This window comes from Ochotona curzoniae, unplaced genomic scaffold, assembly GCF_017591425.1.
Source record: "Ochotona curzoniae isolate NIBS_2020 unplaced genomic scaffold, NIBS_Ocur_1.0 contig_1071, whole genome shotgun sequence".
NCBI lineage: Eukaryota > Metazoa > Chordata > Mammalia > Lagomorpha > Ochotonidae > Ochotona > Ochotona curzoniae.
The window spans coordinates 9,521,366-9,665,544 of NW_024464939.1; positions in this window are offsets into that span (position 1 = coordinate 9,521,366).

Here is a 144,179-nt window from a genome sequence, read left to right on the forward strand (position 1 = left end):
CTAATTCCTAATTATAAAGTAAAGATAATATTTTCAAACAACCCCACCCAAAAATTTTACATATATGCTAAAAAGAATTTTACTTATCATTAATATCACATGCAATATAGTAAAGCAAGTTCAATGGATACCTTTTAAATACACAATAGAAAAGTTTTACGATAATTCAGATTAAAAAAAAAGAGCTGGGGCCCAGCTCGATGGCGCAGTGGTTAAGGACCTCACCTTGCACGCCCGGGATCCCATATGGGCGCCGGTTCTAATCCCGACGGCCCTGCTTCCCTTCCAGCTCCCTGCTTGTGGCCCAGGAAAGCAGTGGAGGACAGCCCAAAGCTTTGGGACCCTGCGCCCGCGTGGGAGACCCGGAAGAGGCTCCTGGCTTCGGATTGGCATAGCATTGGCCGTTGCGCTCACTTGGGGAGTGAATCATCGGACGGAAGATCTTCCTCTCTGTCTCTCCTCTCTGTATATCCGCCTTTCCAATAAAAATAAAGTAAATCTTAAAAAAAAAAAAAAGAGCTGGCCTATTGTATCCCAGAAATTAGTTAGAGGCAGTTTGTTGGAAGCTCAGAGTCTTCATTCCCCATCTGGCCCCAACTGTAGGTGGAAGAAGGGAGCAACCCTGATCAGCTGTGTTCAGGGCTTTTTAAGCTATGATCAATCAATCAACTTAGAATTGGCACATGATATGAATCATTTATTTAACTAAGCTTACATCAGTTTAAAATACAAATTGTTGCATCCAATCAACTGTAGTGGTGTGAAACACAGACATGCCATCAGTTTAATCATCTCATACTTTAGATCTATCCAATCAGTAAGAGTTGTATCCTGTCCAGTAGTGAACAAGATGAACAGGTCCTTCCAATTCCATGTACAGAAACCAATTTGGGGCAATCAGCTTACCATATGAGCTGGAAAAGAAAATCAAGATCTCATCCTTCAATGGGAAATCCTCTTGTGAGAAGTACTCTCACTCGTCTTACAGGACTTTCTAAGAACCCAAGGTTATGGACACATCTGGGAACTGTTTCAGGAGATTTAGCCTTACTGTTGGCGTTTTCTATTGTCTGGGCTTTGTTGTCTGAGCTATCACAATGACAGAGTTATTTTTTATATGACATCCAAGAGTAATGAATATTTTAAAATAAATGTTTCTAAAATAAACACTAAATAAACAATTAGAAAAGAAAATATGCTCTTTGGGTGAAAGTCTGATGTAATAATTAATTAGGATTCATATCATTTATTATGAACATGGATTACAACCCAGCTCTGTTTCCGCTAACACACCATTGGGAGACATTAGTTGGTGACTTAAGCAGCTAACCTCCTGCTAACTGTGGGGAAATCTACATTCAGATCTTGGCTCCAGAGCATTTTGACAAAGATCCAGAGAATGGAAGTACTCTCTCTCCTTTTCTCTCTCTCTCTCTCTCTCTCTCTCATTTTATCTGAGTTTTGTGCCTCTCAAGCAAATAAGACAAAAACCAAAGGAAAAATCTCTTAAGAGGAAAAAGATAGAAAAAAAATTGGGGCAATACTTCATAACGTGCAATTTTTACAGTGACACATTCAAAAGGTATAGAGAACTCTCAAAAGCCAATCAGAAAGTAAGCAAATTCTGTTTGATGCTAGGTTTTTAAAGTACACTTTACCAAGTTCAATTATGACCCCAATAAAGAATTCACACGGGCCCGGCGCGGTGGCGCAAGTGGTTAAAGGTCCTCGCCTTGAACGCCCGGGATCCGATATGGGCGCCGGTTCTAATCCCGGCAGCCCTGCTTCCCTTCCAGCTCCCTGCCTGTGGCCTGGGAAAGCAGTCGAGGACGGCCCAAAGCTTTGGGACCCTGCACCCATGTGGGAGACCCAGAAGAGTCTCCTGGCTTCGGACCGGCATAGCATCGGCCATTGCGCTCACTTGGGGAGTGAGTCGGACAGAAGATCTTCCTCTCTGTCTCTCCTCTCTGTATATCCGCCTTTCCAATAAAAAATAGTAAAAATAAATCTTTTAAAAAAAAAAGAATTCACACGCTGTAATGGAGAATTAAAATTATCTTCATGTGCTTCCACAATACCTGTTTTGCAGCACATGACTCATTGCATTTCATTAACACATTTGCATCCTCAGTTATAAACATAACATGAACCCTAGATTATTTTTAATTTTTATTTCCTTAAGTTGTTATACAGCTAATATAGTGAAGAACAAGTATCATCCAACTCATAGACATTGCTGTTTAAAATCTGTTATATAAAGGTCTGAAACGAAACCAGGAAAGAATGTATTTATACCAATCAAACATAAATGAAAATAAATTTATTTTTGACATCTATTTTTATTCCTATACATTATTTAATTTTGTGTATTGATCATTATATTGTATATTTTATTGCAGGAAATACAGTACAATCTGGAAACTAAGTGCATATTATGTACTGAGACTAACAGCAAACAAGAAACTGCCCAAATACCACAACAGACTAGTTAGTTCAAGGCTTAATCCTTTTTTTAAAAATTCACTTTCATTTTAAAATTCAAGCATAATGTTTTATTTGCATTAAGTGTTATATTAATACAAAGCAGATAGATTTAGTATAGTTCATGAACACATTTCTATAAATATAATATTCACCTCCTCTCTCCCTGTCTCTGTTCCGTTTCTCATTTTCCTTCCTCCAACCCAGCACCTAGCCACTATCTCTCTGTTTATACATTTTTCTTGCCTTTGAGATAACAAAAATTGAATTATCATTAGCATTGAAGGCTTAATGCTCTATTAGATAAAGTTATCAATTAAAAAGTAAGACTGGTTTAGTAATGTTATAGGCAAGAACTATAAAACAAGTCTTTTGCACAAAATGAACAATACAATTTTTATTTGAAAAATTCTAGCTTGAATGGTGCATTACCGTAACCATACCGTGACCGAGTCCACCTAGTGGATTATAGAGCATATTCAAGCTCTGAACAGCTTCCATTTGGAACCCAAGACTCTTTTGCAGCTTACATCTGTACATAGTCATTTTGTGATCATTGGAAACTCTCTGTTCAAATGAACAATGTAGGCGTATCAAACCGAGTGGAAATGTCACCCTTGACATAGCTTAGTTCTTGAATTTGAAAAGCTGTCTTGGTTATTAGAGAACTCAAAGTAACACGTTTCTTATTTCTATGGCAAGAAAATTATTTCTGAAAAATATCTCTAAAACGTCTTTTTTTAGTTAAGGTTCGGTGTGTTAAAACTGAATTGGGATTATAAATAAAGGTGATGGGGATAAAGTAAATGGGGTATTCTTAAAGTATTTTATTAACTAGTTCTTAAGTTAAATAATGGTTTCAGGATTCATGGGAGAGAGAGAAAAAGGAAAATGCTTCCATTTTAAATGATTGAGACAGCAATACCGATCTTGAATGGAGTAAACATGTTTATATCTACTAGATGCGATCATATATGTGATACTTCATATACCATTAAATGTCGATTTTAAGCATTTGAATGTAAAAAAGTTGCAGTAATGTCAATCACAAGTGTTGTCCTTTATCTCTAAAACTTCCACCAAACAAAACAGAAGCCTTTGAAACATCAAATCAAGCAGCTCCAGTTTCCTTCTACTCCACTGCTAACCGGCCTCTTAAATCAACTTCCAGTCTCTTAATTTTCTTATTCCAGGTATTTCACAGAAAAGAAGAAAATGAAGGAAAAATCATATATATCTATGGAAACAAAACATTAAATATCCAGGAGAACTCTGCTTTCCAATGATTTTCTAGAAAACTGGAAAGGGTAAAGAAAAAAAAAATGAAAGAAACAAACAAAAAACAGGTCAGACATGCACTCAACACAAATAGAATAACCTGATATAGGACTGACAGAACTAAAAAATACCTGAAAAAAGAATTCAACACGTCCCCTAAGGAAACACTGCGCCCCACAACCCGACTTGAAGGGACTGTGGCGTCAGGTGGGGAGAAGCAGAGAAGGGTGGGTGAGCCAGCTGCAGCGCCACAGCAAAGGGACCCCCAGCCCTTCCCTGCTGCCAAGCAGGCCTGGACCCTGCGGAGGAGGCCGGAGGGGCAGAACAAGGACCTAGCACCCCGATGCTAGACGTCCAGTGACCCGCAAACGCCGGGGGCTCCTGTCAGTCCCCAGGAGTGGGAGGTATCAGAAACCCATGATCTGAAACAATAAATATTATTCCTTTCCTTTGGGACGAGTGTCAGAGGTCAACCTCCTACTGTGTTCCATCCTCTCGGGACCCTTGGGAAGTGGGGCTGCCCCCTTGGCTGCTCCATCGGGTACCCTTGGGGACAGGAGCTGGGAGCCTGCGGACTGGGCACCTGCTGCCTGGCTGCCCCCTGAGGGAAGCTGGGAAGCCCTGGCCTGCAGCATCCAACCCCATGGTGCTCGAGGTGCCAGGCCCCTGCCTGGGCGCTAATCCAGGGTAAGGGCAGTCAGGGCAGGGGTGGTAGCAATTTCTTTAATTAAACAACATGAAATAAAAATACGATGGATATAAAATGGATAAAAAACTCACATGGACCTTTGTGTTTAGAAGATGTACAAGTAAGTACCCAATGGTTTAGAAAGTCATTGGAACGGTAACACTAGAACAAGATGTTACTTCACACTCACTGGTGTACTTAGCATTTAAACAAATGGAAACTAGTAAGCAGAGGTGAAGGTAAGGAGAAATTAGAACCGTTGTGCATTCCTGCTGAAAACACACAATGCGACAGCCGCTGTGGAAGACCTGGCAGTTTCTCAATGACTAAAACAGAATTGCAGTATAACTCAGCTGTTTCACTCCCAAGCATATGAAAGAATATAGTTCACTCCACAATCTGATAGTTCACTCCACGGATATCTTTAGTCTTATAGTCCAAGGACCAGCTTTGAGCCAGTCTGAAGCCAGGAGCCAAGAGCTTATCTGGGTTTCCCAAGCAGTTGCAGGGGCCCAAACACTTGGGGCCATCTTCTGCTGCTTTCCCATCATATTAGCAGGGATGTGGATCAGAAGCGCAGCAGCCAGCACTCAGCTGGATTTATAAGGGGTGATGACACTGCAGGCGGCATCTAACACCCTATGCCACAGTGCTGGCCCTTACACTTTCATTTTTAAGTTTGTATCTTTGATTTGTTTTGATCAGTTATTTTCCATGTGGTATACTGTCAAGCACAACCTTATTGCTAGCATGTAGATATACAGCTTTTCTGACACCATTTGTAATGTTGCCATTGATCCTGTTAACGTTTAAATTGGCCATATTTATGTGGTCAGTAATTCTAGTTTACATGTTTTTTTTTTTTCCTGACAGTAGTACCAAATTATCTTAAGTATTTCACGTTATAAGAATTTGAAATTGAAAATTAGTTAAAAAAATACTCAGAGTCCTGAAGCAGTATCCTAGCAGCTGAAGTCCTCCTCTTGAACACACTGGGATCCCATTTGGGCACAGGTTCTAATCCCAGCAGTTACGCTTCCCATCCAGCTCCCTGCTTGTGGCCTGGGAAAGCTGTTGAGGACGGCCCAAAGCCTTGGGAGCCTGCACCCATGTGAAAGACCTAAAGGAGGCTCTAGGCTTCTGGCTTTGAATCGACACAGCTCTGGCTGTTGTGGTCACTTGGGGAGTGAATCATCAGACAGAAGATCTTCCTGTCTCTTCTCATCTCTGCATATCTAACTTTCCAGTCAAAATAAGGTAAATCGTAACAAACAAACAAACATTGTTTCTTTTTCAAAATTGTTTTTGCTCTTCAAGGCCTCAGAATATTTTATATAAAACTTAGCAGGTGTTTTCTGTTTGTTTCTTTGTGTCTTTTTTTTTGCTGTTGCTATTGTTTTTTAATTTCTGATTTAAAAAAACCCTTTCTGTTTTTAGAAATCATTTTTATTTGTATAAGGGGAAAATGTTTCACTTATTTCATTTACACAAGTTTAAGAACATAATCCTGAGGGCAGGTGCAATGACATAGTGGGCTAATCCTCCACCAGCCTGTGGGTTTATCATATAGTTCATATTCCAGCTGCTCCCCTTTTGATCTGTCTCTCGGCTTATGACCTGGCATAGCAGGGAAAACAGCTGAAATGCTTGAGTCCTTATCACCAGTTACAGGGTAGACCATGAAACAATTCCTAGCTCACAGCTTCTGACCAGCACCGCTCTGGGTGTTACAGCCATTTGTGGAGTGAATCAGCAGATGGGAGACCTCACTCACTCCCTTCTTTTTCTCTGTAAAATGTGCCTTTCAAGTAAAAATAAATAAATCTTTAATAATGTAATAATTCACCTCCTATTTGTCTTTCCTTCATTCCTGTCCTTTTCCTCCTACCTTTCTTAATTTTATTGGTTCAGTGATATACATTATTTTGTAATCAATTCATAACCCTCCACTATATACACATGAGGGATGTGGGTTTTCTGCATACTGCTAGTAGAATTCTTCAGTTACTGGTGACTATTTGAGATTTTGAAAGATACTTCATTGAGTCTGTGTTTAAATAGCAATGCTACATTACCACTAGCACGTGGACACAAGGACCTTAAAATAAGCTGACTTTTCAAAAGTGATTTTTGGGCCCAGCGCTATAGCGTAATAGTTAAGGGCCTCACCTTGAACACGCCAGTATCCCATATGGGCGCCAGTTCTAATCCCAGCAGCTCCACTTCCCATCCAGTTCCCTCTTTGTGACCTGGGAAAGCAGTTGAGCACGGCCCAAAGCCTTGGGACCCTGCACCAGTGTAGGAGAGCCAGAAAGAAATTCCTGGCTCCTGGCTTCGGATGGGCTCAGCTGTTGGCCATTGAAGTCACTTGGGAAGTGAATGATCGGACGGAAGATCGTCCTCTTTGTCTCCTTTTCTCTATACATCTGCCTTTCCGATAAAATAAATCAATCTTTATAAAAAAAAGGAAAAGTGACTTTGTATTTCCTGTTTTTTTGTGTGTTTTATGATACTTAGGAAAAGCAGAGTGACAATTGTTTTTTCTTGTCATCTTGTAGTCCTCTGGTTTTTGAGATGCCTGGCAAAAGTATTTCTCATTATTTCTTCTCAGTCCCCCACTTCCCCAACCCCGAGCCTCCCAGTTCCTAATTAGATTACTTTTATGCAATCTGCTTTTTTGCTCTGGATTTTATAATCAATATACTCCCATGAAAAGAACACTTTCTCGTCATAGGGAGCCTCTTCTCTGAGAACTTCCCTTTATAACCTCAGTCCCAGGATATTTTCTATTTCATGGGTGTCTGCAGAAATCACTTCTCAAAACATGATGCTTATTCCCTACCCATTCGATAGCACACTCCCTCTCTACTTAATGGCATACTGCATATTTCTTCATTATCTACGTTTGAGAAATGTTATAAATAATTGTGTTTTCCAAGACATGTTTTCTTTGAGAGAACATTTGTTTATACTTTCATTTGTACTTTAAAACACTCAAATATTTAATCTCAAATATTTAATCTCATTATTTTAATAGTTGATCTCATTTATTGTTTGTTTCCAATTATCTATTTATTCAACAAATATTTATTTACCAGCTACTATGAGACTGAATGTGTGCTAGAAGCCAGAAATGATACAATCAACGAATACGAAAGAAAAACCTTCCCTCATGGGGCTTATATTATCAAAATTAATACATTAAATAAACATATGCATGTATTACAGAGCAGAAAAGCCAATATAGTAAGACAAAAGGAAAATAGGGATTGAGTTAACAAATAGGAAAGAAAAACAGAGTTAATCCTTGGAAATCTTTTTTTTAAGATTCATTTATATTTTTTAATTGGAAAGGCAGATATACAGAGTGGAGGAGAGACAGAGAGGAAGATCTTCCGTCCGACGGTTCATTGTCCAAGTAGCACCAACGGATGGAGCTGAGCCAACCCGAAGCCAGGAGCCAGGAACTTCTTCTGGGTCTCCCATGCAGGTACGGGGTCCCAAGATTTTGGGCCGTCCTCAATTGCTTTTCCAGGCCACAAGTAGGGAGCTGGATGGGAAGCGGGGCCTCCGGGATTAGAATTGGTGCCCATGTGGGATCCCTGCATGTGCAAGGCGAGGAACTTAACCACTACATCATCGTGCCAGGCCCAATCCTTGGAAATCTTAAAATAATTCTTCACAAAGCCAGCTCCTCCTCCTGGAATTTTTCTTCCTTGGTATCACTGATTAATACCTTTAATAAGATCCTAAAACTAGTCTCATGAAATAAATTACCTTATAATCTAGGTGAGGACTGAAACAAAGCAAGATCCATCGTAGAAAATGAGTTTTAGAAATGTAACATGTCATTAACATATGCTTATTTGCAAATCAATAAGGCAGATTTTTCATCTGTACATTGAAACGCTGGCATCTGGCCACATTCTAATCATTTTTAAATTATTTTATTTATTTCCATTCAATTTGAAAAAATAGAAAGATAAGCAATCATATGGTTACTGCAATCATATGGTTCATTCCCCCAAGTTCTTGTAACAGCAAAGGCTGGGCCAGGCCGAAGCCAGGAACCCAGAACTCTATGTTGGTAGGAGAGACTCAAATCACGTTTCTTACCATGTAACCTCCCAGGGTATACCTTGAGCAGGAAGCTGGAGGTGAAGGCACAGCTGATCGCAAACGTGGCACTTTAATGTTGACGATGGTGTCATAAAGCATTGCACCGAACATTTGGTCTCCAAACCTAGAATTAATTTAGTATTCCTATGTATGGGAATATGGATGGTTAATAATGAAATGGAAGCACCAATGTCTTTGACAAAAACATGAACTTGACCATGGGGATAGTACAGTCGCCTACCTTCCTTTGATTATCCTCAGTACTGTGCAGGGGTTGGGAGAAAGCACTCATTCTTGATAATTCCCTCAGGTGTGGACCATAATGTTTTAACATATAGGAGAGGGGTTGTTTTCATGTCCCAGCTGCTCCTTGATAACCGACTGGGAAGAAGAAAGGAAATGACCCAAATATTTGAATCCCTGACACCCACATAGGGAACTCCCATGTAGTCCCAGACACCTGGCTTCAGCTAGGCCCATCTGGGTGTTTGTGGGCATCTGAAGGGTGAACCTGAAGATAAAAGGCCTCTCTTGCTTTCTCTCTTTTTCTGTGTAACTCTTTCAAATTTTCAAAAATACATCTTTAAAATATAACTTAAGATATTTGCCAATTTAATTTATTTTCTTTTAACTTGCTGCTTTCTTTTTTTGGCTGGCCACAGAGCATTTGTTTTTTAACTTACTACTTTCTGATGAAGACTTTCTATTCTTTCCCATATTTCCATTATCATTTTTCTGCAATGGAGCTGTCTAACATCACTGATTGACTCCCCAAATGGTTGCAATCACTCAGGCTGAACAGATGTGAAACCAAGAGCCAGAAGCTTCCTCTGGGTCTCCACATGGGTACAGGGATTCAAGAGCTTGAGCCTCTCTCTGTTGTTTTTCCAGATTATAAGCAGGAAGCTGGATCTGAAGTCGATAGGACTAGAATCATTGCTTATATGGGATTGCCAGTGCCTCAGGCAGAGGATTAGCTTGTTAAGAAACCACACTGGTTTAATTGTTCTTTGATTTAGGAATATATGTATCTTCTAGTTCTGAAAGTCGGTTATACTCAATTTTAGTCAATGTTTCCATACAATGTTTTTGATAATTTATCCCTTTATTTAACTATTTTCTTAAAACTTATGTATGTTGAGTACTAAATTTACAAACAGGTTTTTTTTGAATATATATCTCTTTATCCTTGTATTAATTCCAATGCTCTTTCAAGATTATTGTTATTTATTGGTGAATGCATTAAAAGGCAGCTCTGAGTAGCTTGGGTATGTTGATTGGATCTCGACTGGTCATGTAAAAATGCATTTACACAGGGCCTGGTCAGCTCTTTTGTTTATATTTCCATTGGATCATTTGCATTTATTATTGTTTATGTAAAGATAAATTTGCATATTTTGGATAAGTGCCATTTTCACTTTATGTTTTAAATATATATTTTGTCTTTTCATTCTTTAAAGGTTTCATCTGATATTCAGAATATTTTTACTACAAAGTTGTTTAAGGAAAAAACATTAAGCCTAGCCGTTATAACATCGTTAAGATATCTGCATCACATTGCAGAGTATTGGCTGTTTGACATCTGGCTGCAGCTTCTAACTCTAGCTTCCTGCTAATGCAGACCAAGCATGACAGCAGGGATAAAACATTGTTTGAGCTTCTGCCATTCTTGTGTAAGATGTGAAATGTATGTCTTCTTCCTGGTTTCTGTCCTCTGGAATGTTGTGTGTATTTCAGGGGTGAACCAGTACGTGGCAGCTCCACCTCCATCGCCATATCTCTTATGCTGTCTTCAGGTCTGCAATTGAAAATTCATGAAGAACGAAGGTGTTCAATTTTTTAAAAATTATTATTGATAAGCATATTATTGTTCTGTTTAACAAATACCTATACCTGAGCATACTTTGAACACTTCATACAGGGCTTTCTGTGATAGTATAGTGGTTAAAGTCCTCGTGTTGCACGCCCGGGATCCCATATGGGTGCCGGTGCTAATCCCAGCAACACCACTTCCCATCCAGCTCCCTGCTTGTGGCCCAGGAAAGCATTTGAGGACGGCCCAAAGCCTTGGGACCCTGCACCCATATGGGAGACCCAGAAGAGTGCCTGGCTCCTGGCTTGGGATCGGTGCAGCACCAGTCATTGAGGTCATGTGAGGAGTGAATCATCAGACAGAAGATCTTCCTCTCTGTATTGCCTCCTCTCTGTATATGTGACTTTGTAATAAGAATAAATAAATCTTAAAAAACAAAAAGGCATTTAATGTTAACAGTCGTATACATTGAAAATACATTACAATAAAATTCTTTTAATGTGACCTCAGTAAGAAAATCCCATATAATAGAGAAAATAAGCGTGGGAGACCCGGAAGAAACTCCCGGCTCCTGGCTTCAGATTGGCTCAGCTCCAGCCATTGCGGCCTCTTGGGGAGTGAACCATCGGACGGAAGGAAGAATTTTCTCTGTTTCTCTCCTCCTCTCTGTATATCTGCCTTTATAATTTAAAAAAAAAAAAAACTAGATAAAAAAAACTTCATAGAAAGAACTAAAATATGAATTTGAATAAATTGTGTTACATATATTTAAGGTATGCGACATGACATGGGATACAGATATTCTAATGAAGCAAATTAATATATTCATGACTTCTAGGAGCTCTCTATTTTTGCTTTACCTGTACATGTGCATGTTTAACATCACTAATACTTCTAATACATAGTACAATTTATTTTTTAAAAAAGAAAATATGCTTATCCAATAGAATACTATTAAGCTTTTTTAAAAATAATGAGACTCATCATTTACTTCTAAATGGTGCAAATAGCACACATCAGTTGAGTGAAGTAAGCCAGGCACAATAAAATAGCAAATTCCCTCCCTTTTATATGGGAGCTGAGTAATAAATAAGAAAAGAAAGAAAAAGAAATATCTGTGCCAGCTTCCAGTGTTTTTCAGCAAATATAGCATTTTTGTTTTTATTTTGTTTTAAACTTTGTTGTAATCCCTGCCAAAAAAAAAAAAATTTGGCTAAAAAGTAGGGTTGGCCTTAAGGCATAATGGGATAAGTCACTGTATGTCAATTCCAGCATCAGCTAAGAGTACTGAATCCTGGCCTGGCTGCTTTGCTTCCTGGGAATGTGTCGTGAAAGCAGCAGAATATGGTCCCAGGTCAAAGGCCACTGCCACCCTCATGGAGACTTGCATGAGGCAGCTGGCGTTGGCCTGACAAGGAGCCATCTGGAGAGTGAACAAGCCGATGAAAACGCATATCTTCCCTTCTTTCCCTCTCCGTGTAGCTCTGCTTGTCACATAAATAAAATAAATCCCTAAAAAATTGTTAAGAAACTTATAGCACTACAGTTTTAATGGCAAGTAACTATTTTAAGATTAATTTTTCATTCATGGAGCTGAATATTGGTTTCTTTGCTGTTGGTTATTAACCCCGCTGATTGGTAAAATTTTGTACTTTTTATTTGGTGCACACTCGATTTGGCAGAATATTAAGTCTGACTATAATATAAAATAGAAATATGCACCTCCAAAACTTTTTAAAGCGAAAAATTTAAAATAACAAATATGAAAATTAAAGGTATTGACTTATTTTTATTGATAGAAAAGCTTGTAAGTGCATAATTAATTTATCATAGCATGTGCTTTTATGAACTCTGGAAGCTTCTCATATTATGATCTATCATCTATATTAAGTTTAAAGATATTTTCATTTTATTTTACTGCTTTGCATTCACTTTGAAATGAAATGTTCACCAAAAGTCTAGAAAATACATCTCATTGTTTTTAGCTGGATATCCATTATCTCAGTATTATTTATTAAAAAATGTGTGTGTGTGTGTGTGTGTGTGTGTCCACTTTTGTTTAACATCATGTGCAAGGGTGGAATTTGACATAGCAGTGGAAAAATTTGGAATCTTCATATTCCACAGTGGACTACTTGAGTTTGAGTCTTGACTCTCCTCCAAATTCCAACCACCTGCAAACGCTATCAAGTGAGTACCAATATAGTGTATCCTGTCACCCAGATGAAAGACCCAGATGGTGTTTTGTATCTTTGGAATCATGCTGAACCAGTCCTTACCCTTGCAGGAATGAGGAAGAGTTAGCCAGAGAGCTTTCTTTTTGTGTTTATCGCTGTGCTTCTTCCTCTCCCTTTGCCTTTCCAATAAATGAAGTAAATACATAAACATTTAAAACTCAAATCTCGGGCCCGGCGCGGTGGCGCAAGTGGTTAAGTCCTCGCCTTGCACGCCCGGGATCCCATATGGGCGCCGGTTCTAATCCCGGCAGCCCCGCTTCCCTTCCAGCTCCCTGCCTGTGGCCTGGGAAAGCAGTTGAGGACGGCCCAAAGCTTTGGGACCCTGCACCCGCGTGGGAAACCCGGAAGAGGCTCCTGGCTTCGGATCGGCATAGTATCGGCCCGTTGCGGCTCACTTGGGGAGTGAATCATCGGATGGAAGATCTTCCTCTCTGTCTCTCCTCTCTGTATATCCGCCTTTCCAATAAAAAATAATAAAAATAAATCTTTAAAAAAAAAAACTCAAATCTCAATTTATATATGTATATATATGTGTGTGTACAAACATATACATATATAGATATTTAAATCATGTTAAATCTAATAAAGGTTTCAAATCTAGAAAAGCAGAAATTATAGGGAAAGAAAAGTGAGGGTGATAGTTTAGTCAGTCAAAATTCATCTTCACAGAAGCCTACCACAGCTTAGGCCAGTTAGGCAGAATGAGAAAAGAATTCACCTGCCAGCATGCATTACTACTGACCAAATCATTGTACCCTTTGAAAGGAACCTTTCCCTTTGGTGTATTTCATTGCTTTAGTACTGATCAGGACTCAGTGTTTCTCACCCCTCAAGAGACAAATTAATCTCTGAGAATAAATGTCAAAAGTGACATGTGTCATGAGGTGACACGCTGTAGGATTTTACATGCATAGGTCAACCCCCAAGACAGAGCCTGGGGAAAGAAAGTGCTGAGTTATTCACTGAAGTGGTAGAAGGGAATAAAATGACCAAATGTCTAATATAGGAAGGAAAACGTTAAGGAAGAGATGCATAAGACACCCATGTAACTTTTGTGCTTAAAATATAACATCATTGGTCTCTTGGATTTTCATGTAAAATTAAGAAAGAGTAGATTAAGCTAGCAAAGTTATACAGGGGAATAAGAAAGAGTGTGAGTGAGCATTTATTTAGCTATGAATATGTTTCACAAAATTACAAACAACTGTACATAAAGTTAATATCAAAATAATTGTTTTCTACTGTCTAGAAATGCTGCATAGCTCTAATATTTTAGCACTAATTTTTGAAACTATCTCCTTTTTTTTCAACATACCTCACGTTTTTCTGAGTGGAAACCTTGCCAATATTTTAACAATCATACATATTTTACATATTCTTCTGCAATTTCATGTAAGTGTCATAGTAATTTAAATGCTGCCAATTCATTTTCATGTATTTTGCAGCTAGTATAAGGGATTGGGAAAGCACCATGGAAATTATTATGAAAATATTATGCTTGAACTGCCGTGATTTTGAACAAATTATATTTCGATTACATTATTTAACAAATCTTGGAATACTCCTCATTTGTATAAAGAATATTGATTTTAAAGCATCCTTGGATCTAACAATGTTACTAAATCCTTTTTAAATTTTAATCATAATTCTAGCAATTTATTTGAATTTGCTGTGCACACAATCAATTAAGCTATGGTTCAAGGTAATTGTTTTCTCCCTCTATAAGTCAGAGACATTTTTGACTTTCATTTTTTTCTTTATCAGGTATCCATTGCTGCATAGAATGCTTCCCAAAATTTAACAGATTAAAAGAGCATTGTAGTTTTTTTCCCAGAAGTTTTTTGGTTTGTGCAGAGCTCAGCCGCTCTGGCTTTTCTTTGATCCTGTATATCAAGCTCTTGTGAAAGACCAGAATGAAAAATGGACTCTTAAGCCATTTAATTTGCATGAGTGGCAGCTTGCTACTGGCATCTAGCTGAAGGTTGACGGCTGGACTGCAATGCTGTGGTCTTCTCCACACACTCCTTGAATTACTCCCAGTATTGTAGTTATGATGTAAGTGTACTATACCTAAACAAATAAAACACAAAACAAACAACAACAACAAAAAAAGACAAATACCTAGAGTCCTGGCATTTTTATAACCTAGCTTTGGATGTCCAAGAATCATAATCTAACAAATGAAGAACGTGAACGAAAGAACATTTGTTGAGGCAACGAGAGCATATGGAATGAGCAGCATCATTTCCCAGATGCGGTTTCAGCTTTTTTTTTTTCACAGCTAGTATCTATCACAATATAATGTAGCCACCAAGGACTGTGAATTAGAAATATTACAAGTGAATACAGGCTCTTTATCCTGCTATTATAAAAAAGAAACATTCTACTATTTTCTCGTTGAGTGTCTTATTTTGCTCTGGGAATGTTTGGTGCTACTGGCTAGAAAATTTAGATATAGTTTGATAACTTTTTTCTTCTACATTTTATTACTATTGTTCTCCAAATACTTACTGAAATTCCACATTGTATGATTAATAAATATATTGTAATAGCAAAAGATTCATTTTATCCTGTGTTCATCAAAATCCCATGTGCTGCAACTGGTGTGTACATGCAGATATAAGGTGTCATAAGCTGATATGTTGAAATGCAGAACTATGAATACTGACCATTTGGAAATGTTTGTTTGTTATGCATTGTTTTGCTGCAACACATACGAACATATCTCCATTACAGGATTGGGGGGGTGTCCCATAAAATGCATTAAAAAATAGTAATAATAGAAGTTATGGGCATTACACAGAATTCTACACTTTGTTCTAAGTATAGGCCTATGAAGTAAAAAGAGACTTGACAATTTCCCGGTTTCCTACCAAGAAGCAAAGTCTGCCAATTCTCCATCTGCATTACTTACAAAAAATGTATCTCAGCAGTTTGATAAAGAAGATATAACAAGAAAAGAGACATAATCACGAATCAAAAGTACCAAATGTCAAACTGACAAAGCTTTTATCTTCTAAACAGGTCAGAGAAGAAATACATCTTGCCTCAATAAATTTTCTTCTTTCACAACATGACTTTCTTTGGATCATGAACTGCCAATCTAGATCAACGAAAGAGTCCAAATCAAACTGCCGAGGAGGTTGAAACTGCTCAGTGCAGATGCATTTGACTCAAAAGCTGTGACCAATGTAATCTGAAATGATCTGCTGTAATTATTTATTCTCCCTCATCCACGTGAGTTTTCTGTGAGTCAGCTTAGAGATGATGGCTCTCACTTTTGATCTAGTAGTCTTTGACTCACGCTACAAATATTATGATTAGAAACAAATTCATTTGATTTCAGAAAATTGAATGCAGAGTGATAAACAGTACAGTTGAAGCAAAAGCTAATAAACATCTCTAAATGTGAAAGGATGGGTATTTTATTTCTAAGAAGCTGAAAAATAGTTTCCTGTAAATAAACAGGATTTTCATTTTCTGTAAGAAAAATGTAACATTGTACTCAAAAGTAATATTTTCCATGAAAGTTTCATGAAAAAACATTTTGTGCTCCAGAACCACCTGTAAAACGCCTCATTAGTATTTGTCAAGACTCTCATAAGCTGTGCAACTTGCATTCATTCCCATTTTAAAATGATTTTTTGAAAAGTACAAAGTGTGCTTTGAGCCCTGTATGCTTTTTCTTTTTTTTTTTTTACTTTTAAATTATTTTATTTCTATAGCAATAGATATAGTGGTGAAATAAAACATTTTTAACAATAAGCAAAATTAAGAACCATATCCTGAGTGATTTTTTAAGAACAAATATTTTACACACAGTTTTAATTAATATGGGAAGTCATGTTGCTTTTTTTAAAAACTGCTGGTTTAAACTAAATACAATGAACCAAATTTTCCCTGCACTGTAAGCTTCATGAGGGAAGAACAATTTTAATTTTCAGATCAAGAGATTCAAGACCAGTTTTTGATATTTATTTAGCAGCTAAAAAGTAACAAAACACTTTATAGAGGTTACTAGATATGCATTATATCAATTATAAGTTAAGCAAAAAGTATGGCAGGTATTGTCATTGCTACCATTGTTTTTTGTTTGCTTTGATAAAACAGTACAACCTAGAGATTTTATGACAGTGCATTGTGCAGAAGATGATAGGAATAATGGCTGTGTGCTATTTCAAATCATAAATGTTAGCTCACTAACTGAATGCGTCAGTCTTCTTAAAACTCTTTTTATTTATTTTATTTTTCCTGATGTTTACATGATTGATTAGGTTGGAAAGAGGCCAGGATTAGGAGAAAGTGGTTCTATAGTTTATAAAATTTCTTTTTCTTCTTCCTGTATCTAGGGGAAGAGAGGAAATAAGGGAAAAAGCCACACCCAGTCTCCCAGCCACGTCAGTACCCGGGCATAGGGAAAGGCCACCCAACGTCAACCCAGAGTCCCCGATGTGGAGCGTGCTCGGATGGTTCTGCTTAAGTGGCTTTTTTAGGGTTCTGAAATGCCGTAGATCTTGCCAATTCAAGGATGAGGGAATCCTTCTAAGATCTATTGGCTTACATAGTGCACCTCAGTGTGTCCATTTGCCCAGATACAGTTTGCATCCTTTTTTGCTCATCAACAAGAATACCTAGCTACATATTCGAGCACACTCTCAATCAGCATCTCAAACTATTTCACGGAAATCTTGCGTGTCAGGATACAGGCCCTGGATCCTTCATCACGTGGACGTGCAGGCACATAGGCGCTCTGCTGTCTCCTGAAACCCACAATTCCTCTGAGCGGATGATAGTGACTAGTTGATGAGCTAGAGAGTCTGAAGTTATAAATCTCACCATTTAATTTTTCAATAATCATACATATGTAGGGAAAATAGGAAAAACGCATCCCAGAGCAGTTCATTTCATAATCTTAAAATGCTATGAATAATGTTGCCATATAAGGCAGGTGAGCTTAAGCTCTGAAGTTTCAGAAACTGACATTATCACAGATTATCCAGATGAGACTGCTCTAATCACGCAAATCCTTACAAGTGGAGACTGCTCCCAGTACGATGACCACAGAAGAGCAGAGAGATTTGCTATCTTCTTTCTGAAAGTAGATGAAGGGGCTCATGAGCCAAGGGATCTGAGCATTCTATAGAGGCAATCTGTAGAAAGAGTCAAGGGCTTGCTCTCCAAAGCAGTGGGATAGCACACACTCACACAGACACTTTGAGTGTGAGACCACATTTATAATTCTAATAGCTATATGATAATACATTTGTGGTATTTTAAGCCCCTGAAGCAGTAGTATTTTGTTATGACACTACAAAAAAAAATGTACAAACATGCACATATAATTTTCTAAGTATATGTTTCAAAGGAACAAGGTGTATGTGTGTGTGTGACAGAGAGAGATAAGATATTTGAAATGATACTTCTTATTAAGGATTATTTCTGAGAGATAAGGCCAAAGAGGTAGGTATTAAGATAAAGGGATATTTAGCTGTGTTGATAATTCAACTTTGGAATCTAAGTTTTCAGGTGCATATTTAAACAAATATATACTTATTAGCAATCAATGTAATAAATGATATTTTGCAAATCTTGCAAGCCAAAAGCCTTAAATCAATACAATTGAGATAAATTATTTGTGAATCTCCACACAACATGTTTAAACTCTATTTCTGCAAATTTGTTCTGCAGAGATTGGTGCCAGGTGAAATAGACTCAAATTTACTAGTAAATTAGTTGTATGGCTGAGATCTGCATGCACATTAAAGTAGTATCTGCATTATAAGTTATAATGAGTTCATTGGAGTAATGTCATATATAACCAAGCCTGCTCATTGTAGGAGTGTTCATTGCGTTGAGTATTAATACTCATCATTAATAATCTTAAGGATTAATATTGCTGTTGTTAATCATTATTATACTTATATGGTGGTCCTCATTTCTATCTGCTATGCCAATTATCTATATTAAAATTTCAGCTCTTTTGTAACTTTCATTTTATGAACATTTGCTTGGCATTAAATTATCTATAGCTCACCATTACTTTTACTGCTATTTCTGAACTGCACATTTTCCACTAATTAGAGTATCAGCCTTGAGTTATGCAAAGCTGGAGTCTATTGCTGCCAATTTTGTTTTTCTGTCCCAGAGACATTAAGATGTGACAGTTGAATCCACTCCTGGAATTTAATCTCCATCCTTTTAAAAAGAAGAAAGATGTTCTCTGGAGTCTTGCCTTTTAGTCCTTGAATAATTGGTATTGTAGGATTCTGCCTAAACAAGTCCTACTTACTCAATAAAAGCAAAAGCCACTTTTCTTCCTTCATTTTCCCTGTTCAAATGCATAAGTACTCAGACAAAGCTGACATGGAAATGCTGCTTTGCACCTTTTGTTTGACTCCAATATCTTAACACCACCTTTTTTATACTTACTTTTGTTTTGTTTTGTTTTGTTTTAAATTTTTGAACGTAGCAGAACTTTTCTTTCTTCAAGTCAATCAGAGAAATATTTTCATGGGCTTTGGTTAATGCACTTGCTTTTAAAAATTCTGTGCTTTTGTCACTAGAAACCAGGCTATTGTATTAGGCATGCAAATTTAAGTAATTGTATGCACAGCTAGCACAGTGTTTCTTTATACTTACATGTTGACCTGAAAATTCAATGGATCTATAATAGAATCATCAAAGTTGCAACTGTATTTAATTTGAAAACTTTTACAATTATAATACCTTCAGGGCAGGCATTATGGGGTGCACAGTAAACCACCATGCAAAACACCATCATCCCTCGCAGAAGGGCCGGTTCAAGCACTGGCCGCTTTGCTTCTGACACAAGTTCCTGGTAACATAGAAGGCAGCAGATGATAGCCAAAGTGAGTCTCTGATACCCATGTTGGAGGTCAGGGAGAGAGTTGCTGCCTCCGGGCATGGGTGTGGTTCAGATTTAGTTGCTGCAGACAGCTCTCTCATCTCTCCTCTCTCAGCTTTTCAAATAAATACATTTTTAGAAGAAACAGAACATGCTAAGCAGAGGCTATTACTTTCTGTGGTCTAGAAAAAGATAAAACAGAATAAAAAACAATACAGGGATAGAGAGAGCAATAGAATGTGGGAGTTATTTGGTAAGACTATGTCTTAGAAGCACAAGTATCAGCCTTATGACTATAGTGTTTCGTTTTACTAGGGCATACTGTATTTGAGATTAACGGTTAAGAGTGGTTGAAATATAGTTAATAAAAATTGTATGTATGCACAAGGTTAAAGGGTCTATAATGGGGAACTGATGTTGTGTGGTCTGCCTACAATGGCAGCATTTCATACGACTCCAGTCCAAATACCCAATTCCAATCAGCTTCCTAGTAACGTGCCTGGCTTGTCAGTGAAGGACGGCTAAGTGTTTGGGCTCCTACATCCATGTGTGAGGTACAGAAGAGGCTCCAGGCTTATTGCTTCAGCCTGCTGCAGCTCCAGCCATTATATCCCCTTAAGAAGTGAGTTGGAAGATGGCAGATTTCTTCCTTTATACTCCATTTTTCATTTCAAATAAGTCATTCCTTAAAAATATTATTTAAAAGGCTATAAAGAAAAATATAGGCCAGCAAACAAGCAAGTAATGGTCCCACAAATTGTTTTTTTTTATATCTGATTTACTTTTCCAAGTGGGAAAAATAAACATGGGGAAGTTATCAGCAAGAAAAAGACATCGATCATCACAGAAAAATCAGATAACACTCACTTGAGTCCCATATCAGTTGTAAAAATGACTTTTTCAAAAAGATTTAGTTTTGTACTGGAAAGGTAAAATTACAGAGAAAAGGAGAGAGGAGAGAAAGATCTTCTTTCTATACACTGCTTCAACCCACAACCGGCCACAATAGCCAGAGCTGAACTGATCCAAAGTCAGGAACCTGGAGCTTCTTCAGGGTCTCCCACATGGGGGCAGGGTCCCAAAGCTTTAAGCTGTTCTTTATTGCTTCCCTAGGCCACAAGTAGGAAGCTGGATGGGAAGCGGAGCCCCACAGACACAAACCATCTTCCATGTCAGATCCTGGCACATGCAGGTGAGGATAGCCACTGAACCATCACACCGGGCCCTGAAATAACTTTTTATTAAAACAAGAATACATACTTAGAAAAACATCGTGTTAATATTTCAGAGGAGACATATTAGGCAACAATGACAAGCTGCGATTCTCTGTTTCATTCCATTTGAAATAAATCTCCATAATGTTCCCAGAATACAATACTCTTCCATGCTTCCTCCTTTTGTTTTTAAGGCCCATTGATCTAGTAATATTCTCCTGACTTCAATGGTCAAAATATAGCAAAAGAGAAGTAGGTTTTCTGTACATACATTGATATGTGTGTATCTGAAAAGTTCCAGGTAGCTTTATAGACAGTGTGTTTATATTTTTCTAATCATGATATGTTAGTTAAAACTCATAGGCAAGATGCAGGCTTCAATCCCTAATTCTTCTTGGAGGGAGAGAGGTAAGAATATACTCTATTAAGTAATTCTCAAATTTTCTTTCAAATGGGCTGAAAAGCTTATATGCACATGTCATCAAATACACACACACACACACACACACACACACACACACACACACACACACACAGACATATATATTTCCAATGACTCCTGATTTCTAATAGAGAAAAATTTAAAGTCCTTAGAATAGGCTGCAATTGCTAGGTGAACTGCCACTTTTATATCCTAATATTGTCCTTTATCTCTTCCTCTCCTTACCACTTTAAATCAAATGTAATCTGGTAGCTTTCTTGCTTTGTTCTTGTCTAAATGCACTTCCTCATTGGAGCCATTCCACTGCTCTTTTCTTCTGGCTAGGTCATTCTGCAAATTTAAAGATGACCTATTCACTCACCAGTTTCAAGTACATAGGTTTGATGGTGCTGCCTTCAATGTGATGCCTGTCTTGTCTACTCTTTAAAAAGTTCAAACCATCCCGAAAAACAGATAAGCTCTAGCAATTCTGTTCAATTTGTTTTTAATTTGGTAATTCATTTGTGTATTGTTTCATATAATATATTTCCTTTTGATTATTTTACTGTAGATTTTCTTCATTTCCCAGAAACTCTATGAGTAGTGAAGTTTTTTTTTTTTTTTTTCCTCTGTCCTGTGAGGAAGACCAGGTGTCCAGAAATATGCACAGCTTAGTGAGTGCACTGATAGAGGAAAGAAAAAATATGACCAGGGTTGAAAAAGAAAGCAGATTGAGAAATAAAGACTACACAAAGGAAGTAAGTTGAGAGCTAGAAACATTTTCAATGCCGTCCTCTATTCTTTTCTAGCAACATAATCTGTTGTCTTCAGTTTGACTCAATGTTAAAGACAAGTGAAGATCAAAGTCCTCCTCTTGCCCCTTCATCCAAGGGACTCTAATCTATGATGTCAAAATGTGACGTAATTATCAAATTTAGATCCCTGTGTCAGTGCAGGTACATGTGAATCCTGTCAATGTCTTTATACATAGCATTAAAAAAAGTCACACTTGGGCCCGGCACAATGGCGCAGTGGTTAAGGTCCTCACCTTGCACGCCTGGGATCCCATATGGGCACCGGTTCTAATCCCGGCAGCCCCGCTTCCCTTCCAGCTCCCTGCCTGTGGCCCGGGAAAGCAGTCGAGGATGGCCCAAGGCTTTGGGACCCTGCACCCGCATGGGAGACCCGGAAGAGGCTCCTGGCTTCGGATCAGCATAGTATCCGCTGTTGCGCTCACTTGGGGAGTGAATCTTCCTCTCTGTCTCTCCTCTCTGTATATCCGCCTTTCCAATAAAAATAAAATAAACCTTAAAAAATAAAGTCACACTTGCATGTTTATTTTTTGGAACTCCTTTGAATTTTAGGACAATCTCCTCCTTTCATTAATCTTACTTAACATAGAAGAAAAAGAAGAAAGGGGTTTCAACCTTCAATTTCTTAGAAGGTTCTCCTGTAATACTTTTATTCTCAGACAATCACTGTCACCTCCGTGTTGTTGTAAAGGTGCACTTGAAGGGGTATGCATTCGGAATAGAGATTAGAAGCCACTTGAGTGTCTGAATCCTTAATTGACATGCCTAAGATTGAATGTTAGCTTGAATTATGCTTCCAGTTTCCTTGCTCAGAGACACTACAGGAGGCAGCAGGCAATGATTCAAGTTGGTGGGTTCTTGCCTTCGGGGACAAAGCTAAGATTCCTGTCTCCTGGCTTTGCCCACAGTTCTGGCTGCTAAGGGTTATCTGGGGAGTAAAACAGTGGCAATGCATCCTCCATCTCAGTCTTCCCTCCCCCCCCCCACTGCTACGATGTGTGTATATTTCAAATAAATGAAAATGAATATATTATGTTTAAATGGACACATACATAATGTGTGAATGGTAACAGGGCTTAGATTATGTCTGTATACTCCATATTGGGAGATTTCAGTAAGACAGGAATTTATCAGTATAACACAGTTGCACTTACACTGAAATATTTAACAATTATATTTTGGATATAAAATATGCACATTTGGATTTGTGAAAAACATTTGGAAACAAATCTTAAGTCTCTACTATAAACTCATCTTATTTTTTATCTAAGTGAATATTTGCTCAAATAACTTAGATATAATAAAGCTTTTTATACATATTATCTTATGACTAGTATTAAAAATATCACTTGATTGGGACCAGAGCAATAGGTTGCTGGTTAAATCTTCACCTTGCATTCGTCAGGATCCCATTTGGTTGCCTGTTGGTGTCCTGCCTGCTCCACTTTCCTCACAAAGTATTAACAAATTGATAAAACTGACGTTCTTTTTGAAAAAAAAAAAGTGAAAAAGGCAAGTCCTTTACTTTTTGGGGTAAAGATTTATTTTATTATTATTGGAAAGTCAGATTTCCAGAGAGGAGAGACAGAAAATCTTTCATGCTGGCTCACTCCCCAAGTAGCCACAATGGCCATAGCTGAGCCAATCTGAAGCTTCTTCTGGGTCTCCTACACAGGTACAGGGTCCCAAGGCTCTGGGATGCCCTCTACTAGTTTCCCAGGCCACAAGCAGAGAGCTAAAAGGAAAGTGGGGCAGCCGGGATTAGAATCGGTGCCCATATGGGATCTTTGTAAGTGCAAAGCAAGGACTTTAGCCACTAAACTATCATGCTAGGCCATAAGTCTTTTACTTCTAATGTAGACATGAAGACAAGAGATTTAAAATTATACTTTGCAATAATTTATAATATAACCTCAATTTTTAACCTCCAGAAAGACAGAATTTATTCCATAAATTAATTATTTTTCAAAGGACAGGCACTTGGCCTACTGGTTAAGACAACAGTTAAGATACTCATGCCCCAGGCCTGGCATGATAGCATAGCAGTTAAAGTTCTCGCCTTGCACGCACCAGGATCCCATGTGGGTGCAGGTTCTAATTCCGCTCTTTCCCATCCAGCCCCCTGCTTGTGGTCTGGGAAAGCAGTTAAAGACGGCCAAAAGCTTTGGGACCCTGCACCTGTGTGGGAGACCCAGAAGAGCCCCTGGCTGCTGGCTTCAGATTGGCTCAGCTCCAGCCATTGTGGCCGCTTGGAGAGTGAATCATCTGATGGAAGATCTTCCTCTCTGTCTTTCCTCCTCTCTGTATATTGCCTTTCCAAAAAAAAAAAAAAAAAAAAAAAATCTTAAAAAAGAAAGGATACTCATGCCCCACATCAGAGTGTCTAAATTTCATTTGTGCTCCAGTTTCCAATTCCATCTTTCTAGACTCTGAAAGCAGTGACACGGCTCAGGTCTGTGCGTACATGTGGACTGCATTCCTGGCTCTGGTCTCTGTGCTGGCCCACTCTATGTCATTGTTGGCATGTAGGGAATGAGCCAATGGATAGGAGTTTGTTTCTCTCTCTCTCTCTCTCTCTCTCTCTCTCTCTCTCTGTTTACAAATACATTTACATAGAAGAAATATCTATTGTGTATGGATGCTGATCACTTATATCTGTTTAAATATTTCTGTATTTTAGGTGTATAAATGTGTGAATGCATATGTGTGTTCTCATATCAGATAAATAATGTAAGAATGGTGCATGATTTTTTTTTTTGGAAGGTAGAGTTCTTATTTCATGCATCTGCTTATGGAGATTTTCCTAGCACCATTTGTTGAAGAGATTGTCTTTTCTCCTGCTTTTCATTTTAGCTGTTTGGTCAAGAATTAGTTACTTGTGGGTGTATGGACTGATTTCTGAGGTTTTTATTAAGTTCCAAATATCTACTTCTCTATTTCTGTACCTGGACCAGATTGTTTTAGATTATAACTTCTTTCTGGTATGTCTTGAAATCTTGTGGTGTTACATTGCAGCCTTTGCTTTTGTTACTTAATAGTTTTGCTTTAGCCTTTCTGGTTCAAATTTTTGGATATCTAAGAAAAACTTAAAACACGTATAACAAAGATATTTGTAAATATGCTAATTTATTACATTGTGAGTTTTGAAGAATTGTTTGAGGCACATTAATTTTGTTGTGATAATGTTTTGGGGTGGAGATAAAGTTGAATGTTTGTGGGATGTATTTGAGGGGGATAATGAGAGGGTTGCACACTGCTATTGTTGCAGGTGAAACAGAAAACTATTTTGCAAAGTGACATTATTTTCGTTCTTTCAACTTAGTACTAAGAAATCTGGAGGGCATTGGTACAGTGACTAATTTCTGCTGTGATCTTATTATGTCATGTTTTAATGCGTAGATGTAATTAGAGCTAGGGTCACCGAAATTTTGTGTAGGTTTATGGTTGGGACTAAAGGAGTAGGATGGGTTTCGAAGATAGTGAATGGAATTGTTTGTGATATACTAGAAGCTCATTCTGGCATGATGACAGGTAATAGTCCTTATTTAACCAAAAAATATCCTCAGGATAGTGGTCCTGGATCATTCCTCCAAAAGAAGAATATTATTTTTCAAAAAAATTAGTCAGTATATACCCCTAGAGTTTGGTGATAATTGTATTATTTTTATAATTAATAGCTTTGAAACATACAGTAATTTAATTATGTTTGCACTGTTTCTCTTTGTTTCTCTAATCCAGTAATGGAACAGAATGACTGTTTTCCAACGGCTTGCTATTCTGCTATGTTGATGATTTACTACATATAAAGGCAGGATGAGCAAACAACAAATTAACTTCTATCCTCAAGTGAGAGGCCTAAAAATTAATTAGACAAGTTTCAAAAAGCAACAAGGTGAGTTCAGTCTGCTGCATACAGATTCTGATGATGTAAAAAATGAATCCCTTCTAGTGTCTTTTGCAAAGAAATATGGATTCGGATTTATTTATTTTATTCAATCAGTTTGCTGAATGTTTGTGATACGTTGGCCAATTATACAGTACAATCTCTAGAGGAAAATTAGGCAAAACTTGTGTTTTGGATGATATTAAAGCTCATGATATTTACTGGAATACACGTAACAGTTTCAGTGCAACCCATAGGTCATATTCAATGTGCTGTTAATGATTTTGAAGGTTGATGGAAAACAATAATTAAAGTGTTATAAGACTATTTTTTTTAAGATTTATTTTTATTTTTTATTGGAAAGGCAGATATACAGAGAAGAGGAGAGACAGAGAGGAAGATCTTCTGTCCAATGATTCCCTCCCCAAGTGAGCTCAACAGCTGAAGCCAGGGAGCCTCTTCCCGGTCTCCCACGAGGGTGCAGGGTCCCAAAGCTTTGGGCCATCCTCAAATGCATTCCCAGGCCACAGGTTGGATGGGAAGCGGGGCCGCTGGGATTAGATGCAGCGCCCATATGGGATCCCGGGCGCGTACAAGGCGAGGACCTTATTAACCACTGCGCCATTGCACCAGGCCCTATAAGACTATTTTTGAGCTCTGCCCTGAAACTGGTCAAGTTCCACCAGCCTAACTGCTTTCATTTTCTTTTATTTGATCCAGGAAATTGTGAATCTTACATCTAGTATAAACAATTACATGACAAATACTTTGAATCCTATCTTTATTATGAATGCTGTAACCTGAAGGCTGCTAAATTGTACTTTTCATTCATTTTATAATTTCCTCTAACTGAGGATAACCTGGAAAGCATAGACACGTGTGAGGTCATAACCTGTAACTGGATAAATAACCTCTTGGTGATTACCAGAAGTATTATTATAATATATTTGGTGACCCCTTTATATGCAACGGGATAGTCACAAAACACTGAACTATAAATCATAAGCTCCCTATTTTATAATGCTTGAACATTTAACCTTTGCAGATTTTCAAAGTAGAAAACATCATCCTTATTTCTTTTGAAGGTTTATTTAATTTGTTTGATAGGTAGGAGTTATAGACTGAGTTGGAAAGAGAGCTTGCATCTGCTGTTTCATTACACAATAGGCTGTAATGGCCAGGATGAGGAAATACCCAAGCCAAGTGCCTGGAACTCCATCCAGGTCAGCCATGTGGCTACAGTGGATGAAGTACTTGGACTATCTTCTGGTTTTTCTTTTGTTTTTTGTTTGTTTGTTTGTTTTGTGTTTTTTCCCTCCAGGAACATTAGCACGGGGCTATACAGAAAGTGCAACGGTTGGAACTTGATTCTGTGCAAATAAGGGGTTGTAAAAACGATCAATATACATAAAGTACCTGTTTTATGCACACATAAACACACACATGCATTACCTGAAATGTTAGCAAAATGCAAAACAATTACTAAAAAAAGGTCTACCAAGAAATTTTCCTATGAAACCCTAGGGGCTAAAAGTAGGACAACTATGTGAAGGAAATTAAGGAATCATACATATTTACTTCAATATTTGAAGTTCACACATTTTTAAAAATTTGCTACATTATAGATGCCGTATTCTCAAAATTATTACAGGTATTTAACACTATTACATAACTCTTTCAGATAGTGATTTATTTATTTTTGTAAGATTTCTCTTATTTTTATTGGAAAAGCAAGTTTTACAAAGAGCAGATGGAGAGAGAGGTCTTCCTCCCACAGGTTCACTCTGTAAATGGCCACAACAGCCAGAACTGAATCTATCCAGAGACAAAAGCCAGAAGCTTCTTCTGGGTCTCCTACATGGCTGCTAGAACCCAAGCATTTTAGTTATCCTCAGCTGCATTCTCAGGCCATAAACAAAAAGTTGGATGGAAAATGAATTTGGGAAGACACAAACCAGTACCCATGTGGAAGACTGGCACAACAGACTTAGGCTCAACTCCATACATCATGAAGCTGGCCACTCAGGTAAAGATGTTAGTGCCCTGGCCAAGTCTATTTATATTTTCCAGAGGAAAAAAAAAAAAGAAAGAAAGAAAAACTAAGCTTGGGGGCCAGAACAATGGCATGACAGAGTAAGGCTCTGCCTACATGCACCAGCATCCTGCATGGGTACCAATGCTCCACTTCTGAGCCACCTCCCTGTCAATGGGCCTGGGAAAGCAGGAAAAGATGTCACAAGTGTTTGGGCCCCTGCACCCACTTAGGATATCTGGAGAAGATTCCTGACTTTGGATTGGCTCAGCTCTGACCAGTGTGGCCAAATAGGGAGTGAACCAGCAGATGAACTATCTGTCTCACTTTCTCTCTGTATTCTCCCAAAGAAAAATAAAAGGAATCCTTAAAAAAAAAAAAAAACATTAAATAAGATTCTCTGAAAATAGGAGGGGAGGATTTCTCAATATGTCAAAACTTTCTGTAAATATGTAAGAACTATAAAAAATACTTTCACTGTGAGACTTAAAACCAATGAGTAAAAATATTTTAAATAAACACAAATAAAGGAAGGTTTGAATTAATCACAAAAGTTTTACAGATCACTGGGCAGAAAAAAAAAAGAACAACCATGCAGACTGAAAAAAATCATGTTTATTCTCATAAAATATGGACGAAAACAGAGGGGTGGGATAAGGGAGGCAAATTTTTCAAACTTATATTTATAAATGTATATTAGCACTAATACCAGTACAATCCAGCATAGCAAAGACATGGAAGCAACACAGATGCCCACTGTAAGAGAGATGTATAAAGAAATTGCGGTATACCTATTTCCTGGAATACTACACAGCCATTTGAAAAAATAAAATCGTATCATTTACAACTAAATGGTCCCAACTAGAGAACATTATGCTCAGTAAAATAAGTCAATGCCAAAAGCACAAATGTCATATGTTCTCTCTGATATAAGGCAACCAACATGCAAACTACAAGATCTATAGCTGTGTAGGTAAACACGTGTATGCACATCTTTATCCTACGGAATTGGACAAAGGAGGCAAATATATCATAAAGCGGAGACACACAGCAATATCCATCTCTACTCCTGAATAAAAGATGGACTCCTAATGAAGCTGTAATTATGTGTTTCCAATAGAACGATGGCATCTCTACCATACATACAATGCCGTAATATGTTTTATCATAAGGATGACAGATGTGTAACGGTTGTTGAAGGTCTGTGTTATTGTAATAATATAGGGGAAACTGGGTGGGGGTAGTGAGGAGAGGTAGAAGGGGATATCCCTGAGCCTAAGGAACTTTATCATGAAAAAAAAACAAATGTATGTCAACATGATATTGGAAAGTCTCCCTTTGCCTATACCTGCAATGCCATGATCCACTTATACAGTAGAAAGTTAAATTTGTAACTGTTACTGAAAGACTATATTATGATTATACGAGGAAAAATAGGGAAGCAGGAAGGTGGGGGGAAGTGAAGAATCCTTTTGTTGATAAATCTGTGTCATGGAAAATAAAAATAAGAAAAAAAGCACTATAGTACAAAAACGTACAGCTTAACATTTTTAATCTTTTTTTTTAAATTTTATTGGAAAGTCAGATGTACAGAGAGGAGGAGAAACAGAGAGGAAGATCTTCCATCTGATGATTCACTCCCCAAGTGGCCACAATGGCCAGTGCTGCGCGGATCAGAAGCCAGGAGCCAGGAACTTCTCCTCCAGGTCTCCCACACGGGTGCAGAGTCCCAAGGCTTTGGACTCTTCTTGGCTGCTTTCCCAGGCCACAAGCAGGGAGCTGGATGGGAAGTGGGGCTGCCGGGATTAGAACCGGTGTCCATATGGTATCCCGGCGCGTTCAAGATGAGCATTTTAGCCGCTAGGCCACCGCACCGGGCCCTACATCTTCTTTTTAAAGGATAAAGCTATACTTTAATTTGTGTGACCACTTCACTTCATTGGATTCTTCTTTCCTTGGACTTTCATTCTTTTCAGTCATGTCAGACCCTCTGCGATGAAAATATCCCTTCTCCCACATGCTAGTCCATGAACTAAACTAACCAAATGATAAACATCACCAATAGCAAATTTTCATCTTGGACAAGTAATGCATTAAATTTATTCTCTGTTCTGGTGCTTCTAAAAGCAAGAATCTTAAAGCACAGCATTTCCCTTAACACTATTTACTTATAATTAATTAATTACTGTTTCCTTCAGTTACTTAAACAGTGCCTCCCAAACTATCTGCTTGTACCGTAGTTACACAGTTGACTTAGTTGCTACTTATATTCTTATTGCTGGATTTCTTTTTGAATTGCATCAACCCATTTTTCATCAAATTTATCGTCCAGTAATATCAACACTACATGATTCTTTCAACAAATAAAATTTAAATCAGGTAATGTGCTTGTTCATACATATGTTTTAAGAATAACACTTTTTATTGGGAAAAATAGATTTACAGAGAGAGACAGGGAGAAAGCCATGCATCTGCTGATTCACTCTCCAAATTGCTGTAGAGTCAGACCTGAGCCGATTCCAAGCGAGGAGCCAGGAGCTTCTTCCAAGTCTGCAACGCAGATGATAGGACACAAGGCATCTGTCTCTCCTCAGGCCACAATCAGGAAGCTGGATGGCATGTGGCACAGCCTGGATATGACCCGTCACCCATGTTGGAGTCTGGCACTTGGAGGTAGAGGATTAACCAGATGAGCCAACATGTTGGCCGCCTATTAATATGTACTTTTAAAGGAACCCAATATAAGGCAGGCTTTGTAACATTTGTAACATTTGTAAGATTTATTTTGTTTATTTTTATTGAAAAGTCAGATATATAGAGAGAAAGAGAGACAGAGAGGAAGACTTTCCCTTCTTTGATTCACTTGCCAAGACGCTGCAACAGCCACAGAAGCTTGTTTTGTGTCTCCCAGTGGGTGCAAGGTCTATGGCTTTGGGCCGTCCTCAACTGCTTTCCCAGAGCACAAGCAGGGAGCTGGATGGGAAGTGGGGCCACTGGGATTACAACCAGAGTGCATACAGGATCCCAGTGCATACTAGCCGAGGACATTAGCCACTAGGCCACTGCACCAGGACCTGTAGTTCTATTTCTGACCCAACATCCTCCTAATCAATACTTCGGGTATGAGATGACTCCTGCTACATACATGTAAGATCTGGTTTCAGCTGTCATGGTACTTGGAAATGCGCCAGCAGCTGAAGTTTCTCTGTGTATGTGTGTGTGTGTTGCTCACTGTTGCTTTATCTTGCAAAAACAAACAAAAAACGCTTTTTTTTTTCAGGGAAGATCTAAGATCTGTGATAGATTCCAGATGAGAATCCACAGCTGACTCATCGACATGCACAGTCCTTCTGAGACTGTTAAGCAGATCACTTCTGTCAGCACCAGTCCACAAGTGGAAGTTGAGATCACCACTGCAAATGCTAAGTCCACCAACTGAGGAACCTGAGTGCCAGTCATTAAGATAAAAACCTAAAATGAAAGTAAAAACGATATCATGCTGTTTTATCAAAGGGAGATCCCTGTGTTGCATCGCACACCTGCAAAATCCAGCATCGTGAGTTTTTCACAGCAAGCTTTTGTTAAATTTTATGTGAGGACATGGAAACCTGAATTTCTGAAGAACCTACTTTTTCTACTACATCTGTTCTATGGATAGTGAATCATTCCTAGACATTTTGAAGCATTGTCAAATTTTCTGTCATTCTTTGAAGCTCTAATAAATATTTTGGATTGTAAGTTATCAGATAAAGCAGGCTAATCCTCTCAGATGCTTTTCATTTGTGATGCTTCTTCATCTGTTAGAATATTTGATAATTGCCTCAGTCTTATCAGAGGGACGTAGTAGGGAATACGAGTAGTTGAGTATCAACAATACAAATACATGGCTTTCGTATATTGTCATTTTCCTGTTTGTCTTATGTTTCCTTTTATTTAATTTGCTGTATTTTATGCTGTATCATTTATTGGTATAAACTAACTCCAAATCTGTGCGTTTTTTTTTCCAACCAGGAATTATCTTTAAATTTTACAGATCTGCATATACATTGGAGGAGGTACACTACTGAGATTCCTTAACCAGGTAACCCAGGTTGCTGGAGGGTTTCATAAGTAGAAATTAGTGATTCAACAGCAGAGATTTCTCATTATGTGTATTTCATCTGAATCTGTTTAGTAACATTATGCAAATGTAGACTTGAATCTGTTTGAAATTAACATTTATAAAAAGAAAAATTAAAAGTTAAATTAGACACTATATTTAGGCAGATGTGATCACACAAAATATAAACATAAATGCATATATTATAGCAAAGTGGAAGCATAGTAAACATGCATATGTTTGCATATGATCTAGTTCCATATTTGTTTTGACTGGAAGAAATTTCATATTTCACACTTTCTGCATATAATTAGAAGTATTACAAGATGAAAAATGTGACTTTCTCATGAAAATATATTTCAACTTCTAAGTTTTGATTTGGGATTATTGCCTGTCATTGGAAATAATTTTTCTTGGGGCCAGTGTGCAGGTTAAACGGCTGCATGCAATACCAGCATCCCTTCTGGGATCTGGTTCAAGTCCTGGCTATTACACTCCAGGACAACTCCAGGATAAAGGCCTGGACACGGCAGTGGAAAGTGACACTTCACCTGCAAGGGAGATGTGCAATAACATCCCAAGTTCTCAACTTTGATCTGGCCCAGCCCTAGCTGTGTAGCCATTTGGGGTGAACCAGAAGATGGAAACTTTCTTTCTCTCTCTGTTTTTCTCTTTGTGCATGTAGTTCTTTTTGTAACTCTACTATTCAAATAAATAAAAACTGACCTTTATTAACAGAATTTATTTTAAAAATTATTGGGGAGAATTTGGGAAAGACAGGGAAGGAACTTCATTTATTGTGTTGTCTCGAAAACTGAATCTTTTTATATGCAACAATAACAAAGAATGTAAATATTTAAGAATTCAGATTTTTAAAAGTGGCTTCTGAGTATATATACTAAGCCTTACTGTAGGGAAGAATGGCCTTAAAATGCTGAGTACAGTGTACATAATAAGCATGAAGAAATTATGATCAATAATAGCAGATTGAATCACAACAAACTTAGAAAATGCACAATAAGGAACTATAACATATTAAGTAACAGGATTACATAAAATGTATTCATTTCATGAGCTAATAATCCACATGAATAAAAAGTCAGATAAGAGTACAAATACATCACAATAATACAAATATAACACAAGATCTTGGCTTATTTTGAAGATGGAAAATACAGCCGCTTCCTGGAAAACATACAACTTTATATAAAAAATGGTTACTAAGTGGACAAGTGGATGAATGTATTAGCTTTACAGGAAAACAGAGCACATATGTGCAAAGGGGAAAAAGTGGATATTTTAGTAATTGTAAATAATTCAGCATGAAGGAAAAAGTGGAGCAGTCAGCAGAGATATAAGTAAATGAAAGTAGTGATCATGAAAAATTAGGTAAGAACTTGGTTGGCTATTATCCTTTGGACTTCTGATATCCTGATGGACAGAAGGCCATTAAAACATTTTAATTAATATGAAAACATACTAATATTTAGGCTTCATACAAGTGACTTTGACTAGAAATTTGAAGGGGATGAATCAGGTTGCGGACTACAATGGCTAAGTCTGAGGAAAAGGGAGAAGCCAGTAGCCTGACCTAATGCTGATGGAGTGATCATGAAGAGAATACACAATGATCTAATCAGACATCGAAGTGACCTCACTATCCGGCTGCATGCAGAGACTGAAATAGTAAACACTTCTCATTTGGTCAAATTAATGTTGCTCTTGGTGACAGAAGAAAGACAAGATGAGGCAATGTCACCACAGAGGAATAAATAAAAATTTACTTTTGCAAATTTACAATCTGTGAAAAGCTGTTCAGTCATGAGAAAATTGACCACTTCTTAGGTATCCAAAGTACTCCTCACCCTATGACACAGCATCATGATGAAATCATATTCCACGGATCGTGCAATAACTCACCAAAGGTGCTTTCAAGTCAGAACCAACTTCACATTGCTCCATGATCAATGTCACCAAGTATGACAAAGTATAACGTAAATAGAAAAAAAAAATTGAGATACGGTAGGCCCCCCTATTTTGATTTCACTGAAAATCAGGACAAATCAATTAGTGTGATAATATTGATGGGTCTTTAAGGGCATTTTAAAAAACATTTAAAGAATTTAAGTCATTTTGTAATAATCATATAGGCACCATTTTAATTTAATTCAGTGCAATAATTATTAACATCTAAAAGCTCAATATTGCATCTTAAAAACTCTCTAATGTTATGACATGATTCAGGTTACTGATCTTAATTTATTTTGCTCTTAATAACTGAACCACAATGAAAACACATACTACTGATTGTCTCATGATCAAAATATTTGGAAAACATCGTAACCCAACCATGTTGTGAAGTGAATGCTAATTTTTAAAATAAGACTGAGAAAATAAATAGCAGATGTAAATGTGCCAGTACTCATAGTATTTTCTTACTAGGCACTTTGTTTTGACAATTTTTTTTATTATAAATCATGTGTGTAGGTATTGTTTGAGGTGTATGCTATTAATCCTGCATTTTGGGGAATACTTCATTAATGAGCATAAATAAAATATCAATTCTCACATTAATTTTAGGTAATATTTTTATTTGACCTTTATTATATTACTACACAATTTGGAACTCCCTCTATTGGATCACACCCCAAATAGTACTAAAAATGATATTTACTAAGAAAATTCTTGTTATTTCATTTCTAGTGAGGCGTTTGAATTTCTCCCAGCAGAAAATACTGGAATTATTACCTGTGTATGAATGAGTAGCGGAAAACGACTGCATGATCTTGTTTCTTGTACTTATTACCTCCTTCTGTTCTTATGTACTTCATCTTTGCTCAGAAGCTTAAGATTCATGTAACCATTCCCTGAAGCTTTACTAGCTGTGCAATTCAGAACTGAAACCTGATTTTTGAGCAACATCAAAAGCAAAGCTGTTCAATCAGAACTTTCCTTGTTTCTATTTCTGATTAATGGTTCTGAAGAATAACATGATCATGCAAGCAAAAATAATGGTTATGGATCTATTACTGATAATTGTTTACCTTCATCTGGGGATGTCAAAAGACCTTGTTTTGAAATATCAACTGGAACATGCCAAGTTCCACGTTAGACTTCCTACTTACTGCTCCAGTTATTATGAGAATGTCTGACTTGAAGACATACATATCCTCTTGATAGTGAGTTATTGAAATGCTGTGTGATGGAGCAGGCAAGAAAGATAAGCCTATTGCAGCATATAATAATATTCCATCTGCCAACACTGACAGCCTTGTTATCTGGCCTTTTCCTCACACAAGTGTTTCTCAGTAACTTTGATAACATATTTGCTATTCTACTAGATACATTTTTCATAAGCAATTATTAAAAGAGTTCCATGAGCATCACAGCCTTCTTGAATACATTTGCTGGGGAAATTACATGGGTGTGACTTAAAGACTGCGCAAGCCAAAATGTAGTTTAGTTTTTAAAAATGTGGTTAGAATTTATGCCCTTAATTTTCTTGAGCTTTTATTTCCACCTAAATAGGTAAGTGTCTTATCACTTTACATTGTTCATTATAAATTTGTGTGTGCTAAATTAGGTTTCAGACTGAATTCAGAAATCATCCATTTGATAAGCCAAGTAAATTAATGCACACTGAAGCAGGTTGCCAACCATGATAGCAGTTGTTTACTGAGATTCTTCCACACAGATCTTTGCACATATAAGCAGAGTTAGCTTACCCATTCCTCACTTTAAGTGCTGAGGTTCTATACAGTAAGAGCTCCGTGTCATTTCTGCACTGAGCACATTGGCAGAATTTGCTTGGTTACACAATTGTGATCGTTTCTATTTTACCCCTAAAGCAATTGTAGCAGACTCCCTCAAATGCCAGATGGAAACTAATTATCTCTAAAACAAATACAGCTGCAGCTGAAGTAGTATTACCTTCGTAACCAGTCTGTCTTAGTCTTGCCTAGAGGAGCATACCGAGAGACAAAAACCATGGGTAATATTTCTATGTCTAGTTTGTCATCTGAGACTGCAAATAACAAAGTGCACTGCAGGAAGATAAAACAAGCTTGTTCCTGGTTCTTTGAGGGAAGAATAAACGTTCAAATTCATAGGCTTGCCCAGGAAGTGTATTTCTCAGCACACCTCTCATGCTAGACTTTATTTGAAATAGATTATTTCAGGAAAATTTAAGAGTTAGGCTTTAGTAGAAACTGACTTTCCTTTGGATAAACCACATATCTTAACCTGATGTAGGTATTTTAAATGTATAAACTAATGAAACATTCTGACTGTCTCCAGACTCCTATGACTGAAGCCCTACTCTGTGCAATGTTACAGGTACTACCATTTAGCAATGACTTAAGTCAGTACTTGACACATCATCACTATATCAGCAAGCACTTTCTTTCTTTCTTTCTTTCTTTCTTTCTTTCTTTCTTTCTTTCTTTCTTTCTTTTTTAAGATTTATTTATTTATTGGAAAGTCAGATATACAGAGAGGAGGAGAGTGACCGCAATGGCCGATGCTATGTCGATCCAAAGCCAGGATCCAGGAACCTCCTCCAGGTCTTCCGTGCAGGTGCAGGGTTCCAAAGCTTTGGGCCGTCCTCCACTGCTTTCCCAGGCCACAGGCAGGGAGCTGGATGGGAAGTGCAGCTGCCAGGATTAGACCCGGCACCCATACGGTATCCTGGTGACTTCAAGGCGAGGACTTTAGCCTCTAGGCCACTGCTACCGGGCCCCAGCAAGCTCTTTCGAGAGTTGTATCTGCTCTACTTCTGGTCCAGATTCTTGCTAATGTGTCTTGGAAGGTAGAGAATGAGGGCACAAGTGATTGGGTCCTTACCAACCTGTTCGGAGATCAGGATAAAGTTATTGTTCCCTGACTTTCACCTGGCCCAGAGCTGCTTTCACTGCCATTTGAGAACTGAATCGTGACGATTTCTGTCTCTGTCATTCTGTTGCTCTGCTTTTCAAATAAAGATTGAACAAAAGGCTGCATTATGTATATAATTATAATCTACATTTTCACAGTCCTATAAATACATTTGTGAACCAGAAAATAAATTTGTCAAAGGAGATACATTATTATGTATTATAGGAGAAATACTCTTGAAGAAAAGATAACAGACACAGACTGTAAAGCTTGAAAGGTTGACTTAGGAGGGAGCCAAGTTCATGTATATATCAGTGAATAAAAAAGACTGCACGTTATAACTGATGGGACTGGTGTCATGACTCTACAGGCTAGTCCTCCCACTGAAAGCGCTGGCATCCCATATGAATGGTCGTTCATGTCCTGACTTGCTCTACTTCCAGACTTACTCTATGCTTGTGGTCAGGGAAATCAGCAGAGCCAGCCCAAGTCCATGGAAACCTAAACCCATATGGAAGACCCAGAAGAGGCTCCTGGCTTTTGATAGCTCAACTCCAGTCATTATGGACATTTATGAAATAAACTGGCCGATGGAAGATCTTCATCTCTGTCTCGCCTCTCTGCAAATCTTACTTGAATAAGTTACAAATGGTGTTGAGTGGGATTTTTTATTTATGACAATGATTGCATAATAACATGGAACTGGCTCTCCTACTTCTCAGAAAAATGGAAAACACGTATCAGGAAGAAGTGTTTTGAAATTTTAAGGAGTTGTGAGAAAATAAGAGAGGTAGTGCCAAATACATATTGAATGTCTTGGGGGCAATATAAGAAACAAACTGTTTCTAGCTGAACATGATGTTAAAAGTCTAGCAGTTAATGTATTTTTCTCTAGCCCCTTTAAAATCTACTGTTATTTGCTAATATAGGTATACAGCTTACTTATGACTACTGAAAAATGTATAGCAGCATTCTAGATCCTTATAAGATCTATATTATAATGGAGTCATATTTTCAGTGCAGTTCTTCATGCTTCTTGGAAATTAAAATGTGTCTTTTGTTAAAGTTCTTACATTCCAATTCATATTTTTCAGATTTAAGCATAATTTAATGAAAGGCCAAGGAATACACTTAATAGTTTAAAGCTTAATATTTCATTTGTTATATCATGCTCAACACAAATAATAATTTCTCTGTTAGTTATGAATAGCTAATTATTTCATTTTTCACAACAGTGATTTCATTTGATGTGTTTCAATATACAATATTCATAGCACCAATTTTCTGAAATGTATCATTGTAAACCTCTACTTTGGGATGTAAAACTATACTAGTTTTATCAATAGAAATATTATCTTCTGACTTTTTAAAAAAATGAGCAGTTTTCAAAGAAACTTGTGTATGTAGGATTGTTTTATTCCTATATCATATCAATCTTTCCTTTCTTATATTTGTCCTTCTTTCTTACTTGACAAGTTTTGGCATTCTACTCAAGAATACTTTTACTGTCTTTGTCTGGTTTCAGCCTACTAATAACCACTCCTGACTACAGGCAATACTCATTTGGATAGTTATGCCATTGGCTTTTTCTGCAGCAGCAGCCATTCTGCTTGCACACCTGGACTTAGCAAATATGTTGAAATTTGTAGTGGCTTTGCACAATTTGCACTTCAACATCATTTTGGACAGGCATGAATCACAGCCTGTATTTTTGTCTCAACTGTTTGGAAAGAAGGAAAAACATAATTTTCTTGCTGGATATGAATTTGAGTTATATGAGATGGCTTTTTCTCAAGTTAGAAGTCATACAGGGATTGCACTTTATTTTAGTCCCTACTGCTCTAGCAATGAATGCAAAAGAAAAAGGGGAGATGGGCAAATAGAATTTGTTAGAATACTTATATTAGCTTACTTAAAATTGGTAACATATATCAGTGGTGCAAGCCCATCTATCAAGCGAGGAATGTGTACAGATAGATGTGGGTATAATGAAAGAAAAAAATAATACATAGAGTTTACTCACTTTTCATTTTGATAAAATGTTGAGAAATGACCAGGGAAAGTATTTATAATCTCTTCTTATGATCTTTAACATATATATTTAAGTCTTAAATTTTAGAATATTGATAATAAGTCAAGTTAACAAGAGGAAAATATCAAAATGGAATATAGATATATCAATGACTAGATGCTCTCTTGAGAGTAAAGAACAGTTGTAGGAAATTTCACTAAGTTATTTCAAAGAAAATGCTGGAGGGAAGAAGCAATAAGGTAGATAAAGTCATGATTTTGGAGGAAGAACAACTATTTTGCAAATCAAGTCCTTGGTTGCTGTAGAACATCAAGAATCTGAGAGATCTAGAGTGCAAAGCAGACATAGAGGGACTAAAAAAACAATCACATGGATCCTGCAACCACAGTCACCTACACGCCTTCCTTCATGAAATGAGGAACTGACATGAAATCAGAGGAATAGTATGATCGACCTAAATGGGACAACCAATCACCACAGTTCCCAAAATGCTTTAAAAGTCAGGAACAGTAAGAGATTAATTAATACAGTTACATATGAAAAATAAAATTGTGACATATTCCATACACTTGCCATGAAATACCTGGAGTATGAGAGGAAAATAAGAAATTGGGAACAAGGAAGTGACGTTTTCAGGGAAGAAGTAAGTATGGTTTCTGAGAGATAAACAGTACACTGAGAGCAGAATTGAATTACAGGATCAAAACTACTATAGAACTACAATTTTAGAGAGCATATTGTGAATTCTAGAAGAAAATAGAGAGAGGAGATAAGGTTCCTAAGTCAGGGACACAGAAGCACGGTATATTATAGAAAGTGGCTGGTTCGATGTTCGGCCATGTGGACACCTCCGTATTTTATGAACGAAAAGGAAAAAAAAAAAAAAGAGTGCTAAGAAGCTACGGGAAACTTTAATATAGATCTTAGATCGCATGTGGCTCTGTAGGTATAGATCTTATGTGCTGCTGAGGAAACAAAAGTCAATATCCCGTGTGCTGTGTTTCAAAAGTGATCGCATTAATGTCAAGAGTGACATCCTCATTTTTAATGGTGCAAAGAAAGTACTTACAAATACCAAACAGCAAGTACTAAATAACTTTCAGTAGAATGTGTTAGTAGGCAATTATGTTGCCCATAAACTAGTATTTATACATTTTCTTACATCATTATCAGAAAAAAATCCATTCAGTCTGATGCTTTGATATTAAATGTGGCTCTTGAAATATTAGTGAACAATTAATGGGTTGAAAATGAGTATCTAACAACTGTGGAATTCCCAGTCATGCTGTCGGAGCTGTGTATAAGCAGTAACAGCTGTTGTTTTTTGTAATATTACTAACGATTTCCATTTCATTTCTTATTCCCCAAGAAATTTCTGCCTAAAGTTCTACACAGATAATTTGAAAAACTGTACATCTTGAGAGTAATCAAAATATAATAAGAAAAATTGAATGTCTTGTACACTTGAGTAAAAATAAATTTTAAAATGAATCTCTCTTAAAAGCAGTTAAGATGCTTTAAATTAAAAATGCATTCTGAATGCACATATTCATGAATATTTAATGATTCTATATTCTATATTTTCAAAATTATGTATTTAATATTATTATATACAATACAAAATTACATTATATATTGAATAGTATATAATTGGTCAACACATGCTCATCAAATCACTAATTAAAGGGCAAGAACTATAGCTTAATTGGCTAAATCCTCTGCCTCAAGTGCATAGCATCTCATGTGGATACCAGTTAATTTCCTGGCTGCTCCTCTTCCCATCCAGCTCCCTGTTTGTGGCTTGGAAAAGCAGCAAAGGATGACTCAAGGCCTTGGGACTCTGTAGCACTGTGGGAGACCTGGTGGAGGCTCCTGGCTGGCTCCAGATTCATTCAGCTCTGGCCTTTGTGGATATTTGTGGAGTGAACACGAGCAAAGAATATCTTTCTCTCTGTCTCTCCTTCTCCCTGTAAATCTGCCTTTTTCAGTTCAAGACAATTAATATATTAATCTTAAAACTACTGTTTAGTAAAATTACAATTTAATCTTTCAAAAATATTATTCAAAAAATGTAAACATACTTTTGACTTGAGAAGCAGGTTGACCATCAGGCTCCATGTACTCAATGTAAAGTTAGTAAGTTTAATTTATATGTAGATTTCTATCAATTTGCTTGGGTACTAAATTTAATATATAATAACACCATTAGCTTTATTAATTATAAAAATGTTCACTCATCATGCATAATGGAGTCCATTTGACAGCATATTCATTTGATGTATATTGATTCTAAGCATGTCATGGGATGGAAAATTATTGGAAAGTGATGCTCCCTGACACGTTCAAGCAGGAATTTCAAGTGGGAATTTCAAACCAGGTACAAAAACGATTTTTATGTTTGTGTGTGTGTGTGACTCCATAGCAATAAAGAATACCATTAACTTAAATACACATTTGGTTTATGTTACTAATACAATATTTAACCAAGTAGCTATTAATCATGTATGAAAGTCACTAGACTCATTTGATAGTATAAATTGGAATTTTTAACAAATAATTCAATTTTCAATTAATTTTCAATTACAACAGCATACATCAGGTGCTTGAAAATGCATATGGTAAGCAACTACTATATTTGAAAACACAAGATTATGACACTTCCACCACTGATAATTAAAAATCTAGGCAGTTAGAGATTAATACAATTTTTACATCTTCATTTTTGATAATAAAATATGTGAAATTTTACACTATACACGTCCAGGGTGTGTTTTGACCACTGTTTTTCCAAATTGTAAACTTCCATAGGTGTTCTGTCAAACTTTATCTTTTTTTGCTAGAAATATCTCAGCACTTGGTATGGTGAGAAGAAGAAAAATGCTAAGGCCTTGAGAGGTCTGTCTATAATTGTCTTATCACAAAAATATGTTTTATCTAAAAGGATTCTGGCAAGATGGCAGAGGAGGAAACTGAAGCAATCTGTCTCATCACTCGCACAGCAGTTGCCCTGGCAGAGTTTATCTAACAATTTTTTTTTTTCACTCCAGAGTCTTATGGATAAAGGCTTATGATATCCAGGAGATGGCTGGGATGGTAAATTACACTCTCCTTCAGTTCATTTGAGCTCTTAGCAGAGTCAAAGTACCTTTCTCCTATCACGCAACGCCATGGCAGAGTTGTGTGCGTATTCCTGCTGCAGCTTGTGCACACCATCTCAGACTCAAGGTAAGCAGAGATGACCCATTCTACAATCAGGGACTAGATCTGTGACCATGAACTGACACCACAAGTGATCCTATTGGGAGAGCTTATTGCAATTATAAGACATTATTTTAATTACGAACCCACAGTGAAGGGCAGTCTTGTGATTTCATGAGTTACCACAGTATTCAATGAAAATTAAAATATAAAAAAGAAACAGGTAGGGTGGCACATTCCAAGGAAATAAAACACCATATATTGTGCCTGAAAATAGCTAATGCTAGATCTACCAAATGATTTTAAAACAACAATCATAAAAAAAAATTGGCAAAGGCAAAAAACAAATGAGGAGAGTCTTGGTCCAAAGCCAGAAAATATGTATGAAGAAAATAGGAATATTGATAAAGGATTAAAAACTGTAAAAATAAGTCTGGAAGTTAAACATACAATACATTGAATGAAAATTTTCACAGACAAATGTAAAGACAAACTTGAGCAGACAGAATAAAGAATCACCAAACTTGGAAATAAGGTAATGGGATTTTGGAAATGATCAAATATAGAAGAAATAAACTATATATAGAAATATGTAGAGATTATATATAGAAATATATAGAAGAAATAGAGATAAAAACTGTAACATTTACAAATCACTAAAAGCAGATAATAGAAAAATTCACAACATAAAATTGAATATGTTTAGAAACGAATTAAAAATAACGTGTCAATGTTGAGAAATGTCAAAGCCATAAAAGGGGAAACATACAAAAACCGGGGGTGAACAGCTATAAGTGCTTATGATAAAAGTAATATTTCACAATAAAGTTAAGTTTGCATTGAAAGAACTAGAGACAGAATGAACCAAACCAAAAATGACCAGATAAGATGAAATAATAAAAACTGGAAAATATAAACAAGATAAGAGAAACAGTAGGGCATATCATCAAAACCACAACTTCTTTCTTCTGAGAGAAACTAATTTGGTAGTCATTAAGCTGGAAACCCTTTAAGCTGGAAGAGCTAGGAAAGAAAGAGTAGATTCCAACAGTAAGGACACAAGTGAGGTTGTTGACATAACTACAGATTCAAAAAAATAAACTCTAAAAAATTATTTTGAACAATCGTATACCAAAACATCAGACAACTCAAAAGACACAAACAGAAAAAACTGCCAGGACTACAATGGACAACAAAAATTGAAATACAGTTGTGTGAGATTAAGTCAGAATTCAAAAACCTCCGTATGGACTGACAGAAGTAGTCAGCTAAACCCCCGCCTGCCACGGAGGTGTTCCATGGGGGAGTAGTTTGTCTCCCTGCTGCTCCACTTCGGATCAAGCTCCCTGCTGACGGCCTGTGAAAGCAGTGCAGTTTAACTTCAGTCCTTGGGCCCTTCCACTCAGAAGGCAGAACCTGGCTTTTCATCAGCTGAGCTCTTGCCATGGAAACCATTGGAGGAGGGAACCTTTTTCCTGTAATGTTGCCTTTCAAATAATAAATGAAAATGAGTAGTTTTCCTGTTTGTTTTTTAATCAGAGTAGGATATTTGCCACAGAGCTGCTGCATCTCATACTGGAGCGCCTATGTTTAAGCACAGGCTCCATTTCCGACCCCAGCTTAGTGCAAATGGGTGCTGTGACAAAGCCATGATGACTGAAATAATTGAATCCCTTTCAACAATTTAGGAGACCTAGGCTGAACTTCTGGCTCTGAGCAATAACCTAGCACAGCCTCAGCTTTTGAAAGGCAGTTGAAGGAAGAAACAGCATAAAAGATTCTCTCTGTTTCTCTCTCTCATCTTTCTTGCTCTCCCTCTCCCTGTATTTGTTTCCCGTAACAAAAAAGGAATGAATTACAAAAAATCCTTAGTGGATACTACACTTAATGATGGAAAATGGAAACATTTATCTCTAAGACCAGCTACTTCTATTCCAAAGACACTGGCATTCCTAGCATTCCACTGTTAAGTTTGGAGTTCCTTCGGCACACTTTAGAGCTGCTCAGTCAAGGCAAGGTTTAATAGTCAGGGAAGAACTGACAGTTCACTCCCACCGCAGACATCTGCATGATGGAAATGGCTATTCAAGGTATAAGGCACTGGGATTTAGCATACTGTGCACAATGAGTGCAGAAATGAGGTACAAGCAGAGCCTTCTTGCTCTGAGAATGTTCCAATGATTTTCTACACATGCTGAAAATGTGATTGGCATAGACCTGTGGCATATAGCATTGAACAGTCGTTACTTTAGATGGAGGCAGAGGCACGGTGCAGGAGGAACCTTTCAATTACTTGTAAACATTCCCACTTTGATGAGGAGGGAATGCTCCATTAGGGCTCCACTTTGGGCCTGTATTCTAACTACCCAGCCTAACATCCATTTAGGCAAGAAAGGTGAAATGCAGGTGATTTGATCCTAGATGTAGAAAGCACCAAACAATCACTCAAAACAGGCTAGAATTGGTAAATTAGTAAAACAGCATGATACAAAAATAACAAAAGTCAATTTTAATTTTATATTGTTGATATAAAATATTAAAATCTTGAAGAAACTAATTTTATTTACAATGACATCAAAAAGAATAATAACAAAATTCTAAATTTCACATGAAATCTGACATAATTATAAAAAAAATAAAGCTGAAAGGTTCATATTCTCTAGTTTCAGAGCCTACTGCAAAGTTAAGGTAAAGAATGTGTTTTTGGTAACAATGAAGACACATAGCTATAGATAAATGAAATAAACAAGAGAATTCCCAAATTAACTCTTCATTGATATTGCCAAATCAGGACCAGCCTTGTGTGACATTGGATTAGCCAACCACTTGCTATATGGACATCGCATTGGAGCACCAGTTAGGGATCTCAGCTGCTTGGTTGCTGCTGCATCTCTCTGCTAAAGATGCCCTACAGATTTCAGCCTTTGAACCACATGGGAGAGCAAGATGGAGCCACAGGTCCTGGCGTTGTGATTCAGTCCTGCTTATTCAAGCCATTGGAAGAGTGAGCAACAGACAGGAGAGCCCTTATTCCCGCCTTTACTCTGTAACACTGACTTTCAAATACGTAATTAAAAAAAAATTTTAAAGTATAATATCAAATAATTTTCATTAAGATTGTCAATATCATTCAATGGGATATGCTGTCTTTTTAATGCATCTAGTAAAGTGGATATTCACATGAAAGCTATGGAAATTAATATTTACCTAAAATTAGGTACAAAAATTAGGTCCAAATGAAGCCTTGAACTAAATACAAGAACTAATGTGACAAACACTTTGACAATCAGGAGAAAAACACAGTGTTAGATTCAACAATGATTTTGTGGTTATAATGACAAAATCACAGGCAGCAAAAAAAAAAAAAAAACACAAAATATTGCCAGCAGGAAAAAAAAAATGTGTATGAAAAATAACTATGGACTTAGTAAGGGTGAAACCCTAAGAATGAAAAATCATTTGCAAAGTACATAACTGCTAACATATTACTATCTAATACATTTGCAAAATTCTTAAAATTTAGGAACAACAACAACAAAGTAAAATTAGGCCAATAGTTAGATAGACGTTTCTGTAAATGAAATATTCAAGTGGCCAATAAGCAAAAGATGCTCAGACCCACTAATTATTAAGGGCATGTAATCAGAACTAAAATGAGATGTCACCTTATATGTGTTTAACAGCCACAACGGAAAAACCAAACCAAATAAAACAAGGGAGAAATAGTTACTAAGAGGTGTCGGTGACAACATGGAGACAAATGACCTCTGCCTCACTGAACGTCAGAGTGTCAGCTGGGGATGATTAGTAGCAATGCTTGCACAGCAGTATGAGTGGAGTCAAACCACTGAAATGGATATTTAAAACAGTTGACCTGTAAATTTTAAGTCATGTATAGTCTATCACAATTAAGCAAATTACATGCCAATTTCAAAGATAGAATATGTTTAAGAGTTTTATGCAAACAAAATAAATACATATTTATTATACATTATAGTTGCAGAAATTTTGCAATTACAATGTATCCTATGATTTTCATAGCGCGACAACATCAGAAAAGTGTATCTCACGGACTGGAGCTGTGATGTAATGGGAACGGGTTAAAGGTCCACCTAGGATGCCAGTTTGTGAGCCTGCTGCTCCACTTCTGCTCTAGCTCCCTGCTTGTGGCCTGGGAAAGCAGTGGACAGTGGCTCACCCGCATGGGAGAGCTGGAGGACGCTCAGGCTCGCGGCTTAGGATCAGTTCATCTTCAGCCACTGCAGTCATGTGGGGACTAAATCAGAGATGAAAGGTTAAAAAGAAATCTTGTATTTGGAGAAAGATTTGTTAAGGAATAACTATATGGAAAATGATATAGTAAAACACTTGAGACATGTAAGATCTCTAAGCAATTTTGCACGCCGATGTATGTTGAATATTACAAAAATATCAAAAAACCCAGAAGTAGTCTTTTGGGGATTCTTTGGCTGATCACTCTCTTGATGTTTTTTTTTTTTTTTTATAGTATCTTAAATATTGCCAGAAAATGTTGCCACATACATTGTGGATTGGTTATTTGGGTCTGAGGTTGTTTCTTCTGTTTGTGATTATTTAAAGAGCAGAGATAATGCTTAATCCATCATCTATTCTCCAAAAATTCAAGCTTAAGAAACAAACCAAAACAGCTTGGTTACAATCAATATTTAAAATGCATTGAAGCTTTTTGATTTGTGCTTAAACATGGTTTTCCTTCATTCCCATTCTTCTCTTCTGAGGAACCACATAGTAAGATAGTTGTCCCAAAATTTTGTCTAGAAAATATTTCCTTAAAATTCTAAACCAAGGTCAGTATCATGGTGCGGCAGGTGAAGAAAGCTGGTTCTCCTCTTGTCTGTACCACTTGTGATTTGGTGTTGTACAGATGGCCTGAGAAAAGCATCAGAGGACAAGCTTGGGCTCTTGCAGTCTGTGTGGGAGACCCTGATGGTGACCCTGCCTCCCTGCTGGCTTGAATAAGCCCTGACCGTTCTGACATCTTTGGGAATAAATCCTCACAAGGAAGTTTCCTGCCTCTCTCATGTGCACATGCATTCCTCTATTTCAAATTTTTAAAAAAAATCTTAAAAAAATTAAAATTTAAACAAAATCTCATTAAATCCAGACAACTAAACAATAGTGTACAGAGAAAGCAGAAGTCACATCAGTAAATATTTGTATGTTACATAATAACCATCCTTACAATGAGCGATACATTATTTTCAGTCTTGAGAAGACTGTTCAAATTTATTGCCAATTTAAAATTAATAACATTTTTGTTTTTAGTCTCACACACTGACACATCAATTTGGAAGCAGAATAAAATTGTGTTTCTAATATATTTTTATTTTAGTCTAGGAGCCATTGCGAATTTTTTATGTGTAAGATTTCTGATATGTTAAATTGGAATAGAAGGAAATCATTACTTTCAAGTTAGTATTCAAACCAAGACATCAACTCTGACTTTAGATCCCTGAGACCACAAGTACAAAGATAAATCATGAAATTTATCTGTGTAGAAACCGTTTGCTTGATATTCCTACTGGATGAAATTTAAGATATTTATTTCCATTTTTTGTGAGTAGTTCTCCAACCTTTATGTCATTTCATTGAATGTGAAATATTCTGGAATAAGTTACATTTCTATGTGCAGAATTGTCTTTATAATGATTTTATATCATTTTTTTGATTATTGTTTTAAGGACTTGCCAAAAATACTACCATCATTTTTTCTCTTTTTGTTGTTTTTGTTGGCAAAAGTTAGTAAGTGAATTTAATTTATTGGCATGCAAAATGAAACAACATTGTACTTTGGGCACACCGGGGACCAGCTGCATTCAGTGGAGTTCAGAGTCACTTCCTTATCCAACCTGAATATCAGAGATGGTGTCTGGGGTAGGATGTAATTACACATCCACAGGGAAGGTGTTTGGGATGGGATTGTGTACTATCCATTTCCTTGTCCTTTACTGGAAATCTCAAAAGTGTCACAGGTCAGTTACATAATGAGAAGTAGGGATGACAGCTGTGATATTATAAATATGATAGTATAATTAGCTAAACAATACTACAGGGATACAAGCAGCCTCCATGTTGATTATTTTTGGTCAGAATACACACTGCATGGTGTTTTTGTGAAATCACGCTTTTTTTCTGTGTTGGAAAATATGGCTGGGTGTAATAGTTTGGGGAGTGTGGTTTCAGGGAAGGACTGGTGGTGAACCTCAGCTACTCCGTTTTAACTAATACCTTCCCTGTGTCACCTTTCATATGTGTGCAGGGTCTGGCAGACAATCTTAAATCTACTTTTGTGTGTCTGTGTTAAGGAATATAAATGCGGAACGAAAATAACTTGCTGTAGCCACTCCTCTTAAAGTCTTTTTCAAATACATACAATTGGAAGAAAACGAATCAGCAAAATGTAGGTGCTTAAAATTACATGCACATTTTTTAAAATTAGTATTAACTGTAACCACTACCGATACTTTAAGAAAAAACCTGATTTTATATTCATAATAAATGAGAAAGTCTGCAGAATACTTATAATTAAAGTCTGAGTTAATTCAAGAACACCACATAATAGGAATTTGTGCTAAATTAATTATGTTAATTAATTTTGAAGAAACATTATGATATCGCCCATTTCTGCTTTTCTTTTATTTTCCCATGTACACTATTTTATCTAATGACATGTTAAAATGAATTGATTTTCAATAAAAAATATTGGTAGAAATTTTTTAGGGCTATACTGACATGTTACTACTCCTCTGATGATGTTTGACTAACAATAAACTTTAAGAAAGCTTGCACTTGATATGAAAGTTTCTGCATATATAGGCAAGAAAACAGATAATACTTAAGTCTACACATTGCAAACTTGACTGTAAACATGCTCCTCTGGGTGCTTTCACTAGCAATCTGGAATTCCTAACCAATGGAGACGTTTTCCATTGTTTCTGCCAGGATGACCTCAGGTCCTCTTTTATGCAATAGGAAATGGTAAATATGACACAAGCAGAATTCTGAAGTGCATTTGCTAATCAACTTTGTCTTCTCTCTTTGCCATTTTTAAAAGATTAATTTATTTTTACTTGCATAGCAAGGTGGGAGAGAGAGGCCTTCATCTCTTAGTTTACTCCCAAATGATTGAAGCTGCCAGAGATGATCCATTCTGAAGCCAGCAGTAGGGCTTCCTCTAGATCTGCCACATGTGTGCATTGGCCAAAGAACTTGGGCCCTCCACTCTTGTCTTCTCATTCCATCAGTAGGGAGTCGGATCAGAAGGGGGGCCACTAGAAACTGAATTAATGCCTGTATGGCACTGCAGGCACTGCAGGCAGAGGCTTAGCTGTGCTATATTTTCAGTCCCTCGTTTTGTCTTTGAAATTGCTTGCTTGCTTTCTTTCCTTTTTTCTTTCTTTCTTCCTTTCTTTCCTTCATCCCTCCTTCCTCTCTTTTTCTTTCTTCCCTCCCACTTTCTTTTCCTTTTTTTTTTTTTAATACAATTCTGGTATACTTTCCTGAAGAAGAAAGATCATGCAGACATGACCTGTGCTACCAATACCCAAGCCAAATGCTCCTTAACGTTCTACCACATAAACTTGTTTAAGAATACTATGTGTTATAAGGTTTGACTTGAGAAACCATTTTGATATATACAAGTGCAGCAAATAATGCATATACGGCTCTTATATGTTATCAATAATCTTCTTAAAGACTAGAAATACTAACATTGGTACAATAATACAGACTATTCAGAGGTGAATCCCCATCTCTAGGATGTGGAAAAATTAATTAAAGTAATTGGTTTTTCAAAATAGTGTCCCAATAAGTATTTAATGCATTATTATTTGTTAATAAATCTTATATTTGTGTCATGTCTGTTTGATTTCATAATTATCTTAGAACTTCTTATGAATCATCTTCCTTTGATAATCAGATAAAAGATATTGATTTAGCATTAAATACACTGCATTTGACACTCATGAAATGTGTTAAATTTGGGGCCACAACTGTGGCATAACTGTCTAGATGCCTTCTGTGACAGCAACATCCAATATATGTAGCCATTCAAGTACTGGCTGTTTCATTTCTGATTCAGTGATGAACTGGGAAAACAATCATGGATTGCCTAGCTTTAGCTTGACACAGCCCTGGCCACTGTTGGTCATCCAGGGAGTGAGCAGTAGATGGAAGATCGTTCTCTGGCTCTCTCTCTTCCCCCCCCCCACAATTCTGCCTTTCAAACGAATAAATATTTCAAAAGATTGGTAATTTCTCATATCCTCCACTTTTGTTAGTCTGAATGCAAATGCCTCATGCTGTAAATATGCAAAAGAAAGTTTGAAAACATTCCATTATTTTTGTGACCTTTGCAGCATTTAACTTGGGTGCATCCGCAGTACATCCACCTTTCCCTGTTACAAGGCACAAAAATTTGATTAAAATAAAGATAGCCATGGGCCTGGCGGCGTGGCCTAGCAGCTAAAGTCCTCGCCTTGCACATGCCAAGATCCTATATGGATGCCGGGTCTAATCCCGGCAGCTCCACTTCCCATCCAGCTCCCTGCTTGTGAAAGCAGTCGAGGACGGCCCAAAGCTTTGGGACCCTGCATCCACATGGGATACTTGGAAGAGGCTTCTGGCTCCTGGCTTCGGACTGGCCCAGCATTGGCTGTTGCGCTCACTTGGGGAGTGAATGATCGGATGGAAGATCTTGCTCTCTGTCTCTCCTCTCTGTGTATCTGACTTTCCAATAAATAAACAAATCTTTAAAAAATAAATAAATAAAAACAGCCGTTTTATTTCAACTCTCAATCATCATAAGCGGTGGTGATTTAACTCTTTTTAGGTCACACTGCATAAATACATATGTGTGTGCCATTCCACATTACAGATTAACACCTAAAATTTTAAATTATTCACAACAAGCCTGTCAAAATATCTTAACACATGATTTTCTCTCTTTGCTTCTGGGGAATGTTAAAGTGCTGTAGTACTTCTCTCACATTATTGAGTTGTAAAAGGAAGTGGCTCATTGGAAGTAAATTCCATCATGGGAAACACTAACTCCAGAACAAAGAAAAGGCAGGGGAAGTGGGCAGATCTAAAGTCAGGTTCTCAACATGCACTGTAAATAAATCTAGTTTCAGAGACAAAACAGGTGTTCTTTAACTATATATGGAAAAAGTAGATTAATAAGACTCTAAAGTTTCAAAAAGCAATAGCTTGCATCGGTGCTGACACCACCTGAACTGTCTTGCTTAATTATATTCATGGGGAATAATATGATATATGCTCTTGTTATCTTATTTAGATTCAAATATTGTTCTCCAATGAAAGGATTCAAGTTCTTTGGAAAATAGTTCTTTATGATTTGGGACAGAAAAGCAGTAACAACCCTGAAATGATTTTATGTTACGAGAATCCATATATGTTAATCATATTTCTGACTGACTCCCACCATCTCTGGATGCAAAAACATGTTGTAATAACAAATCAAACCTTCTTTCTCCTTAACAGAGAAACAAACTCTGAAATATTTCTTTTTTATTGTCCTACATGGGCTCAAAAACAAGCACTAATTTTAACTAACATTCACTCTTCCTATACCAGTTGTTTGTTCAGCAAACTTAAGGTCAAAAATGAAATACAATGAAAACTTTTTTTAGAGATTAGTGTGGTTATTTGAGAAGCAGAGAAGATCTTTTTCCATCTACTGTTCCAACATTCCTCAAATCTTCACATCAGCCAAGCACATTAACAGGAAACTGGATTAGAAGTGGTACAGCCAGCACTTGAATCAGCACTCAAGTGTGAGATGCTGGTTTTGTAAGCAGCAGCATAACTCATAGGGACACAACAAGTGTTCCAACACTGTGAAAATTTTAGGCAGCCCAGTTGGGTCTGCACTAATTCAAGATCTGCTTTGATTGCTTTGTTGTTCATACTTAGTTTGTTAAACTGGAAGAACTGTATGATCCAATTCCTAGAACAATTTTGTGTCAGCATAATTAACTTTTTACTTTACAGAAAATTTCAACAACCTAGGACAAATGATCCCCATGAAGGATTATTTGCACTTCTTTGCACCAGACCTTGTAGAAGATTATCAAACTGTTGTTCTCAGTTAAATTCATTTATAAGAAAATTCTAATTATCATCTACAAATTGTCCTATTTATAAATTATAAAATTTTGGAAATCTTAACCATTTGTGCCAGCTCCCCTCTTTTGAGGTCATTATTATAACCAAATCTCAGCTTTAACATAGACATTGCCATATCTTCCTATTTAACTAGACATAACTAACTCACGTCCAAACATGAAGACTATTGCTCACCTACCAAATCATTGTACCAGCCAGTGGTTCAGTTTCTTCATGACCTTCTCTGTCCAATCGTTTCCAGAAAAAATGTGAACTAATATTGTTATACTAGACTAGTTTTCAATTAAAAATTCCTCTAGTGACATAATACAAAGTAACAAGTTTGTTTTTGTTTTTTTTTTTCAGTTTCAATTGCTCATTTTAGGCCTCACAGAATTAGAAAGTTCTGTTTTCTATGAATGTATGAACACACTGCTAAAAATATTCCTTGCTCTCTGGTGACACATTGATTGATTTATGCCTACAACATTGAAAATTGCATATCATTTTACTTATACAGTGCATTATTTAATTGACAGGCAAGAAAGAATCTTTTAGGGAATCAAGTATTACCCAAGCACTAAAATGTATTAGCTGTTTCTATTTAATATTGACAAATGCTTGATATGATTCTGAATATTTGCTTACAACTCATAACTGACTCCATTTCTCAATTCCTTAAACCCATTTTGTGTAATAATTAATGAGCCATTTTTCAATTCAATGAATTACTTCTGAAGAAGTGATGGTTCATTAACGTAAGTTGTTTATCCCCCTGAAAGTTTCTATGGGCTATTTTGAAAATTGATTTATTAGCATTTAATAGAAAGATAAAGAAAACATAAAATTTAGATAAATTTTTCAATATTGTTGTTTTAGTAATTATACCTATACATTCAACAGGAAATAATTTCAAAACTTATTCTAAAGTCAAGATATATTCTGAATTGTGTTGTGATATACAAATCGAATAACAAATATACATATTTTAAAAATAATAGCAAAATATTAGTATTAGAAGAATCACATATATGAATTAAGGAAAATGGTACAAGAAAAGTAATTTCAGATACTCCATATGAGAATGAGTTGTTTGACAGCTTCATCACAAAAAGTGATAATTACAATAATTTTGAAAGCCTAGTAAAATGTATTTTGTGTTAGAACGCTAGATAGGTTTCAAGGCTGGGAGGTCCTGGGTCAGGTTGAACTCAATACTTGGGGCTCTGGCTTCAGCCATTGTGAACACGCAGTGAGTTGGGCCCAGGCATGCCTGGACTCCAGAGGCTTTTCACTTCCAGTTGAGTAGGCTGAGAGGGAACTCTGGGGAACAGGGTGGGCCTGGGCTCCACCCGCTGTCAACATCATGTGGTGAAAGAGACCAGGAGGGTGTGACCTTGGGGTCAAGGTAAGAGAACTTCCATCAGCCTATTGGCTATTGGGAGGTCCTGGGCCTGGTCAGACTCCACGCTTGGGTCCCTGGCTCCAGCCATTGTGAGCACGCAGTAACCTGGGCCCAGGTGGCCAGTGTGCAAGCTCTGGGGGTCCTGGGGATAGGGAATTTCTGCCTAGGTCCATCCATGTTGAGCCCACTGTGCTTGTGCCTTGTGAATCAATCCTGAAGGACATGGAGTGACAGAGTAGCTGTTCCTTGAAGGTAGCAAGGGTACCAAGACTTGGTGGTTTGGAGGAGAGAGTCCGGACAATCTTTGTGGGTCAGACCTGCTAGCCTACTTATGAGTCCTGTGTAGAACTTGTTATCACCAAACAATGTTGACCACCACACACCAGACCATATGAAAGTGCCTTGTCTGCCAGGGCCACATGCTAGTAGCTGACAGAATGTTGGATCAGGGGATGGGTCACAAAAGGCAGGGCCATGACACTAATTCATGAAAGAACCATTTCAGGGCTAGATTCTGTGGAGGATGTTTTGGCCAAATCCTATGGAAATACTAGTCCCACTGGTTAGTTCAAGAGTTGAGGTGATGATCAGCTGAGCTAGATGTGATCAGGGAACCTGCTATCACTCACAGGTAAAGGAACCAATAACAATCTGGACAAGTCAAGGCAGCAGCACCCAGATATGCATCCTAAATTAGGGTATGTGTTGGGCTGGGCTGCAATGCACATCAATTCATACAAGGCAGACATGTAAGGCCAGACTATGCCAGGCACTAGCCTAATACCCACTGGCATGCTTGATAACTGGGTCTGGGAGTGGGTCAAGTGGGGGAACTTAGGAAACGCCCCTACTTGGTTACAACTCTCACTGATTATCACATGGTCCAGACCTGGGTGTCTAACAAGCTGGGCAAAGTAACTCCAATGGCTGGCTCATGTATTTGATTAGGGAAGTGGGTGGACCAGGAAGGGCTGAGCAAACATTAGCTCACAAGCAAGAATAGAAATTAGAATGGAGTACAGGTCATGCTGAGCTAGGCTCTTATACTAATTGGTCAATATGAGCCAGGAATGATAGGCTGCATCATCTAAGGCCAAGGCAGGTGAGGGGTTATGCCAAGCTGTCAGAGCAACAGCTGGCATGTTAAGGGGAGTTAACATGGGGAGTTAAGAGAAAACCAAAGCTGGGTTGGGGTTCCCACTGAGGCGCGTGGGGGCTGGAGTAGGAGTTGCGTTCTGGTCTGGAGTCTCCCTTGGCACAAGCGTGGACTGTGACTGGACACACCAAGCTGCGTTAGACTCGAGCACCATATGATGTTCTGGAGGACCAGGGTAGATGTAGGATGGACTAGGTTAGGTCTCTGTCCCTACTGAACCATGGGTGAGCTATATGTGGGTATGGTCCATCCTTGGCTGGGCTGAAACATCCAACAGTAAGAACCAGAATGAGTTGAAGGCCAGTCAGGAAAGGCCACTGTTCCTGCTAGGACAGAAAGTGGACTAAGTAGGGCTGGCTCATGGACCCACCAGTATGTGCGAGATGTGGCAATGGGAGAGGTTCTGATGGAGAAGCCTGGGCAATTCCTCTGGTAGGGCAGTTTCTGCAGGTGAGTGCAAGAACCATGATAGGGAGCAACCCGGACTAGACAAAGCAAAGGCACAAATCGGCATGCATTTGGCAGAGGTTGGGGAAGCATCAGGCTGAACCAGTTCACACCATCCACTGGTGAATCTGAGCACCAGAACAGTGTGGGTTAAGCCTGGTTCAGTTGCAACACATATCAGTACATGTTACAACTAGGATTGGATGCCTGCTAGGCTGGGCTAGGCTGTAATCCTCACGAGCATCAGCTGGTGTGGAGTGGGCTGGGCTGGCCCAGGCTACAGCACCCACTGGCAAATGTGGAGGCAAAGGAGGCCATGCCATATTGGGCCTCAGTGCCCAACCAGCACATGTATGAACCAGGGAGGGAGCGGGTAAAGCTGATAGGGGAAATGTGGAGGACCTGCCTGCCTGCTGGAACACCACTCCCACTGGAGAACATGAGTTGGGATGGGGCCAGACCAGACAAGGCAGGGCTACAATACCTGTGGCTCTCATGTGAGCCAAATCACAGAAGAACCAGGCTTGGCTGACTGACCCTACTGATGCAAGCATAAATCAGAGTGGTTGTGGGTTGCTTGAGCTTTACTGCAGTATCAGCTGCCAGATGCTGGCATTGGGGCCTAATTCTGTCAAGTTAAACTGCAGAACCACCTGGAAAATGCATGCTCCAGGAGTGGGCCCAGGAGGAAAATAGTGGGCAGTTCCCTCTTGGGTTATCACTTCCATTGGAGAGCATGAAAACCAGGACTGGGGCAGATGCAGCTAGACAGAATGTACCCACCAGCAGGTTTGTGGACTGGATAGAGGGTCTGGTTGCTCATTGACATGTAGGGGAGCTGAATGGGATGTGAGACAGATTGAATAAATCTGCAAGCATGGGAACCAGGGCAGGGGACAGGCCTGGTAGGGATTATTGCAGGTCACTCCTGCTAGGCTGCAGCTCCCACCGGTTTGTGTGAGGGTTGAGTGTGTGCTGGGCAGAGTCGGGCTAGACTGCAATACACATTGGTTTGTGTGGAAGATAGGGCTGGAAACAGAACTGACACAGATCTTGCAACCATCAGTTGATAGGGGCAATAGTCTGTGCCAGACCCAGTACTGGAAAGCACGTGCAAGAATCAGGTCTGGGATCACCTCAGACAAATTTTCTTTGGGGATTTCCCCAATCAAACTGCTGGACTCAAACCTCAACCATGAAGAGAAGTGGAGGTTCCATGGTCTAACCATGGAGTGCAAGTGTCAAAGCTGAGCCTCCTCAGAGGCTCAGAAGGAGCAGTGGACAGCATACCCAGGTGCACACAGAGGGTATGGCAGTCCATTGAAACCTGCAGAGGACATCTGGTGCCACAACAGAGTACGGAGGACAGAACAAATCAATCAACTACCCCAGCCATGTGTTGGCAGTGAAAATCTGGGCAAACAGAGACGGTAATGAAAGTGAACTATGTCAACCAGTGGATTCTGCAGTGATTTCATCATGCTTGGAATGGTGAGATTGGCAGCAATTCATAGCTGTTTTTTATCAAATCTGCTTGAGCAAAACACTCAGAGCATGTCCCACATCGGGGACCTGCGTCGGGTGGGAGGCTGGGTGGGGCTTTTCCCTTTATCTGCCCCTTTACCGCAGATACAGAGAAAAAGCAATAATGGGGAAACAATAGTCTTACCCACTTTCCTATAGCCCTTGACCCTTTGTGCCCTAATCAACTCTGTAAAGGTTATCAAAATAAAGCAATTTTAAAAAGTTTTACAGATTAATGAACAAAAGAAGGCAAAATCCAATTTTTTTCTTAAAATCCAACATCCCTGGACAAAAGACGTGGAAGGTCTGGTGGAGAACCCTAAGGGATAACAACAGCAGCGAAAGGAAGATTAATTTTTTTTAAGATTTATTTATTTATTGGAAAGTCAGATATACTGAGAGGAGGAGAGACAGAGAGCAAGATTTTCCATCCAATGATTCACTCCCCAAGTGAGCGCAACAGCCGATGCTACGCAGATCCAGAGCCAGGATCCAGGAACTTCTTCCAAGTATCCCATGTGGGTGCAGGGTCCCAAGGCTTTGGGCCGTCCTCAACTGCTTTCCCAGGCCACAAGTAGGGAGCTGGATGGGAAGTGGAGCTGCCGGGATTAGAACCAGCACCCATATGGCATCCCGCCGCTAGGCCACGCTGCCAGGCCCGAAAGGAAGATTCTTAATATATGGATTTTAGGAAGCCAAGTATGATTGTTCTTATCTGCATTATGGTCCTCCTCCCACCAAATTCAACAAAGGCTGATAAGATACAATTGCTATTGGTTAACTGCATTTCTAAACAAGCAAGTAAAAGTAGAAGTTATCAAAAATAAAGGAAGGCTAAACAATGACATAACTCAGTGAAAAAATCTTTTAATACAGGAAATTTTTTTTCTGAGAATGAATAATACAAACAGAGGCCCTGTAGGTAGCTCCATTTTCTTTCCCAAACTAAGGCTAAGAGAAATATAGAGTGAAACTTGGTTTTCTTTTTAAAAATATCTTTATTTGGAAAATAAATATTCAATATCTGTAAGCACAGCATGATTTCATATATGTATGTATTATATACTGATCACCACAGTCAAATCAATGAGAACATGCACCATCATGTATGATGGACATTTGATCCCCAAAATTGGTTCACCTTAAGTTGGTTGAATCATCCTCCCTTTGCCCACAGCACCTCAGTCTGGACAAGTTTGGTTCTACTGTGTTCTGCTATTGGGTTGACATTTCAAATTTTACAAGTGAGATTGTCCATCTTTGTTTATATTTCTCTTATTTTGACTCATGTTCTGTCACCTAGCATGATGACTTGTAAGTAATTTCTTGCATCAATAAGCAGGATTTTATTCCTTTTCATGCCTGAATACTATTTACTGGTGTGGATATGCCATGTTTCTTCATTCTTTCTTCATTCAACTACTGATGAATGTTTAAGCTATTCTCATATAATAAATATTGTGACACAAGTGACAGTGAACATCTAGACGCAGGTATGCTTCAAGATCCTGATTTCATTGAGAGATAATATAGTTATATTTTTAATTTTTATGAATACATCACAAAATACATTATTTTACTTGTGAAGGGATGATTTAAAATTTGATCGTAATACTTTTTAGTTTTTATTCTTGTGGAATACTTATATATTTTTCTGTTATGCAATTTAGCCAAGGGAAACCATTCCAACTCAAGGATTCAAGGATAAATATTCTACCTCTGTTCCCTCTCAGTTCAGATTCTATCTGATATTTTTAGTTATAGTGACAATAAAATTATTTAAGCAAAATTTATCTGTAACACGTACATTTTAGATACATTATTGTATTATGAGAAAAACCTGAAAACCTGACATTGGTAATGTGGTATTTGTAATACTGCATCAAGATTTACATTTAAAATATACAGAAACAAAATGACTTACGTTTGAATTTTGAATGCAAATTACTTTTTGAATATAAATTAATTTAAAAGAAAAGAAAATTTACAAAAAAAATGTTTAGAGGGTAAGTAGTTACCTGTCATTTTTGTTAAGATAGAATGGAATATTTTCAGCTAGGACAAAGATACACTATTTGCTTAGTCCACAAAGGTGGATGGGGGAGCAAAAATTAAAATTATAACTATGCAAGAGATTATGTATTAAAAACAAATGCCAATCTTCTTAATTTATTTATTTTCATAGGAAGGGCAGGTTTACAGAAAGAAGGAAAAACAAGAGAGAAAGCTTCTTCATCCATTGGTTTGCTCCCCACATGGTCCATAACAGCTGGAGCTGAGCCAATTTGAAGCCAGGTACAAGAAACCTCCTCTGGGTCTTCTGCTAATCTTTGCCTTTCAGTCTTCAAAGAAGACTGAAGATGATCTTTTTTTTTCTTTTTTATACCTCCTTGATGCATCCACTCACTTGGAAAACTTAGGTATGGGTGCAGGATCCCCACGCTTTGGACCATCCTCCACTGCTTTTCCAGGCAACAGTAGGGAGCCGCACAGGAAGTAGAGCATCCAGGAAAGAGAGAGCATGCGTATGAGATGCTATGTGCTTGAAAGGAGAAGCCCTAGCCACTGAGCTATTGCACCAGCCCAATAGCAACCATTTTAAGAATAGTTATAATGCAGGCTACAAGTAGATCTTAAAGGATATGTGAATATGAAGTTCAAAACACCCTATAAAATTACAAGTAAAATTATTGTTTAATAAAAACAAATTATAATTCAGTCCAAAAAAAAAAAGTAACAATTGTTATTCTTTCAATACTTTTTTTTCCTTGGGTGTTCACAGAGAATAAATTGTCTAATAAACATTAATATATAATATGTAATATGTAATGTATAATATATAATATATAAACAACCAGTTTTTATACATATATAAAAGCTGTTACTTGCCCAATTGAGACTTTGAAACTAAGTTAGCTTTTCAAGCATATCAGTTCTTAATATGCAACAGCAAGGTGATATAATATACCCTACATAAGTATCATTCCTTTTGTTCCTTTTCTCTCTCACTATAGCAAAAATTAAAGTTTTCATCTAACGTTTAATTGTTAGAAAATATTTTCTTTGAGTGAAAGATTTATCCTTGCCTAAATGACACTCAACAAACATTTGTAGAAGGAATAAATTAATACATGCTGACTGAATAAATATTTGGAGAGAAATGAGAAAACCATAAACTGTTAATAAACCCAAGGATCAAAGTTTAAAAACATGGATTATTAGTTAACCAAAGTGAAGGAGGCTTAATTGAGTAAATGAGATAAAAGTGGTTTAAGCACAAAGAAACAGACTATGAAAACACTTTAATATCAATAGAGTATAAACTCCAGAGAATAAAGCCAAGTCTATATATATGCAGAAAAATATTAAGAACGACAGAGATATAGGGAGTTATGTTGATTAGTCCAATGAATATAGAGTTTATTAGTAAGATAGAGTTTTCCTTTCATTCCTTTCATATCTATTTTTGCAAATTTTATCAAATTTTTAGGAATTTTGCAAACATGTCATACCAATTTGCTGTTGTTGGCATTATACATTTTTTTTTAACATGAATCAATAAAGAATTGTGCAAAAGTAAGAGGAGACTGAAGTAAATTTTAAAAAAATCCCTGCAGGCAAAATATCTGCTATAGTTTTATAATTCTTGCTTTGTTGTATTCAAAGCATTCTAAAGGTCAGTGTTATATTAAAGGTTTCACAACTTTGGGTTAGTAAATGGAAAATGACACCCAGTAAACTTGGTATTCTTGATATCTACATTGAATAGAAATTTATCTTCAGTGATTGGAAAAGTTTCCCATATTATTGACCACAACTATAATGATCAAAGTTTATATTTATTCTAATGAAACAATTTGGAAGTTTCTGTTGAAAGTAGCTGTACATAAGTAATTTTATAATTTACAAATACCTGCAACAAAAGAAAAAAATCCTCCTCATATTGGCATAAGGACAAAGATGTAACTTATTTTAAGAAGTTACAAAAGTCATTTTTTAAAATTTTGCAAAGATAATGTATCTTTGAAGACAAGAAGATATTTTGACATATGATATTGTGGATCCCTTGTTGGAAGTTTTCTCATTCACAAACTAGGCATGAAATTGCAGAAAATACAAAGTACTAGTGTACTTCGAACGTGCTAGTACATGTGAAATCCTTAGCAAATGACCACTCTGTTCTGAGGCATGTGTTCCCAGTAGGTCATTCATTCTCCACATCTGGTACATTGTTTTCCAAGCGCAATGCATTTGTATGCATTTATATGCTTATTCAACACTGGAGTTGTGTATTGCTTCTTCCACATATCTAAATTCATCTAGAGATATCTTAGTTGCATATTGTTTTGGAGTTGGGGCAAATTTTTCTCCCTAATTAATGTCATCCATTATAATTCATTATAATATCACCCATTATAACTGATTGTAGTTAAGCTGTTCGAAACAAGGGAAAGAATGATTTTAAAATTAAAGATCAGGGAATCCTATATGGAAAACAAACAAGAGAATAAGGAAAAACAAACAAAATAAAAACACTTCAAACAGTAAGAAAGCCTTACCACTAAAGGATGGAGTCATGTCAACAATTTCAGAATACAAAATGAGCAAATCAAAGGAGAATAAAGTGGCATAGTATGAGGTCAGTTCCCAACAGCAGCGCCCACACTATTACGGTGAAGCCACCAGGTTAGTCTTCTGCTCAGGTCCATTTCTATGCATGTCCTTAGGCAAGGCGTTCAGCATCCAGGAACTCTGCAGAAGTATGAGGATCTTTCTCTTAAGAAACATTTATAAAGTATAAAAAGCACAGTTTTCACTAAAGAAATAATGTGGTAATTTCCACAGCATAGTTTAGGTGTGGGAGATAATCAAAATCACTTTGGATTTCTACCGTGTTTGGAGACTAGAAATCCCCAACTAAGGTCCCAATACATTGTATGCTCGGTCCTCCCTCTGTGGCGTGTAAACGCCCCCTGCAGCTGTTTGTACCCCCAAATGCTTTTTGTTCTGTGTATGGAAATCCTGGTGCTTTACTCAGGTTGTTTTATTGTTTTAAAAGATCTATTTTATTTACTTGAAAGGTAGAATTATAGAAATAAACAGGAAAAGACACAGAGAGGGATCTTCCATCTTTTGATTCACTCTAAAAATGGTTTTAACAGCCAGGGCTTGAACAGAAAGCAACCAGGAGCAAGGAGTTTCATCTGGTTCCATATATGAATGAAGGTCCCAAGAACTGAAGCCATTATCCACTGGATTCTTCAAGTCTGATTCAGGGAGCTGGATCAGAAGTGCAGCAGCCAGGACTAGCCAACACCCAAATGAATGTAGACATTGCAAGTGTCAGCTTACCTGCTACAACCCAACACCCATCATGTCTCTTGTTTTAAATCAGTAGCAATACAACTCTATCAGGCTCTACCATCACAAAATGTTTAAATTATACCACTTGTTTAAAAATTTCCTCAAATAAATTATCAGGGGAATAATTCATTCTACAACACTATTCAAAACACCAATAGGAATTTCACAGTATGGTCTAATGCATCCGGTCATTACAGAGATGGAAGTCTCAGACGTGACCATGCTAATGAAAAGACTATGAAGGGATCTGGTACTGGGCTGTACTAAATTAAGATTATGCCATGCCGGCAGCTCATATGGGTACAGATTAATTCCTAACTGCTTCAATTCTGATCCAGCTCCATGTCAGTGGCCTGGGAAAGCAGCGGATGGTGGCTCAAATGTTTGAGCACTTGCAAATATGTGTGAGATGAGAAAGAAGTTACAGGCTCTGGGCTTTGGCTTCCCTGGCACTAGCCATTGTTTGTATTTGGGGAATGAACGAACAAATGCAAGATTCTTTTTCTCTCTGTTTTCCCTCCTCTCCCTGTAAATCTTTCAAAATCTTAAAAAAAGAAAGGATTTTTTAAAAGTCCTTAAAGGAAGCAAATCTTGAAAAAAAAAAAAGGATTACTACGATAACAGCATGGTTATACAGAGATTTTCTTCAACAAAGGATTAAGACCACCAGGAAAATGAGTAAGGAAGATTATCCTAGTACAACAGAAAATGTAAGAACCAAAAAACAGAATAAAAAAAGCTTGCATTTCATCAGGTTGTAATAGTGTTAAAAAAAAAAAGAATTACATAATTAGAGGGGCCAAAATGCCTGGATTCTTACAGTCTAAATAGTTACGCAATGTCTTCTTTTTTGCCCTATAACCATGTATTTATAATGCAAAGCACTCCTTCAAGCAGTGCCATTTTATTCCTATCATATTATTGCAACAGATCAATGACTAAATACTTCAACTAGAGAATTACCCAACATACAGCAGGATTATCCTCTCAGAGAATAAATCCAAACCTGGAGGTCTTGATAAAGAGAACAAAGTGTGCTTCCTACGAATGGCTCCAATCAAATGTCAAAAAGGTACTGCATAAATTGTGTTGCTACAGGATTAAACACATTGTTGCTTGCTAGTTTCTCTTCAATGGATTTTTGTTTTCTTGTTAGGCATGTTCATCAACATCTGATTTAATTATGTCAGTGACAGGTGAAGTAGGATATAACCAAATGACAGTAAATAAATATGCATCCAATTCTGGACCTAGTATATTCAATGTCTGAGAATAGTCATCCAGAAATTGGTGGCAGAGGATAGAGATCCTTTTCTGTGAAAACAACTTGTTCTATTCTGTTTGAAAGTGAGATATTTCATGAATTTCCTTCCGTTTTAAGAAAACAGCTGATACTCCAAAGCTGATATTGTAATCACCAGATGAAAATATAGATTTTCCTTGCTTAAAGGAGTGCTTTACAAACATATCATAATTATCTGCTCTTTGCCAACAAATGCAGAGTTACTTAAAATCAGCTTTGTACTTCATAATATAATCTTCAACTTAGTTGAAGGATAAAGAAAACACACTATTAAAAAATCAGCAGTTGGAAAATCTTAAGGGTTGTTAAAAGTCAATTTGACATCACTACTGCCTTCACAGAAGTGACCTTCTCCCTTTTATAGCACTCTGCTTCATATTACACAAAATCCAGTCATTCAGAAACTCAGGATCCCGGATACCAAAAGGATCACTCACCTCTGGTTCTGTTGTTTGGAATGATGTAACAAGGATCAAATGAATCTGATGAAATTTGGACAGTGAAATTAAGTGAGGAAATATATTGCGGAAGGTGGGTACAATCGAACACAGTAAAAACTCAATATAACGAAAGCATAGCCTCTGTGTATGCTTTTCTAGTAACTAAAATAGGGGTAGAAGGAGACCGAGATAAGCAGTGGTGGATATGTGCTGGAGGCAATGGACTTCATGTATCTTAAGTGTACAGTTTCCTTGGAGAACCCTGCTTAATTCTAACACTGTCCTGCGTCCTTCTGTACCTGGGTTAGAAATGTTCACTAAGCATGCCACACCCCGGTGCTAAATAGGTCTTAAGAGACCTTGGATCATTTCAGCTTCTTGCCTTTGCCCCTCAACTACAAGTTTGTGTTCCCAAAATAAAGATCAATGTATTGGTTATTGTGCTGTTTTTAGTATTGCTGTGGTCATCTACCAGGCAGAGAGGCAGTTGCAGGAGCCTTCAGGTAGAGACCTTATGACCCAAGGGTCACTCCTTTAATGTTTGCAAGCTGGGTGTGAGCCAAGTGAAAACCAGGACTCTGGAATTCTGTCTTAGTCTGCCGCATGGCTGTCATGCAGCCAAGCGCTTATATTATCAGTTTCTGTTTCTAGGATGTGAATTACAGGGAAGGTGAATTTGGAAATGGAGCTAGAACTCAAACCCAAGCTGTCTGAGATGGAGCATGGTTGTCCGAAGTGGGTCTTGAAGAGTTGCCTGATGGGTTCAAAGAATCCTTAGATTTTATAGATCATGTAATTGTTCTTGTTAAAGTAGACGTGGTGTTCTTTCCAGATTTTTAGATTTTAAATCAAAGCTTTCTGATGATATTTACTTTAAGGCCTTTACTCAGAACCAGTTTTATGTAACCATAATAGTTGTGAAATATTGAGACGATTGTGAAGGTGCAGATGCACATAGCTCAGGATAAAGCTAGTTATTTAGTTGTCATCATGTCCTGACATTGCAATGTCATAGGTTATGACACATCTCTATTTCCCCCAGAAAATTAAGTGCAAACATGAACGCAGAATTATCACCCATTATGTAAATTTTTAATCTTCTTATAGGTATAGTTTAGAAGATTCTCCCCCCCGCCCCCACTAAAGGAACTTATAGTGAAACGTGTGTCTGCAGGTTAGAACATCAATTGGGTTGCCCACATATGATATCACAGAGCATAGGTTCAGTTCCCAGCCCTGGTTTCTGGATCTGGCTCATTGTAATGCTGACCCTGAGAAGACGCTGATCAAATAATTTGATTCCTGAGGTCAGTTCTTCCGACGTTGGCCATGACCCAATCCAACCCTTTCAGGGACTGGGAGAGTTAACAGGCAAATGGAGCTCATTCTCTTTACATCGGTTTGTCTCTGTCTTTCACTTTCTGACTGTTTATGTGATTTATAAATACATTATTAGCTTGATCACCAGATCTTAAGAGCTATAATTCAGAGGATACTATAGATGGTGAAATAAGGTGAGGCTATGTTAAAACAGATGGAGAGGCCCTGGCACAATGGCCTAGTGGCTAAAATCCTCACCTTGAATGCACTGGAATTTCATATGGGCCCCAGTTCTAGTCCTGGCAGCTCCACTTCCCATCCAGCTCCTGTTTGCGGCCTGGGAAAGTAGTGGAGGACAGCCCAATGCCTTGGAACCCTGCACCCGTGTAGGAGACCCAGAAAAGCTCCTGCTCCTGGCTTCAGATCGGCTAAACTTCAGCCATTGCGGTCACTTGGGGAGTGAAATATTTGATAGAAGATCTTCCTCTCTTTCTCTCTTCCTCTCTGTGTATCTGCCTTTCAAAAACAGAAACAAAAACAGATGGAGAATGATTTGCTGAGAAGAAACACAGAGGGCATAATCCCAGGAAACAGAAGAGAAGAGACCAACACAAGAGGGACACCTGGAGACCCATGGACATGACGAAGTACCAGAGACAATTCAATTGTGCTGAAATGAACAGACCAGAGTTCCATGGCTGCAAGACTGGAAAGACAGATCAATGGGAACTCAACAGGTGAATGCAACTATAAAAGACGGCCTGCTGATTTTGTTTATGCCCATCATAAGCAGAAGTAGAGTAGCCAAGCACTAATGGTCAGGGGTGGAAACAGGGTGGTTTTCATTGCACAAACTCCCACTGGTGCCAATTTGGAACTGTTTTGACTTGTGTGACAAAGGAACAACAATGAGCCGTACAAGCACTGAGGCAGGGGACAACTCATTTTCAGCTAAATGCATTGCACTGTTTCCATCTGGAAAACAATATTGTCTTGTCATCTCATAGGTTCCATCCAAAATAGGAGTAAACTAGGTGGCCTGAAAACCTGAGGGAAAATTCCAGCAAGTTTAGGAAGAGAAAAACTAGGTTAAAGCTATAACTGCTATCTTCCTAATCGTGGGTGCTGATGGAATTGGGAGAAGGAGAAAGGCTGAGCAGGCAATGGTGTATTAACAGCACAAGATTGCAACCAGATATGGAGTAGTGAACCATGAGCTGGGTTATGAAGACAAATGCAGAAACATAGTTTAGGGGCTAAAACTGCTGGAAGGAGTGGCACACAACATCCCAACTGGAGAATGGGAACTGAATGGGATTATCAAAGTTGACCTATAGAGACCTGTGGGCAACACAGCCGAAAAAACAACCTCAAAAGGAAAAATCTGCTAAGCAGAGTTGCAATGGGTCCCGGCACGCAAGTCTACCAGCTGAAGTCCTTGCCTTGTACATGCTAGGATTCCATATGAGCACCAGTTCTAATTCCCAAAGCCCCACTTCCCATCTAGCTCCCTGTCTGTGGCCTGGGAAAGCAGTGGAGGACGGCCCAAAGCTTTGGTAGCTGCACCCACGTGGGAGACCCTGAAGAAGCTCCAAGCTGCTGACTTTGGATCAACTCAGTTCCAGCCTTTGAAGCTGCTTGGCGAGTGAATCTTCAAACACAAGATCTTGCTCTCTGTCTCTCCTTCTCTCTGTATATCTGCCTTTCCAATAAAAGTAAATACATCTTTAAAATATTTTACCATATAATATTATAAACAACTTTTGGAGAACTGAGAGACAACTTATGGATTAGTCCATACAAGATCAGCAATATAATATGCCCATATATTTAAACACGTCATCTGTTAACTTGTATTCACTTAAGCACATCAAATGACTAGGAACACTTTTAGTTGCTTCCTTGTTTATCTAGTCCACTATATTTTAGAAAGTATAGTCTCCATTGTAGCTTTCAAGTTCTGATTTCTTTCTCTTTCCATTCAATTTATTTTAGTTTGCATAGCTGCTTGTTTCCATTAACATTATATGAGCTTGTCCAGTCCTATCCCTGCATTCATTTCCTTTTGCATATGTTGTTCTAATAGTCAAAGGAGTCACTTAGATGCGAATAAAAATGTCTCTGAAGTTTAAATAACTTAATGGGGCTTTTAAGATTTTGAGAATTTCCACTTCTCACTTGCTCTGCAAGCCCACTCCAATAACACTGTATTCACCGAGACTTATGTTGCCAAAATTTAGTCCTTTAAATTTCTCTCACACATCACAATTCTTTTCTTGCTAAAATTTTTCCAGCACATATTGATTTTTATTGGGATTAACACACCTTATTCTAAAGAATTAAGACTAAGTAAAATTAATTCTACTTTCAGTATTCTTCTTACAATCTCAAGTATTTCTGTACATGCAAATTCCTTTGGCTGACTTAGCATCTTAAACTTTCCTTGGTACCAAGACACCGTTGAATCTTTCCAGCTGAAACTGAACCCTATCATACATGAAAAATACAATAGAAATCAAGACACTTTAAAGAAATATATACATATCCATGCTTATTGCAGCACTACTTACAAAAGCAAAAATGATCAACCCACATACACATTGAATGAATAAAGAAAATATTCTGTATTTACTCAATGGAACATTACTCAGCTGTAAAAAGAAAAAGAAGAAAAGAAAAGAAAAGAAAGAAAGAAAGAAAGAAAGAAAGAAAGAAAGAAAGAAAGAAAAGAAAGAAAAGAAAAGAAAGAAAGAAAGAAAGAATTTATGCCATTTGCCAAAAAAAGAATGCAATTGGAAGTCATTAAATTAAGATAAGGTAGGGCCTGGTGCCTTGGCCTAGAGGCTAAAGTTCTAACCTTGAACACGCCAAGATCCCATATGGGCACTGGTTCTATCCTAGAAGCTCCACTTCCCATCAAGCTCCCTGCTTGTGGCCTGGGAAAGCAGTGGAGGATGGCCTAGAGCATCGGGACCCTGCACCCATGTGGGAGACCTGGAAGAGGTTCCTGGTTCCCAGCTTCGGATTGGCGCAGCTCTGGCTGTTGTGCTCACTTGGGGAGTGAATCATAAGACAGGAGATCTTTTTCTCTGTCTCTCTCCTCTCTGTATATCTGACTTTGTAATAAAAATAAATAAATCTTTTTTTTAAAAAAAAAATTAAGATAAGGCAATCGTGGATATATCTTATATGTGGATGTTTAGTAAAAATATATAATAAAAATGTGGGGATGCCATGTTATTATTTGGCATATACATATTTATAAGCACTGCTTTCACTGAATTATAACCATTACATTTTGTGATCTTGATAATGAATCCCACGTGATGATATTTACCTAATTTTAAAAAGTCTTGGAAGTTTTATACTTCCAATAAAGCTCTTTGGATGCAGCAGATAATCTCCATTGGAGTCAGCTATGGAAATATGCAAGCTCTCTGCTCTGACTGCTGTAATCTCTGAATCGGCCTCAGGTCAAGAGAACATTTGAAAAGAGTTCCAGGAAATCATTTTTCTCTCTCTCCCTCCTTTTCTCTCTCTCTCTTTCTCCCTCTCCATTCTCCTATCTCTTTTCTTTCCAAAAATACACACATTGTTTAAAATAATTTTGCTACCATATTGGAACTTTATCACTAACAGGTAAAACAATGGAAATGATGATGAACTGTGTATTAATAATAATAAGAAGAACAATTAAGAATTAATAGAGTTCAATTTTGTAGGGATCTAAATGACAACCTAAGTATAATAATGCAATTAGGGTTAAATAAAATTAACTTAGGGCTGATTGACTCACTTGAAGCGCCAAATGATTTAATACCTTAGATTATTTAAGAAAGTCACTTTGTAAGCAACAATTGATCACATCAATTGTGTTTAGCTTTCTTCAATTGATCATTTGACTTGAAATCTTTTGTTGATAATTTCATAAAAAGTACACACAGACTTAACAAACTCACTCAACACAAATATGACGGTGAAGACAAACATGAAATGAGTTTTTAAAGATATTGTTATTAACTTAACATGATAAGTACTTTTTGTAATGGAGACATTTGAGATTCAACTAAAATTATTTTCACAGAATATCATTAAAATAGCAAATTACTAAGCACTGATATTAAGACAGCATAATTCAGGTCAGCAAAAAATAATTGCCATAGCATTTCTATGTATATAATTTTTGTGTATTTAAAAATATGTTTTGCTATTTCATTTTCTTTTTAATCATTTATTATCAGTATAGTAGAATTTTTTGCTGCTGTGATATTGTGAAAATTCACCTTGTGTCATGTAAGTTTCAGTTACAGAATGCAATACACTTGTAAACTTCTTAATTTTAGAAACTTCATATTTTATATTAAAGATGCAATATGAAATGCACAATGTTACTAAAACTAGCAGTAATTTTTCATTCATTTGTACACAGATTTCCTTGTCTGTTTCACCAATGTTTGACTTTTGGGTAGCTTAAAACATTATTGATTTATTTTTTATTTGTTCCAGAATTTGTATAATCTTAGTGGAGAAGGGTAAAATTACAATATTATTTGTAAACATAATACAGTACATAATACATAGAGTAAATTATACATACTTCTATTTTATTCACATGCATCATCTTCTTACAATATACATTAGCAACGATCTGGAAGCTGAGCCAGATTAACTTGATCATCCACAACTCCCATAATATTTTTTCTACCCTTTTAATGTGGGCAGGTGTGTGGATCATTAGAAAGACACACGTACAGAGACATGTGTGATCAAGGCAAACTTAAATGTATTCATGAACATATGCAGTGTTTTAAATTCTGTTTCTCCACTTGGAAGTCTCGTTTAATATGCACCCATATATCCAAATGAAACTGGTGTGCAATTTAATTAGAACTTTCTGTCGGTAGTAATTTCTCATCTCCAGAGTTTAAGGATTGAGTGTGGACTTAAACAGCAGGTTTCTGACAAATTAAACAATCAAGTTGTTGCTGGATACCTGGAAGATTATATGTTTCTATTTTGGAATCAGAGAGATATGAGACATATGGCAAGCTTTCAATCTTTCTTAAGAACTAATCCAGGGGTCTATATTCTGCCACTGCAGGCATTCTTATCAGAGCTTCAGATTCAGTTCAGGCTGTTTCTCTTCCAATCCAGCTTCCTGTTAATGTGTCTGGGAAGTGAGAGCAGATGCCTCAAAGATCTTAGGCCAGTGCTACCTCCATGGGAGAACCAGATAGAGTTCAAAGGTGCCACCCAGAATCAGACATTGCCACCTTCTATAGAATGAACCAGAGTGTAGACAACCTCTTCTCTGTCTGTGACTCTCTGTGTCTCAGTGTGTGTGTGTGTGTGTGTGTGTGTGTGTGTGTGTTGTTATATCCATCTCTGTGTCACTGTCTGCTGCTTTTATTTTTCAATGTAAAAGGATTTACAATGTTTCATAAATATGATTCTAAGAAAATAATCATTCCTCTTCTCCCACCTTCTCTCTTGCACTGCTTCTTTAGATCCCTCCTTTCATTTTTACTTTTGCCTTTAATTTGGATGATACATTTTCAGCTTTCTTTATAATCACAGGTCTAATGCATATGAATTCATAATGTTCAATAGTTTGTAGGTTAACGGTAACTGTTTCACAGTTCTGTGGACAAGAGCTGTAATCAGCAAGCTGATTCTAAGAGGTCAGTTTCACTGGCCTTTCTGAGTTTTATTTACTTGTCAACTTTTTTGATGATTTAACATCCCTTCCCTAATAAGCTTGTGTAAGGTTTGTACCATCTTGGTATAAATTGTGTGCTGTGCATTTTTCATGCAGAATTAGTTCAGTAGATGTCCTAATATTTTGTGTTTTAGAATATTTATGAAAAAAAAACAGTTTAGAAAATCTCAATTTTTGAATAGTGTCCTCAGCCAAGCATGTTGATTACCTCTTTGCTGAAGTAAATGGTAACACAATTTAGTTCCCTAGAAAATTCAATTTCATTCCCTCAATATACATGTAAACTCTGAAGATGAACTTAATTTAAATAGAAATACACATTTAGGCACACATCACCATGTAAATATTAACATATCTCATCAGCAAGCCAAATAAATGATAGAGTTGAAATTGGAAAGGTTTTTGTTAATACAAACCACTGTCTCTATTACCTGGCAGGTTAACTTGGGATAATTTATTAGTTTCAAAGCCCATATTTTAGAATGAATGTTGAATTCACAAGAAAGATTAGAATTATAGGATAAACATATACTGAACATGAGAATATTTATCTCATTTAATGATTCTAAATAAGATATGTTTAAATAATTCATATTAGTTTTTAAATAATATGAATAACAAAAAAAAACCAATCAAGTCCCCAAATATTAAGAAATGTAGTTGGGATGGCTTGTTATCTTTTAATTATCTTTTGATTTTATTTTCCTCAACCAAATTCTTAAGTAAAAATTATCTTGGGGCACATATGAGTATTAAACTTTTGAAATATTTGATGGTAGTAGTCCTACTCTTGTTTCTATGACTCTTCGTATTTTTGCTCACACTTTTCAGTAGATATCAGGAATTACATGGGTAGCATCTGATCTGTTCAACTTGACCATCAAAAGGTAAAGAAAATGCTGAAATGATGGTTAAGGTTATATATTATGGACCCTGTACAATATTCTGGTGGATAATGTCCTTACTTTGCATGGGCCAGGAATTTATATGGGCACCAGTTCATGACGTGGCTGCTCCACTTCTCATCCAGCTTTCTGCTTGCGGCCTGGGAAAGCAGTATAGGACAGCCCAAAGCCTTGGGACCCTGCACCCACGTAGGAAACCGGGAATAAGCTCCTGGTTCCTGATCCTGGCTTTGGGTTAGCACAATTCTGTCCATTGCGGCCATCTAAGGGTTAAAATAGTAGGCAGATCTTTCTGTCTTTCCCTTCTCTGTAATCTTTCTAATAAACATAAACAAATCTTCAAAAAGATTGTAAATTATTTCATGATCTATTTATTTTAACGGATATTTTGTATGCATTATTTAATGGCTAATAATGGATTATTGAACAATGCAAGCTATTTAATTTTATACAATATTAGTTATGTAGAATCATATCAGCAGTGAGCTTTTAAGAACCTTATGGAGTAAGTGGTAAGACTGAAAAATAAATATGAGCAGAGTGATATTTGAGGAATAAGAATGTGATAGTAAGAATCATTAAGAGTAGATAATATTTGCACATACACATCCATCATGAAGTTACAAGTCATGTAAGACCTGAAGCAACATTTTTGTGGCTAGAAGGAATATCGCATGCAAATTTAGGGACTGGAAAATGCTTGAAATATTTGACAGGCAGAGAAGACCAGAATGGCTATAGGCAAAAAAAAAAAAAGCATATGGCTACAAAGAGAAAATATATATGGTAGGACAGGTAGATGCCATAGAGAGCTGTTACACCTTAAAGAGCCTTGGGGTCAATGGTGTGAACATAGTCTATGTATGGAGAACGGACATGAATGAAATCAGTGCTACTGGTTAGATCACTCAGTACATTAACAGAGCAATTCTGATTATTATTACAAGGGTTAAAATTTTAGTGGCTGAGGGAGTTATAGTTTGCTATTTTTGGGCATGTTGATGAGACAGGATAGGCAGTGCATGGCGACCTTTCTCTTTATGACATTAAATTTCAGAGGTCTATGCATTGAAAGGATTTATAGCAAAAGATCATCCTTAAAGAATAGCCTAAATAGGCCCTTTGATATGAATCTTGACATCAATAAATGTGTTCAAGTTTATACATGAATTTGTAAGTCATGCCTTCATACACATTTTGGTAATTAATTATGTTAATATTAAAGGCAGAGGGACAAGAGAGAGACAGAAAGATAAAGATTAAAAGAAATGTTCTCCATGCATTAATTTGTTTTTTTTTAAGTTTTACATTTTATTATTGTTATTGCCATTTTATGATACAGTTCCATATTCCCTTATCCCCTTCCTACTCCCCCCCACCTAGTTTTTTTATATCATTACTAACATATAGTTCTTCATACACAGTCATATGTCCATCATTGCAGGCATGGACAATGGCAGAGAGTCCAGTATCCTATTTCCAAGACATAGTAAACAGTTTCATTGTAAGTACATCTTTGTTAGTAGAAATGCATACTACGTTGTATCCTCACACCTGGATATGTTAGTCTCCATTTCACAGCTACTGTACATCCCCTCAAATGAAAAGTCATAATGCAGCATCAACATAGAAAGTTAAATGACGTGTTACTAGATGTGACAGTCTCCATTACACAGCTACTATACATCCCCTTAAATGAAGAGCCACAGAATAAAATCAACATCAGGGAGAAAAAAGAAATTAACAACACCAAGAAGTTAAGTAACATGCTATTGAATGAGTAACGTGCAGCTGAAGAAATAAAAATCAAGAATCTTCTTGAAGAAAATGATGATACTGTATGATCTACTAGTCACTGAATGATTTAATCAGAAGAAAGTGTTTTGAAGAGATGAAAGTAACAGAAAACAACAAAACCCATGCAATATAGTTTCCGCTGATTTTTGTTGGTGAAGTGTGTCTCTTCTAGACATTAAATAGATGGGTTATATTTTTTAATCCAGTCTACTAATCTATAACGTTTGATTGAGCTTAACTCTATTATATTCAGGGTTCATATGTATGGGTGCTACTTTGGTCCTGTCATTTTAGGAAAGGGTTGTTCATTGGTTTAGTCTTCTGTTGTCATTTGACTGGGATGTTCTTCCCATTTGCCTTTGGTTTTGGTAGGTGCTATTCCTCTTCTCTGTCAAGAGAACATCTTCAAGTATCCTTTGTAGGGCAGGTTTGGAATAGGCGAATTCTTTTAACTTTTCTTTACTGTGGAAGAATTTTATTTCATTTTCTGAAAGACAAAAGAAAGCTTTGCTGGATATGTTATCCTAGGCCGACAACATTCTCTCTGACCGTTCCTCCCTTGGAGCCCCCTCCTGTCACTGTATCAGAAAGCCCTCTCACTCCCTTTGGATTGAATCTTGCTTTGTACACATACATAAACATGCACACACGTAATATATGTGTGTGTACATATATATATATATATGACTGAATTAATTAGCTAATTAGCAAATCACAAAGTATTACTATATTTAATATAATTTTGTTTCCTCAGAAAAGAATGTATTATATGATTTTAGAAGGAAGAGTAAATCAACTAGAGATATAATATTGACAATGGTTATTGAAATATTGCATTGCAACAATTACTCATTAGCAGTTGCAATCTACATATTTAAGGATATTCTTGGATTTAAAACCATAATCATTGAATTGGTTATTTGTCTAAGATGTTTTCTTACTTACAATGTGTGTGGAATAATGAAGAAAATGAATAATGTATAGCACTCACTGTATGTCAATTGCTTTTGTATTAACTATGTTGTTATGTTAGAAATTAAGCGGTATTAACTAAACATCTGGAAGTCAATTGTTCATTTTAATTTTCATTTAAAAAATAATGACTGCAACGGCCGTTGCGCTCGCTTGGGGAGTGAATCATCAGACGGAGGATCTTCCTCTCTGTCTCTCCTCTCTGTATATCCGCCTTTCCAATAAAAAAAAAATAATAAAAATAAATCTTTTAAAAAAATAATGACTAACTTAGCCAATAACAGTTACAGACCATCTTGTAATTTCAATTGACTTTTGATTTTGACAGATTCAGTTCAAACTTATAGATGAAGCTGTGTATTTATACAAATGTTGTTTTCTTTTTCCTTAATATACAAGTCATTAAAAAATACATGTCTGGTTGATAATGAAGCATCATGTCATACCAGGGAGGTGAACAGGTGTCCAGTACAATCTGGTCACTACTTGGCATGCTTGCTTTCCATCTTGGAATGGCTAGTTCAAGCCCTGGCTCCTGTACTACCTATCCAGCATCTAGTTAATGTGAATCCTTGTCATTGTCCACGTACTTGTATCCCTACCACATAGCTGCAAGGCCCAGATGGAGGTCTAGGCTGCTGGTGTCTGCCTGGTCCAGACCATCTGGACTAGTGATTGGCAGCTCTCCTCTCTCTCTAACTTTATATATATTATATACATATTTGAATATATATATAATGCATATACATTATATAATGTATATATATAATATACACTTAAAATGGTTTTTTCAAATAAGGATAGTAGCTGAGATCATGAAATGTCTTGAAGTTTTGTCTGGTAAAGTCAGCACAGAATCACTGATTAGTATCAGCAAGTAAATCTAAGCCAATTAAATATTCAATGAAACTAGCTGAAAAATATATGTAAAAATTGATATGATAAGCTGTTAAATTTATTTTAAATAAAATAGTTCAAAATTAGTCAAAATACTTTAAAAATGAAAACTTTTAAAAGGAAATATCCTTATAACATTTGTGTATGTCATGAATCCTAAATTTCTTTCTAAATTAAAAGTTTGTATGTTGAAAAAGAAATCTTAATATTACTATTTTGAGCAAAGACATCATTTATTGATTAATAATAAACGTAATTAGAGAGATTTCAGCTAGAAAATATCTTAGTCCTAAATATGCTCTAACAGTAATTAGTTAGCAGCCTAATTAGTGTATCTGAAAACCATTAAGAAATTTATTTTGCCCATTTTTTCACTACTGAATAATTTCAATGACTAAAAATCAAGATGACTAAATATTAAATAATTCTATATTTTTATTTTCAGAATTAATAATAATATTACTATTTTAATTGCATCAATGGGCTAGGAATTTTAATTATCTTGCCCCTTGTAACCTTGTCCACCACACAATAAAGTATACATGAGTATCAATAACATTTTATGAGTGAAAAAACTACGGTTTAAAGAAAATTCTAATTGACACGTTTATGCTTTTAATGTGAACTCTTCATTAAAAGTTATCTTTCTGAGAGGGCATGGTGAAATTGTATTGTGAAGATTGGCCACGATTGTTACACAGTGAATTAAACTAACATTTGCAAGGTAGGCATTCTTTCTTCTGATTTAGCTCCCCATGAGGCTCCGGGGAAAGCAGCAGACACCAATTCAACTATTTGAGTCCATGCTACACATGTAGGGACCAGCACAGAGTTCCTAGATCCTGGCTTTAGCTTGATCTAATTCAAGTTGTTATAGCTATTTCCTCTGTTAGTAATATATTAGTGTCTACATTACAATTAATGAACTACACAGCTTCCCTGCTATTTAAATAACAATCCCCCTCTTATCCTTTCTAGGTTTCTTACTCTCTAATAACAAAAGTTATAGTTTTTATTATTATTTTAACTCCCACATGTAAGGCAAAGTGAGATATTTGTCTTTTTGCCTTCTGATTATTTACCCATTTTATTGAAAATAGCAGGATTTCACTTTTTTTCTTTTTACAGTAAAACAATATCCCATTGTGTATATACACTACATTTCTTCACAACTAAATTTGGTGATGAAAGCTTTGGTTGGTTCACGCTGTGGTTAATGTTAGGAGTTTTGCTTTAGGGCTTGGCGGCATGGCCTAGAAGCTAAATTCCTCACCTTTAACGTGCCAAGATCCCATATGGGTGCCGATTCTAATCCCAGTAGCTCCACTTCCCATCCAGCTCCCTGCTTGTGGCCTGGGAAAGCAGTTGAGGACAGCCCAAACCTTTGGGATCCTGCACCCATGTGGGAGACCTGGAGGAGTTTCCTGAATCCTGGCTCTGGATCGGCACAGCACCGGCCATTGTGCTCACTTGGGGAATGAATCATCGGAAGGAATATCTTCCTCTCTATCTCTCCTCTCTGTATATCTGACTTTGTAATAAAAATAAAATAAATCTTAAAAAAAATAAAGGAGTGTTGCTTTAACCATGTTAGAACAAGCATTTCTGATAAAATGGACTCAAGTGTTTTGGGTATACACAAATGGAAGAATTACTGGGTCATATAGCAGATCCAGTTCTAATGTTTTAAGAAATATCCAGACTGTTATCCACAGTGACTGCACTAAGCTACGTTCTTATTTACATCGCTTAAGACTTCCTCTTTTGGGCCCAAGTTGATGTCTCAGTGGCTAAGCCCCTACCTTGCACACTTCAGGATCATGTATGGGCACCACCTCATGTCCAGGTGCACCGCTTTCAACTGAGCTCCTCGTGCATGGCCTGGGAAAGCAATGGAGGATGAACCAAAGCCTTGGGACCCAGCATCAGCTTGGGAACCCTGAAAGGGGCTCCTGGCTCTTGGAATCAGCTCAGCTGTGGCTGGTGTGGCAACTTGGAGAGTGAACCAAAAAATGGGAGATCTTTTTCCTCTGTCACTCTTTGTGAGTTTGCCTTGACAATAAAAATAAATCAATAAAAGACTTCCCCTTTCTTCACCTCCTGTCAGCATTTGTTATTCTCTTTTAGATAGTAAGCCACTCTTACAGGGCATAATTCTGTCTTTTGATGTTTTTATGATCACATAAATGGTTCCTCCTTTAATAATTTATAAGTATTTTTACTTCATTGTGTTGTGAACTGTGGGAGTCCCAGCTAATTTTACCATGGGTTCTTCCCTCACACATGCAAAAGACGTAAATAGTGAAGAAATAGATGTATTGAAAAGCAAAACTTACTCAGAGCAAATAAAAAGTCCCAACTGGGCCTGGCGCGATAGTGTAGCGGTTAAAATCCTCACTTTGAATGCACCAGGATCCCGTATGGTCGCTGATTCTAATCCCGGCCAACCTGCTTCCCATCTAGCTCCCTGCCTGTGGCCTGGGAAAGCAGTTGAAGATGGCCCAAACCTTTGGGAATCTGCACCCACATGGGAGACCCAGAGGACATGCCTGGCTCCTGGCTTTCGGATTGGCTCACTCCAGCAGTTTTGGCCGCTTGGGGAGTGAACCATCAGACAGAAGATCTTCCTCGCTGTCTCTCCTCCTCTCTGTATATCTGACTTTGCAATAAAAATAAATAAATCTTTAAAAAGAAGTCCCAGCTGAAGAAGCAAGTAATGAATGAACAAGAATCCACAATTCAAAGGACCCACAGAGAAATCCATCACCGAGGAAGAAAACCCAAAATGTGAGATTGTCCCATACAAGGTAACAAACCTCCAATGAATAGGAAGCCTACTGTGCAAGTCTAGGCTTCACATCCCCCATTTGCATAGGTGATAATGTTTGGGTATTGTCCCCTTGAATATTCCAAAGGGTACAGTGTGTGCTCGGGGAAATATCAGAACCACCATGGTCGTGGCGGTAGGTAGACGATGCCAATGAGTGTGATGCCAGTAATAGTTACATGAAAATGTCATTGTAATGACCTAAAAGATCATTAGAGGCACACTTTGTGAAACCATGTCAGGGACTCCCAGTAGTTGCTGGTAGAGAGTTTGCAGCTTGGCAACACTACTCGTTTCTCTTACTTGGAAAGGAAGAGGAAGATGGGAGCTTGCTAGTATACGGGAGGCAGACTTGCACAATCCATAGAACCGGAAGCGTGGGTTGTGCTTGAAAAGGGAAGACAGTTTGAATGGTGTGCAGAAGGAGATGTCGCACAGCCTGTATAATGATGTCACAGAGCTGGCAGTTGTTGTTCGGCGGTAGCTGCCTACAGCTGTCAAAATGCAAACCACATGGCGCTGTCCATCACTGACCGCTGCGGATCTGTGAGGAGTCTGTCAGTTGCTTGGCTGGGCTTGACAAGAATCTGTGCAGCAGTAGTTTCACTGAAGCAGCCAGAGCCCAGATCCTCCCCTAGCTGTGCATCTTTCCCACAACAAACACACAGATGGCTTCTGATAACATTTGCCAAAATGCAATGCCACTGGCTGAATTCCATAATGCAATAAATAATTTAAGGTTCTGTTTGCCAAGTCTTGTGCAAGGGGGATGCTATACACAAGTAACAAGTGAGATAGAGTCTTAGCTTGCATGAGTTTTGTTCTGGGATAAAACAGTAACAAATGACTAAAGAAAAGTCATCAGTGTGTGCAAGTTATGCAGAAAGTAAATAATTGGAATGATAATGTAAGTGAACATTGGGGTCTCCATGCATAGGGAGTCGCTGTGTAATCAGCATCAAGCAGAAGTTGCTCAAAGAAAAACTTTGACAAGTACAGGACACAGTTGGAGGTTTCATTTCTCTCAAGCCACAACCTCCCTGTCAAGGCCTGGGTTTTTACAGCAATTAGAGAATTGTCTTGGATGTAAAAAAAGGTTGGCAGCAGGAGGACACTTCCTGCTTATAATTTACAGGTTGGATGAAAAGGAAGAGGAACAGACCTGCTCTTCCACCATCAGCAACTGTTTCCATGCAGGGTGCTTTTAAAACTGATTTGGACTAGTTTCTTATGTTTTTTTGCTTGTTGTGTTCTCTTGTTTACCAGCTCTGACTTTCTCAAGTTAAAATGTTGCAAGAAAAAAAGATTGGCTGGAACATTAGCTCAAAAACAAGCTCCAGCCAGTATTCTGTTGAAGGTTTGCTACCTCTGTTTTCTTGGCCGCCCTTAACCTAAATCCCCAAATCTTGGGTACAATACCTTTGTTATATAGTTTCTTGTTTGTTTTTGTTTGTATGTTTTTAAGTTTTGAGTTAAAAATTGCTGCAAAAGCATGAAAGAACAAAACAAACAACTGCTGAATTGTATCTTATAACATTGTTTAATTTGGGAAAGAGGAATTCTCTGGTTTGAGAAGGAAGGATGTTTCCATATTGTGTTGAAGTGGTATCTTCTGCTCTTACTCAGCTTCTAGATCAGCTACATATGGATGACCCTAGAGGGTCTAGCTTATATATTTGGTGCTTTGTGGAAGGAACCGGAAGTCTCAGATTTCCATGGTCTCTTCATCATGTGGTTTCCAAAGATGTGGCCTGCTGTATGTCCAGGATTCTGAGATAAAGTGTTCTAGGATCTAGAAACTGAAAACTGTGCATTTCCTACAGTCTGTGCAAGTAGGAACTGCCATATCAATTGTATGGCTTTCTGCTGGTCAAACAGTCACTCAGCTCACTCAGAAGTGAAGAAGCAGGCATCCATGTAAGAATAAGAGAGTCAATGGTTCTGCAGGCATTTATAATTTGCTATAGCTAGGTGCATAGGGGAAGTTACAAACCAAGCTCATCTCTGCAGCAACTGTTTTAATGTTTAACTATGAGTATGTATGTATGAGTTTGAGCTTGTTGGCAGACCCACTTGTTTTTTTAGATTCCACTATAGTTTGGCGCATAGAACAAACCCTACAGGCTCATTCAACACAAAAGAATTAGCAGTATTGATTTTGATTGCTTTATCCAGAATATATAAATTGCTTAAATAAGGGTACGAGTATTATTATTATTATCATTGCTATTGTTAGTTATTAGAAGCCCTATTTTTTCTTTTTCTATGTTTTCCCTTTCTATCTTTCTTTAACTCTCACTTAATCATCTTGTTTCTTTGCTTTTGAAATTATTTACAACCCAAAATTACATTTTCAAATATAAAGTCTCTAATGGGAAGACAGGTTTCTCAGTGCATGGCATTGCAAAACCCACCTTAACTACAGAAAGCAATGTATCTTTGCAAGAGCTGTGAAAAATACAAGACATCATGTTCTGGTGTATTTGAGAATCCTTTTTATTTTATTTTTAATGTATTTTTTCTCTTCTTTTCACTACTCAATTCTTTCAACTGTTTCTCCAAACAGGCTCTAGCTCCAAGGATATTTACTCATTGTTTTCTTTCTCACTGTATCTGAATGTGATGTATTAGCTCCTTAGCTTTTGAAAACACTGTGAATGTTTAAAGCTATGACCTTGTCAACAAATATGAACTAGGATAGAAAAACAGATAATAATGAAAACCATAACTTTACCATCAGACTTACAAAGCTTTTTAAAATTTTGCTTCCCTGTTAGTAGATCCTTCTTCTATCATATGTACTCGCCTGAAGCAAAGGCTTATCATAATTTGACAACAAATGAACAATATAGATTCTGTTGTATTTATCATTAATTCATTTGTTCACTCATTAGACACAAGTTTAGGGCATCACTCTATGTTGAAAAGTAGACTGCTTTTTGAAATGCTTAAGGTGACAAGGTTTGCATAAATATTTATCTACAACCATACAATCTGTTTCACAATGTCTAGTTTGTGCTTTTCATGCCTAGGGTCACATTTCCTCATTTAATATTTAATTTAATTTTTGCTGAATATATTCAGGTGCAAACTTATAAATTACTATTTTATATTCTACTGGAATCAAAGGGATTTTATTACATTTTCTCAAACAAGTTTTAAAATGAATGTGAAATCTGTTGCTAAAATACAGATTTGTTTACCCAGCAATGGTCAACAAATTGAAATATCCACAGTGCAAGGTTTGGACACCTATATTTTTCTTAACAGCTTGAATAATTCTCAGAAACGGGTATTTTGGTAACATGCTGTATGCATCTCAAATATTTTAATCTGGAAACTTCATGTATAGTTTTGATACAGAGAATAAAATGGAAAAGAAAGCATTTACTTTTCCAATGCAAATATGGAGAGGGGTCACTGCTTTCAATCTCCTACCAAAACAACAACTTTATGTACCTTACTTATATGGCCTGCACTAGAAGGACTCTTGGCCTCAATGCAAGTGTATTCTGCCTAATGTGAGACCCGTGAATGTCAATCAATGAAGCCTAACAGACAGGAAGCCCACTAGCTGAGTCTGCTCATAAGCACAGTTCTTTGCTGAAAGAGGCTATAACAGGTTCAACAATATCCCTGGTGTCTACCCATCAAGTTTCAAGAACACCCACAACATTTGTGACAATCAAAATTGTCTTAGACAATATCAAATTTATGTGACCTAGAGGCTTGAGCAAGCATTTACTTAAGTCAGGACCTACTGTCTTTCACCCATGTTTTATAGACACATCACGCCGCGTCCAACAGGCTGTTTCAGACCTTTTCCATTGTTGTCAAATAACACTGTGAAATGCCTGCTCAAATCATAACTCCACCAAGCTCTTCGTCCCAAGAGGCAAGCAACTGTATGTGTTAGTCCCCTTGGGGAAAGTCTTCTCTCCATTCTCTGATTTAGTAAGAAATGCTTTATAAACCCTGTATAAAGAAAACATGCTTACTATTATATTTTGAAATTAGAAAAGTAAACTATTCATATTGTGCTGATATATGTGGGTATAATTTTAGCCATTTTCCTGTAATTATGTGTTTGACCTACATTGCCAAGAGAGTTTAATTGAATGATTTTATGATGGATCATAGTTCATAATAACATTGGGTCGAAGATCAAAATAAGTTATTTGGCCTGATTTTCATATTAAACCATCATTTATGCCACTGAACCACTTTAGAATATTCTTTTAAATGGCTCATTCTAACTTGAAATCTCATAAAGCCTTAAAGTTCAGTTTTAAGGCGTTTTAGAGGTTAGCTTACTTTTTTATCTTAAACCCAGAAATCCAATTTAGGATTTAATCCTTCTATATGATAATGGATGACTCCATTTTCATTCAGTTATTGAAACAATTACAGCAGGATTTGAATAAATCAAACTCAATGTAACGGAATAACTTAGAATCATCATTCTTTGAATTTTTTGCTATAGCTTGATGCTTTTATTCGCCAATTTTTTCATCTTATCAGCTGATCATTTGTAATTTAAACCAATAGAAATGAGGCTTTACATTTGATAAGAAACTTAGAATTTTTCTTATTTTAGCCCATATAATGTTATAATGTGGTTAGAAAAGCAAAATAATAGAATTGCACACAGAAATATTTCAAAGACAAGGAAGTCTGGTTCTGAACAGTGACTTCAGTCTAAACGTCCCTTCCTTGCACACTTGGAACAGGCTCTGACTTTTCTCAATCTGACTTTTCCACTCTGTATTACAGGGCGAGTATAACTACTTCCAACTGATGGCTTACGGAGGACTGAATGAGGGCTGAAGTTGTATTTACCACAGTGAATGATACAAAGCGATTTTTCAAAACTATTAAAATATCTCATTTCTAATTTACCAGGAATCACCTTTTTAATTCGCTGAAGTAAATGCCTCCTTGGATTATAAAATTGTTGCTACTTAGCTAAATGTTCTTGAGCAGAAAGCTGGTAAATACTGTCACCATCTCTCTACTTTTTCTCTACTTGCCTCTCTCACTCACAGATAACTACAATAACAATTTCTAATGGTTGTTTTTCATGAGAGTTTTTGAGAGGGTAATATACACATATATACATATATATATATATATATATAATTTCTGGAGTTTTTTTGTTCTGTCCTCTGATACAACCACAGAATCAAAACTCATCTTAGGAAACAGTAATATTAGTTTTAACTATTATCTCCAATAGGACATCTTTGTTAAAAAAAGAAGATGGATATATCTGATTTTAAAACTTTTCCCTCCCCTGATTGTAAAGAAGTTCCTTTTTAGTGTTCTCCAACTCATTACTTGGAGAATATATCACTCTTATTTTATATTACCACTACAATTCAGATGAGCTAAATATTTATGCATTACCAAGGTTACAATAGGCCACCTCCAGTTCCAAACCAGGGTCAGTGAAAGCACTGCTCTAACTCTGCTTAAGGGCTGCCTTTGATACATATAAAATGTATGTATTTGCAGATCTGTTTCAAGACATTCGATTCTGCTTTTTGTCCTAGCTTTCTGCTAGCCAATTCATAGTAATGTATTCACTATCTTTCTGTAGTCTAGGTTGTTATGTAGTTCAGTTCTCTAGCTTTTAAGATATTCTGCTTGCTATTCTTTTTCATTATGTCTCTACATAAATTTTAGAAGTAGCTTGTCAAACTCCTGAAATGGCATTTATTACATGTTGGGTTTGCATTGAATACATACATGGATTTGGGAAAAAATGATCTCTTGAGTGCAAAGTTCTCAAGCCCATGAATATTTTAATTGCTTAATTTGTGGATTATTTCTGTAATTCCATTCAAATCATGTTAGATGTGCTTATAAATCATTATAAATGATTTATTTCTGAGTTTAAAATTACCAATCAGCATTTAATTATAAAAAGAATATGTCTGCCATTCCTTTAATTTATATCTAATGTCTAAAAGTTATTCAGGAACTTTCTAATTTTCATACATACATAATCTTGCCTCCTACGCACACCATAATTTTGTTTTTCCTTACCGAATACTCTGTTTTGTTTGTGTTATTGTTTTACTGAACTTATGGAAATCTCCTTTAAAGTTTGAGAGATGTAGAGACAGTGAGCCTCTTGACTTTCTTCCTCATGTTAATGAAAAAAATTTGCTATGACTTATGCTATTGTTTCACAGTATTTAGCTGCATAAGAATATGTAGCCTCTTTTGCAATAAATATGGGAATACTTAAAATCAGATTTATACTCAATTCACTGTTTTTTTTTTCTGTTTAAATTCATCATTTATTTGTTGAATGAGCTCTAATTTCTTCATATATATCAATAGCTGGGTATTAAGGTGGAGAGTCAGTTAAGTAGGCAGAGCACAGATTGTTAAAACACTTTGATAGTAAACAATGCCATTATATACCTCCAAGATCCATAGACTACATATGGCAAAAGTAAACTCTAATGTCACATTACATTTCATTGCTTTATACAAAAAAGTTACTCTTGATGTCTATAAATTCAAATATATTTCAAATTTATTACACAAATACACACTTTGTAATTTCAATTTCCAGGAATTTTAATTTTCCTGTCACCTTACTTTTCTCCATTTTTTATTCTAAAATATGTTTGTTTTTAGTATTGATGAAATGATACTCTCTTTTATTTTTTACATAGGCTTAGGGTGTTTATTTATCTAATAAAACATTTCTTCCCAATTTTCATGTACGTATTAAGCAAATCCCATAAAAGTAATATTGGAGCAGGATGTTTGTTCCCCTTAAGTTGACAGTAATTCAACAAAATTTTGAAATATTCTTAGTCACACATTTTATGAACTTGTGCTTGTCTTACACATTATTATATTAATAGCAAAACAAAGGGAATTGTCTTATAATCTTATTAAATTGCATATCTTCATGTAATTTTAAACAAAAGAATATTTTAAACTTGGAAGACTAAAATAAGGATTAAATTGAATAGGGATTTAATAAAATGATAGAATAATTGCTGGTGCACAGAAAACACTGGCTATTAAAACAAACTGTTAGAATTAAAAGGGGACTGAGAGAGAGAGAGCCCTCCAAGTTACAATACATTTCTGTAACCAATTTTTGTAGCATACTTTTGAATTTTTGTATAATTATTGCAACTGCTTGGATTTTATCTGAGAAATGGTCGACTTTTTCCTTGAGGCTAAGAAAAAAAATGTCCTATATTTGATCTTTGTGGAATCTCCTCAGCACGGTTATTATCTGACATTTCAGAGTAGCTTGAAAACATCCCCATTATATCACATCACTTTTCTTATACATTACTTGTTATATGTACATATTGTACATATATAACACATACATTGCAGTACATATAGCATCATATTTATCAATGCAAAACACATGCATACATAACATATACAAAGCTTCTTTTTAGAAGATTGATTATTTGAAAGGCAGAGCTAGAGACAGAAACTTCCCATCCACTCCTGCAAGTGGCTACAATGCCCCTGGGCAGGACCGTATTAAACTCAGGAGCCTGGAGTTTCATTCAGGTTTCCCTCACATTGTATGGAGCCCAGGGACTCAGGCCATCTTTAGTTGCTCTCCCAGGCACATTAACATGCAGCTCAATCGGAGTTGGAATAACCAGGGCAGGAGCCTGTGCCCATTCAAGGTGGCATCATCATAGGTGGCAGCTTAACACACTGTCGCTATGCCAGCTCTGAGGATATACACAATTTCTTGGTAGAGATCTACCTCCTTTTCAGCCTTTTGTATAGTTAGGTCCATGAAAAGAATTTTTATGCTACAAATTTTATACTTACACATGGCAGAAATAAGCACGCATATAATAAATATACTCATGGGAGAATAAATAAGTGAAAGGTATGATACTTGTGTTTTCCTTATATAAAATCACTGAGATTTTAAGCTCTGAATGGGAAGATATGAATCTACTTCATCCTTTGTACTCAAGTATGCAACATTACTTTGTCAAACAAAATGTCATTTAATGTTTTGGAACAAATAATTTGTTAATGTACTAAAATACATGGCTTACAGAACATACAGAACAGTTTTTCCTTAAGACAGTCCAATTTTTCCTATAGATTTAGTATTAATGGGATTTTTGACACAGTGATACATTTTACAGATGATTGAAACATTAGTATTTAAATAATTATGTATCTCCTTGTAATTAAACAGTTTGTTTAAAGTTAGATAAAAAGTCTTTACAATATTTGCATTCTTTGGGCCCGGCGCGGTGGCGCAAGTGGTTAAAGGTCCTCGCCTAGCACGCCCGGGATACCATATGGGCGCCGGTTCTAATCCCGGCAGCCCCGCTTCCCTTCCAGCTCCCTGCCTGTGGCCTGGGAAGGCAGTCGAGGACGGCCCAAAGCTTTGGGAACCTGCACCCTGTGGGAGATCCGGAAGAGGCTCCTGGCTTCGGATCGGCATGGTACCGGCCATTGTGCTCACTTGGGGAGTGAATCATCAGACGGAAGATCTTCCTCTCTGTCTCTCCTCTCTGTATATCCGCCTTTCCAATGAAAAAATAATAAAAATAAATCTTTAAAAAAAAAAGTCTTTGCATTCTTTAAGGTGGAAAAGATGTTTGCCAGGAAGATTATTATATATTTATGATTCTTTCAATATTATTTCATAGCTTATTAAAAATGTTTTAATTTACTTTTTTTTATTTTAATGGCAGAGTTACAGAAACAAGGAGTATGTTCTTCCATCAGCTAAAACATATGCAAAGCACAGGTGGTTTAGAATTCTTTGTCTCATAACCTCCTGTCTGGAAGGAAGTCCCTTATCATGTCACCTGTGGTGAATCTCAGAAAGGCAGAGCACCAAACACAGAGGGGGGTAAGCAAGAGTAAAGAGAGGTTTAATAACCCACAACTATTAGAATATTTTAAAATATATAGGTAGAATTTTAATTGCAAGTAACCACTTAACATTATATATCAGTTATGTTTTTTCTTTCTTTCCATCATTTTTCCCTCTCTTAATTCTTTCCTCTATCTCTTACTGTATTTTCTGTACATTTCTGTATTCACATCTGGGGTCATACCTTGTCAAAAAGAAGGGGAAAAAAATCTACATTAAGGAATCAAGATCTTTAAAACAAAGATATTAGGCATAGTCACCTGCAGTGCCAGCATCTCATTTAGGTACCAGTTCTCATTCTGACCACTCCACTCACAAAGCAGCTGCCTACTAATTCTTGGAAAAATCGGAAGATGTCCCATGTCTTTGGACATCTGCCACTTACATGGGAAAGCTAGAAGAATCTTTTGGCTCCTAGTTTCAATCTGGAACAACCAGTTGTGGCCATCTAGGAAGTAAGCCAATGGATGGAAGATCTTTGTGTCTCTCCCTTTCTGTAACTCAAACTTGCAAATAGATGAATAAATAAATGTTTTTTAAAATATATAAGCCAAAATGAAAATATAAAGACAGCTCTTCTTATCAATAGGTATATTATCTATGATCTAACCAACTGCTGATAACATTATTTAAAAAAATAGCAAGCGTGCTGAACACATACCATGTTTTTGTCATATTATTTGTTAAACAATGCGCTAAAGTTATTTTTATTAGCTTATTTGTAAGGCACAGAAGGAAAGTACATCTATAGGGAGAGAAAGACTTCCTATCCACTTGCTCAAGCTTGAGGCCATGAGCCAATGAAGCAACCCAGTTGGGCCGTGTGGATGATGGGAAGTCATTTAACAGAAACATCACTGTTATCTCTGTCTTCCAGGATGCCCACAAACACAAGCTAGAGTCAGTAGCTAGTGATGCAATATGAAGCCCACATACCACAATATAGGCTTCACCAACTTTACCATGGTCATCAATTTTAGGTCATACATCTACTTCACAACTTTACGGAAGTCATTTGTATTCTATTTTGGATTCTAGGTAATCTAGAATGATCCAAGTATAAAGGAAGATATTTAAAGCCTATACACAAATACTATACCCTTTTACAAGAACAAATTTTACAAAAAAAAAAAAACCTATTTCTTAATTTCTATTCTTAAAGATGTTCCTAGAATCAATCTTCTACAGATATATGGAGGCAAATATAACTACACACAGGGACAAGCTTAGCTACAAAGTGTTCATTAACCAACTACGTACAGATGAATTAAAATTGTTCTCTTACATGCTCACTTCTAAGGGGGTTCATTTGTTTGTTATAGCAAAAACTGTGCCATGGGCACTTATTGTTTATTTGCTTTCTGCATTTTCTCTTTCAATGGTAACCTCAACCCCAGTTAGAATTGCTGAGAAAGTAGTACTTTTAATATTCTTTGCAAATAATCTGCGATTCACCACAGGTGACATGATAAGGAACTTACTTCCAGACAAGAGGTTATGAGATAAAGAATTCTAAGCCACCTGTGCTTTGCCTATCTTTTAGCAACTTAGCATATAAATCATAATATGCAAGCTAGAAAATCCTTAAGGAAAGTTTTCAGAGATTTTGAAAATACACAAAATTTGTAATTTCTTAGTTAACAAAAACACCTAAGCTATAGTTTTGCTTTGCAAGCTCTAAACTTTTGAGGAAAATGAAACATTATAGTTCTCAAATTGCTTCACTAGTGCTAGGGGAGGAATTTCATCTGACTACGATTTGCTTTAGAGCAAATGTTCGTGTGATCCTGATCTGTCTATGAATGTATGAATTTCTGATTAATAAACAAAATCTCATAGGCTTTGTCAAATGATTTCTAGAAATGCATTTTATTGAGATTCAGGTGCAAGTGTGATACTTTTGGAGCATTCAAAATTGCGCTGCCAGATTATTTTCTTTTAAATGTGTAAGCAATGTGACACTATATGAACAAATGCACTCAGTATTAAGCAAATATGATGTTTGACAACCTGCCAGATATATTTTGTATATATTCTCACTTAGTGTTCTTGTCAAAATGCACACTCTGATACAAAATTCAATAAACTAAAGCTTTATCTGCATTAGTACTTTAGTAGAAACATTTATAAAGTGCATTTACAATGGTTTTTTGAAAAGTTCACATCAGTTTTATGTAAAGATAAATCAACAGATGGGCACACTAATTATGACACATTGAAAATGAAATATTTGTCATATACATAATGTATGCTAGAGGCAGTGCATGCCCTGTTATAAACACTCATATCAGACACAACAATACTCCCAAAATAAAAATAAGTTCGTGTTAGTAGATCTATTTTAAAGACTACTAGACTGGGCCTGGCGCGATAGCATAGCAATTAAGGTCCTGGCCTTGAACTCCCCAGGATCCCATATGGGCGCAGGTTCTTATCCCGGCAGCCCCACTTCCCATCCAGCTCCCTGCTTCTCTTCTGGGAAAGCAGTCGAGGATGGCCCAAAGCCTTGGGACCCTGCACCTGCGTGGGAGACCCGGAAGAGGCTCCTGGCTTCAGATTGGATCAGCAACAGCTGTTGTAGCTGCTTGGAGAGTGAATCTTCAGATGGAAGATCTTCCTCTCTGTCTCTCCTCTCTGTATATCCACCTTTCCAATAAAAAAATTATATATAAATATATATATATGTCATTTATATTAGTATTTAAAAAACAAAAGACTGCTAGACTGAAACATAAGTGGCTAAATTATTTGCTCAATCCTAAGTTAGTTGAGATTTTAATCTACCAATTCCACATAAAAACAGTATTTTTTTTTAAGATTTTGTTTTTATTGGAAAGTTAGATGTACAAAGAGGAGGAGATATAGAAAGAAGATCTTCCAACCACTGGTTCACTTTCCAAGTGGCCTCAATGTTGGGATCTGAGCTGTTCCAAAGCCAGGAACCAGGAGACTCCTCTGGGTCTCCCATATGGGTGCAGAGACCTAAGGTTTTGGTATTCCCTCAACTGTTTTCCCGGGCCCAAAGCAGGGAGATAGATGGAAAGCAGGTCTGCAGGGATAAGAACCGGTGCCCATATGGGATCCCTGTACATACAAAGCAAGGACTTAAGTCCCTTCCCTAGGCTACCAAGCCAGACCCACAAAGTATTTCTTATTTATATAAATGCCCTTTGATACATTCAGAAACATTATAGGATGTTTTTATTTGGGGAAAGATTTATTTTTCTCAGTCTGTATGTAATATCACAAAATCTATAAATTTTGTATATAACATTCTATTCTCTAATCTCAAAATTCAACCTTCACTGGAATTATATCTTGCATATGGTTAAATCTCTTCTTGGGTATATCTGACAACATTTTGAATTATAATGTGTTAACATAATCTCGTAGGTCTCTGCTTTGTTGTAGAGATGTTACAGTAGTTGCTTAATGCCAGGAAATGATTCAGTGCATCTTCAGACTAATTCCTGTGCATCTTCAATATGTCTGACTAATAAATTATAGTTACATAAATGTAGATACTCATTGGAATTAAATTATAATCTAATTAGTAAAAATTTCATTATATACCACCTATAACAGGCTAAAAGTCAGTCTCTCAATTTTGATATACTCCTTTGTTTATTGTTTTGTTTTGGTCTAATCTAGATGCATCACACTGACACACAGCAGTGGAAACAACAAAATGACATCATTAGTCTTGGGAGTTAGCCTGAACTTTCCTGTCTCCACGACTAAATTGTTAGCTTTTTATGAATAGTTCAAACACAGGGACAACATCACTCTGATGTGTTAAAATAAATCAAGGAAAAATCAATGTAATGCAAGGATTCCATTTCAGATATTTAAACATGTTGAAGGAAAATTCAGAAGTCTAAATGTAGGCACCTCTCTCTCTCCATCTGTTTATCTATGTTTTTACAATTTATTTTTATTGGAAAGGCAGATTTACAGAGAGAAGAAGAGCCAGAGAGAAAGATCTTCTATCTGCTGTTTCACTCCCCCAATGGCCACACCAGCCAGAGCTGAGCTGATCTGAAACCAGGAACCAGGAGCCAGGAGCCTCCTTTGTGTCTCCTACATGGCTGCAGGGTTCCAAGGCATTTTGCCATCGTCCTCTGCTTTCCTAGGCCACAAGCAGGGTGCGAGAACAGAAGTTAAGCAGCCAGGACATGAACCAGAACCCATGTGGTATCTTATGGCATGCAAGGTGAGGATTTAGCCATGGACCCATCGCACTGGACCTAGTAGTCATCTCTTTATCACTGTTTCACTGCTGGGGTGTTCCAGTCCCACCAGGAATAAACTCCTGGAAATCATTCCACGTGTTTTGGAAAAACCATACAGAACATTCAACTAGAAGCAAGGTGAACAGTGCCTATGTGAGGTAATATTACAAAAGCTGAAATGCAACATCGGTTCATCTCAATATGTAACTAAGTAAGTTGTCTTTGTCCTAAAAAGTGCAGGAAAATGGGAGAATTTCTGGCTTACAAAGCTGCATCATGGAAAAGAATTAATTTTTAAAACACTACATGTATGAAAATAATGTAGCCAGAGCTCAAAGTAGAACTAGAGCATTTCATAATGAACTTACCATACTCCATAAAATAAGCAAGTATAGAAAATATAGTATGACTACATCAATATTTGTCAGAAAATGGAATAATTTAAATAAAATGGACAACTGTAGAAAAGCACAATCCAATGTTGAAATAAGGGAAAGGGGAAAATTTGATTTGTGGGAGTGTTTTGAAAATGAACCGTTAATTAAAACTTTCCCAGAATGATTTTTTTCCAGGATTACAGAATTGAGAGAAGCAGAAACTGTCATGTAACATTATTAATGTTGGTGCTACCCAAAAGATGTCAGAAGCTACAAGTTTCTCCTTAAGCGAGCTCTTCTCAGACGCCTCTTAAGTCTTTTTCCTAAAGGGTTGTGTATTTATTCAAAAGTCAGAGTTGCAGAGAGAGAGAGTCAAACAAAAGAGAGAGCTCTTCCATCTGCTACTTCACACCATAGATGGCTGAGGTTGCATCAGAATGAAGTCAAAAGCAAGGAGCAAGCAGCTTGTTCTCTGTCTCCCATGCACTCCGGCCTGCTTCCTTTGGCTGGGAACTGGATTGGAAATGAAGCAGCCAGAATGCGGACCAGCAAACATTTTGGATGCCAGCTCTGCAGGTGGCAGCTTAACCAGCAATGCTATAATGCTGACTCCTGAGCACCTTTTTGGACTAGATCTTGACCATGGCCTTTGCTTTCTAGGAGCCATCTACTTTAACAAGAATGATGCAAAGTTCAATCAGAGAGAAACACCATGGTACAGGAAATCATGGCTGCCGATTTCTGGTAATTCTCAATGTTTGATCAAGTTCTTCACCCACACACCCTGAGAGACAGCCCTTCCATCCAGTTTTAACAAGAATCACATCAGCTTAATCTAGAGATATATTTATCTGAAAAACAAAGTTACACACACACACACACACACACACACACACACATTTTGTCATAGCTTCCAAAGCATGATCAGGGTTGAAGAGAGAGCAGCATGCAGTTAGAGAAATATAGGAGTCTAAGACACAGTTAGGCTTGAAAGTGGGGGCTAGAAGATTCCTCCCTGCCAAGCAGAGAGAAAAAGACTAAGCCTCAAACTGCATCTTCTCTTCTCAGGAAAAGCCTTGTCAGCAACAATGCTGCTATGTGCTCAGGGTCACCAGGAGATCCTTGTGGAAACCAGAGAGAAGAAAGAAATAGGATTCACCCTCAGGCAGGAAGCTCTTTCATCTTTCTAGCTACAGATGCTGAAATCTAGGGTCCGACCTTGTTAGCCACAGAATTTATCACATGTGGCACAACTAGCCACAGGTTTGTCAAGTGTCCCCACCCCTAAAGCTTCCATTTTGAAACTTCCAGTCTGTGCCCTTCTTTTTTGTCTCAAGCTTCATAAATCTTTTCCTACTGGACGTCGGCATCTTTTATCCACTGGATCATTCTCCAAATGGCTGCAAAGACCAGGGCTGAGCCAGTGGCCAGGAAGTTTCATCTAGGCTTTCCACATGGGTGCAAGGGCTCAAAAACTGAGGTCATCCTCCACCACTTACCTAGGCACACTAACACGAGCTTGATAGGAAGTCAAGCAGGTGAGACATGGACTAGAGCCTCTGTGATGCTATGTATGTGACATTTCAAGGAAAGAAAACCTTGCTCTAAACACATTTATTATTATTTTTTCCTTGGGGGTGGGGGAAGATAAAGATGAACATACATGGCTGCAAGAGGACTGTTATGGCGCTGCAAATGTTCTGTGTCTTAATTTGGACAGTCATTTCTTGTGCGTGGCCAATTTTTCAGAAGTAAGCAATCAAACAGCACATTTATGATTTTTCCAACTTATTTTCTATAGTTAAAGTGTTTGTTGAATCTATTTTAATGTTTTTCACCATCTTTCCAATTCTATTGAACATGCTAACACATTTAATAATAGAAAATAAATTTTTCTTCCTTGGCGACAACCCCCTCTCCACAAATTTTGGGCATTTTAGTGGCTGCTGAAAATGAAAGCTTAACAACAAAAAACTGTAGGTCTTTAATGAAAATAAAAATGTAGATTATGTTATAGACTGATTTGTTAAAAGACAAACACCGTCTAAAAATTGTATGTTGCATAGTAGATTTGTACAGTGTTAATTTTTCTGTAAACTATGCTATCTCCAGAATGGATTTTTTTTGTATGTGTATTTGTGTTATTTTAAAAATTCCTAGCAGTTTTTCAAGATATCCAGCATGGAAACATTTAGCTGAGCCACCTAGCAGTCGATGTCCAGTCAAGTTGAATTGAGATCCTTTAGCGGCTGCTGTCCTCCTTCCCCAGGTATACACTGCGCTGCTCAGCCTGCTGGAGAAAACATGAAACGTGTCTGTTTCTTCAATGACCTCATTCTAAGAAAATCACAGTGGTGATGCTACATGGCTGCATCATTTGATCTCAGCAGTACTGTGTCTGTGACCCCCATATCCGTGCAGTTTGGCCCATGTATTTGTATCCATGCTACCCACGTGTGAAGTCCAGACTGAGATCCTCAGTCCTGCCTTTACCTAGCCAAGTGCTGACTGTTATGACCACATAGGGTGTGAGTCAGAGGATGAAAGATCTCATTTTTTCTGTTGCCCCCTCTCTCTATGTTGCCTTTCCTTTGGAATAAATAAATAAACCATCTAGAAGTCTACAGGCTAGTTCAAATAAGGCTGCTGTAACATGAGAAATACATGCTGCTGTCTAAGCAAATCCGTCTAGCAACACAAGGGGATAAGTTTAAAGAAATGTGTTTTCAGAAATGCTCATTCTTCCAGTTGACAGCAGTCTCATCCCTGAGGTGGTGACAAGGTCATGAGCTCCGCTAAGCTGCACAATCAGTTACCGAGCCAAAGATGAAGTTAGCGCATGACTTGGTTTGCGGCTACCTGGAAACATTAGAAGGATTAAACTAGACTCTCCAGGGTATCCTTTGAAACTGTCACTAAACTGTAGGAATGTGCTTGGCCGTCCTGGTAATGCATGTGGAAGCACTTTGTAAATCATGACAAGCTTATTTTGAAGGTGTGCCATTCGTACTGCTCATGATATTCACAAAGAAGAGTAGCAGAAGTACGGATAACGAGCAGCAGTTACACCACAGTACTCATCGTGTTAGTCAATGCACGAGAGCTTGAGTAAAATTAAATTTAAAAACGTGTATCACCAAACTTGGAATTACTTTATTAGTTTAAATAAAATGTGCATTACTCAAGATGGTGAATAAAACAATACTTGGATAAAAACAGGTGCGGGACTACAGAAAACCAATTTTGTGCTTAGAACGTCTCTTTGGAATTGACAAGATGCCCATTGATATCGCTAGGGATAGGGGGTCACTTTCTTTGAGATGATCTTGTATGCACGTATCATCTGACAATTCGGCTAAGATAAAGATAGTTTACACAAATCACTCCAGCATCGAGGAGGACATGGCAGGAGAAGCATGAAGGACGATGATTTGAGTTCAGCGGTATGGATTATTCCCAGTGCCGGTTAGATCCATGTCACAGGACTTTGCTCTACTTCGGCAGGTTATTCTAGAAGCACGGCCGAGATCATCTAGGCCAGCGCGAGCTGACTGTATATAACAGGTCGCTCTCAGGCCCCACCTACTTAACTTTGGTCTTTCTTGTTTATTTTTCTAGCGGCTTAAGAATCTGTTCCTGAGTGATTCACACGACAGTGACGTCAAACTGGGTAAGCGACTACTTCCCGGGAGGTCATCATCGCCTTGCTCTTCTAATTTCTAACAACATTGCAGTCTTAGAAGTTTAATGAAAATCCCCACCCTCACTGTCCATGAACAGCAATAGAGCACACATATTATTAAGAGTATGTGGCCTTTTGTACGAGGTCTAAACTTTTTATAATTCTTACAGTTTTAATTTACAGTATGAACATTAAACATGTATTTTCTATTTGCATCCAGCACAGATTCAAAGCAGCAAATCATTGAGAAAAAAAAATATTTTCTATGACAAAGAATTAATAAGGGCTGAGAGTCTTATAATGTCACAGTAAACTGAATAATTTTATCATATTTCCTGTTTAGACAAGTTCAAAGGGATCTCTGGGTACCTCCTGGCACTATCTATTATAGTATGTTAAAATTGTATGCACAGATGGTAATTGAATTCATTATTATATTGGGTGTCATTCTAAAAACTAAATGGTTAAAATAAAAATAAATTATAAATGCGATTTATAATTTCTATCTTCAAATTCAAATACCAAATGTGTAGCGTATAATGAAGAAATAGAGTACGCAAGGATCTCTTAATGCTTAAAAGAAAAAAATATAGATTTTCATTTAGGACGATTTTATCTAGTAAAAAGTTAGAACACCTAGAACGCAATTTTCTTAGAAAAATCTTTGTTGTTATGGTTTCTTCCTTTGCGGACATTTTTAGGTATAGTATTTGCTTATCAAAAGTAATCCCCTAATTCAAGTCTGGATTTTAGGTGACGATGACCAAGTTCATTGTTTCAAATAAAAATCAGTGTATGTAAGAACAGAATTGCTACTTATATAATTATTATGAAGAACACTGACTTTTAAAATAACATTCAATATATTGACCTGTCCTTGGTAATCTCATTAATTTAAATATAATAAACAGAATTTGTACACAAATAGAAGTTTTTAGATAGGAGAAAGACCATGGAAAGTGAAATATGGAAATTCATAAAAAAGTAACGATAAAAGTGATAGTTTAACCTCCCATTTCATATTGGATTATTACAAAATAATGCTCCTTGTCACATTTCATATTCTAAATATATGAATTTGCACCAAATAAAAATTTTGTATAATAAATATGTGAATACAATATTTGTACTGAGTAAAATAAATTTGAGATGAAATGTTTGAGAAATGTCTACATTTTGAAGGAATGAATAATTAATTTAAGCGAGTGATAAATTTTGTAAAATTAAATAGTTCGGATTACATTTGTAATCTGCTTGTTGATATAAACACTGTTATTTGATTTTATTTTAAGACCTTGAAGAAATAAATTTGCTCTCTAGGTTAAAATAAATGTTAAGGAATGATAGTTTTACCCGCATGAGAGTCTGAAAACATGCAAAAATCATGAGAAAGAATGTGATTTTTCTAGATTTCTTTAGGAAATAAAAATTTTCCCAAGGAGTTTATGCAGATTAGGTGATCTTTACTCAACAGAAACTTTTCCATATTTAGGCACTTTTTTTTTAGATTTATTTATTTGTATTGCAAAGTCAATATATAAAGATATACAGAGAGGAGGAGAGACAGAGAGGAAGCTCTGCCATCTGATGATTCACTCCCCAAGCGGCCTCAACGGCTGGTGCTGCGCTGCCATTCCTAAGCCAGGAGCCAGAAACTTCCTCCAGGTTTCTCACACATGTGCAGGGTCCCAAGGCTTTGGGCCCATCCTTGGCTGCTTTTCCCAGGCCACAAGCAGGTAGCTGGATGGGAAGTGGAACTTCTGGAATTAGACCCAGCGACCATATGGGATTCTGGTGCGTTTAAGTTGAGGACTTTAGCCACTAGGCCACTGCACCAGACCCTATTTAGGCATTTCTTAATTGTGGTAACATCTCACTATGAAACCACTCAAAATATACCTTGTATTCAAATACCTTCTCAGATATCTACTGCACAAAAAAAAAATATATTTTTTTTTAAATAAGCACCTGCTTTGTAAAATCATCAATGAATATCTTCAATTTAGCTTTATTTTGTGTGATGCTCCAGGGCAAGAGACCTACGTTATGCTGGACTCTAAGAAATGTGTTGATTGTGTATTTGTGTGCGTATTTCAATAATAACATCATACATTTCTGCCTATATAAAACGAAGTGCTGTTTGATAACAATCTGTTACACTCATGTGCGATTGTGTTTAAAATTATTATATAGTTATATAAGAAACCTACCTCCATAAAATGCAAAACTATATGGGAATGCATGTGATCTACACTGTAACAATTACCAATGACTCATTAATTCAACCGCATACATTGAATCAGTGAGTTCTGGGTTGCGCCAGGCCTGTGATCATTGTCTATTCGGAGATTACCTTAGCACAGCATTCCTTCCTGTCACTACACAGTGGAGGCATCATTTTTAACGGGCACATCTACTCACACTCTATGAATTTCCTTTGTTTCACAGTTTTTTTTTCCTCTGAGAACACTAGCTCTTTCCTCCCTATGTAGCAACCTCTTTTTCCTTCAGTACCCTGTCTTTCAAATTTTATACATGCAGTGTTCATTTACATTTCTTTCCATATCAGCATCTTCATCAGTATTCTGAACTTCCTCTAACTAAAGGCTCAAGCTTTGCCTCAAGGCTCTGCAGACCAATGGTTCTGGGAATTAATGCCATATAATGCTGTCTACTCTGATAAGAGTCCTTCTTCACTAACTGATAAAGTCGATGTATAAATACTCCAGCCTGCTTGCTCCCCGCGTGGGATAACTGAGGAATATTTTGATCACATTATCTCTTAGGAAACCAGTACCCTTCTTGTAACTTGTCTGATAAAGTAGTATTTCACATTTCCTTTATTTGTTAGCATTCCTGTTGCAATTAGGACTATTTCTTATTTTTAATTGTTGATGGTTGTATTAATTCTGTATACTAATCTATATTATGCCATGGTTTACATAAAATATCAGTGCTGTTGATATTAATACAACATTTAAATCAGGTTCTTGATCTAAAAGCGTGCTTGCCTTTTTCTTAAGGGTACGAAGAAGTACAGTTGTTGAAAACTTCTCCCTCTGCCTTTTGACTCTAACAGTGACATAACTGAAGGCATGACCCCAATAAAAAAGTGGGATTACTCACCACTCAAAAGCCAATGCTCAGGGGGTGAGAGTTTTCACAAGGATATTAGATTTGTTCAAGAGTGATTTTAACCTAAAGATGTGATTGGCTTTCCTTTGAAAGACCCAGAAAAAGAAAGTAAAGATGTGGATATTCAGGAAAAAGGTTAATAAGAGATGGGGCCAGCTGTGTGCTGACCACCACCCAGGTGATAAAGGAAGTAGGAACCACACAGCTGTTTTTGTCTAATGGTTGTAAACCTTATCCTTTCATCCTACTGAGCAGAACCACATTAATTTGCAAGTTCAGCTTGCTTTCTCAAGAAGGTTAGCTTCTGGAATTCTCAAAAATGATCTAATCTGAAATTAAAACTAGGCAGAGGAACAAATTCAACAGTTAGAAATTTTCCAGCAACATGGCGTCATTTGTATTATGACTATACAGGAATCATATTTTTTATTAAAATACATAATAATTAAAATTCCTGAAGAATGAAGAACATTAAGTAAAATCAACATGTACTTGTGTTTTAAAAGCTTCTGTCTCAGGGCTGTTCTGACCAGCAGGCGCTGAGACCACCAAGGGATGAGGCAACGGCGCTCTTTTGCAGCAGAAACACTGGAGACAAACTAGTAGTGAAGGATGTCAATATATTTGAAGGAAGTCACAAGCTTACAGGGCAGGAAAAGGGGGCAGGCAGAAGAGCAGTCCCAACAATACTTCCACCTAACAATGATGCTGTGCCTGGCTAGTAGATATGTCTATCTCTCTGGACCCTCCAATGAAGCTAAGGCTCAGGAAGCTTAGGAAGCTGTGTCCCAGGGCAAACTTGATACCCACTGAAAAGAGAATGGATGTGTCCTAGCACAGTTTGTTAAAGAGGCAGAGAAGAGGGACTGGGTTGCAGCCCACTGCTCTTGCTACAAGCCCGGTGAACAGACCATGTAGGGGTCCCTTAGATGAGTCTCTTGACAGAGGTTCTCCAGAGACACAGTGTGCCGTGTGCCAATGACTTATGATAGACAGGCAGAAATCCAGGGGTGGTCTCCCACATATATGTATCGCAAAGACATTTAATCTTCTGTGTTAAGCCCTATCATCCAGTATGTTCTACATTTATTTGCTTGAATCTCAAAGGCATTGCTATAATTTAACTTTGTTTTCTGTCCTATGGACCCAGTCACAAAGTAGTAAAAAGTGTGTTTGTTTCTTTTTGGACACTCGCTGACAGTTTTAAAAATATTCAGAGTAGACATGAGTACAAATGTGATGTATTTAAGAAGATAATAAGCCATTCAGATTTCCAATAATTTTTCTTGATTTTAATAAGTTAGTTTGAGATTCTAGACAGTAGGACATGAGGTAAAGTGTAAAGTTACAACAAGCTCATTAGATTGGTCGATGGCTCTTGCATTTTGTTTGCAGAATTCAATTTCAATAAAATTGATTTTTGTTTTTCACAAAGGGCTTTCAAGACTTTGATGTAATGTGTTTACAGAAAACGTCCCAAATTTCAATTATTGAGAAACTAAAGGAATATTCATCTCTAAATTTTAATAAAAACCTAAGCTATCAGCAAACACTGAATAGGGCAAATAGGAGGAAAATATACACAAAGCAGTCTGTTGCTCATTAAAAATGTCATCTAACTGAATCAATAATCATGCAATTGAAATACTATATAAAGACAATACATTCTTGGGTAACTGTTTACAACAGTCTGAGGTCAGTTAAAAGGCCTCTGTCCCTGTTTATGTGCATACAAACTCATTTCCTCTATACATTGAAGATAATGCTCATAAAATTGATTTGCAAGTGCATTTAAAAGGAGAAATTGAAAACGGTGCTCTTTGGGGTTTGTATTGGTTAGTGGATGGATATTCAAGACAAGAGGTTTCAACTCAGCTTCCTCATGTCAGAAAATGCGGTTCTAGTAATGTGATTATTTGGAGACACAGATTTCAATTTAAAATACAGTATTTCTAAAATTAATAGCATTTGCTTTACTGTAAGACCATTTTGGTGTGAATAGTGAATTGCAAAATTCAAATGATTTATGTAATGATATAGTTTTTCTCATTGCTATATTCCTAAAAGTAACTTTCCTGCAATACGTAGTTTATTGCAACATCAATTTTATAAACCTGTTTTTTCAAAGAATAATTATCAAATTTGGAGAAAGTACATTCAACTGATTCAGAATAAAAATAAATATATAGCAAAATATGGCAGAATTGTTTCGTGCAAACTGTCTACATATGTGAATATTATGCCTGAAATATTACACATGTGGATAATATTTCCAAAAGCAGTAAGAAAACAATGTTTAAAAAAATGATTAAACTAACTTTCTTGGAAACATAGCTGTTCTCCCATCTTTTCTCGGCTCTGGCTTGGGGGGAAAAGGGATTTTCTGATCCATACTCGCCTCTCAGATAGTGATAATAGGATATAGTATATTTGTCTTTAATTTTCAAATAAATTGTTATCTGCACTTTTTTAGCTTTAAAAAATTGATTAATCAGAAGCTCAGGATGTGAGTTTTGTTTTTCTTTTGTTTTGTTTTGTTTTTCTGCTTTCCACAGTGAGGAAATGCAAACAGTGCATTGCAGTCTTTAAAATCTCTTGCTTTGGTTCTTCATTAAGATATGCTTTATTTATGAATCTGTGAACCAAAATAAATTCATAATAATTTATAAAGTTCTGTTCTATTTTTCAAATGGATATTCAATTTAAAAAAAAATTGAAATGCACAGAATGAATCAGAAAGAAAAAGACATAAAAAACTTTCACTTATAGACTCACTACCCAGATTCCTGCCCTAGCGAGGATGGTGCAGCCCAAAGCTTGCACCCTGAAATTAAATTCAGATCCCACAAGGGGATGGTTGGGGTCCAATGCTTGAACCATCATCTGATGCCTTCATCAGTGCACATTAATTCGAAGCTGAATCAGAAGTGAAAGAATCAAGACTTGCTTCAGTGGTTCACTATGGGATACAGGCTCAGTCCTGCACCCACTCCAGTTTGAAATTGAAAGGGAAAACTTGATATAATCACCTCTTCTTTGATCAATACATTTGCTTTGTTGTCTTTAGGAAGAATGAAAGTTTATTTCAGCTTCCTACTGTGGATGGTTCCAGTCTATGGTCAGGCATTTCCAATATTAACTGATGTACTTAGTGAGGCTGGTGATGGTAGGGGGAGAATCACATGGTGAGAGCATGAGGAGTGAGCCACAGGGAACCGCTCTGTCTTGTATAACCAGCCTGATCCTGATCTTGCTTGCAGAGGGCCTGCCCCCAGTGACCTAACCACCCATTTTGCCTACTTCCTAAATACCATAAAGGCAACAGGTGTCATATTTAATCAATTAATCAATAACAACACTTTGAAGAGCAAGTCTCATAAATATAGGCCTTTGATGATACATCTGAACTATTACCTAAGCTGCGACACCAACTCATCATGAATAAAGACGAACATGATGCAAATATTTTCTCCATATGCCTCTATGAGAATTTGATTAATCATGTTGAACTTTGTGTGTGTATGTATGTGTGTAGCTCTTGAGCTTTTATTTTTTTCATTAATTACATTGCATTATGAGACACAGTTTTATAGGTACTGGGATCCCCCCCACCCCTCCCCAAACCCTCCCCTCATGGTGGATTCCTCCACTTTGTTCAAGTTCAGATTCTTTCATTGCAAGCATATACCAAGCATAGAGTCCAGCATCTTATTGTCCAGATAAGTTCAATGGCTTCTTGGGGAGACCACCTCTGGTCTGAAGGCAGAGCCGGCAGAGTATCACCAAGATCAATTAAAAGCCCCAGCATAACATCAACAACAAGTTATAACATTATGGAATTAATTGACATAGTATTGAATAACCAATATGTTAAAAAAGATGCAAGTTCTGGGCCCGGTGCGGTGGCGCAGTGGTTAAGGTCCTTGCCTTGCATGCCTGGGATCTCATATGGGTGCCGGTTCTAATCCCGGGTGGCCCTGCTTCCCTCCAGTTCCCTGCCTGTGGCCTGGGAAAGCCATCGAAGATGGCCCAAAGCTTCAGGACCCTGCACCCGCGAGACCCGGAAGAAGCTCCTGGCTTTGGATTGGCATAGCATTGGCCCGTTGCGCTCACTTGGGGAGTGAATCATCGGACGGAAGATCTTCCTCTCTGTCTCTCCTTTCTGTATATCCGCCTTTCCAATAAAAATAATAAAAATAAATCTTTTTTTAAAAAAAGATGCAAGTTCTTAACCACATCCTGTGACTACCTCATTGACGTTTCAATTTTAGTTTATATACAACCGGCTTCTATACATCTTAAAATGGCTATAGATTACTGTTACGCTGTCTCGTGTCTATTTTCATTTTAATATTTAGCATTTTATAGCGTTGATGCATAATTTTGCTGAACCTGGCTTTTTTTCGTGTAGTCTAGACTGGCTTATAACTAACAAGACATATGTCAACAGTTTAGGTGCAGAGCAGTTTTACGAGGGGTGTGCAGAGAAATCTTCAATACCCTAGTGAGGAGTAACTAATCTTTTTGTGCCACCTAGGAAGGTAAAAGTGAATCCACACTGACTGTTTCCTGTCTGATTTTAAGCTTCCCTTGTTGTTCTCTGTCTATCCATTCTAGATTTTTTGTTTGTTTGTTTGGTTGGTTATTTGTTTTAAGGGGTGTCCAGAGCGATCCTGATGGTCATTACAAGAGAGGGTGGGGACCCCAAGTTGGAACCAAGCGAGGACCAGAGAAAGCTCCCCTCCCTAATCTCAAAGGAAGTTTACTATTCTTTTGTTTCTGCGGACTGCTCAGGGATGCTGGCTGTTGTTCTGATGCCCTTGAATCCTGAGAGGAAAGATTTGGACTTCTTCCATCCCATGTGGCAGATACAAATAGGGTTGGGTGACCTCAGAGTTCTTGGCTTTCAAAGGCACTTCATTTCTCCATGGTCTCCTTAGCAGTTGGGATGTAGTCCTTGGTGTTCGTACTGATAGTCCTTGGTGAGGATCTGGGAGTCTTCAGGGTTGAGATACAAGCGTGTTCCTGTATCCCTGCTCCACTCTGGGGTCCCCCCCTGCTCTGTGCGTATGACCTCCTATTAACAGATTGTCAGGATCGCTCTTGATTCCCCCTCTATGTCTTTGTAGTTTAACTATTGTCTAATGCTGATTGAAGTCTGTCGTCTATGAGTTACTAAATATGATCCTGGTAGGTTGTATGTCATGTCTTCCTCATGCATTCTAGGGAGATGGAAGATTTCTCTGATCTCCCACCGCATTACAGAATAACATAGGATATTAAAAGTATATTAGGTTTTACAATTCTTTGATGTAGATCATAAGCAATCTGACTCACATAGATTGTCCGTTCATTGGTTACTTCACAATATCTTATTGCATGTGAGATAGGCTGTTTGAGGTTGAGATAATATTCCATTTTAAGAGCTTTTGTTACATTGATCTAATCATTGGTATGTACACTTGTTTCTAGAACTGTTAAGACATAGTGACTGTTGAATTCCAATAACTGTGATGGGGTTTGGTGTGGTGGCTCATAGGCTAATCCTCCACCAGTACGCATCCCATAAGTGTGTAAGTCTGCATCCAGTCTGCTCTACTTCCTATCTAGCTTGCTATTTATGTCTTACAAAAGCAGTGGAAGACGACAACTCCTTGGGCCCCTACACATACACGGGAGGACTGTAATAGGTTTCTGGCATTTAGCTTTGTATCAGTTCAGCTCTGGATGCTTCAGCCATTTGAAAAGCGAATCAATGAGTGGAAGACCTCCCTCTTTTTTTTTTTTTTTTTCAGTCTCTGGAAAAATCTGCCTTTCTAATAAAAATGACTATTTAAAAAAATAAATAAATAAGTTAAGAAATTTCATATGAAGGGCCCAGCGGTGTGGCCTAGCAGCTAAAGTCCTCGCCTTGAATGCGCCTGAGATCCCATATGTGTGCCAGTTTTAATCCCGGCAGCACCACTTCCCATCCAGCTCCCTGCTTGTAGCCTGGAAAAGCAGTCGAGGACGGCCCAATGCTTTGGGATCCTGCACCCGTGTGGGAGACCTGGAGGAAGTTCCTGGCTCCTGGCTCCTGGCTCCGGATAGCCACAGCACCAGCCGTTGCGGTCATTTGGGGAGCAAGTCATTGGACGAAAGATCTTCCTCCCTGTCTCTCTTCCTCTTTGTATATCTGACTTTGTAATAAAAATAAAATAAATCTTTTTTTAAAAAAGAAAGAAATTTCAAATGAAACAAGTCTCTAAGATTGCCAATTAAGTGTATTAAAAAGGGAGAAGGAAAAATGCGTTATAATTAAGAAATTCCGCTTCTGTATAACATCAAACAATTCTGAGATGATCTACGTGTAGTTTCCTTGAAGAAGTTGGACATGCACAGATTATCTTGCAGAAGAAATCTAGCCATATTAAAATAAGATAATACAACTAAGGCACAATCATTTCTAAGTTAAGAATTACTGTGGAATTTGAATCAAAGTGGGCTAGAATTTTAAAGTACATGATGAGTGATGAGTCACTTTTAATTCATGGAATAAAGACATGTACTAAGCACGTCTGATGAATTTAAATCATACACAAATAATCACTTTTTGCAAACTAATGGATTCTCATTTTATTGTGAGAATTATTACGACTGCATATATATACTGCAGAAAATTAGGTATGTCATGCTACTCAAACTAAATATACACATTTGAAAATACGGATACCCATAGTGATAGTGAGACAATACAGAGACAAGATAGTGCTCAGAAATGATGACTAATAAAAATCATTTCAGCTATAATATGTAAGAGAATTATAAATGGGGTCATAGTGAATAGACAATGATGTTCACTTTCCTTGCTATTCTAATAATATTTCTGAAAAGAGACACCACCACATGAACTATCTAAATGATAAAATTTAAACAAAATGCTCTAAGATTTTATATTGCTAGGTTTTAAGATGGGTTGCATAGTTTTATGGTCTATAAAATCTATAGTTTGAAGTAATGAAAGAAAGTCAAAGGCTATGAAACGTTATGGTTTGAAATTTTAATAGTGTGAGGTCAGAAAGAAGTTCATTTTAGTCTCATACAGATATTCCATTATGTAGGTTCTTAAATAACGTATAGGTTCATGAACGACTTGCATAATCATTTCTAAACTATGTTAACATGTTTATAAGATTTCTATCATATGAGTTGAATTTCTTCAAAAAATGAACTATACTTAAAGTTGAAGATCATGGGTTTATAAAGATAAGTATATGGCACTTACCCTGAGCAAAGAAAAAACAGTGAGTGCATAAACAGTTCAAGTTGAAATTTAAATTATTCTTTGTGTTTTGCAATTGTTCATACATGCAATTGTAAGTCACCTTTCCTATATCTGTATTACAGGTACATGAAGTACATATTTCACCAAGCTCCAAGTATTATTCTTGTATATAAACGATTTATTCAACACTGTTTTGAATTCAGTTTTATGAGTCCTGTTCATTTTGCACAAAATGAACAAGAAATAAATCTGATACTTCCCATTTTTGGGTTTTTTTTTATCCTCATTTTTTTTTGTATTCAAACATAAATGTATCCAGAGTGAAAGCATATTATAAGTTTTTCTACCTGCCAATTTCCAATGTGTATTCTAATGTTAAGTTATTCAAACATTGGAAATATAGCATAAAATATAGAAGAAACGGAAGCAAAAATTTCAAGTAAGAAATGTGTAAGTAAAAAGAGTCATGCAGATTTTACCATGATTTTCCACATAGAGCACACATAGATTTCAGATCAGAATTTAACAATCCTATTTCTGTAAAAAAAAAAAAAAAGCCAAAAATGTCAAGAAGTAAGCTGAAACTTTTTTCTACCAAATCTATAACAAACTAGGAAAAGCAATCAACTATTTAGAAAATCCAGTATGGTGAAATAACTTTTTCCAGCATATCATTAAAAGAATTATGCCCACAGTATGGTATTCACTGCCACAGAACGTAAAAATACATTTAACACCCTCTGATGCAACATGCGTTTTTAAAACACAGGAAAGGACCTCAGCGTGGTAGCCTACCACTAAAGTCCTTGCCTTGAACATGCCAGAATCCCGTATGGGCACCGGTTCTAATCCCGGCAGCCCCACTTCCCATCCAGTTCCCTGCTTGTGGCCTGGGAAAGCAGTGGAGGACAGCCCCAAAGCCTTGGGACCCTGCACCCATGTGGGAGACCTGGAAGAGGTTCCTGGCTCCTGGCTTCAGATCGGTGTAGCTCTGGCCGTTGCAATCAGTTGTGGAGTGGATCATCGAATGGAAGATCTTCCTCTCTGTCTCTCCTCCTCTCTGTATATCTGACTTTCCAATACAAATAAATAAATCTTTAAAAATCAAAAGATAGGCAAAAATTAGAATTTTGTTGTCTGCCATGAAGACAATAAAATGCCTTGATACCAAAATGTGGCAGACAGTTGCTGCTTTGTCCAACTTGCCTTTGTTCTCTATGGAAGTCTCAATCTTTCTCAAGTTTCCTACTGCCAATACATTAATTTACACTTGAATTTAATTTCACAAATATTCTTTCCAAAAGAGGAGTGAATGAGTTAAAATATAGTTTTAGGGTGTCCCTATTAGGGAACTCTGATGCTTAATCACCAGTTTGCCTAATCTATCACTAAGATAGTTATTGGTGATGTAAGCCATTTTTCTTTGCTCAGTTTGCTCATCTATAGCACATCTATTTTAATATCAAATTTATTTTGTTGATGGATTGTGACAACAGGAAATATAAAATTTTAGCATACAATATATGCATTCTAGAATTTGTTACAAGAGACCTAAGGTGTGTCTTGTTTGTGGCATTGAACTAAACACAGTGTTTATAAACACTGATGAGTGAGTGAATGAAGAAATGAATAAAAGCTTAACATCTATGAGAGTGATTGCAGAATGTACAAAATACCATCCCGATGTTGATGGAAATTTTTACCTTTGTTAACAAAATGGGAAAATAAACGTAAGAAATTTGAAAGAAAAACTGTGAATAACATAATGTACCTGCTCTTATAAATATTACAGTGGAGCATTTTGTGTTTGATAAATTATTTTCTTCTAAAATAAAACCTGTCTCCATCAACCAACTCAGCAGTAGTTGAAATAAAATCTAACTTCGTATTTAAAAAATGTTTCTATGGCCCTGTGAAAGTTAAAGGGAGAAATAACACTGTCTGTTGGAAAAAAATCAAGCAAATTAAAAAGAGAATATGTACACATATATACAGTGTTACACCAAAGAGTTTATTGAAAATGGAATAAGAATGGGTTCTCTGTGATGTGAAATCATCTTGAGATACATTCATGGTTTTATCAAAATATACATTGCCATGATTATTTTGAAGTCCTGGCTTACTTTTTAAGTAAGCTCGTTATTTACTGTGTGTGTGAACAAACAAATTAAAAGTAAGTTTCTCTGTCAATTACATGTCTGGGTGTGAGTTTGTGAAGCGTTGAATATTTATGGTATTTTTCTTTTATATTAAAGATAGAACATAAGGTGGCTTTAAAATATCTTGGATTGACATATGCTATCAAAGTCTAGATAGTCTTGATTTGTGATATTAAAAACAAAAGCTCATTTAATTATTATAGTAAACTGATATGGCCTTCATGTAAAGTATATTTCAAGTGATGCAAATTAAAACATGAAATTGATATTCAAAATTACTGAAAGGTCATTTGTATTGCCTATAAATCTAGATTAAGGGTAATGTTGATTTTTTATTGTCAATCATGATATCTAAACAGTTACAGCTTTTCTCATTTAAATATATTTTCTTCACAAAGTCTATTATATGCTGTCATTTTCAAAATAATATAGTTTAATCTTTCAAAATATACATGTTCTCTGTGGGAAGATTTCTTAAAGTAAAAGCTCTGCAAGTGAACACATTAATATTGCACAAATCCACTGTTTCCCTGCAAAGTAAACATCATTGGATGTGCTTTTGTAATGCTACATGTTTTTTTTTTTTTAAGATTTATTTTTATTATTTTTTTTATTGGAAAGGCGGATATACAGAGAGGAGAGACAGAGAGGAAGATCTTCCGTCCGATGATTCACTCCCCAAGTGAGCCGCAACGGGCTGATACTATGCCAGTCCGAAGCCAGGAGCCTCTTCCGGGTCTCCCACGAGAGTGCAGGGTCCCAAAGCTTTGGGCCGTCCTGGACTGCTTTCCCGGGCCACAGGCAGGGAGCTGGAAGGGAAGCGGGGCTGCTGGGATTAGAACCGGCGCCCTTATGGGATCCCGGGTGTGCAAGGCGAGGACCTTTAACCACTTGCGCCACCGCGCCGGGGCCCAATGCTACATGTTTTTTCCCTTGGTGGGAAACACTTGGATTGGAGCCAGGGTTCCTGCAGATTAAGGCATCCTGTCCTTTCAAATAAAACTTTTTTAAGAAAGATTGTGTGTCTATTTTTCCTATGTTTCTCTAGTTTCCACAGTTATATAAAAAATGATATAATTGGCTCAGAACCCTCTGGGTCCCACACAGGAAAAAAAAAAATAAAAACCATATAGCAAAGATTTTCAAAATTCTGTTGGATAGTCACTTATCTAATAATACCTGAAGACAATGAAGTTCCAATGTCTTATCTGCTCCAATAAACTGAAATAAAGCAAATTGTAAATTTGTTTAGGGGCTGAGGAATTTTGCTATTTATTTAGATCATGCATGAGAGCCATATACAGAGCATTGAAAACATCTTCATCATTTTTAAGTAGTTCATTTCTAATGAAATTTCAAATTTCATTTGTAATGAAATGTAAATAAATCAGGTAAGATTCCAATTAAAATGTTTGTAGGGCAAGTTTTTCTGAAATGGAATTCATTTTATCAAGGAAAAGAGATGAGGACAAGTATTAGCTTTTCAAGTTATCAGTGCATTATATAGCTAAACAATATGTGAAAGCAGACAACTCTCGGTGGGATACAGATTTGCTGGCATTTGGGGTTTTCTGTGTGCACAGTGACTTTATAGCTTTTCCTTTTGGGAAATTGGTCTTATAACAATTTATCTCGGGCCCCTGCGCGGTGGCGCAAGTGGTTAAGTCCTCGCCTTGCACGCCCGGGATCCCATATGGGCGCCGGTTCTAATCCCGGCAGCCCCACTTCCCATCCAGCTCCCTGCCTGTGGCCTGGAAAGCAGTCGAGGACGGCCCAAGGCTTTGGGACCCTGCACCAGCGTGGGAGACCCGGAAGAGGCTCCTGGCTTCGGATCGGCATAGCATTGACTGTTGTGCTCACTTGGGGAGTGAATCATCGGACGGAAGATCTGCCTCTCTGTCTCTCCTCTCTGTATATCCGCCTTTCCAATAAAAACTAATAAAAATAAATCTTAAAAAAAAATTAAAAAAACCAATTTATCTCAGCTTGTTTTTGTCTCAGTAAGTTTATTGAGCTTCATAGTTACTTCAATGTAAAATGTCTAAATCCCAACTGCAAGCTATGGTTTCAGGATTCAGGAAGAAAGAAAAATAACAGATATCACATCTCAAGGTATTAAAAGAGAAGTTGACTCAGAGCATGGACCCTCCCAGTTTATCTTACAGTATTCCATAATTCCTAAGGTGCTTATTAACTGTCTCTTATACCATCACTTTTTCTTATGTGTACTGAAAGACAACTTAATAAAAACCCACTGAAGTGTATTCTGTCAATTTCACTACACTGCAAGTTTCTTAAACTATGCTTAAGTCAATAAATAGGGTCTATGTCTAGCCAACTATATCATATATTTCTTATTTGACCAGTATCAATACTTCATTTAAAATATTCACCTAGAGGGATGCAGCAAATTGCAGTTACTTTGGAGAGGGCACGGCCAATTCTATTAACTAAATTAGCAATTTATCCTAGCATAAAATCTGCAGTTTCTTCCCATGGCAGAGTACTGGTTAACTTACAGAGCTATACATTATGGCAATAGCAATGTATGACCCTATCTTGTAACTTCAATAAGTAGCTTAACCTGACATGCCCTTTTGGATGTAATATGTAACTATTTATTCTTTATCCATAACATAGGTTTTCAGGGATAAGAAGACATCTGTTTAGTTCTTTCTGTGTCCTCTGTCACCAAGGTGAGCACTGCTATTTCTTAACTGACAAAGGTGTCGGATTGTTTCCTGTACCTTTCATATAACCCCCATCACTCCTATATTTGTGGTATATGTGTTGACTTACTTAAAACTATGAACTAAGGGGTCCTGCTTGGTGGCATAGCAGGTAAAGCTGTCACCTGTGCCACAGGAAATCCCGTATGGGCACTGGCTCCACTCATAGCAGCTTCACTGCTGATGGCCTGGAAAAGCAGCAGAGAAGTCCTGAGTGTCCGTACCTGTGGACCTAGGTAGGAGAAGACCCTGGCTCCTGGTGTCAGAGCTGCTCCAATTATTGCAGCCATTTGGTGAGTGAACCATCTGATGGAGCTCTGTCTCTCCCTCTTTCTGTAACTCTGCTTTTTAGTTAAACAAACATTTTCTTTTGAACAAAATGTGATAAGCTGAGATCCGAGTGAGGGTTCATGTTTGAGAAAATATTGGTGCTACACTCCAGGATAGTTCTGATTTCTTATAAGCTTCCTAAATTCAAAAATTTTTTTAATGAATTATCTCTATATAGTTAATAAAAATATCACATAAAAATTAGCCAGAGGTTTTCTGTCCTGAACTTGGTCTCATCCTCTGCAGGTATCTGGAAAGTCACCTCAAGGATTGGATTAATTTAATGAGCAGCGTTATGGCACTGATGAGCACTGTGGTACAGGGATTGAGCTGAGCCTTGGCATGCTCATAATCCTATCACAGTGCTTGTATGGATCCCTGATTCTGTACACTTCAACTTGGTAGTGAACAGGAAGTAACACCTCTCTCTCTCCCCCCTCCCTCCTCCTCCTCCTTTTATACCTCCCTCTGTGTGTGTGTGTGTGTGTGTGTGCCCTTCTCTTTCAAATAAATAAGTCTAAAATCCTGTATGATCTAAGCGGCTAATGTTTTTATATTTTTTCTCTTTCCTATAATTCATATTAGTGGCCATTTCAAATACAATTAATCTTAATATTGAAATATCTTGAATACAGTTTATTCTTTAAAAATTTATATCTTTCAATAAATTCCTTACTTGAAAACCTACTTTTTAAAGTTGCTACTCAGATGACAAGAGACGTGGTTCCTATAGAATTTTAGGCATAAAGTGGTTAACAGGACAATTGTTAAATCTGCAGAATTCACCGTAAAGTAATTTCTCTAAGTTTTTATTATTAGAGAGCATTGTTACTTCCAATTATGAGAGGGGAGGAAAAGTAGGAAGTGGCGGTTAATGATGCAGGTTTCTGGTCTCTGTAGAGCACTCTGCAGTGTGTTTAGTCAACACCTCAGTCCCCAGGGGAGCTTTGTCATTAAGCTCTCAACTTTAATCTCTCAACACAAAAACCATACTGTTCAGTTGTCTTTATCTTACCATATTTTAAACATTTTTTAAGTAAAGATAAGCATTCAAGAAGAAATTTGTTTTGTTTTTATTAATACCTTGGTATACTGAGCTACCTCATTCCGCTTGTCTGTCTCCTGTTGATTTCCTAAACTGCCTTTCTAGTGTTTCTAATATAAGATGTAGTCAAAGCTACCTTGGAACTCTACATTTTGCTACACAGGTTGCCTGCCCCGTCTTCATCCATCCAGTGAAACTTAACTGTCTTATATAGTAGAACTGTACTAATGATAGAGAAAATGATGGATAAAATAAAGAAATCGACCTTTAAAAAGTCAGTCCCATGGAGAAGGCATGCAACGGACAGGCACTTATTACAACATGATTACAAACAAAATTGATTTCATGAAAAGATACTTGAAAGCCATAACTTGCTTCTGGGGAAAAGTTAGAAAATAAATGATGTAGAATAAAGGGCTGTGCACATCTCTGAGAATAGGAGCAGATTTTATTTTTCTGCTCAATTAAAAAGAGTACTTTATCGATGCAAGCATGGCATTTAAAGTAGAATCCAATGGAAGTCTGACTTGAAGAAACTAAAAATTTTTTAAAAAGTACATTTTAGCCAATGTAAGAATTCATGAATATTTTACCTTGATGAAGTTAAGAATCACTATTTTTTTTTTAATCTATAAGTCAAAATGGTATTTAAAAATTAGTTGGCCCAGATCAGAAAGAGCAATACTGTATTTAACAACAGTGATATCTGTGTAGGAATAATGCAGTGGAAGTCATAAATTAGCCTTATAACACAGCCATCTCACTCCTGGGATAAGCCTAAAAAATGAAATCAGTGAACAAAAGTGTTACCTATCATCCTACATTTGTGGGAATTTAATTGTCCATAAGTAGGGTGTGGAATAAATCCTAATTCCTTGAAGTGCTTAGTGGATAAAGAAAAGTAGTGTAGGTGTATTAGAGAATAGTACTCAATGTATAAAAATAAAATCTTGTATTTTGCAAACAAATGAATGGAACTGTCAATAATTATGCTTAACAATATAAGCCAGACTCAAAAACACAAATACTATGCTTTCTCTGATTTGTGGCAGCTAATATATGTAGCACAAAAACAAAAACAGAAATCAACCCGGCTATGTAGAATTTCACTGGTCTCAGTGATCATATCCTTTTTTTTTTGTGCATAAATAGTGGGCACTTAGTCTAATTTATTGATTTAATGGCTTCAAAACAATTAAAGTCTTGTCCTTGTTAGGAAAATGTACACTTAGATACATTATTAATGAATTATTTGCAGCATTTGTAGTGTTTAAGCATTGCAAAGTCCAGTAATTCTTTTTAAATGATCAGAGGGAGCCTTAGTGTCTATGATTAAAGGGAAGAATGAGTTATCTCCAACGCTGAGCTCAGGAAGCTGAATCAACATTAAGGCATACATAGGCTAAAAGGTGTCACTTGACTGCTTCCTAACTGAATGTAGAGTAATTCAGGATATGTTCACTGTACATTCTGTCTCTGACCTCTAATGTTGAAGGAAAAGAGGAACAATATATCATAGATCCATGGATATTCAGAATATGGTTGATGTGTGATGCAGAATACTTCTCTCAGCAAGACAGATCAAGCTTTCATTTGATGGAATCTGGTGTTGTCTTACACCATTATTTTCTGCTAACATAATGAATTTTCCAATCTAACTGCAAAAAGTCAATGGTTGGCACCTCCATTTTTAATTTAATTAAATCACATAAAGAACTAGCATCAGCTTGAGTCACAGAAACTATTTTACTGCTTGTTGGTAATATATTTAATAAAATCTGTGCATGAATGTTATGTCATTTTATTCTGACTTAAGATTTTTTCTTTAACTTCCAAGTGTCTCTTTATGCTTTCTTCCTGATTATTATTATGTTTGGGGCTTCCATACACATCAGAAATCTGTCACAAATTATCTATCTTTCATTAGTTTTAGTAAATTCTTGGCAATTCTAGCTTCACATATTTACGTGCCATGTTCTCTCTCCTTTTGATTGCTTTTGGGAGTCCAATCACATGTATACTACTTTACGGAGTGATTATTACTATATTACTCTGTTGTATCTATAGGGAGAAGGAGACAGAGCGAGAGATCTTCCCTCTGCTAATTGACTCCCCAAGTGGCCACAATGACCTGAGCTGAACTAATCTAAAATAGAAAGTACAGGAGCTTCTTCCAGGTCTCTCTATGTGGATTTGGCAACCCAAGTCTTTGGGCCACCCTCTACGGCCCTTCCAGGCCACAAGCAGGAAGCTGGATGTAAAGTGGATCAGCTGAGATGGTGAGCATCAAGCCCTTTAGCCATTAAGCCAGGTTCAATTTCTCCTTCTTCTAAGAGGTCATAATACTAACTTTCTCTTTCCTAACAGAATTGAGGATGAAATTTATTTTCTACCATTTTATAATTTATCATTTTGATTGTTTTTGTTTTGTTTTTCCAAGTAAGTCATTTATGTAAGACACAGATTTTGAATCCAATTTTCAATCCATTTGCAGTATGTTTGAGACAAATATAACCCACTGTTTCTTGATGGTTGTTTCTTTACTTCTAACAGAGAGATTTACAAAATTAAAAAAAAAAAAAAACTAGGACTTAGAAGTAAAAAAGCAAGATTAATATACCTGATTCATATGACAGCAAAAGAAATTATTAAAAATAGGCAACCTGTGCATGGTAATAACAGTGTCTGAAAATAAGACATTGTATTTTATGTGCTGTATTTTTTTTTCCTCAGTGAGTGGGACTAAAACTGGATTCAGTACTCTGCTGAAATATCAAATATAGAGAGCACAGCATGAGGGAGTGAAGGATAGAGCTGTGGAAAAACTTCATTGATGTTGTTATGTTATTCCGCCTGAAATATTCTTTGCAAGTATCAGATGCTCTGAACTTACAATCTCATAGATTCCCCTGTTGCAAATAATCATGAACCATGGACAAAAGCGAAAAGGCATGCTATATACATTTATAACAGAATTGGAGGATAGCAAGAGCAAAAGCTAAAATAGATTATTTTGGCTTCTAATATATTAAGCACTGATGCTATAAGGCAGTTACACATGTACTTTAGTAACATTTTCAAGAAATGCATGAACTGTTGAATTCAATAATATTCAAAATTGCTTTTAGGTGATGCGTGTGCTTTCGTAATTTTAATTTCCAAGTAAGTAAACAGATATGTGTATGTATAAATATATATATATAGGTACATACATATGTGTGTGTGTATATATATATATATGTATTAAGGACAGAAGCTATTGTGCTATTCAGGATTATTTTAAATACCAGTGCTGTATGTAGATACTAAAATCACAGCAGTCTGGGTAAATCTATGAGATCTCTTGTTTCTCTGTAGGGTTGCTAGGGATTTTGTTTTCAACATATTTGGTTCTGATTCGAAGCAATTTTTCTGAGACTAGAAAATCCATCTTCTTTTCTATTTCTCCCTCCTCCCACTTCCCAATTTTTGAAGAAACTCAGGAAATAAAAAAAAAAAATGCATGGAGAGTAATGGGGCATAACCCAAGTGTGCTGTGAAAAGGAACAAATCAGGAGGAATATTGCTTGAGGTCAGCATGTGATGTGTTCATTATTTTTAGATCTGTGAGGTAAGCTGACAGGCGGAATTGCTTGCCTCATGGAGTACCGAGTGAACCTTTCTAAGATGGACAAGCAAAGGGGTACTGGTAATATAAACCTTCATCATAACACGTCTGCCATGTCTCATTTATATTAACATATGAAAGATATACTGAATCTAGTGCAAAGCTTCAGGGCAGATATATACCACTACACAGCACTTATTGTTAAAAACAGGGTTTAAAGAAACAAGGAAAATTCTATGCAATATGTGTACACTGAATCTTCACCTCAGGGTTGCCAGGATTATTTTCGATAATAAAAGTTTGTCAGCTGCAATGTAATTACTTTGCTTGCGATATATGAGCATTAGCTTGCTGGATTAGTGCCTCATGGAAATGAAATCGCCCCTCACAAAAAATAAACAATGCAGTAAAATAGACATCATTTTTTTTGATAGGAATGAATTCGTTGGATGCTGAATTTATGTCAACTTAGAAACTGACATCATATATATCCGCACTGTGATATGACTATTTTTTTAAAACAAGGCAGAAATTAGTACCTGTACTATGTCAATTTAAATATTTCGTGTTTGTACCTATTTCATACTGGAAGAATCATGGAAAATTTAGCAGGCATAGTTAAAATGTACATAATTTGAAGCTGTCAATTTTATTCATATCCATTACAATTTGTTCCTAATCCACATATCAATAGCCACAGATTAAAACATATATGATTTGGAAAATGAATATTTCACTAATAATGATACAGTTAAAAATCAGTAAATTTAGGAATTATCTATCCACTAATTTCGTAAATGAGAATTTCACATATGAAGGAAAATCTTTTTTTTAATTTATTTTTATTACAAAGATATACAGAGAGGAGGAGAGAGACAGGAAGATCTTCTGTCTGTTGATTCACTATCCAAGCGGCCACAACAGCCATAGTTGAGCCTATCCAAAGCCAGAGACCAGGAGCCTCTTCCGGGTCTCCTTCGTGGCTGCAGTCTCAAGGCTTTGTGCAGCCCTCGACTGCTTTCCCATGTTATAAGCAAGGAAATGAATGAGAAGCATTGCTGCAGGTTAGAAGCGGTGGCCATGTGGGATCCTGGCACATGCAAGGCAAGGACTTTAACCACTAGGCTACCACGCCAGTCCCAGAAAATAAAAATTTTAAAGGACGTAATGAAAAATAGATACACAGTACCTTATAACAACTGTTTATAAATCACTTAACGTGTCATATATTAAAATACTACACATATAACTTAAATTATCCATAAGGATATTGTATCATTTTTTTAAAGATTGTTTTATTTATTGGAAAGTCAGATAGATATACAGAGAGGAGGAGAGACAGAGAGGAAGATCTTCCATCCGATGATTCACTCCCCAAGCGAGTGCAATGGCCGATGCTATGTCAGTCCGAAGCCAGGAGCCAGGAACTTCTTCTGGGTCTCCCACACGGGTGCAGGGTCCCACAGCCTTGCGCCATCCTTGACTGCTTTCCCAGGCCACAAGCAGGAGCTGGATGGGAAGTGGAGCTGCCGGGATTAGAACCTGGCGTCCATATGGGATCCTGGCATGTTCAAGGTGAGGACTTTAGCTGCTAGGCCTGATTTTGTATCATTTTATGCAAAGAACTGGATCTTCTAAAGATTTTTGGAATCTACGTGATGATGCTGAAAAAAAAAACACATTATAAATTATAAAGAATAGGATCCTGAATGTCCCAGTTATTATTGTACTAGAGTCTATGTGTGCCTTTAGATTAATTGTTTTAAATTTGGTATTGGCTGCATATACATTCTCTATATCCACATCTTATTGCATTGCTAGCCATTATATAATGTTCTTTATCACTTTTAACAGCTTTCGTATTTCATTGATTTTGTCTCTTTTGATGTCTACACATGTTCATCTCTGATCTTTTTCTGTCCTTTCACTTGCAGAAGCATGTTGCTATTTTTTAATCAATTTAGCTGCTATACATCTTAATTGAGAATTTAGTCCATATACATTCAAGGCTATCATTGAACAGTGATGCTTGTTCATGTACATCTTCCTTCAACATCCCTATTTTTGCTTTGGATTTCCTTCGCACGTTTATTAGGTTTTCTACCTTCTCCTGCATGTTGTGGGATTTCTAAACTGAAAGAAAGATTAAATACTGTTATATACATAATAATAACAAACATCCTGGTAAATACACCAACGATCCTCAACAGTGGCTGCTGCTTTAGTTAGGCAATGCTTTCATGAGGGTAACCCTGGTCCTTTAATCCCCCATATAACACATAGACTTATGAAAAAATGTGTTACAAAAATTGTGTACATGATTATTCTCATATAACATTAAAAGGCTTGCTAAATTTGACAGGCTGAAGATAGTGAAAGAAAAACAAAGGAAGTACATTGCATTGAAAATCCTAGAGAAACTGTAGACTGTGGAGAAGCACACACACAGTATTCATGCAGCCACAAGCAGGGACACCACAACAGGGACTGGAGAAGATGGGAGATCTGCAGAGAAAGGTGAAAACACACTGACTACTACTTCAGACTGCAGGCCAGGGCTCTAGTGGATTATTACTGCACACGAGAACACTTCTTTTTTTTTCCACAGAGTACCTAGATCAGTAATGGTAAAAGCATCATTTTGAAGGAAGCCTGAACTAACCAGGAGAGACTGTAACATGAAGATAAGCAAAGGTTGCAGTGGCTGTCGCTGGTAGCTGAAGTGCGCATCTGCTCCATCTGGGTGCACATGACTTGGTGATTCTGTTGAAAGAATGAACGCATGGTCCCTATTGACCTGCATGTATGCGGTTCACATGCATGCAGGACTGTAAGACGCGCACACTCCTAACCTTCTAACAGGCGCAGGTGAGCAAGCTTGCCAGGCAGAGCACTCATAGGCAGCTTACACTGGGAACGGCTCTGTGCTCACAAAAAGGAGAGCAGGTTCAAACAACTCAGTGGATCCCCAGCACTCTGTGAACTGAATATTTCAAACTGAAGTATTAGAAATGAAGTATTCAATATGCCAAGTAGAAAATAAAGTGGGATGCTTCAACAGGATTAATGAAGCAGAAGAATGAATCTTCAAGATAAAAGACAACTACTTGGAAATATCTCAGTCTGACAAGAAAACAAGGAAAAAATAACTGAAAACCACATGTGAGAATAATGGCACACTACGAAGCAAATAGGCATGTATCTTAATCATTTCCTGAAGGTTTGGAGAGATTGGATCAGAATGTCTGTCCAGCCAAACAATAGCAGGAAAGTGGAACATCCTGGTGTGGGAAGCACACAGAACTTCTCAGAGGCATGCTCAGAAACTATCCTCACCACATTTTAGTCAAATTTTCAACAATAATACATAAAAAAAAGATTCTAAAACATGCACAAGAGAAATAACAGATTGTCTTCAGAAAATCCCAAACTAGATTAACAGGTGCTTTTTCATCAGTAAGCATGCTGACAAGGTGAGAATGGAGAAAAATCCAGGTCCTAAAAGAACAACAAACACGTAACAACAATAACCAAAAAAAGATCAAAATGGCAAGCAAAGTATTGTGAGTTGACCAAATCTATCCCAGAAGTGAGTCAACAACAGATTCTTAGAGGCTCAGGAGTGTTTATTCACCAACTGTTGGACTGTCCCATTCTACCACGTGGGGGAAGGGGAGCAGCCCTAATCAGCCATGTTCTGGGGTTTTTAAGTATTGATCATCCATTCAACTAGGAGAGCACTGGCGCATGCTGGAATCATTTGATCAACGCCCCTTACACCAGTGCATACTATGAATTATCCAATCAAGTGCAATGATGTGAAACAGACACCCAATCAGTTTAAAGCCATGTGCTTTACATGATCCAATCAATAAGAGGCATATCCTGTCTCATAGTGAACAGAACCAGAGGAACAGGTCCTTTCAGTTTCATGTACAGAAACCAATTTGGGACAATCAGTAAGCAAAATATTTCATTTGAACAATATCATCATTCTTAAAACATCGAATACGATACAGTCGATATCGTTATAGTGTTCAGAAATGACTGTGACAAAATTTTGAAAACTAATCATTTCCTTTTACCTTGATTGCTGTTTCTTTTGCCTTTCATATTTCAACGCATAGCTCCTTGGGCCTGAGAACTTGGTAATGGTCTTCACACCATTTTCAGCATTTCTCTACATGAAAGGAGTATAGAAAAGTTATACTAAATGACAATAATTTTCTCTCAGCCAAAATATTTCTTGGATGTGATGATATTTTTACCTTCTGCTAATCAGATGCTGTGCTTGCTTTTAAAGGCAAAGCAAAAAAGAAAAAATAAACCTAAATCCAAAGCAAAGTGTTTTCTACTCTCAGTGCTCATTTCCCTGGATACATATCTTGATATGCCATTATACTTAAATAAGCAATTGTGCATTATGTAATTTGAGTTTTATAAAGGAAACTAAATAAAACAATGAAAGTATTGTATGTGTGCCTGCATGTGCATAATTTTTGTGCACCTGTGTTTGCAACTGAATTTATAATCATAGTCAAAGAAGTAGAAAAGGTCCTACTGTAGAAAAGGACGGAACTGGAGGAAAAATTAAACTTTAAGACATCTTCTAAGAATGACTTTTTTATAATCAGGTTTTATTTTTATAAATAAATGATACTTTCTAACATACTATTGTAATGAAATGCTGTCCATATTTATGACAATCTTAGGGAACTCATGCCATAGATTTTATCTAATTAACTAAAATCTAGGATCCAAAAACAGTTAAAAAGTGCAATTTTTCTTCAACAATTTGTTGCAAGGCATTTTCTATTGTTATTGTTATTATCACTATTATTAATATGAATTAGAACTACTGGCAGATGTATTGTTTGAATGTCCTATAATTTAAAAACACATTTCCCAACTGCTACTGAACGTTATCCTGTTTCTTTTCTTTAACAGCTGTGACAGGAAATTGATTGCTATCCTCATGAATATTCTTTTCAGCATAGATATCTTCCTGTAGATGTAGGTTCAATATATCAGTTTTAACAATGATTTCTCGTCTACATTTCCCTTCCAACCACTGTATTTGTGCATGTGAACAATATATTCTTTCCAAGATTTCATAAGTGTGTCTTTAAGATGAGCACAATTTATTTCAATTTTGTCCTTGTTTTACCAGTTGATTATCACAATATATATTTATAAATTTTCAAGGTTAACATTGTGTATCCCATACCATTATTCATGTTTTTCCATTTTCTAACAAAAACCGGAGTAAGAAATTCATTGACCTGTTATTTGAGGTAGGAAATATAAGATCCAAATGGTTAACAGTTACTGTTGGCTGTTTAATTTTACTTGGAATCATATGAAACCAAACCTTTAACACTGCCAATAGTATATCAGAACTCTACTCAAAATAATCTAGTTCCAATCCTATAAATTCTTAAGGTAAAGTTTAACAAAGAAACTGGAAACAATATTGTTACTGATAATACGGTAAATGAAATATTCCCTACAACAATAAAAACATCGAGGCCATTTGGGTGTGAACCAGTGACTAGAGGCACTTTTCCTCTCTCCTTCTCTAAAAATTTGCCTTTCAAATTGAATCTTTTTTAAAAACAATAAAAATGAAAATGCATGAAATGAAAATTCCATATTTATATTTCAAAAATTCTTTCCATTTTTTTTAAGAAAACTTACCTTTCAATTCTATCTTTCTATCAACTTATTAAAAGTCACCTCTTTGTTGCCATGGCCGAACGTTTCTCTAAGAGGCTCTCGCTTTACTGCTGAAGTGTTTTTTTAGTTTGGATTGGTGTGGTTTTTTGGTGCCATGGTATGCAGCTGCCTCCTAGATTCACCTGGTGACTGTGATGAGGACGACGCAGGCTGATGAGACCTCCCGTGGTAGCTGTAGTTGAAATCCCTCTTCATGAAGTCTTTAGTGTTTTTTCTCCAGAGTTTAACAGTTTATAGATCAGCACCAGTGACCATTTCCAGTGACTTAAGAAATGAACAATCTCAGAATGCAATTTACCAACAGACACCAATGATTCGGTTGCAAATTAAAATTTGAAGTTAAATCACACTTTATACCCATTAACTTTAGGTAATATGGGGTACATATTTCATTAAAAAAAATATGGAATTGTAATTCCCAGTCAAATGAGTTCCACAGCTATAAGAGAAAGTCAGAATACCTAAACAGCCATTTAAAATAAGAACACACATGGCTTTTACTTGCCTATTCTGCAAGTACCCTTTGAGGTCAACACATCAAGTATTGATGCAACTCATCCCAGTTTTTGAAATAATAACATCCCCACAGTAAGTAAGTGGTTCATCAACTTGATGTTCTGTGACTTTGCTCTCCATCTGCACTCCCCATGGCTTTTTTTGTGGATGGTTATTTCAGTCACTTTACTTTGCAAATTTGAATTTCAATGTTCTGTTTTGAAGGCCAAGTTCATGGGTCAGTTGTACCACTAGCTACTACAATGGTCAAGCATTAAGAAGCAAATAAGCATATCTTCAAAAGGGATGGTTCCCAGTGGTTTAATAATGGTACCACATTAAAAGACATAGGCAGATATAAGGAAAATTAATAGACATAGAGGAACACCACCATGGCGGTAACATCTATCTGTTATCACTCTATCCTAAAGAAACAAGGGGTGGGAGCCGTTACAAAAATAAATTATGATTTACTTTAGCAAAGTAGCAGTTGGAAAACAGATGTAGGCAATGAATGAGCTGTAAGAATCTGTGAATCTCCACTACTGTAGGTACCTGTTTAGTGTGACATCTACCTAGGCACATGTTAAGCTGCTGGAAGAAAAGCACCTAATCGCTGGCAAGCTTTCTGGGGCAGGTTAATACCAACTCTTTGTTAATCATACCAGTATTTCAGCATAGTTGCTTATTCTTTTTTTTTAAGCTATGCAGACAATTCTGAATGCTGTCATGCAGCAGGTGTCAGACTGGGGCATGCCACACACTTTTTCAGGCATGGCACAGGAAGCTGAAGATTGCTTTAAGAAGAAGGCCTATTAGGTTTGGAGTGGGAGTCACTGAGTGTGTGTCTAACAGGTAAGGAGTGATTTTGGGGGCCTTCCATGGACTGGGTCTCTCCAAATACTTATTTTATATTAATATATATTTTTTTACCTGTGATTAGTTACACTTATTTTAACTTCCTGCTCCATCTCTCTCATTTACTGTATCATGACAGTCAATGTATTTTGTCTCTTACTCATCTGATTTGCTCCAGAACACCTACGATTCTGGCCTGTGAGCTTAGCTTTCCTTAGGCCAACAGTGGCCTTCTAAATAGTAAATATCATGAAAGGACTCAACCCGGCACGGCAGCCTGGAGGATAATGCCCTTGCCTTGCACAGTCCAGAATCCCTTATGGGCACCGGTTCATATCCTGGCAGCCCCACTGCCCATCTAGCTTCCTGCTTGTGACATGGGAAAGCAGTCGAGTATGGCACAAAGCCTTGGGATCCTGCACCGGCATGGGAGACCTGGAAGAAGCCCATGACTCCTGGTTGCAATCCAGCCACATGTCATTCCCAGCATGCATAGCCTTATTCTCCAAAGGAATGCATTCCGATATAAGACACAAACTATACAAGAGGTATTTTTAATAAAGCTTTGTAATTCACTGAGAACAACATACACAGAATTGTGTAGACTTACAAATGAGGGACACTTCAAACTGCCTAGGAAGGTCAGAGTTATCATAGTGAGGAGGAAAGCTATATCCTGAAACAGAAACAACTGCTATTTACAACTGCTCAATTCCCAATCCAACATGTGATTTAGGATTTATTCTAATTGGCAACCTCTGCTTTTGCTGAAGCTACCTGGAAATGTTATGACTTGGAAAGCAAATTGTCTCATTATTGACAGAAATCTTCATGTAATTTCTACTATGCCACTTATTTAGGAACAAATGAGTGCTTCTTGAGTGGTCAAAAATCCAATTTTCTCTTTAAGGCATGTTTTCATCTTTAAGTTTGGGAGATCTTCAAAGTAAATTTCCAGGAGAAGAAAAGTCACCAAATAACGTATTATGTTGTCTCTCCTCAAAGAACAGGGCTTTCTCTTTTGCATCATTTTGTTTTACTTAAAGCAATCTGGTCTCTAACTCAGTGTGAATGAAATTCTATTACTAGAATTTTGCACCTGCTGAAATGTAAACCAAAATCCTGTGTTCTCAGCATAATTACCCATCTTTATACTACTGACAATGTTGTCCAATGGCCCTATGCACACAAAATTTTCTTATGGCAATTGTGGTTTTTTTCATGCACACCACACAAACACACACACATGAAACATATCATCTATTCCAAATAAAAAACTCACAAATCAAGATTCATTTTTCTTATTTTTTCAGAATAGTACAAATATTTTTTAAAACTATAAAAGCATTAACTATTGATTGAAATATTTATGCTACTAGTACTTTGACACAGAGACAGCCCTGAATAAGATAATCATAACAAAATTTATTATTTTAACAACAGAAAGAGAGTTTCTGAGGTGAGGCCATTTATAATTGCACAGTCTTTCAAATACGTGGGAATGTGATTGTGGTTATCTTCCTCTCAGCTTTGTTATTTGAGGGAGTCATGTGAATTTTCTTATATCATTCATTTATGACCAAACATTTTATCAAGCATTGGGGATCACTAGATACTTGTTCAAATAATTCATGGATTGATTATTTAATGGGTATTTTTCAATCTATCCAAAATATATAGTTTTATCTTTGAGGCGGGTTTCTTGCAAGAAACCTGATGCAATTGAAATATCTCCTAATTAAATACACTTTCTTAAGTGATGATTAATGTTGTGGGGAATTATAATCATTGCTATTTTTAATCTTCTAAGCAGTTATTAAAATACCTTGCAGAATGTGATACTGGCGGACATTAAAAAACGTGAAACAGCTTCTATAATTATAATTTGAAAAACAGCAGTGATTATTTTAAACACAAACATCAATATATTTAGAGAGAGATTAGCCTTGAAATAATATGAAGAGATCATAGACAAACAGAATAGTACAGATAATTCAATACATTTTTATGTTAGTTAAAAAACAGATTTTAAACAATATTAGGTAATGGAATCTAAAGGAAATGTACGAAGTTTCCTTCATTCCTTTTGGTCTGCACAGATCTACAAGGAAACAGTGAAGAAACTAGTTTTAAGATTTCAAATAAAGTTACCTTTAACCTCAAAATCAATTTCTATTATAATATTCAGTCTTTGCTGATGGATATTTGAAGGCAGTTTCTCTTTCTTGATGTGGGAGAAATAAAACTTGTTTTTGTATGTGTATAAGTGTCTATATATGCGTATGCACTTGTATGTATATGTATAAACAGCTGGCTGTGGTGTTCAAGAGCATGCCAACTTTGCAAAGGAATTTAAGCAAAGAAGATTGTCTACAGCACTCTGCTTCCAACCACGATTTGTTGAACAGATGCAGTTGCTGTATTACCTTTGAATTTTATTGCCATTTATCATTTATAAATATTCTGTAAAAAGTGAATATATTTAAGCAGCTCCATGTGAGATCTGAAGAGATGGATTCGACTCCAAGAGTGGCAGGGCCACCATTTGGTTCACTACTTTTTGGCATGCCCACATCTTGCAGCAGAGCCTGCAACTCGCATGTGTCTGCTCTCAATTCCAGACTCCTGTTAGTGTGAACCCTGAAAGACGAAGGATGGCATATTCATTTGTTTCACAGCCACACAACATTACAGGGACAGTAAGGGGAAAAAGAATAACACAGATAAAATCATAGGGAAAAAAAAACTTGTAAAGAACGTGTGAGAATAACACAGTATAAAGAGTCAAAGACTAAATACTTAGAGCATAAGTAAGATTGAAGTGTTTGATGAAAGCAGCACACTTTCAGCAAGACTTCTCAAAAAACCTGGGGAAATATTGAAAACTATCTCAATAACAAATACTTCAAACCATGTTTAGAAATAAAAGGATATTTTGTAAGTGTATTGAATTAAAACAAAAAGCTACAAATGAGGAGCACAGATTTGGCATAACAGACATTCTGTTGCCCACATCTAACACTGGAGTATCTGATTGGAGGCCTGGCCCTGCTCTCCAATCTGGCTTCCTGATAATGTACACCTTGGGAGATGAGAGCCAATTACTGAGGTGATTTTAGTCCCTGTTCCCTGGCTCCTTCAACATCTGCCCCCGTACCATGCGTGCAATTCATATTGAGTTACTGGCTCCTGGCTTCAATTTGGCCTAATTCTGTATATTGCAAACGTTTGAGGAGTGACCTAGCATTTAATCGTTCTTGCTTGTTTTTATTTCAAATACACTAAATAAAAGTCTTGTGGGTTTTTTGTTTTGTTGTGTATTTAAATAATAAGTGGATATAGCAGGTAGCAAGAAAATCTGCCATTATGGGTGGAACCTGTAGGATGCTATGTCATTATCATTTTCCCTGTGGAACCAGTGCAACTCACATAGCCAGAAATGAGTCTGCTCCCTGCTTGTCACAAACACAGCTTGCTGTTATCCTTCCAGTCCCATAGCCTTTGCCTCACTATACAAAACGGTGTCCAATGGGGAACTGGTCAGAGCCCGGGCTGTGAAATCCACCCTGTTTCTGCACAGTCCTCTTGGGGCTCCCTGCTTTGCCTGTGCTCACTTCCTGAGCTGATGTGGCAACCTTTGGTTATTTTTTTTTTAAAGAACAAATACAACTGGTTAATATACATAGAAGAAAAACTGCTCATGCCTTCTAGCTATTAGGGAGATGCAAATAAGAACTAAAACGAGGTTGAACCTCACTCCAGTGAAATTGACCTACATACTAACACAACCTGCTGACAGATTTACACTACTCCACTGTCGGTTGGGAATGTGGACTAGTAAATCCAGTATGAAATTCAATGAGGGCAGTGCTCAGGCAACTGAAAAGTGATCTATATGATCCAGCTATGAGTGGGATATGAGAAAGTGATTTGCAATCTTATATTTATAGCAACATAATCTACAATAATGAAGATAAGCCTGTTGATAAAGGAATGAATAAAGAAACTGTGGTACACCTATTCCATGAAATACTACTAAGCCATTTTTTAAAGGAATTCTAGCATTTGAAACAAAATGGTCACAATTAGAGATCATTATGCTCAGTGAAAAAGTAAATTCCAGAAAATGAATATCATCTGTTCTTTCTGATATAATGCAAACTTCATGCAAGATATGTAGATAAATAGGTAAACATGGATCTATATATATTCTCATAGACAGACTGTGTAATGGTGTCTAGCCTCTCAGGAAGTAAAGATACATTGCAAATTCAAATACAACTTAACCACCAAAACCATAACCCAAACACCAATACATACTTTCCCAACTCCAAACAACCCAATACAAACCCACCCATAACATTATATAAAAATAACTCCCTCACATTATTATTTGCCCCCTCACAATTATACCCCCCCCCCCCCCCCCCCCCCCCCCCACCCCCCCCATCCCCCCCCCCCCCCCCCCCCCCCCCCCCTCCCAATAAAACCGTTAAATATACCTTGACAGTAGGACCCTAGACTTTCTTCCATTGTCTATACCTACAATATCATGATGTATTTAGATAGCAGAATGGTGGACTTGTGACTATTACTCAAGGGCTATAGTACTGCAACAGTATGGGCAATACAGTGGGGACGGGGAATGCAGAGAGTGTTTGAGGGAATGCTTAAGCCTATGGAGGTGTATCCTGAAAATGCACACACAAGCATATATACATGTTTATATAGATATATATTTAGTATATAAAAGTGATTGCAGAAACAATTAATATTGCATATAAATCATATATGTAGATATACAGAAAAGTACACATATATAGAATTTATATTTGTGTGTTTGTTTATAAAAAGTAGAGTAGCCAGGCCTAGAGCTGGTGCCTATAAGTGCTACTGGCATCACAAGTGACAGTTTTACCTAAAATCCACGACACTGGTGCTGGAGCAGCTCCACAATTTTCTAGAAGAAAAACACTTAAAAGTAAACTTTAAGGAATCATCATATACTTTATTTATAATGTGTATGCATTAACAAACTAAAAATTACTGAGTAACATTTGCAGATGTTTATCCCAGCTATATGCTTTACATAATTACATCATGAATCTGTTCTTTCATGCTAAGAGATCTGTTTCACTATTGTATCCATAGAACTTGGCATGCTAAATATAGTCATCAGTAATCTTATCTCTGATTACCATGGAAAACATTCTATTTTTTCTGCTGCTACTGTTTTGCAGAGAAAAATACAGTATTCAAATCTTATATTTCAAAAGAAATTTTTAGAATATTAACTTTAGGAATCTTTCTAAAAGCATTTCTGATATATGACCACAAATATACAGTGTAAAGGCATGTAAGAAAAAGTAAATGAGTCTATCTTCTTCCAACTAGAGATGATGGTTTTTGTTATTCTGATTGCAACTGAGAGGATAATTAAATGCAATTAGGGCAGCTAGGCGTTTTCTTATTATTTCTGTGTATTTATTATATTTCACTTCCTCAGAAAGCAGTAATTCTACAGACTCATCTGTTTCTTTTTGTCCTCTTTTGCTTTAATTTTGCTAGGCAGTGATTCCTTAGATTATCATCTGTATGATTAACTACCCTCTCCCATTATTTCAGACCATTTCAATTGTCATTCACAATGTCATGGATTTATCACAATAACATTTGTGATAAATGTTAGGATAAAAAATATTTGTGAATAATTAGAAAATGTTGGTATGATCAGTATTTAAATCAACCACAAAGCAAACCCCTAATACAATTAAATCTCATGTATCCATTATAATCTAAGTGTTTTTTGTGAGATGTTAGGTTTTATTGTGATGATGACTGATAAACACAAAACAATTGAAATGTACTAGATTTCTTTATTATCAATCACTATATTGAAGTAATAAATGTCACTCTTACTAAAAGTATAATTAATTTTGCTCAAATAAAGACTTTTTTAGTTGGAAATGAACAAGATAATAATAACACTGGTAAATAAGAACTAGCTTCATATTTAGCTTCTATATTGGAAACATAACTGGAATATATATCATAATCAAATAATGAGCCGTTCTCAAAATTCAGACATTATCATACCACTGTTTTGTTTTGTTTTGTTTTTTACCCAAGTTGCGTCGCAACAGTGTAACAATAGAAATATATTTTTATTTTGATGGCATTTGTTTCATTAGTGATACTTCTTTAGCCAGGCTAGTGAATTCAAAAAAGAGTAAAACTAATAGGCCAAATGATTTCAATTGAGTTGAAAGGTAAATGAAGTTACAAATGAATTCATAGGTTGTCTCACTCACACATCCACACACATTAACTAATGAGCAATGCAATCCAAAGTTTTAAGCCATAGCAGCTAAAATTGTTTTCATATTAGAAGCACAGGCTGCACCCCGGTGTGGTAACCTACTGGATAAAGTCCTTGCTTTGCTGGTGCTGGTATACTATATGGGTGCAAGTCCGTACCCCGATGGCCCCACTTCCATCCAGCCTGCTTGTGGTTTGGGAGAGCAGTTGAAGACAGCCTAAAGCCTTGGGACCCTGTACCCCGCCCAGGTGAACGACTCAAAAGGGGCTCAAGACTCCTGCTTCTGGATAGGCTCAGCTCCAGCCGCTTGGGGAGTGAATCAAAGGATGATGGAAGATTTCGTCTTTGTCTCTCCTCCTCTCTGTATATCTGACTTTCAAATACAAAAATGTATCTTAAAAAAAAAAGGGCAGCAGCACAGCCTGCATATTAGGGATATTAGCATCATTTTATATATAAAATATTTTATTATTTATAATACTCTCTTGCTTATTCAACATTTTTTTCTTATTTCCTTGTTGCATTCAGAGATGGAAACATACAGATTTATTTTAATTTTATTTAGTAATTGAAGTTAAATCACAAGAAAGTAAGTCATTGCAGCTTTTATAAGAATCTGTTCTTCACAGAAGACTTAACTACTATGCAAATGGCGAAGTGGTGCTGGAGAAAATTCTACCACATTCCTTGCTTCTGATTAACTTCTTTATGATGAAGGTTAGAATTTGACCTGTTTTGTGTTTGAGCTTGGGATGTTTTTATTATTATAAATACCAGAACTTTGGAAGCTGCCTCTTAGAAATTATGCTTTAAAAACTATCCCCGGGCCCAGCACGATGGCATAGTGGTTAAGGTCCTCGCCTTGCACGCCCCGGATCCCATATGGGCGCCGGTTCTATCCCGGCAGCCCCGCTTCCCTTCCAGCTCCCTGCCTGTGCCCCGGGAAAGCAGTCGAGGACGGCCCAAAGCTTTGGTACCCTGCACCTGCGTGGGAGACCCGGAAGAGTCACCTGGCTTCGGATCGGCATAGCATTGGCCGTTGTGCTCACTTGGGGAGTGAATCATCGGACGGAAGATCTTCCTCTCTGTCTCTCCTCTCTGTATATCTGCCTTTCCAATAAAAATAATAAAATAAATCTTTAAAAAATAAATAAATAAATAAATCTTTTGAAAAACAACTATCCCCATGTAAGTATTAAAGTCATTTTCATATGCATTTAGAATTTTCTTTGATGAAATAGGTTTTTCTCAAAGATTGCTTTATTTTTGTTGAAATTGCAGATTTACAGAAAGAGAGACAAAGAGTGATCTTTCATTTGGAAGATTTCCAATGGTCAGAGATGAGCTGATCCAAAGCCAGGAGAAAAGATCTTCCAGGTCTTTCGCCTGGGTACAGGGTCCTGAGACTTCAGGTCATCCTCGACTTCTTCCCAGGCCACAAGCAGAGAGATGGTTTGGAAGTGGAGCAGCTGGGACACAAACCAGCACCTATATGGGCAGCAGTGCTGCAAAGCAGAGAATTCACCTGTTGAGTCACTATGTTGACAACCAAATAAAAGGGTAAATAGTAAATTCTCTTTGAAAACACTGGAGTAGGCACTATCTTTAAAATTTTTGATCATAAATCTTACAATTTTACATGATATTTGATATATCAGCAAAGAGCTTTGAAATAATGACTATTAAGACTTTCTGACAGAAAAAGTACTTTGAAAAGGCAATTGCTTAAATGAAAGACCAGTGCCATAGGCAGCTTTTGAAAGAAAGAAAGAAAGAAAGAAAGAAAGAAAGAAAGAAAGAAAGAAAGAAAGAAAGAAAGAAAGAAAGAAAGGAAGAAAGAAAGAAAGAAAGAAAGAAAGAAAGAAAGAAAGAAAGAAAGAAAGAAAGAAAGAAAGAAAAAGAAACAAAAGGAACAGCATGACTTGATCAAAGAGAGGACAGACTGTGCAATTTGGAGTTCACCAATTGCTGTTGCCAGAAACTGGGGAGGAAAACTCTGGAGGCAACACACTAAGAATGGGCAAAAAACTTAACACCAAGGTTGAAGCCTGGGTGTGAGGGCCTACAGATGGGCTATGGCCCAAGGGCAAGAATGTCCAAGCCAGATTCCAGGGGGACCAGGAAATTCCTTTTGTCCTTGGAAAATCCCCTTTGAAGTAAAAGATGCTTTCCCCATTATTAATATGGGTTTTTCTATCTTTTCCCCCGACACTATGGCAGAGGGCTAGGTTCGTGTTTCTTTTTCTCCTGTCACTATGGCAGGGGTCAGGGTCCTTTCTGTCACAGAGCCCCCTGCTGTCACTAGGATGGGAGTCTCCTTTCTCAACTTTTCTAATAAATCTTGCTTTAAAACTAAACTGTGACTGCATGAAAATTCTTTCCTGCGAGACAAGAATTGAGGTTGCTGCTGTATTCGGGGTCAAAAACCCTACAACAATAACATGTTTTTACTTGTCACATAACTGTGTACCAGTGCAGGTAGCTTAGGGAAAGTGATGTGGTACCTCTCTCATCATTGTAATTTCAGTTTCTGGTACCCAAAATATTTACAGCAATATTATATAAATGATCTAAACATGAATCAATTAATGTCAGTGATTTTTATTTATATGGAGTTGAAAGATATTTAAAAATCTAATGAATGATTATTTTAAAATCTAAAAATCTAATGATTATATCTTCAGTATCTTAGTTGATACATTATTTCTGTAAATAGCATCAAAACAAAACAATGGCTATTTATTACTTAAAAGCAAATTTTGTAAGGCCATAAAAACATGCCAAATTAGCCATTACTAGAATTCTCTTGTTAAGGGTATAATTTGATCAGACAATAACGCAATGGCAGAAGAACTTTATGGTAGAATATTTAAGATTGTAGTAAGCTTGTATACGGAAAAGCACAGGAAACATTACCACATTTTATTGATTGAAAGTCTCTCTAATTCAACGGTATAGTAAATGCAAATAGATCTAATTATTTGATAAAAACAAATACATGAGAATCAACATTTGTTACTAATAAATTAAAATCATCAAGATTCAGTTTTTTAAATTATTCCAAATAGTTGATGAAAAAGCACCTTAAACTAACTATCGCTTAGTACAGAGATTCTGTGAATTGTTGAGACTATTCATAGGCAAAAATTATAATCTCTGTGCAAATTAAAATAACCAGTGTACAAAATCTTTAGAAAAAGCCAATGCAAGATTTTTTAAAGGACAAACAAAGCAATCACTACCTGATTTGTCAAACAGCAGTACTGTGATAAGCAGATATTAAACATCTCTGATGGGCTGCACTACAAAGAACCAGCTTTTCTTACAAAACAGTTTTTAAAAAAGTCAACATGCATTCATCCAAATCTTTAGAGATGACATTCAATTGTCTAGAAATACAGAACCAGAAAAGCAACTTGATTGAGATGACATTTCAAAGAAGTCAGTAATCTGATCTGTATCAGAGACAACCAATTCACAGCCTCCTTTTTGTTCATGAGATAGTAGGATAAGGAGGTGGGGGAAGAGTGGTTGGAAATTGAACCAGGTTTGAAGCATGAAAACCATATGCAGTACTGTAACTGTTTTGAAACTAAAATTCAAAACAACAAAAACAGGAAAATATTATTTTTCCTGAAAGCCCATGCCTTTTAAATATATTTTGGATAATGCATAACCACATTATTAATTTAATTAATAATAATTACATTTGAACTGAAATTCCATATTAATTTAAAGTATCTAAATAGATATTAAAACAATAAACAAATGTCAAAGCAACAAAGCATTAATATTGTAAGTTTGGTAAACTATAAGCTTTTTGTATGATGTATTTATTTATTTGAAAAGCAGAGTAAGAGAGAGAGAGGAAACGAAACAACAGCTCTCTTCTAATGACTGGCTCACTCCCCAGGTGACGACCACTGCCAGGGAGGGGCCAGGCAGAAGCCAGGGCCGGGAATTTGATCCAGGTCCTCAGCATGGGCAGCAGAAACAGGAATCCTTGGTCAGGGTTCACTGCCTTCTGTGATGGATGGGTCAGAAGCTGCTGCAGGAGCACAGAGCAGTCAGAACACCAGTTAGACCCTTGGCTGGGGGACAAGACGATCCTGCAGTGTGTTAACACACTGTGCCTCCACACCAGCACCTATAACAAAATGTAATCTCAGTGATGATCAAATGGGAATTGATTACATTACTCATCTCTTTTAAGAAGAGATTATTGAATGTCCAACTTGAAATACATTTATGCTTTACAATTTAATATATAATTCATTTTCACTAAAAATGGCAAACTTTCCGAATATGCTTTGCTCTCACAGTTTTTATGAATTTTGCAAATCAAAATATATGTAATTCTACCAAGGACTACATTTAGAAATATTTCTATTGTGTACCAAAAACTGAGAAGTAAGTAAATGATTCAAAAACCGATTCCTGGGCCTGGCGCAATAGCATAGTGGCTAAAGTCCTCGCCTTGCATGAGCCAGGATCCCATGTAGTCGCAGGTTCTAATCCCAGCTGCAGCACTTCCCATCCAGCTCCCTGCTTGTGGAATGGGAAAGCAGTCAAGGACAGGCCAAAGTCTTGGGACCACGCACCTGTGTGGGAGACCCTGAAGAGCTCCCGGCTCCTGACTTCGGATTGGCTCAGCTCCAGCCGTTGCAGCCGTTTGGGGAGTGAACCATCGGATGAAAGGTCTTCCTCTCCGTCTCTCCTCCTCTCTGTATATCTGCCTTTCCAGTAAAAATAATAAATCTTTAAAAAAATTTAAAAAAAAACTGGTTCTAATAGATTTATAATGCATACTGCAAAAGAAAAAGCAAGTGGTAAAATTAAAAAAAAAAAAAATACTACCACTGCTGGTAAAGCAACACACCCTCTCTGTGTTGACTATTTTCTGAACACTGTCATTATAAAGTTATCATTTATCTTAAAGTATTTAATCATCATATGGTCTTCAAAAATATGTATTTGCTTTTGTTGCAAAGTCAGATATACAGAGAGGAAGCAAGAAAGAGAGGAAGATCTTCCATCCACTGAATCACACCCCAAGTGGTCTCAGTGTCAGGAGCTGAGCCAATCCAAAGCTAGGAGCCAAGAAGTCCCTCCAGGTCTCTCCCATGCAGGTGCAGGGTCCCAAGGCTTTGGGCCATCCTCAAGTGCTTTCTCAGGCCACAAGCAGGCAGCTGGATGGGAAGGGTGGCTGCCGGGACTAGAACCTCTGCTCATATGGGATCCCTGTGCATGTAAGGCGAGGACTTTAGCTGCTAAACTACTATGCCAGGCCCTACCATATGGTCTTAAGAACCCATAAAATATGTAACAGCTTGAAGCATCTTTTATATTAAAAGAAGCACATGAGAGAAAATGCATACAGATGAATCTACATAATGTTATTTTTGCATTTATTTCACATTACAGCAATTTGCTGAGAGATAATATTTTAAGAATATTAGATGTAATTTGTATCTATTCTCTCTTGGATAATGCATTCAATAGTAATATTATGGTCATTGTAACATCCAATTCACAAGGTTCAAAGTTAAGTGCATCTTTATGAGTGATTTTTTTTTTCTTTACCCAAAGGCTTCTACTGTAAGTCAAATAAAAGATATGCTAATTTCACTACACAGATGCTTTATTTTTATGCAGTCAATTTCTCTATTTAGTAAGGACACATTTTATACCACAGGTTCATATGTAATGTTTCTAGGGTTTATACATTTGTGTTATATCTCTTGTCAGTATCCCATATTGTCATTACATTCTAAGTGTATTAAAAATAAAATTAGTTTGTAGGATTGGAAATATTAATTCTAAACCTAATAATAGCTTGTGAGAAGCTGCATAAAACAATAATTTCAGCAGATATATTTTAATGTAATTTACATTGCATAGTTTTAAATGGTAGTACAAATTTTCACATTACTTTTTGCCAGAAAATAGCATGGGAGACAAAATTATGTTGTCAGTCATCTAAATTTTTAAATAAATCAATTATATTATGTCCACTCTCTCCTCATTGAACTATCTCGGTGGCAATTTACATTTATAGACTTTGCAGGAATATAAAATAAAACTTTAGAAAATAGTATGCTGTTGAATGATAGATGCAGATACAGTTATATTGCTTTATGCATAGATATATGCATATAGAAATCAAGCTGTATTTTCCACGGTATATATCTAAATAGGAAAACTGAATGCATTAGAAAATCACTAAAAGTGAGCCTGTCTATGTTTCTGCATTTGAACAAGGCTGCGTGAATACAAATAATCATATGAATACTAGATTGTGTGGGTTTCCCTATGAAAATATCTATGTTCTCTAACCAGTGAACCAAAACAACAGGCAATCTTTATTTCTTTGTGTCATTAAACTGTCCAATAAATTATTAAGATTTTGTAAGGCAAAGTAGAAACACCTGCCACTCTTACAAGAGAACAGATGGTCAGAGGTAAATTTTCAAATAGTCATTTCCTAAATTGACAAGAACAGTCAGCTTGACACTTGGCACACAAAATCATTTGTCCTTTGCGTAAAGAAATTCATGCAAGATGTGAAGGTGAAGTCCATTTTTATTTCTTTGTTAATAAAATAACAACAACCAGTGAGGTTTTAAATATGAACATGTTCTGAATATTTGCAAGGATATCAACTTTTTATTTAATATTAATGAAAATGAATTGCAAATTAAGCTGATTAATCCATTTATGTTTGTAATATTATTCTTTCCATCACTTTGTATGTTTAAAAATTTATGAAATAAAACACCTTCTGTCTCCAGTGATAAATCGTCTTTGTTCTTTCCAAATGTATGAATTCAGATATATTCAAAGTTACAGTTACATGAAATTTAAGCAACTTTCTGCATGCTGCATTAAAATTAAATTATTTGGGTGAAAGGCAATTTAATTTTTTTCTAAAAAAATAATAGATTTGGGGGTGATAGTAATAAAATAAATAAATATAAAATGGCCTTTCATATTTATTAATGCAAAGTATATTAATAATTACAAGTTACCGATCAAAATCATAGTCATATGCTACTTGGTATCCAAGAATATAAAAATTATAAAACCAGGCCAGGTGCGATAGTGTGGTGGTTAAAGTCCTTATCTTGAACACACAACTTTCTCATATGGTCACCAGTTCTAATCCCAGCAGCCCCGCTTCCCATCCAGCTCCCTGTCTGTGGCCTGGGAAAGCAGTCTAGGACGGCCCAAAGCCTTGGGACTCTGCCCCCATGTGGGAGACCCAGAAGAACCCCTGGCTGCTGGCTTCGGATTGGCTCAGCTCCAGCTGTTGCTGCTGCTTAGAAAGTTAACCATTGGATGGAAGATCTTCCTCTCTGTCTCTCCTCTCTGTATTTCTGTTTTCCAATAAAAATAAATCTTTCTTAAAAAAATTATAAAACCTAAAAAAAATGCTTTCTTGAACTTGCTTACAACATAGTTAATTTTTTTACATTTTTGAGTTAACAAATAACACTTCTACATGTTAAAGATTTGCAGAGCAATATTTTAAAACATACACAGCAAAATTGAGCATACCAGGCAATTAGCCCTTCAGTCTCCTCCTGTCTTTCTGCTAAGGGTCTACTAGGTTTTCTCATTTTTTTTTAAATGAAATATAATGCATTAGCATGAGCTACAGTACCCCCACGGAGTGGCAAAACATCAGAACCCATTATATTTATCTTTTCTCCCTGGCTCTCTGGCTCTATCTCTCGATCATGCACACACCTAATTAGATATTTGCTTTCTGTTCCACATATGAGAAAATATGTACTATTTATACCATGCACAGCTTACTTAATGTAGTGATTTCTAGTTCTACCCACTTTGCTTCAAATGTCAGAATTTCATTCTTTTTTTATGGCTGAATAATACCTCATTATGTGAATTTAAATGTTTTATGCCATCTACCCATCTGTCAATGAACAACTAGATTTATTACTTACCTTAAATGCTGAAATAAAGCTACCTTCAATACAGAAGTGAAGGAATGTCAGTCTCTAAGTTTTTAGGAATTCCACAATGTTTCCCACATGTCAGTTAAAATATGAGTCCCCACCAACAGTACACAAGAATTCCATTTTCTTCATGTAAGAGTTAGTATTTGTTATTACCTGTTTATGAAAACAGTCATTCTAATGGAATTGTGATAACTTATCATAGTTTTGATTGACCACATCATTTGTGTTTATTGATACTGAACAATTTTTCTTGCCAATTGGTTCTCTAGATTTATTTTTCGAAAGTCTCATGTCTTGTGTCCACTTTATAATTTCTTTTTTATGTTGTTAAGTTTTCTGAGTTCCAAATGTAGTCTGGATGCTATTTCATTATCTAAAGAATAGTGATGGGCCAGGCACTGTGGCCTAGAGGCTAAAGTCCTTGCCTTGCATGAACCAGGATCCCATATGGCGCCGGTTCTAATCCCAGCAGCTCCACTTCCCATCCGGCTCCCTGCTTGTGGCCTGGGAAAGTAGTCGAGGACAGCCCAAGACCTTGGGACCCTGCACCTACGTGGGAGACCCAGAAGAGCTTCTGGCTCTTGGCTTCAGATCGGCGCAGCCATTGTAATCACTTGGGGAGTGAATCAATGGACAAAAGATCTTCTATCTCTCCTCCTCTCTGTATATCTCATTTTACAATAAAAATCAATGATAATAATAATAATAATAAAAGAATAGTGAAAATATATTTCTCCCATTTTGTTGACTTCTTATTCTGCTTATATTTCTGCTTGCTATGTAAATATTATCAGTTTAATATCACCTGGTTTGTCTATATTTGCTTTTGTTGCCTTTACTTTTGGAGACACAAGACACCCCACCCCCAACCCACCCCGCAAAAAAATCTCTGGTCCAGTATTTTACAGTGGTTCACTGGAGCTTTATTCTTGTTTGATAGCTCTCTTACATTTCTTTTTCATAGCTTTAACGTTACCTTTAGATTTCTGATGCCTTTATATTGACTTTTGTCTAGGATTCTGGGGACAAGATATCCTGATTGTTATGCCTCCCCGTCCTTTTTCATTGCAGGGCTTTGTAGGAACAGTCTTAGGCTTACTATTCAGCTGGCCACTCTTCGGATTTGTGAGGAAGTTATCTTTTCCTAGTTTGGGGAATGTGCATGGCGCCCCAAGGGAAGAGACATTTAGGGGTGTCTGTAAGACTTCCAACGGTGAATCTCCTCAGCATTGTGCCACACTGTTACAGCTTGCACTGTGAGGACTGGTAAAGATATAGAGCTAAATTAAAGTGACTGACCGTGAGCGTGCCAAAGAACTCACTTTACCAGGCTCCTCATCTGTGGTGACTTAGGTCCTTCTCTAGATGGCATGGCACGCCAGCATGATCGCTCCAAAGGGCTTTGTTGACTTTCTCTGATGGCAATTTCCTGGTAATGGGGACTCAAGAGCCGGTATCTCTTATTGCCTTTGTTTCACTCTCTGTACTATCATTCAAGGTCTTAATGCACTGTTCACTTGAGTGCATACATACCTCACAAATGTGGCTATTCATTGTTTTGGCTCCTTGTATGGGAGACAGGCACTGAAAGTCATTCTGAATGCAGGTAATTTTGTAGAGTGCATCAGAAAAATGAATAAAGAAACCATGATACAAACACAACACGCATGATACAATGCTTCTGATTCAATAGTAGCAATGAAATCCTATTTACCCCTAAAATGTGTACAACTTGATATCACTGTTTTACATAAAATAATCCAAAGAATGGCAAATACACTGATTCTCTCTCATATGTGAAAGTTGAAAGACAGCCAATCTGAATTTAGAGCAGTGATTATTGAATTGGAACAGTGAAGAAAGGACAATAGAGGTTGAATAAGGGGCACAAAAACCACAAACAGATTGAAGCCATAGTTTCTATAAAGCACAGAAGAGTAGTCACAATACTGCATTAAATGATAAATATTAAAAAAAAAAAACTTGAGGAAAAGAACTGTAGGCACCAGCAGTTTGATTTCTGATCACCCACTAAACCAATCTCAGATCTTCCTCCTACTGAATCTGAAGACTGAAACATGCAGTAGAGAACACCAGAGCAGAACAGTAAATGGAAAGGAAATGTGAAATTGAAAACAAGACTCAAACAATTAACAGAGCTATAATAAGATTTTATGTTTGATTGAGATAATAGTTCTATCCCTGGAACTCCATTATTAGGTAGCTGCATATTGAGCCTTCACTATTGCTTTTTTTATAATAGCACTTATTCTTTTTCTATTCCATCTACCCCTTTGTTATAAATTAGACATTTTAGAAGATGTTTTCAATTTGTTTTCCACATTCCTAATTAGTGGTACTGCCAATCATTCTGGTTTCAAAAAAATAATTCTTTAGTGAGAACATTATATAACATATTGCTTCCGGTATTTAACGTGTTGATAACTGATGTTCATATAGATTCTGAGCAAATCCTTAATTTACAACAGTGTCAGGCTTAGCTTTGGGAGAAAAGGGTCCTTAAGATAGCTTTTGCTGTGTTATATGCTATCTTTATGTGTGCTGTTTAAGATATTACTTAATTCAGCCACTCATCAGCAGGCGTACACATACCATTATTATTTGTGAGGATTTTTCAAGTCTCGGAGTGAAGCTACTTTTCATGTTTATTACACTGTTTCACCTTCTGTATAATTTAATATTCAAGCTGTGTAAGCCTGAATAGCTCAGCACAGCTGCTGTGGTGTCTTGTTATTTCTCACATTTCCTCTTATCTTTGCAATTTCAATAATTGGGAGCCTGAAAATGGTATGGTAAATGGATAAAATTATTCAAGGAATTCATATATTTGGCACATAGTCGGGGAGAGGCTTAAATCAATTTTCTTGGACTGTCAGCCATGATGTATATCTAAATGGATGCTGGAATTCTGTCAGATTCATTGCATATTGTTTGCTTCTGCAATTAGGAAATATGAAAGTTGGAGGCGATTGTTTAGTGTCTTTTGTTCCACTTTGAATAGCTCTGGTAAACGATGAATATTTGCTGTTTAATGATAAAAAATAATAACTCATTTTTCTTACAAGAAAATCACTTAAATTGCTTTCCTGTTTCTGGCAGGAAATGAGCAACAATTAAACTCAAATTTAATCTTTTTTTACCTTGACATTTGAGAATCAGAAATATGCTCTCTTATTTTTGATTCAACTAAATGTAATTTATACAACTTCAAACTATGACTCTAAAAATATATATCCTCTATTTGTATTTCTGTTGTTCACTGAATAACTAAGTTTGAGATACTGTTTTTAATGCGTGGCTATTTTATTTGTAATAAGTAATTAAAACCTGTATCTTACGCATACAACTCTGCAAAAGGAAGCAATTTAGCATATTGCAGAGAATGGAAGGATTTTATATTGTACAAATATTATTCAAAATGTGTATTTTGTTTCAATGTTTCATAATTCTGAAATGCAGATATACACTACCAAAGGTTCTTAAGACTGTTTTACATTTAGTTGCAAAAATTGCCTTTTTCTTTTTTAAGTTGTAGTTGAGAACCAGGACAAAAATCACTTTTTGCTGCTACAACAGCAATATTCTGTCATTTGTGTTCATTTTAACTAAAGTTTCAGATGAACAATTTATTATCAATTTGCAGATATGGAATATTTCCTTATCATTTTCTTATCCTACCACTAACAATTACTCCATCTGAGTCAATCCATTTTGGTCTTAAAATCAAATATTTGAGACATGGTCATTTAAATGATCAATATTTTATCAGCATAAGTGTAAGAGGGCTATTATGCAAATGTGATTCTTTGATTTGATTTTCTTCTTACATATGCATCAAACAAACCAGCCAACTTCTCTCGCAGGAAAACACGCCAGTTTCACTTAATAGCATTTAGACATTTTCTAATTTTTTTTCCTCTAAGGAATTATTTTAAAATTCGAAACCAGCTTGTGGGGGCAAAGCCTCCATGAGGTTCTGTCATATTTCTATTACCATTCTACTATCCCTACTGATGTAATTGGCACCTTTTCAACCTGAATGTTTAAGATATGTGATGTGCTTTTACTCTTCCCTTCTCCATTATCCAGTTGATACAAATTTCTGTTTGCTTTCCTGGGATTCACTACAATGTGACTTATTTTTCGTCATCCCTGCATTATAATTTGTGGAGTCCTTTGAGATATTCCATCTTCCTACTTCACATATATCTTCTGGATAAGAGTTCACAAATATTATTTTAGATTGCTGTTACCTTTTTGTAGACTATTATTCATCAGCCTTAAATAAGAATTTAACAATACAACTATCCTTGACTTTCCATGGCACTCAAGTATGCAATGCTTAATTGGTAATTTGCTTTTATCACCTTCATATTACCATAGCCCCAACGGTGCTGATTACTTTTTTTTTTTTTTTAGGATAAGTAGGATGAAGTTACATTCATATATAAATACCCTCCTGAATCAGTAGTATTTATATCTTCTACAGCAGTCAGGAAAATGGGCAGGGTCGAATTATAAGTAATAACTTTCGCTGTGATGTTGCAGAGTTGAAACATACCAATACCTTTCAAGGAAAAAAGAAAATAGGAATCCCTACACTTGACATTTTAGATAAATATTTTTATTCCCAATTCCATCGTGTTTTCTTTTAGCCTTTGTTTAGATTCAGATACAAATTAATCCACCTGATTTTGAGTAGCATTTTCAATACACTATGCCTCTATAACACACAAGCAACACCTTTCATAGGACTGCTGTTATTCCCCTTCCCATTTTCTCATACAGAAAATGACACTATTACAAAAACACAGTATCACTTCAAAGTTGTGATCTCTAATCTCAGTTGGGTTCTGTGCCATTTTCTGGTCTTTCATGTTTGACTGATGTCACAAAATGTTGTTATTACTTGGGAGATTTGAGAGGTGGCAGTTATGAAAGACTTGGAGAGCAGATGGAGGGAATGGGGATTTCCTTCCAGAGAAAACTTTAAAAGTGTATTTCATTTTTTTCCGTGACTGACTTATCTATTCTAGTATTGCAAATGTAAAAAATTATACTAGTATAAACTGTTTACAAGCATAAATTGGGTTTTTATTTCCGTTGCTAAGATTTGCTTATTTCTTTATTATTTGAAAAGCAAAGTAGTAGATAGGAAGAGGCAAAGACAGAGAGTGTCCATCTACTGACCCACTCCTCAAATGGCTGCTACTACCAGTGTTAGGGCAGGCAGAAATCAGGAATCAAGAGTACCATACGGGTGACAAGGGCCTAAGGATTTGGAATATCTCATACTGTTTGCTGAGGGTCAGTAGCAGAATGCTCAATCACAAGTGGATCAATCAAAACTAAGCTGGATTCTCCATGGGATGCCAGATTCTCCGTGGGATGCCAGATTCTCCATGGGATGCCAGACCTTAGGTGACAGCTTATCCTGCTAGGTCACCCTGCTGGCTCCAAACATATGCACTTTTGGCAGAAGCTATCAAATCTGTACACACACATTTAAGGTTTCAATGTCCACGTCTCACTTTTCTCAGCACACTCGCATGGAATACCAGTGCTTGCAGGTGGAGGATTAGTCTGATACGCCACTGTGTTGGGCCCTCAGTATGCTCTCTTAAGTCCTTGGTTAACATTGATTCCCCCTATGAGTGCTCCAGAAACAGAGCTGAGGATATGTGGACCCGTTATTGTAGGCCTGAGGCCCTGCCACACTTCTTGGAGAAGAATATCAAATCTTTTGAACTGAAGCATCTCCACCATCTGCTTGTTGACCCACAGTGAGGCTGTTGAAAGTTCCCCTTCATAAGCAGCATGCAGTTAACTTCAGGAGAACATCGAGATCTGTGGATGCTTATTTGGTGCTGGGAGGGAAAGAGCCACTAGCTGCATGCCGTGGAAAACTTTTGATAAAATTTGGAGCATGTGCACTATGTAATCAGTTGCTTTTCTGAGAATACTTGAAGAACAGAAAGGTGAGAGCAGAAATAATCCAGTATTCAGGAACTACTTCCACTTCCAACTTTCAGGTGCTCCTTAGCCAATGCTGTCATGACACTGCTCACCTACACACACTGGAGAGCCCTTGGTGTCCAGAAGTGGACCTGAGGGAAGGACTGGGCTCTAAAGCACAGCAGCTCCTCCAACTGCTAGGCAGAGCACACCTCACACCAAGGCCACCAACCTAGCTGCCTCAGTCGCCTTGCCACCCTGCTGCCTCTGTCATTTTTTGTAGGGGTGTAAAGAAAAATTTAAGTTCCTTTAAAAAGTATTTTTTTTTTCTTAAAAGGTTCTGGAAGAAACACCTTCTTGAATTTCATCAAGATTTTCCAACTTGTCACTGTGCACTCAAAATTCAATAGAAGGTGAAGAGTTTGCATTTATCTCAATTTCCAGCTACTCTTTTTACAAATAAAATGCTTAAAAAAAAAGTTTAGACTTTGCATTCTGGATAACAGGATGGGAACAATCAATCTTACCAAAATATATCATATGGCCTTTTGATTGTTCTTACACACACATTACTTCTTTCCTCTTTTTTAAATGTTTATTTATTCCTATCGGAAAGTCAGAATTACAGAGGAAGAGAGACAGAGAAAAACACTTTCATTTGCTGGTTAACTTGCCAAGTGTCCATAACAGCTGGAGCTGAGCCAATTCAAAGGCAGAAGCAGCAGGGATACAAAGCAGCGCCCATGAAGATCCCGGTGCATGCAAGGCGAGGACCTTAGCCACTAGGCTACCACATGGGCTCACATGTTGCTTCTTTCGTCATCTTTTTTTTATTTTTTAGGAGAGAATTACGTTTAATGGAAAAATGTTAAAAATATATCGATATGTTGTAGTACCAAATGAAAAGACCAAAGATTAGGTTATTATAAATAGTTATCCAACATGACATTATGTATAAAATGATTGTAAAATTAAATCTAAAATGTATGTATAGTTGATTAACTTTTCATGGTTATGTGCTCATCTTCACAACACCAGTCTCCTCATCACATTGCAGTGACCAA